This window comes from Seriola aureovittata, chromosome 20 (assembly GCF_021018895.1).
Source record: "Seriola aureovittata isolate HTS-2021-v1 ecotype China chromosome 20, ASM2101889v1, whole genome shotgun sequence".
In the NCBI taxonomy this organism is placed as follows: Eukaryota; Metazoa; Chordata; class Actinopteri; order Carangiformes; family Carangidae; genus Seriola; species Seriola aureovittata.
In genome coordinates this window covers 19982004-20090915 of record NC_079383.1, presented here as the reverse complement: position 1 = coordinate 20090915, position 108912 = coordinate 19982004, and the positions used below count along the sequence as shown (strand labels likewise).

Genomic DNA, 108912 nt, shown 5'->3' with positions numbered 1-108912 from the left:
ATACAGGAATACTACAAACATCACTGATTTGCAGCCAGTGACCAGTATGGACCAGCTTCCACTCTTCATTGGAATTGTTATGTAACAACATCTCCAATTGGCCCGCTTCAAAATTCCAAATTTAAACTGGCCATCCGATTGGACGACGTCCTGCGAGGGGGGCAGGCGTAGGGGCGGGGCTTCGGCAGAGTCAGGAGATTCGTCAGTCTCTGTACAGATTGTCGCGCCGCCAACCGGGGACCACGTACGAGTACACGTTAGTTTTTTTTTTTTTTTGTTTCTATTTCGACTATTTTAGCGTCAAACCGAAGCTCGGAAATGAAGGGAAATGAATGAACACTGGAGGTTTAATTTTCGTCGGGTCTCCCTGGCGAAGGAATGCACACTGGAGGGCGTTTACCATGTTTTTTCCAGTGTGTTTTTCCTAACAGGTAGTGAGCCTCAGCGGTCAGTCAGTGTAGCTCTGAGAGGGGAGACTGAATATCCCGCTTTGTAATCTCTTGACAGCCTTTTTCTTTCTGGACCGACCGAAGCTTTTTTTAAATTTTTTTGCTCTCCTCAGAGAAATATGGACAGCGCGTGCGTTTTCTCGTCTGGTATTCGTTTTTTGAATTTGTAACAGGTAGGTTTTGGTGTTTGTTTCACAATTAACAGCCACAGCAACAACCTGTCGTCCGCCTGGTGATCCTGTATTTGTCAACAGCGACCAGTAGTAACAACCACAAGGGGATTTTTTTCTTGCTTAAAGCGAGTGGAAAAATAAAGAGAGAGAGAGAGAGAGTATTTATCTGCTACTGTATCCGGGCTGTGTATATTTAGCGTTTGGCTTGATTCATGATGGCTGGTGTGGCGCTTTTTACACCGCAGCCCTGCATGTCTTGTTGTGGTGCACTTTCTCTTCCATACAGAGCCGTGAATTCTGCTTTTATTTGACATGCATGTCTCGTTTTGTTCATCCCCCTCCCCTCCCCTCCTCCCCACCTGTGTGCAATTTATATTAATTACAGAGGTGTCACTCCTAAAGGCATTTCTAATCAAGTTTATAAAATAATAGACAATAACCTCGACTATCCACCTGCCATTACTCACTTTTATTCACATAAACTCTCCATCCATTGAACTGGAGCTATTATGAGTGTCTACCATTCATTTCATTGTAGAACAAGCTTAAACTCATGTCGCACCGTTGGAAAATGACTAAAGTATTACTCTGTGTACTCTTTATATTGGCCTCAGTGTACTTTTATTTTTATTGCCCCGATGATATCACTGTTATTTTTATAAATTAACTAGGATTTAAGGCATTATAGGACCTTTGCAGAGGTATTATTTGGCAGTGTTATCTTCATTCAGTGTTGGCACAGTTAGGAGGTTATGCTGTCCTTGGATGACCAGGCTCATCATAAATTTAAGGACTTGGAGCTTTGATGTGACATTTAATGCCTGTAGTATTTTGTTTTTTCCAAAAGTGCATTTCAGGGTGTCTGTTGTTTCTTCTTGCATGGATATTGGGCTGTGTTGAGATGCAAAGTTGAAATGCAAAGTGTTGTTAGTCTTTACCCACCGGACTTCAGCTCTGTGACCTGCATGGGACAGGATCAGTGCACAAATGTTCATTCTCTCCTGCTTTTATTTCACTAACTTGTTTATTTCATGTCCAGATTTCAACCATTGACGGACATGACGAAGGAGGACGGTGTGGATTAGGATCTTTTTTCCTTTTTTTTCTTTTTTTCCTTCTTGTTTTTTTTGTTTTTTTTTTTCTTTTCCTTGGCTTCATCCTCCTCACCTCAATGTGGGCTCTTAAGGACTTCTTCCTCCTCTGTGGTTTGAAATGAAAAGATGGCAGCACGTCGGAGTGATTCACTACAGGACAATGAGGAGCGTAAACACAAAGCCGTAACTCCGTCTTGCGAGGTAAGACTTTTGGAGAGAGATGTGTCTGGAGCTCAGGCTGTTGCAGTTCACTGTACAGTCTGTTCAAGCACTTGTTTATGAGTGTGCATGCTTGTGCAGCTCCGGCATGGTGGCTATTGATTCTTTAGCTGATAAAGTGTGCGAACAGCTATCTGTTGACACATAATGTGTATAGATTGGAGTCTCTATATTTGAAACAGTGGAAGCTTTGTGCTACTTTACTGGTGTGCAAAACACATGCATGTGGATTCACCAGTTATAGCTATTACCTGAATAGCTGTGAAGCATCCATGAATACCATCAGACTACTTAACAGCTGTAACTTCATCAGCTGTTTACAAAGGTGTTCTCACTTTCAGAAAACCCTGTGACATGCCGCACAAGTTACAAAGTGTGTCATGCACTCAGAGGGAGAAACAGAGCGAGTGTGAGCTAAGTGTTGCAGCGAGCTGCCAGTGTTTGGGGTGATAGGGTTCATTTTTTTTCCCCACTCTGACAACTGGTTAAGTGCACAAAGACAGTTTTGTACTTGCTGTGCTAATCTTACTGGGCCTTTTTGCAGGTCTGCATGCCAAACTCTCATAAATGGCACATTGTAGAGCTCATCCTTTTCCTCTTATGCACGGTAGCTTCAGCTGTTACATCATCGTAATCATCATCATGGTCCAGCGAGGCTTGATGCATGTCATAACAGCATCGCAGCGGTGGCATGTTTTGGATTAATCCATCATCAGAAAATGGCAACGGTACTGTCTCTGTGCTGTAATCCTCTTACTATGTCAGAACCAGCTGAGGATGGACGACATAAATCTTTGGGAACGGGGTAAGGCAGCGTCAGAGTTTATGAAATGTTTGATGGGAGCGAGGGGGAGCTCAGAGCACAGGTGTTTGCTAATGTTATTTGCTAAAAATAGATCCTAATTAGAAGTTAAAGCATGATTAGTGTTTGTCAGAGCCAGTGAGGGGAACATCTGCATCAGTGAAAGTGGTTGCTGCTTCCTGTTCAATTCCGTGTGTCGTCTCATCGTCAAATGATAAAACCTGTTTTTTTCCCCCTCTCTTCCCTCCGGCCGCAGCGAGTGTCACTGAGCTGCGGTTTTCCTCGCATCCGTTCCTGCTAATAAATGTTTTCCCGTAACATCGTTTAACGTTCCCCCGCTGATTAAAACTACAGCTCACCACAGCATAAAGAACTCCCAGCTGTTGAGCAGAAGCATCAAAAATACATAAATTACTTCTCGTTACAAGCTCCTTCTCAAGCTCCGATACTCTGCAGCTTTACTCAACTTTAAATCAGCTGGACCCACAGATTTTCTTAGGGCAGTTCAGCTTTTCCGATTGGAAAATAGGCGTCGTCGAGATAAGGATGCCGTGTGCAGAAAGACAGCAGCAGATTAGAAAACTGGACGTTGCAGGTGCATTTGATTTTATCTGTTTCTGTATAATCTTTGAGGACCGGAACAATATTGCCACACACCTCTACATCGATGTAGAAGACGTGAGTCACCTGTGAGTCAGTCGTTTAGCCTGATAGTTCGCATCCTAAGGCTCGACACGGGAGGGAGGCTGGTCTTTTATTATCTACCTGATGCCTCCTACAACACAAACACAAATCTCACCCAACTTTCAAGCTTCACTGCTCATGAACTGCCCCCCCCACCCCCCCCCACCCCCCCCCCTCACCCTCGGGCTTTAATGGGAGCTGAAACCCCAGGCGGGAGGAGGCTCCCCTCTGTCCCCTCCTCCCCTGCATCATCCCGGCTCGCTAATGAGGGAGATTGCAAGGAGTGTCTTCTACTCTCCCCCCAACACACACACACACACACACACACACACACACACACACACACACACACACACACACACACACACACACACACACACCCCACCCTGCTACCGTCAAGCTATGGTAGCAACACTGGGGTAATTTAGGCACAGCTGCCCCAGTCATTAATAGAAAAACACCCCACGTGTATAACGTCTGCCTTTCTTTCTCTCTCTCTCTCTCTCTCTCACTCTCTTGGCTTCATTCACATTCCCTACCTCACTCGACCCTGGCGTCACACTGATACGAGCGGGCTGGTTATGAAGCAGCTGAGGCCCCTCAGTTTTATACATCTTAGAGAAAGACTTGAAAATCAAAGTGACTTTCTTCTCTCTTGTAGAATCAGGGCGGCAGCTAACGATTATTTTCATTATTCATTATTAATAATTAAAGTCCATAAAATCTCGGAAAATAGTGAAAATGTCTAATAAGTTCTCGATTATTATTATTATTATTTTTTTAAAGCAAAAATGCCAGAAATGCTCCAATTTCCAGCTTCTCCATTGTGAGGATCTCCTGCTTTTCTCTGTCAGATCATTGTGAACTAAACATCTTCGGGTTGTGGACAAAAGACGATGTGTGTTGGTCCAAACAATTACTCATTTAATCAAAACAAAAAAATCAGCATATGGATCGATGCTCTAAATGGGAGTCGGTCTCTGCCCATATAAGCACTCGGTACTTCTCTTTCGCTGCTTCTCTTTTCTCTCTTCCTCATAATTTCAGTTTCATATTTTCAGTTTTAAATAGATTTTCTTGGCACAGCCTGAAATAAAAGTGTGTGTCGCCAGACCCAAACCCACATGGAAAAGAATCACAGTGGATAAAAGAAAAGTGGAGCATTAAAAAGAAAAACAGAATGCTGGAACCGTCCAGCATGTATTGATCATTGCCCTCGTTCATGTTGGGGAGGATGGGACCAATGGCGATGTTGTGAGTGCTGGTGATGCTCTCTGGTCTAAATATAGCTCCCCCCCCCCACCCCACCACTACCACCACCCCACCACCACCACCACTGAGCAACATGCTTGTCTTTCACCCGTCCTCTATTCCCCCGTGTTTTTTAGTGATGCTATATTTAACCCATGGAAAGATGAATGCTGTGCGCGCTGGAGAGGGAAAAAAAGAATCACCGTACTGGAATCGCTGTTCGTTTTTCTCCTGGATGGAGACGTGGATGTCGGTCAGGACAGTATCATTAAAGGGGTCGGGGAATGTGACAGTGGTCAGTTATGGAAACTTGAAGGCCTCGATGTCAGTCTCTTTCCACATACATGCCCAGCTGGACACATTTAGCGTCAAAAGAGAACTGAAATTTCCAGCGTCACCTCCCAGTCCCTAATTAAGCTTCCAGTCCGACGGGTTATTTTAGTCACTGCAAGAAAAAAGAAAATCTTTACCAAACACGTTACAGCATCTCCAAAAAAAAAAAAGGAAATGACCAGTATATTTATCAGCATTTAGAGCCGTGGCAGTTCATCAATCAAAGCGGCGACAAAATGATTTTCATTTGCATACATTTGAAAGGCAAATGTGCCTCGTGCAGCACATCCAGGGTTCTTTCATATTCAGCAAACAAGACACTGACCTGGACGTGACCTGGCTCCTATTTTAGCACATACACTCACAGAGAGAGAGAGAGTCAAGAGTGTCTCTGAAGGGTTTCCCCCGGTTTGGAAACACCAGATCTGCCTCACAGTTCATCGTTATTACCGTCAAACTGAAACCGGAGTGTGTGTGTGTGTGTGTGAGTGTGTTTTGGCATCGCTCATCGGAATCGAACTTCCCAGCTATTGTCGCTATTTTTTTTTTCCTGGAAGAGGCAAAAAAAAAAAAAAAAAGAAAAAGGAAATTGGTACGCGTGCTGCGTCAGACTCAAGGTCACCTAAAATATGTGAGCATATGTGTGTCGGGTGGCCACCTTATCGTTTCCTCTCATTGGGATTGGGGAGGGGTGGAGGGTGTGTGTGTGTGTGTGTGTGTGTCATCCCTCAGTCTGCTAAAAGACCAGACGCCATTACTCCACTGGCCACATGGATGGTTGGATGGATGATTGATGGATGGATGCGTAGAGGGAGGAAGGGAGGGAGCAGGAAGGAAATGAGGGGGAGGAAAAAAAAAAGTGCCACCCTTTTTCTTTTTCTTCTTATCTCTTTTTTTTTGTTCTCTCTTCTGCCAATTGGCTCAATGTCACAGCCTCTTCTGCCTGGATGCCCCCACCCCTTTTTTTAAGATAAAAGAAAGGGAGGGAGGGTGGGGGGGTAGAAAGAAGATGGTGCGAGGTAGGAGTTTGTCGGGGGAGGGGGGGAGGCAGATGCAGGCAGACAGGCAGAACAGAACCAGTCTAATGCTTAGTGAGGCTGAGACACTCTCCATTACATGTGCCCAAGGCATCTCCGTCAACACTTGCCCCCTATCTGGCTCCAAGACATGACATACACTAGTCAGGAGTGTGTGTGTGTGTGTGTTTGTGTGTGTGTGTGTGTGTGTGTGTGTGTGTGAAGTGCATAAAGCGCTCAGTCTGCATAGCTTACTTCTTAAGGCGGCATTCACACTCCTCCTCCATGCTGTCATATTAAACATCCTACAGGCTTAATGAGCCACAGATTATGTAACGTGCCGAGCAGTGGCTGGTAGATGATGAATATATATGGACTGTTTTTACACGTCACATGTCAGATGACGGTGCAAGCGGACGGAGAGGAAACTTCTTCCTATGACTTTCACTGTTTTTATTCTGTGTGTGAAACTGCACATATGCAGTGTGTGTGTGTGTGTGTTTTTTTTTGCTTTTTTTGTTTAATCGTGCCTTATGTAACAGGGTGTTATCAGGACATATCTTAAACCGCTGCGTTAGTGTGGGCTTTGAGGGTCTTGGCAGGAAACCACATTATTTCCTGTCAGCATCAGCAGTGGGAAATGAACAAGGGCACACTGATGAAGGAATGATTTCATGAATGGACGTGCAGAGAAGCCGCCGAACGTCTGTTCTCTTCACTTCTCTCTCTCTCTCTCTCTCTCTCTCTCTGTCTGTCTGTCTCTCTCTGTCTCTCTCTTTCTCTCTCTGTCTCTCTGTCTGTCTCTCTCTCTCTCTGTCTCTCCGAACGGCCGTTGGAAGCTTCTCAAGTTCAAGACTGAACTTATAAAAGCAGGTCGACTCTGACAGTAAATATAGTCTCTCTAAATTGACCACAACCGCTTTATTGCTGCCCAGCAGTTATTGCTTGAACCACCGCTGGATACATGTCGTCTGCGAAAAAGCCACAACACGCTGTCAGTTTGAACCGGTGATGTTTTAAAAAGTTTTTGCCTTTTTATTTGGTCAGTTACAGTGAGAGAGACTGGAAAGTAAGGGAGGGAGAGAGAGAGTGTTTTGACTGTGTTGTTAATTAATCAGTAATTTGTCACATGCAATGGATTTCGTCTGTTTTATATAATAACTGTAACGCTAACTGAATATCTTTCAGTTTGGACACATAAAGCCATTTGAAGACAGAAAAGAAAAGAAAAGATGAATTAATAACTTTAATAATCTTTAGCTGAAGCTCATCAACGGCTCAGTGCTGCTAAACTCCCACCAGTCTTATTAAACTGTAGTGAATCAGGCTGATGACTTCAGTGTGTAATAACCTCCTGTCTTCTTCACTGACTTTAATAACGTCACTCCTCTGTCAGTCATCTCAGTAGGCTTCAGGCCCCCCCCCCCACATGACGTCCGTAGAACGAGGTAACCCTAACATGAGTGAAACATGCATGCGCTCTCTGTTGTTTTGAATAGAGTTGGATGGCGTGTGTGATCAGAGAGCGCCACGAGATCCATAACTCGGTATTGATTGGATTATATTGGCCTCGGCGTTGGGGTTGCAGGACGCACGCTTTTACTCTTTACTTCCTGGCTTGTGATGGAGGGGGGGGGTGGTTTGTAGCCGCAGCTTGTACACATGTTGCAGCTTGATGTCACAGCGGTTTTCTGTGCACATGTTACTCAGACATTTGTATCCTATTAATTCGACATTTTATGTTTTAAATGATTCCAACATGAGACAGGTTGGATGCCCAGAAGTGATGCCTTTTTAATTAACGACTTGTAGTGCTCTTAACGAAGCAGCAAACGATGCACATCCTCATTTATTGATTTGTGAATATTTTATAGGTTTAATCATAACATTAAGTTAAGTCTCTTCATCTCGTCTGGATCATTAGCCTGTATTTTTTTTTCGTTTTAATGAGGTTTGCTCGGCCTGGATTCGTTTGTTTTACCGTAGGAAGATTTGCTCGTGTTAATCCCCGGCGCTTCTTAAGCGTTTGTTTGCGTTTTGTTTTGTTCGAAGCGTGTACGACGGCAGAACGAGGGGTTCTGGACCGGTGTGTTTCATTTAGCTGAGAAATCTGGCAGTGTGGAGACAGCTGTGTGTGGACTGACATCACAGCTTGAGAGTCTTGTGTCTTACATGTTGTTTTTCCCCTGTGTGAAACCGCAGCTCAGATTGTCTGACAGCAGTCCTGACGTGCTTGTTTTTTAACTGTGGTATGAGAGTGAGGACGTTTTCCAGTAACTCGTACCCGCTGGGGGCCGGGCAGTTTTTAAGAGTTATGGGGTGGGGTGGGGTGGGGGGGCGCTGGCTGGCAGAGGGACAGCAGTGAGCGATCACCTCCCCAACTGGTCTTTTGATAGTGTGTTGTGGGGCCCAGGGTTGTTGCCATGTCTGGTCACCGAGTGTGGCCTGTGGGACTTGGCTGACCTTTCTGACCAGACTGTGTGTGTAGCCTCCGGACCTAACACAAAGTCTTGTGTCTGAATGATCACTCAACTTGTCTTTACCCTTATTTTGTGATATATATATATATATATATATATATATATATATATATATATATATATGGTTGTGTTGGTTTTAGCTACAGCGGATATTTAGTTCTCTTGGTCAGTTGACATCCCGTGGTTCCCTGTAAGAAAGAAAGAGACAGGTTATTAAAGATTTATGAAGATCTTAAACCCCACCTCGGGCTACTCCTCGCCGCTAATTGGTCATGGCGTTTCTCATACGAAGTGAGCACAGAGCATCTCGCTGATGAAGCCGCCTCACAGCTAATGTCACAATCACAACCATCTGGACGTCACGCAGCATCAAAGGGTGGAGGGAACATAAACAATCCCAGACAACTATTTACTGGCATCCAGTAGTTTTCCTAATTGTCTCTTCGTGCATTTCCGGCATATTTTCCTGTCTCGAAAAAGCTTGATTTCTTTGACATCCCACAGCGAGAGGAAGTCTTTAACTGGACGTTCATTTACTTTAGAGAGCTGACTTCTGACGTGGGATTTTGCTCTGTGGTGGTGGGGGCTGCGGCACGTCTTCCTCCTGCAAAGATTTTTTTTTTTTGCAGAGTAATGAAATAAATAACTCCCGCTGCACAGTGTCCTGTTTTAGCAAGGTTTGGAGTTTGAGGCAGAGACTGCACAGTCCTCCTCTCTGCAGATTTTCACAGGACACCATAGACAACTTTAAACCTCTTGAGGTGCCACAAGCCTTTGTTGTGTTTTAGCTTTAATGTGAGGCAGCGGAGCAAGGTGACAGAAACCTCTGCCTCTCCTTGGCTGTGTCCTGCAGAGAGCGAGAGAGAGAGAGAGAGAAGACAGGAAATCATTCTGTCCCTGGGTATGTCCTGCATTGCGGCCTGGTGCATGTTGATTTAGAGTGAGTATCGGCTGCTCCGATGCTCAGGCTGCCTCTGCCTGGTACCGCCGCAGAGACGAGCGCAGGCAGGCACAGACAGCTGGGACGAGACACCGTCACAGGAAGACAGAGACAGAGAATTAAAGACGGACGGGTCCTGAGACGCAGAGGCAGATGACAAGAAAAAGTAGTCGTCTTTTAAGCTTCTCTTGCACCGGCCGGTCTGCATTTTGTTGCGTAACCATAGTGATGCCTCTCCTGCACGTCGATACCCAGGTGGACTGCTGATAACTCTTCTCTGCTGCTCTCCTCTCTCTCAGGACGCCTGTGTGTGTTTTTTGTTTTTAGATAATCCGCTGAGTTTTTTTGTGTAGCATGAATCATTAACACACTGTTAATGAAGCGCGTCTGGGGCGACGGCCGCAGCTGACAGGATGCCTGCTGGGCTCCCAGATGGGCGCAGAGATGCACCCTTTGCCTTCTGCCGATGAGCCCCCCTCGCCTCCTCGTACCCTCCTCTCCGTCAAGGTGGCACAGAGGAGCGTCGCTGCCAGCGGGGCGCCGCGGGGCACAGCGGGGTTCGGTACACACAGCTGAGGGGCAGGTGTCTGGGCGGCTTGGATTTCTTCAGTGAAACGTAAAAATGGCTCATCTTAAAGTTCTCGATTGCATGATTAACAACAACTGGGGCCTGATCTGCAATCTGTACTGCGCCTGGAACAATCAGGTCAGTTTTCCTTTTCTTCTTTTGGGCAAGAAGGAGATTCTTTTCTTCTGTTTTTATATTATTGATGGTAGGAAACAAGGGCAGAGAGATGTAAGGGCCCTTCCATACACTTTCTCTCTCTACCTGTAGATTCTGGTCACCTCTCCTAACCCTGTCCATGAGCTCGCCTTGCCCTCTGTCCCCTGTTGCTCCCTGGAGTTCTCCAGGAAAGGCATCCCTGACATCTCGGGTATTAATAGCCAGCATTCATTCAGTAGTGCAGTGGTGGAACTGGAGACTGTGGAGCGCTTGGCACGCTGACCTCTGAGTGTCCCTGCTAACACACACACAGACACACACACAGACACATACATGCACACACACACGAAACCCTCATGCAGCCTCAGGTGGCTCGACACTAAACTTGATTTTCGAAAAGTGATTTAACAAGTGATTCTTGGCCCGAGGACTCGTTCTCTTGGCTCCAGTACAAACACTCTCTCTTGAAGTCACGGGGATATTGTCGGTAAATGTTAAGTGCATGTGAAACTACTGGAAATGTTCATGATCAGTTTTCAGACTTAGATCAAAGGCTGCTTGGTAAAAACACTTATAATGGGATATGTTAAGTACAGGGGTGCAGAGGTCGAAGCCTTTCGGTGTTGACGTATGTGCGCTTGCATCTGAGCGTATGAATATGTTCCCTCTTGTCATACAGTGCTCTTTGTGGCACTGTATCCATTTGTCTCCATATGCACAGAAGTCAATTTGGCACCCTCGCTAACACTTCATATCTCTGACATGCCTTTTCGGCTATTTCACTGGATACTGACACAGACGGCTCATTGTTTCGTTTGCGCGCCCCCTTCCTCTCCCCTTTTTCATTTTGCCATGGAATGCCTGATGTGAGGAGTAAAGAAGTCTTGCCGTGTCGAGCAATGCGGCAGCGCTGCTCTCTGGCCTGCCCCTTCCCCTAATTTAATTTTAGCAGTGCTGAAAATTGTTTGTGTCTCAAGCCGAACTGATAGGCCTCTGTTTTCCAGAGAGCCTCTGCTGTCCGAGACGCTCAAAACGGCCCTTTGTCCGCCAGTGGCACGGCACCGAGGCCTCATGAAATATTTACAGGCCAACACCTGGTGTGAGATGGAGAGAGAGAGAGAGAGAGAGAGAGAGAGAGAGAGAGAGAGGAGCTGGGGAACCAACGAGGCTGCCACCAATAACTACGAGGCCACGGCTCTATTAATATGTCGGCCTCTCATAAATGTTAGCATTCTCACGAACAATACCGATCATTCAAGTCTCGATCAGACATCGCTCGGGTAAATTGAAGAATTATCATCAGATTAACTGACAGTGAAAATACTTGTTAGTTGCGACCCTGAAAAGATTATAGAGGTTTTACTTCTGCATTATACTACATTATGTCCCGCCCCACCATATGATGTTTTCGTTTGACTTTTGAAGTGTAGCATGTTCAGGCTACATCAGTTCAAATTCTGGAGGCTGTTGTTTCTAACTAAAACAATCATCAGTCCACCTCCTGGTTGTTGTGTGCGCCCTCGGATTTACCCCTGACTCCCTCCACTTGGTTCTGAAGAGTAGCTTTGACATGACACTCGGGGGGGTTAAACAGGAGAGTCTGCGTGTCAGAGGGCGCACTGTTCTGTCAAAAACCTCAAAGAGCAAACCGGGATTAATAATTCATAGATGAGGAAACCAATTATACAGGGCCTTGCTCGCATCTGGGTGGGGTGACCCCAGGGACTCTAATTGGCCCACCTGCTCTCTGTCTCTGGTGGGGGGGGGGGGTTGGCTGAGGTGGCTGGGCTGGATGGAGCGGCGGTGTGTGTGTGTCCTCTCTCTTTGTTCGGACGCCTCTGGCTCGGAGCTCTGAATGTGGGGGATGGCTTCCTCTCTGGGACGCTGGTAGCCACCTCCACTGACGTCCCCGTAGTGATGGACCACACCCAAACACAGCAGGAGGGAGGGGCTTCCCATGTGCCCCTCAAAGCTTTGTTGGACTAAGAGACGATAACAAGACAAGCAGGAATTAACAGAAAATAATACGATAACCAATTATTATTTTCAACATCATTTAATCTTTGCATTGTTTTTGACTAATATTTGAATAAATCTATAAAATGTCAGTTTGTAGTGACAAACAGGAAAGGTATTGAAGTAGTGAATTAATAGACTGAACTGTTTTTCCAGTTGATTTTATAGTCTATGAATTACCAAAAAGTAGTGAAAAAATATCCATCGCAACTTCCCAGAACCTAAAGTGACGTGAGTGATGCCTTATTTTGTTCAAACAAAAGTCCGAAACCATATAAAATAATAAGTTTAACAAATTATGTTTGAAAAATTAGTAAAATTATGTGTTTTTTGGAACAGTTGCCTATTATCGTCCTGGTTGATCAACTGATCGACTGAACCAGACTGAACATTTCCGCACCATAAAATACAAGAATGTGCCGTCTGATTTAAAAACTCACTGATTGATCATTTTTTTCAAGCAAAATGCCAAAAAAAACAACCACCGGTTCAAGCTTCTCAAAGGTGAAATTTGCTGTTTTTAGTCTGATTATCTTCGGGTTTTGGACGGCTGATTGACTGAACACAGTAACGTACACTAGAAAGGAAAGTCGCCCTCGGGGATTTCTTTCTTTAGACAGTGATTTTAGCCTCTGATGTGCATCAGCCCACCACCGTCTAGTCTTCCTCCCTCTCCCTCTCCCTCTCTCTCTCTCTCTGTTTGTCCCTTTTCTCTCCTCTCTCCTTCCATCTCCATTTCTCCTTTTGTGGAGAGGAATTCCAGGCTGTTGGCCCACACAATTGCCCGTCCATTAGCATATGAAAGCAGCCGAAGGGCAGCAAAGTGAGGCGGGAAAAAGGGAGGGAAAGGGGAGAGAGTCATAAAACTTCCAGATCAGTCCCGAGCAGACATCACAACTTTAATCGGCCTCATGCCTGCACATGTGGCTATGTGGCACATAATTCCCCCAGGGAAGTCTTTTATACTCCAATGCAAGAGGAGCAGAGTTTGTCTGCACTGACAGTTTGGTTCCTGTGGGTTTATTCATGCACACTGTTGTCTGTTGAACTGTGTGTGTGTGTGTGTGTGTGTGTGTGTGTGTGTGTGTGTGTGTGTGTGTGTGTGTGTGTGTGTTGGACTGTTGTGTGTGTTTGACTGTTGCGCCTGACAGTTTCAGTATGTCAGTTGTTTTCAACTCACCTCGATGGTGATATCACTTTTTCTCTCGGGCGTAAAATCAATTAATCTAAAGGATTCGCTTCACTGTCTTGATAACTTAATGTCCAGTGTTGTGTACATGTGAAACTTACTTCTCCACACAAATGTTTGCAGGTCATTTTCTGCAGTGTGTTCTGCACTGAAACATGAAAACAATAAGAAAAACAGCTGTGCTCCTATATCTCCCTCCTTTTTTATTTATTTTTTTATTGTGTGCTAAGACGTGGGACTGACCTGGTTTGTTTTGCTGAGTCTTAACAGTTTAAACCTCTTCTGCACAATCACTGTTGTACGTCACTGTAGCGGATCACACAGCCACAATCATACTACTGCAAGTTGTGATTCTGATGGTGAGGGTTTTTTTGCAAAATGAAAGTTTTTGGGGGTGTGAAAAACTCCTTATCGAATGTCAAAACAAAAAGAGGGAAAGACACGCTTTGAGATGAAGTCACCTTACTGTCGGACAAGGTGTAACGCATGTGTTGTCTCAGCGAGTTTGGACGTACTGAGGCGTTAAACCGTGGAGTAATACCTCCCACTGAGACAGGTTAATGTTTACACACTGAGGGCAGCTTCGAGCTCCGTGACGTATGTTATCTGAAGATACGTGAAACCTCTGACTCGCACCTCCCCCCCCAAGCGTCTCGTTACAAGCAGCACTCAGCACTTATTGAAAGGCCCGGTTTTTCCTATACTTAATTTATACTTGCAATAACATGTTGATCTGGAAAGAAAAACTAAAGTACTGTCGAGGTTTTAGTAGAAAAAATTGTCAGGATGCCAAAGATTGTTCAGCTTTGATGAATCAACTTGTAGTTTCTACTCGCATCACAAAAAATAGGTCACATTTGATACACCAAGAAAATGTAAGATTATCCCTCCTGTGGCTACTATTAGCTGTGCCATTGTCACAGCACGCAGCTGCAGACCATGGAGGGGTTTTTAAAAAACATTTTTTTCCTTCTTCTTCAGTGTAGACTCGGGACACGTTCGCCTGTGGCTGCAAATTTGAGCCGCACTGTTGTCCTCAGCAGTTTGTAGTGAAAAGCGGCGTGAACAGAATGCTGATTCACCTCACACTTGCCACAGTAACCTCCCCCCTCCCTCCCTCGTCCACTCAGAGACATAATCCCTACGACATATGTGCACACAGCGCTGCGGTAAACATGCAGTGATGCCGCGGTTGTTATACTGCAGAAAACAAGTCGTCTCCACCGAGAAAACACCTCGTCCTTGGGAGCGTAACCTTGGCAACACAGAAAAGGAATTCACATAAAAACGCCTTTTCTCCTATCATTTTTTAAGAGTATGTTATTCTTTCAAGCCGCAGAGAGAGAGAAAGAGAGGGAGAGGGAGGGAGAGAGAGGGAGAAGACGGCGGAGGATGTGAATAAGAAGTAGCTGGATGCTGCTGAGCCTCCTTGGCCCGCTTCATGAAAAAACGGGCTTGGAAAAGATGCAGCTCTCTTTGGTGCAATGCAGACAGGGCGGGGAGGAGCCTGGCCAGTGGGTGGAGCTGTGTGAGCATGAAGAGAGTGTGTGAGGTGTTGTTTTGTTTTTGCTCTATAAGTGTTTACACACTGGGTCTTTTGCCCACACACACCCTCCCCCCCTCTCTTGAAGCAAGGTTGTAAATATCACTGGCATACTGAAGGAGAAAATGGTTGCTATGGAGTTTTTCTTTCTATATATATATATATTTTTCCCCTAATGTGTTTTCTCACTGTTTGAATGCCAGAACGGCCGCAGCGGTGTGTGCGGCACATCTAAACTCATCAACCTACTAAGAGCAGTTACGTCATGCAAGACAGTCAGAGGGTGGGGGAGCAGGGGGAGCAGGGGGGGAGGGGGGAGGGGGGAGGGAGAGCCGTAACAGCAAATCCATAGATCACTGGTGTGTGTCGGTCACCTCCTCTATACTCTTACCCTCTCTGCTAAGTAACTGCTATCACAGCCATCAGAATAAGACACTCGTCCGCCACTATCTCGTTTCTCATTTAGCTGAGATGGATGGATCAATAAGTTTTCTAGAACAGACTGGTTGTAAAATAAAAAAATAAAAAATCTGAAAGTCTGAAAAACTAAATCCCCATCATGCCCTTCTCCTGTCCTTCCCGCTCTTTCATAAGAGGAGGTGAGCCCGGCATGTTTTCCATGTCTTCCTCACACAGCCGGGAGGCGTCGCTGTAAAAGAGCCGCTAATTGGCTGCCGTGTTCAGTGCCAGGGCACGGGATTGGCCGGGCAGCACAGGCGATACAGACGGTGGGTGATAATGATGCCCTCTGTCCTGTATCAAATCAGCCTCTCTGTGTGTGTGTGTGTGTGTGTGTGTGTATATGTGTATGTGTGCCCTGCCGCTTTGTTCTGATCCTGATGAAACGGCGCCACATTAGCATTCAGAGCGGCTCCTCACCTATGCTCCTCTGACAGCGTGACAGAGATGGGCTGAGCCCTCGTTTACTAATCAACAGTGATGAATTGGAAAGCAAAACCAATCTACCAGTGTCACAGCAGAGGTCACGGTGCCAAATTAGCTAGTTTTTCCAAAACTGTATACCTCTCTCTGTCCCGCCCCTGGAAATCTAATTCGCTGCCATTGTCTGTCTTTACAACACAAATGACATCCATCTGTTTCTGCCTCGCTGTTTTCCTTTTGGCTTTTACTTTTTAAAAGGGCCTGTGCATGCATGCCAGAGAGAATGGCTCACTAGTGTTTACTGTGGTGATGGAGAATGCAGTGGACACTCCCTCTCCGTTATATGGGGCCCTAGGATGATTAGAAAACAGTCTGATAGAGGTAGACAAAAAGGGAAAAGATGGTGTGTGAAAGGAGAGAAGATACAGATCCTGAAGTAAAGTGCTGTGAGGTGCAGTGCGAAGAGGCAGCAATAAGGGACAGGAGATGGAGGGAAAGAGGAAGAGATGAGGAGTATGAGGTTTTTATTGTTTCCAGCTGGGTCCGGGTGTGGTCATCATGGCCTGGAGACCCGCTGCGTTCAGCTCTGGTCCGAGTCCTCCTTCACGGTCTCTGATGGTTTCTCTGTGTGTCGTTTTGCTTCGGCATGTGGTCCTGCACGTGTCCGTCTCCTTAATGGGGATTTAATTGAGTTGTTGTTGTTGTTGTGTGATTATTATTATTATTATTATCATTTCACGATGAAATATTTATATTCTGGGATTTTCCGTGCAGATTGTGAGGCAGGTAGTTGCGACCTCCCGGCTGCAGGATGTGCATCATCATCAGCTGCTGCGGTGGGAATCAAACCGGTGCCATGAAATAAAAAAACAACAAAAAAATAAAACAGAAAGCGGAATTTGTGTTTCCATGCTATAAATTGTATTGGACACTTCCTCAGTTTTTTTTATTGTTTGCTGTGACTACCAGCAGTTTTTTTTGACATGTTTTATTGCCCGTTGAGGGTCAACTAACATATATCCACGTTGTCATCAGTGTAATCTCTGTCCATGACTTATTTTTCAAGCACCTGCAAATGAATGATTAGTTGTGTGCAGACGTTCCTCGTCACCGTGTTGCACCACATTTTTGAAAATAATTCAACAAAGTGTACAAAATAGAGGGGGGGGGGGGCAACAAAGACATCCATAGCAGCCAAACATCCACACACAGTTACGGGAAGAGAACAGGCGGCCAGATGGACTGTGAAATGGCTGCATTAGTGAAAATGCCAGTTAACATGGCTTGAATTGTCATGTATTAGCCAAACCAAATTTACAAAGCATGGATTCAATTACATAACATGATGCTACACTGAAAACAGTTGCTTTTGTGATCACTTTGATGGATAGAGTCTGACAAACAGGGGACGTGGGGGTGGTCAGTTTGGTTTCTGCTCCGCGGGATTTAATTCTGGCATGTATGAAAGATAATGAAAGTCTCGCTGACAGGCACGTAGCCGCAGCGCTTATAAAAACGCAGCTTTTCTAAACCAAAGTATGCAGCCCTCACCGCGCAATCCTCCTCTGGCAGGCTTTCGGTGCAGTCCTTGGGTCGTGTGGTTTTTCCTCTTCTCTCATCGCTTCATTATTCAATTAAGCAGTAAAACACATGTTAAGCTCAACATTAACCGCAACCGAGGATCCCCCGTCGGGACGAGAGCAGTAAAGATCAACCTTGGGCTTCTCGTATCATGCCCCATCAGGAGAGATGAGACTCTCGGCCTGGTTTCCATTTAGAGCCCCGGCGGACGAGGACGATGCCGCTCGGCGGGCGCAACTAGTAAATACCTTTTGGTTTGTATGGTGTGACTGCAGAGAGCGAGGTTGCCAGGTCTTGGGGTGGATGAGGCGAGAACGGATTGAGAAGGAACCACAGAGCCAGGAGGAGAAACGTTACCCTAACTGGAGGAGACATTTGGTTTCTACTGGTTGTGGTTACGGTAGAGGTTGATGGCTGTAATCCGAAGCACTAGATCTGTATTAGTCTTTGAGTGTGTGAGTGTGTGTGTGTGTGTGTGTGTGTGTTTTTGTTTGTGTGTGTGTTTGTGTTAAGGCTAATGGGGTCAAGAAACAGTCGGGTCTGAAGCTGCGATTCAGGTGCTGGGATGCTCCCATCAAGCCGTCCCATCAGTCCCAGTGGGGCCATCCATCAACTCAGCTCAGTGGGTTTTCTCTTGTCTTGATTTGATTGATTGCTCATGGGTGGCACCAGTGGACATGTGGCTGCACACGCACGCACGCGCATGTGATGCAGCACACAGGCAGCAGTATCACATACACATTGCATAAATTCACACACCTCTCAGACGCGCTTATTCTGGGCCTTTCCACAGTCTCAACATTCCTCTGGCCGTATCTCACCGAAGGCCCCAACTGCTTTTAATCAGTTGGGTCACGAGGCGCTCCAGATGGGCCTCAGTGTTGGGTGGGACTGCCGGGGACGTGGTTGAGGAGGAGGAGGAGGAGGAGGGGGCTTGAGTTCATAATAGTCAACATATTTGTGCCCCCCCCCCCCCCCCCCCCCCCCCACATCCCCTCCCGTCCTGTATTGCGTCACCCTCCTCAGAGACCCGTGCTGGACAGCTTGCGCTACACTGGCCCTCGCCGTATTCAGCGCGTGCATTTCTGAGGCTCCCCACTTTTCCAGCATTTTACTAGCTAACATTTTCCATCGCCAGACTGCATGCTCCGAGTGTTTTGAAAAGAGCACTGTGTGCTTTTTGGAGAGCGTCATCGCAGGATGTGCTTTTATAGTCTGAGGAAAGCTGTAGGTGTGCATTGCAATTTAGTAATTTTTTTTTTTTTTCCTCCCTCAGATGTCTGTAATGTTGAGTTCACTGAGTACACAATGTCTTGATCTAGACATGTGGCCCATACAGCGAAATATGTGCAGAATGTGCCTGGAATCTCTTAGCTCAGTCAGGATCTGCCTAATCAGGATAGGAGTGATAGGTTGGTTGTTCAGCATCCCACACACGTCCTATCTAGTAAAACAGTGAGGAAGAGGACGAACTCAGGGAAGAAGAAGGAGATCCAGAATGTGCAGCCGGTTCAAGAAATCACCAGTCCGAAGCTAAACCGTGATGGGAAGGATTCTCCTGGCAGGTGTAATATTATAACGCTTCCTTTCTTGCAGAGGAGCCGAAACAACAAACAGCATGCACACGAGCACGCAGAGTAATTTCATCCCTCGTTGTTGTTTAACTACCATAATAGCTGGTCTTTGTCAGCGTGTCATTATACCGTCTCGTGCTTTGATTCGCTCCTTGTTCAGTCTTGCTTTTACAGTGTGTACGACCGTTACCTGGATACCGTACTACTAATCTCCCCTTTCCTCTCTCCCCCTCGTCACCCCCCTCCCCCCCACAACAGTGCCGAGGTCTCGCGTTACAAGGGGCTGACGTCGCCTCAGTCTCCAGCACAGACCTGTTGCGTTAATACTCGCGAGGGCGCACGCCCCGGGGTGAAGGTCACAACACATCCGCGCCGCAGGAAATGTCTGGAATAGCCTCGCACAGCCGCAGTCTGTGGGTTGCTCCTCAGAGCTCATCCCCAGCGGAGCGGTTCCTGTCCTCATACTGAGATGTGGCTTTAGATTTCAAGAATTTGGCAGGACCTGGAGCTCAGCAGCTGCCCCGTGATGCCCACATGGAAGGCAGCGTTAGAGAGAAAGAAGGGGGTACAAGAATAAAGGAGGAAAGAGCAAAGTTAGGTCATATCTTAGGTACCTTTTTTTTAACTAAAAATAACATCAGAGGAATTAATTATGGCGGGAGCAAAGGAGGAAATTAGCTGATCCACAAAGAGAAGTGTAGAGAAACCACAAGTCAACAGCCTTTAAACTGCAAACACGCTCCTTCCCTCCTTCACCTCGCCACCTACAAAGAACATATTTGCTGTTTCATCGTGGACGACTCGTTGTCCTTTCTGTTGCAAACTTACCACCGACATTATGTTTTGCCAGCCCAGTTCACTGCAGTGAAAGGCCTCAGGCAGCCCAGCAGGGATATAGTGTGACTCCTGCCACTATTCCTGACGCCACGGTGGAACATTCCTGTCGATGGGATTGACTTGAGCGAGGGTTCGCCCAGTTTAGCAGCTGATCTCGGCTCTCCTAAAAGGATTAGAGTGGCTGCACCTACAGGGTAGATGTTGGGCATCCCTTGACGGTCGCTCGCTGTCTGCGACTTGCGCGTCTTGCCAAGCTGTCCTGCACTCACCTGCACTCTCGTCCTTGCCAATATAGACGCGCTAAACCAGTGAGCTCGGGATTTAGCTAACCCCCTGCTACCCTCTCTCTACGTCTCCTTACACTTTCTCCTTGCTAGCCATTTAATCATGACTCGTTGCCCTGTCAACAATCCCCAGCCCTCTCACCGGTGCCACTTGGCAGGTTGATGGCCACTTCAAAGACAGTCCACATGCCACTGATAGGACTTGAGCAGCTTGTTAGATTAATCCATCTGCTTTCCTCTCTCTGCTATCACTTGCCTTTTCCTTGACTGGAGAGTCAGGCAGGTTAAAGGCAGGAAGCTCTTTACTCTGACGTAACATGACTTTTTACGGGAGGATACATTTATAGCAAGGAAGAATAAAAGCCCTGTCTGTGTGATGTTCAGGACGGACCTGATGAGTCCCGACAGTTGCAGAAAGCCAGGCATGATATTAAAAAAACACATTAATGGTTTGAATCTGTTGTAGATTTATGACATGCACTAATTTTTTTTTAAGTTTTTGCCAATTTCCCTTAAGTAGTACTCAGAGACACCTACCAGCCTGGTCTGGGTCAGTGCAATATTACAGACGGAGGCAGGGGCTTCATATGTCCAAGTCTCCATCAAGGCTAAGTGTCTTGTCTGGTGTTTCTCACATGTAACCCCTTGACCTTGACCTTCACCTTGAAACCTAATTTTATTTTACATGCTAGTGAGAGCTCAGTGTGAGTGTGTGTGTGTGTGTTTTCTGTTGAGTGTTATTATGTGTTGGAGTCATACAGGAATCCTCTCTGTCCCCAGTAGAAAATCATCCACCCTCCGTCCAACAGATTAGAAACCGATTTAATGCTTAATCAGATGCTCCAGCTCAGCCGCCACCACCATCACTGACTTCTTCTCCTTCATGACACACACACACACACACACACACACACACACACATGCTCATGCATACACACTCCTGCCCCTCCTCCCACCCACACGAGCCAAGTGACAGTCAGTGGAGTTTGCTGGTGAAGCCATCTGGCCCTCAATCTGGGCCTGCAGCACCACGACCACCACCACCAGCAGCAGCAGCAGCAGCAGCAGCCCTGTCTCTCCCTCTCTTACACTAACGCACATGTGCCACATCCCAGCACAAACAATAGGAGTTGAGTCACAGTTTTGGATGTTCCACTGGTCTATGTGATTAGTGCGTATTTTTAGAAATGAGCAGTTATTTCATAGTTTTGTTAGGAGTAGTTTTAATTGCCATTTCCTCCTGCTTGTTTTCGTTTGTTTCTTTTAAGAGGTAGATTCCGTTTCTTTGCACATATTTGCACGTGTTTCTGTACTACATGTGTACTGTTGTATTTTTAATGGCTGCTGCAAGTGAGTGAGTTCCCTCTTCAAGGGACAAGAAAAATAAAACGAAATAATTAATAACCGTTGAGAATTCCACTTTCGTGCCTGCGGTGAGCGGAAATATTCAGGATGTTTCTATGACAAATTTTAGTCTCCAGTAGTACGGTGATAATAGTGCTCATAAAAAAACAGGCTGTGTCTCTCTTTGGATGCAGTTGTGCAGCAGTGCATATAATGGGCTTTGGCTGGTGGTCTGTAAGAGATGCGCCGCAGTCATGAGGACTGTGTGGTGGTGCATGTTTAACACCAGGCCTGCAGGAAGGAGGAACATCGTCCACCGAGCTTTGTAAAGTGTTAATGTTTGGACCTTTTTGTTTTTGAGTTGTGGGAGACGAGTCGCATCAGATGTCAGAGCAACGTCCAGCGGAGAGAGAGACGTCAGTAACTTGGTGCCAGGGGACGGCTGAGCAGAGAGGAACTATGCATATATCGACTTTTTACAATGATGTGTCGCGCGTTTAGTTGTTGTGTTAATCTGAAATGTCTGAATCTGAAAGGACTGAGTTAAGTGTCGTGTTTTATGCACACATGCTGATGATTTCAAGAGTTGAACTTCATCTGCAGCTCCTTTGCAGTCTCATCCATGCTTCTTTTGTTTTTTGCAGCATGCACCCCTAGATGAAAGTAACCACATGTGCTCCTCTGCTAACGTGTGACGGGAAAGTTAAGAACACATAAAAACGCTCATTGTTAAGCGGCATCTCTAAAGGGTTACTCATCAGTCGACTTGGACTCATTTACCCCCAGATTAAGAAAATACAGACAGACAGGCAGACAAACACACACACACACACACACACACACACACACACACACACACTGATTCGTCAGCCCTGTGGACTCGGGGGTCTCGGCCCCCCTGGACAAACATGGGAGGAAAACATTCCAGTGAAGAATGGCTGAGCTGCTCCACGCTGCGAGAGGTGGAGAGCTAAATAGTCTTTTCTTCGGCTCATCTGGCCTAGGTCCTCATTACATAACTGGGTTTTGTTGGACAGACACACAGAGTACAGAATGGAACAGGCCTAAGAAAAGCAGGGAGTGTTGTAGCTGCAGCGAGGCTGTGATGTCAGCCGTTAAAGGAGATGCCGCCTGGGTAAACAGTCGGCACTGAAAGAACTCTTTGATCCGGTTTGATATCAGTGTGACGGGCTCTTTCTGAATGAAACGGGACGGGGGGAGTATGTGTGTCGCTACGTCACATGCACCCCGGCTTCTTGTTAACACATGGACAGACATCAAGCGGCATCAGCTCCAGGACTATTCTCCGCAGAGTGATGTCAGCGCTCAGCTGAAAGGCGACATTCTTCCCTCCTCAGCTAATACAGGACGTTACTGTTCGGTCACACCTGCCCCGCCCTGTATAAATCCCATGTCTGTCTGTGTGTCTGCAGCAGGTCACATGAACCCTCTTGCACCCCGCCCCGAACAGCAGTCCCAGCTGACGTTAGCAACAGCTATGCGGCGTCCAAACCATTTTCCATCCAAAGTCTATCATCTCCTGGGGGGGTTCTCAGTTTATCTGCATTCCCTTATTTCACCCTGGATTCATGGCCTTATCTCTGACCCGTGGCGTCCAAATTTCTTCCCAATTCTCGCCTCCGTTCCCAGCTGCTTACATCACGTTTGTAAGACACAAAACCTCCGCAGTGACTCCAGTGAGAAGTACCAGCTGACACTAGACAGCAGCTCAGACGTGATCCGCAGAGTTACTCACGCCGTAAATCAGACCTGTATCCTCTCCGAGATGCTGCCAAATGCAACTCGGGAGGAACGCCTTTCCCTGCGGCAGCATGGGACATATTTATTTTATTTTATTTTTTTACTTGCCACATCACAACTGGTTGTTTTTGGTGACACATTGATTGATCTGCAGAATGAGGATCTAAACCACATTGTGACGACTGTGGGCTGTGCAGAGATTTTAAAGCCCTTAACAACGTCCAAACACCAGCGCAGCCCCTTTTGATGAGATGCAACATGATGTCACCGAGTCATTTTCTAGGCGTGCGTGTCAACGTCTTAATTGATGAAGCTGCTGCAGCTAGGTCTGAAGTGCAGCAAAGGGCGCCTGGAAAAAAGAAAAAAGAGGGGGGGGGGTTAGAAGACACACCCATTGGCAGGAAAGTGAGGGATGAAAGGAAATGGATAAAGGAGGATGGGAAGGCAGATCTGCAGTACTGTATGTGCTCAGACTCAGGCCATGTTTACACTGGGGAAAGCACCATGGTGTTTTCCATGGACCGTCTCTCCTCTGTCAGACGCTACAGACATCCACCGTGACTCAGTGCACATTTTCTTGAACTCTTCATCTCTCTTCTTTTTCTGTCTGTTTCTCTCATTTTCTGTTTCGCCGTTTCTCCGTCATTCTCTCCCTCTCTCTTTGCTGGATCATAATAGCGGTGTAATTTACAGCTCTTGGTCAGCCCGGGGCTGTGTGTGTGTGTGTGTGTGTGTGTGTGTGTGTGTGTGTGTGTGTGTGTGTGTGTGTGTGTGAGTGTGTGTGTTGTTTAAAGGGCGTGTCCCACAGCCCTCATCAGTGTTGGCTCCAGTGCAGAGCGCCTCTATTCATAACCAATACCAGATCTGTCCCATACCAAATCTGTTACAGTCCACCGAATGCCTTCACAATAACGCAATGGCATTAGTATTGTAAATTAAATGTCCTTTAGTTTATATGTTTGAATGTTCACCGTTAAACAAAGTTAAATAACGGCTAGAGCATCAAAACCCTTCTTTATGAGAGAAAAGAAGTTTCCCAGAAATCTAAAGTGATGGCTTCAAATAGTCTGTTTTATCCAACCAGCCGGCAAAACCCCAAATATATTCACTTTATGATGTAAAAGAGAGCAAATCCTGACACTTTAAGAAGCTGAAATCAATGAATAATCACATTTTTTTGTGATAAATTGCTCAAACATTGATTATTAAAATAGTTTTAGATTCATTTTCAGTTGATTTCTCTTTCAGCTCGGCGTTTGCATTAGAGAAAACTCTGCACACGGAGCCGTCCTTCCTCCGCAGAGCTGTGTGTTGACCCTCTATCATGTGGGACGACTCGCAGCGGTGATAATTACAATCAAGAGAGCAGCAGCTGCTGTTTTGGCTGCAGCCTTCAGCAGCGTACTGTAGCTAGAACACATGTTTCCAGCCGTCGCACGTGAGAGAGGTAAACACGAGATTACCAGACGTGGCTAAAGGGTTCATATCGACTTGAATGTTTCATATTTCATCGCGCTGTAACGACTATTTTTAGAGTTCGGGAGCGTCTCGGCAGCCGCTTATGAATTTTAAATGGCAGTTGTGAATATTTCACCGGTCGACCAGAATAGCCGGGGCTTGATGCAAGAGATGACATGTTTGGCATTTCCTGAGTGGATGCGGTCATAGGTTTTTGCGTACTTCTTTGTCCTACCTTGTGCACGTCTGTAAGGGCACGCGGTGTTCATGACTGATGTGATTGTTTTTTAATAAATTAATGTTAAAATACTTTTAAGAACTTCAGCTGCAAGTTCCCAGAGAAGATGTAAGAATGTTTTTAAACCTATATTTGTTCAAATTTTGGGGAAATTGGTGCCATGAAAAGTCTGCTGACAGGTATCACTGGATTACTTTACTAGTGTTAGCATGGCTCATTCTCCATAGGTTACAAACGTCAGCCCTGCATTAAACCGGCCCGGTTTACAACCCGTCATACAGCTCTGTGTGCATTAATTACATTAACGCCTGCTCCGCCAGTTCAGCCACTGTGATGACCTGGACTGTTTTACCCCCCATTCGAATGAATCAACATCTTCGTGAATGAGATTTCATTAAGCTGAGCGCCACAGAGCCGCGTGTATTCGTCTGCCTGTGCCCCCGGCTCTCTCTCCATGCGCGTTGTCGCCCATTACGCCGTAATTATGCGTCCGTCAGGCATGTGTCTGGAATGACTGGACCCTCCACCCCACAGCAGTCCAACCTCAAAACCTCAGCCCAGGGAATTCCAGGATCAGCTTACACCGCTGCTATATGGGCTCTTTATGAAGCACGCGGCCACGTGCTAACGGCAGTGTCGCGGCTTGTTAAAGGAACCTTTCAGACGGCTGGAAAGGCTGACTGACTTCGTTTACATTCAGGGCGGACAGGTTAGTCTATACGTCCCCGTTCTCAAGCCTCAGCAGCCTCGCTCCTTGAATCAGGTGTTTGTCCCTGTGTCTGGTTAATGACGTCTGTGTGGACTTTCCAGACGTGGCGGCGGTGGCGGTGGTGGTGGTGTAGGGTGTTGGGTGGGTTCTGCAGAGAACAGTGCTGTCTTATAAAAGGTGAATCCCGCTTCACTGGAGGTTCAGCCGACCCCACAGTGACGCTCAGATCCCGTGTCTGACGTGTTGAAACTGACCCATTCATGCCAGACTGCTCTCACAGGTTAATCCCTGCTCATTCACACAGCACCTGCTCCTGCTACTGTAGTTTACACCGCCAGCCAGTCCTCATGGAAATAAAGAAGTGTGTTTACCAAATGGAGTTGCTAACATAATAGAAATAGAGTTTATTTTTATCAATGTCTTTTTGTTTGTTTGAGCATTTAATGAAAAGGTTAATGCAGCAGCTTATACCCTCGATTTGACTTTAGAGTGCTTTCAGTCACGACATCTATTCATGGATTGTAGTTATTAAGTAGGGACTGCAACTAATGGCTTTTTCCATTGTCAGTTAATTTGTTGTTATTTTTGTCTGATTGATTAATTAATAGTTTAATCTAAAGAAATCTCAAAAAGTAGTGAAAATGCTAAAGTGTCACTTTTTCAAACACTAAAACTCAAAATATGAGCATTTTATAATCATATAAAAAGCAGGAAGGAAGCAAATAGCTAATTAATCAAAAATGTTAGCTGATCAGTTAATTGTCTAATCATTTGTTAATCCTGTAATAATTGGGGTTAATGGACATTTTAACGGGGCAAACAAAATATTTGTTTTAAATTGTGAAATTGCATGTTCCCTCTCTGCTAAGGAAAGGTTAGCAACTGTATGGAAGCAGCGCTGCAAAGCCAGGTCAGATAATACACGTTAGCCCCGTTGAGATTGACCCGGGACGGAGGCTAATCTCACATCAGCGTGTCAGTGTGACAGGAGAATAACTGCGTCTTCATTAGCGCTTTCCGATGATCCGAGGCTCTTCCCCTCGTCTCACCTCTCCGAAAACAGCGTGGTTCCTCCCTGAGGGGGAAACTGTCTGAGCGAGGAGGAGAGATGCAATAATTAAACATCGACAGACACCAGTGTTTTGTTTTGTTTTTTTTTGCTGTTTGAGATGGGGTGGGGTTAGGCCTGTCATCAGAAACATATTTGCTCCTTTTTCTCGCCGTCTGAGAGCAGCTGCCGAGGAGTGAATGCGCAGGCTACTGAATGCTTGATTGGCAGAGGCATTTGTCTGAAGGTGTCTAGGGACCTCTGGAGACAATTGTCCAGATCAAGCAGCGCTCCTTCACCAGGGAGCTTGCTTAATACACCAAGCTCATGCAACCCCTCCACCTCCTCCTCCTCCTCCTCCTCCTCCTCCTCCTCCTCCTCCCTTCTGCCTGGGCTCAGGGCTTTTGTCTTCCCCCATTAGTTTTTTTGGGAGAGTGTCCAGCCCATAGCCTCTCTCCTTGCTGCAGCCTCAGCTTCGCCTGGAAGGAAATCCCCTCTATTTTTTTTTTCCTCTCCTGAACATTTGAAGCTGTTGTGCTACACAGATGGTCTCCATAGCAAACTGTGAATTTTGATTGTTGTTTTTGCCAGTGGAATAGAAGTGATGCACTGGCTCATAAATACATCGTGGGCATGACTCACGGGGAGTTTTAACTGGTAGCTTTTGGAGTTGTTGCGTCACGGCTTATGTTTGATTTGGACGCTTCTTGAAACTAAAAGAAAAGCCGGTGCCAACTTCCTCCTCACAACCGAAGCATGTATGACAAAAGGCAGTTATTGTATTGCTAGTGGATTTTAACCTTGAGGGCTTTTAATGGCAGCTTTGACATTTATTGTAACGTGAACCTATTCTTTTGTTAGCTGAGTAAAAACCATTAGTTCTTCCTTGAAGTTTCAAGTTTAACTGTGATACAAATGTTAGTAACAGTTATAGCCCGACAGATACTAGATACTGATAAGATATCAGAAGTCATTTCTCAACAAAAACACGTATTAAATAATCAATCTTGATATAGATCCCTTACACTTCTTTTATACATACTAACGGGATCTTTTACAGTTATAAAATCCTCTTGTCACTGCTCCCCGGTGGACTAAAGGTCATAAACACCAATACTGATACATCTGCAATATGATCTACCTCCAGTGGCAACCAGTGCACTCATTACACTTCACATGTGTTAAACCTCTAATAGATATCGAATCCCAAAATCTGCAGGACATAAAACCGCAGCTTAATTGCTTGATTTATATATATTTTTTTATTTTATTTTGTGTTTTTGAGGCAATAAAATGTAAAAAATTAATCGCAAGAGCCAAAAGGTGACGTCTTTATAGTCTTTGTTTTGTCCCAGTTATTCAATTCACAGTGATGATAAACAGAGAAACTTTGTAAAGCTTCACGTTGCTTGATTCATTATTTAAATTATCAATCGTTTATCTAAATTGCCAGTTGATATTCTGTCAAACAACCAACTGATCAACCCACTAATCACTACATACAAACAAACCCCGTGGAACCTTATCAGGTTGCAGTTTGTGCAAGCTGCTGCAGTTTTGTTTGTGTTTAAACGGACCAAAAGCAAAAAGCTTGCCATGCAGCCTGTTTCAGATTTATTATTTATTTCAGTGCTTTAAGAAAACAGTTTATATTATCCCCATCTGCAAACAGCTTCTCTCACTCACTTTCTTTGACTTTCTTTCCCCTCCAGGACAGAAAGTCTTTGTATGTGCGCGTCCAAAACACCCTCCCTCTCTTCCTCCCAGTGTGTTGGCAGATGAAAGTGCTGTAAAATTATATTATAGGCCCTCGTATACAGTTCCTGACTCCAACCCATTGCCTCCTACACCCAAGATTATCAGCCTGAAACGAGATCTGTCCGCTCCGGTGTCTGCCTGATGGGCTCTGCTCTCAGTCCGCTCCCTCTTCAGGGTAGTCGATTGTGGGGTTCATACCCCCTCATACCCCCCCCTGAGGGCCTGTATGAAGAAGGGCTTTATGGGTGTGCAGTGGTGTGGGCGCGTAGTCGGAGCAGTCTGTTCCCTGGCCCTCATTAGCCAGTCCTTTGTTACAGTAAGCCATACCTCGCGGAGCCCAGATGCAGCATGTCCAGATTAGATCTTACACCCGCCAGGAGTCCTGAAAAGCCACCCCCGAATCGAGCCTAATCCTCCTGCAAGACTTTCTCTTTTCTTCTGGCTCTGTGTACCACACACAGTCTCACACTCACTCACACACACACACATGTTCACAGCCGCAGATACATAAAGTTGGTCACACACAAGGACCAATTGAAGACTTCAAAATTACTCATTGTAGTTTTCAGAGCCCTGTCGGTGCCTTGTGTCTTTAATCCCCGTCCAGAGATCCTGTCAGCTGCTTACCGACGACCCCCCCCACCCCTTTTTTCTTTTTTTTTTCTTTTGTTACACAAATCAGAGCTGCAGATAATCATCTAATAAATCCTCGACTCCAAGATTTGAGTGGATTAAAATGCAACAGCGTCATGAAAACAGCCTGGTTTCCATTGTGTTGTGTTCTCCATAAATGTAAACATCTGAAACAAGTTTCACAACTCAGGGAAATACAATTTTGGCTGCAAGTTTGGATTTTTTGTTTTTTTGGGGGGATTTTGAGGATGTTTCTGCGGCGAGCGTTGGCGCACGAAGTCGCTTAAATGTAAAAGACAGAACAGGAACTTTTCCTCTCACCAGTTTTGCTTCTTTCCAAAGCCACAAACTGGACTTGTGTGTTTTGGTGTTTCAGCATTAATGTGATTTCAGCTTAAAAACTGATGAGTGGTCTTTAAAACCCCCCCCCCCCCCCCCCCAAAAAAAAACCAATCCATAAAAATAGCCTTGTCAATTTCTCCATCCTTGTCTTTATTTCACCACAGCCGCAGTCTGGATGTTGCCTTTGGCCCTGCATGTGATGTTGTGTGAAGCCACAAAAGCCATTTATCAGCGGGGGGGGGGGCTCCAAGACCAACTTTGCACTGTGCTGGGCCCAGCGGTGAGTGGTAACGGTGCAACAACAATGGAGGACACCCTCTGCCTTCTACACCCGTTGGTAGAATTTCACAGGCGTCTGTGGCCGCGCTTCAGTTGATTTTATCAACTGGACCACACTGGTGTTATTTGTTGTTGCTGCTTTTCTTGGACGGACAGCAATGTTCACAATTTACACCTCTGTGTAATCTCATAAAGTTCTTCAAAGCATTTTCCTGGCTGGTGTTAAAGAGCTGTGGCCAGTTAAGTGTGTGTGTGTGTGTGTGTGTGTGTGTGTGTGTGTGTGTGTGTGTGTGTGTGTGTGTGTGTGTGTGTGAGTGTGTGTGTGTGTGAGTGAACATGGACATCATCCCATTAACCTGTTGCTGCTTCTATCTGTGGTGTAGCAAAGTTGAATTTAAAACATTTGGGTTTCGTCAGCGTTTGACAACCAAAATAAACAATGTGAGGCTGTGGGAAATTGCATAGGGTCATTTTCTGAATGAATCAGTGAATCTAAAAACAATCAGCTGATCAATCATTAATGGAAAGTGTATTTTTGATTATAAAGCAGGTCTAGGTTCTATATTGATACTGTGAAAGTATCAAAGTTCAGTCCACAGAGAAATGCACACAGCCTGTATTCAGAAGCTGAGCTTTAAAACCAGCCGTCAGGACTTCCTGTAACTTTGTGATGTCACAACAAAGCAGTCACCGCTCTCAGCTATGCCCCCAATCCCAGCGCACCTTGACCCAACACTCAACCTTGCAGGATTTGTTTTTTTCTGAGTGTTTCACCTGTAATCTGCTATATTTTTATTGGATCACTCGGAAAACAGTCAGCCAATCAGAAGAGAGGCTCAGAGCCTCCTCTCTTCTGATTGGCTCACCGACCTGTTGTCGCTAGAGCTCCAGAGAGAAGCCTGAGAGAGGAGATGTAAAACTACACTGAGATGTTTTTTTGGCACTTAAAACCACTAATATATCTTCTTATGGATCAACACTTCAAATAAAATACAGGACCTTTAATATCCTTTTAGCATCAAACATGCATCTTTGTTCAAATATCTTAATACAACACAAAACGAAACTAACAAAAACACATGGCTGAATCGGTTCTGTGGCCTTACGAGCAGCTGAGAATTTTTCTCTCCCTCACCCACTGCCCACTCACTCGCTCACACATATCATTGAGTTTTCAACTAAATTGTGGATCAGATAAAGGCTTCTGTAATCACCATGTGTTTAAACTACTGGGAGCCGCTCCAGCGACAGTTAATTTCAGTGCAACTTCATCTGCTATTATCGCAGGGACAGACCCGGGTAAGTGGCTGTTTCTCTTGCTTACTGCTGCACAGATGATACGTGTGTCTGGAGAGATAGGAGCATTTACACCTTCGACATCTTACCTAGAATGTGCCTAAACAGTCAGAACACGAGTCTTCGGCTTACATGCAGAAGATGACCTGCGTTATCCTAAAAACTGTATCAGTTCTGCCCAGACATGAAAGTGTGACCCAGTTTCCCCCCACCACCACCACCAGTAAAACAAACTGAACACAGCCAAACCCAGAACACACACTCACATAAATCCTACCTTTCAGATTTTTGCTCTGTGTTTGCACATCGAGCCGTAGCAAGCGTGTCCATCCGCAAGCCCGCAGGATAATTATCGACCCCGGCGTTGGTTCGCTTCAAAGGAAGTCCGAGGAAGTGAGATGGATCGCCAGTTTCAAGTCTTTCAAATCACCTCAACACTCCTCGCTGGCCTTCGTGACACACTGATCTATAGACAAACACACACACACACACACACACACACACACACACACACACACACACAGACGCAAACCTTGAAATCACACAAGCGGCCCACAGTCCAGTGGCCGACATTGTTGTGGTCTGGTTTGTTGCCCACGGCAACAGCATAATATTTCTGGGCGGCACGTCTCATTTTTTTGTGTCTGCATGGCACCAAATCCCACGTCTTAGCCAACAGGAGTTCCACTCAAGGATCTTTTTTCTTATCATGTGTTTTAGATTTGCAGGAATTCAGAGACACATATAATATAATATAATATATATATATATTTGTATATATATATATTTGTATATTTGATGTGGTTTCTGTCTGAAACGCATTAGTGGAGATAAGAAGTATTGTACCTCTAATATGTAATGTAGGCTTGTAATGGTTTGGTTGTAAAATGAACGCAGCAGACTGTTTATGGTTCTTCATGTACGACTGTTCTTGTGAGACTTAATCCTTGTTCTTTTTTGGTTTCCACAAGTCAAGTGTTCTCGACCGGCGGTTGGTTTGTTCGGCGGCGGCTTCTATTTCCGCCATCGTCTTTTCCGTACAGAATACCACATGCTATATTGAGCTGGGTGAATGTGGTAACAAGATGCTCATAACCCAAAACGCTGAGAAGGGGAACATTCCACCGCTGCGCTCCTGATGTTGTCTTCACGGTCGCTGCTTGTCGCGGACGGCAAATATTCCTCAGAATCGAAAATAGACTGGTATTTACATTTTCGCCGCTCATCCACGGCGACGTTAACTGCTGACGGATGTGCGTTAGCTGCTGTTGGAAGTGAACCAGTAAACTTAAGCGATTGGGGGGGCGGGGGCAGCAATCTGTCTGACTAATAACTTCGCCCTGGAGGAATAAGGAGGTGTTGAAATGCAAAATGAACTAAAGGCGGATGAGCGTGGATGTGTTCATCGTTTTGTAACAGGCCTGATGTTGCTATTGGAGCAGCACAAATGCTCCAGAGAGCCCCTGAGATGAAAATGTGATTAAATATTAAATTGATGTTTTGGCCCTGCTCTCTACCAGAGAGATTTACTAAAAGGTATCAGGGCTGAGTCCCAAACATCTCACTGCTCCTGAAATAGAGGCGGTTGCCAAGCCTCTGTAGCGTGTTTGTTTACCTCGAAGGATTGAGGACTTATTCCCTCGTGTACACGGCTCGGCTCTTATGTAACGCCACAAGGCAAAGTGTGAGGGAAGACCAGGAGGTGGAAGAGGTTTAGATTAACGCTGTAATTCAGAGATAGTGTTTCACCATCACACTCATGTTGATTTTTAACTGTTATATCGCACACAGTTGTCCCTATTGTTCCTGTTGGTGTCGGCTCACAGTCAAGGCATGTGAGTAGTGTTTTAAGACATAACCTATATAATAAATAATATATCTTTCCTTTAAATATTAAAAGGTGGATACTTCATCATAAATGGCATAGCAACATCTCGACTGGTTTGCATAAATAATCCCTGAAATCCGAAACTTGTCTTCGCTACAGAGGACAACCGTTAATTAAAAAAGATTGAACCAGAGGCTGGGGCTGCGAATTAGCTTTAACTACCCTTATACACGTTACATCTGTTGCTTTGCTTATCCTTATGTTTATAGATAAATAAATAAAGGAAATTATCACAAAATATACAGGAGTCGCTGTGTGTTCATGCACTTCCTGGTCGCCTCTCTGACCACCATGTGTGCCACACAGGCATTAGGTTCTTTGTAGTTGCCAGATGAGCTGCAGGCGTGCGAAGGTGGGTGGGTTGGCTGTGCATTTTTATTTATTTTTTTATTTTTTTGTGCCTTCTAGATTTCACAGAACCCATATACCTCCTTATCTGCATTAGCCCCACTTGACTTCTCCAACTGGCTGTGAAAACAATCCCAGTTATTCCCGTCTCCAGGCAGAAACCAGCTTCGTTGGTGTCTGTGTTTCTTTCTCTAGGAAACTTTTTTTTTCTTCTTCTTTTACTTAAACCCACCTTAGCCTTGTTTAGTGTGTGTGCGTCTTGTCTTTCTCCCTTTTCATTTGTTCGTATGATTTATTGACGAGCCAGCGACATGTGAGTCTGTTTGTGTGCACGTGTGTTGGCCGACGCACAATAGCTAAAACTTTTAAAGGTTGGCAGCGGAAGAGGTGAGTTAGAGAGAGAGAGAGAGAGAGAGAGAGAGAGAGAGAGAGAGAGAGAGAGAGAGAGAGAGAGAGAGAGAGAGAGAGAGAGATGAAGGAGGCAGGAAAGGAAGAGAATTCACTTCAGGCTGCTTCACGTACGTGTGTGTGTGTGTGTGAATGTGTGTGTGTGTCTGTGCATACTTCAGAGAGAGTTTTGTGTGGTGAGTGGGTGGGTGCGTTAGTCAGTCGGCCCGGACTCTCTGCAGTGCACTCAGCCGCTGTGCTCCGCTCCTCTCGGCTGAGTGGAAACATCATGTGTCTGTGGGACGTCGTGAGGACCAGCCCTGTTTCTCCGAGCTGAGACCAGAACAGTCAGAGGACGGACGGGCTGAGGAAGAAGAGAGGAAGGCAGCAAAATGAACGCCACCACAAACTTGGAGTAGACGACCCAGAGGAAAAGAAGAGGGACACCAACGAGCATTTTTTGAGGATAGTTTTCATCCTTTGCTGCACCTCTGGTCCTACCATCCTCAGACTTTGGCTATGCCATGCTGGCCCAGAGGAACGGGCTCCCTCCGGGCTGTAAGCCGGTTCCTCTGAAGGATCACCCCGACCTGCGGGATGTGGACGTGAACGCCGAAGGGTGCTGCTCCCTCTCTCCCTCCCCGTCATCCGGGGGATGTCCCTGGGCTCGGCTGGCCGGGGTGGACGGCTGCCTGTCGGAGCCGTACTGTCTTTGGTTCCAGCTTTTGGCCAGAGCCTACTGGGGTGAAGTGGAGCTGGGTCTCACCAGTCCCAACCGCAGTGTCTCTTGGGCTCGGCTGCGGGAAGCCTCCAGGAAGAACTGTGTGCGATCTCGGGTAAGGACAGTTACGGAGAGCATCCTCTGGATTTGACATTTTGAGAATGTCAGCTTTGAGGCCGTTCAGGAAGACCCCTACTCACTCGAAATATGTGTCTAAGCTTTATCAGTCTCTGGCAGAGGCATATAGGTTTACATAGGAAGCATTTAGAGAGGGAGGAGAGGTGAGGGGCGGCTGCACTTTGTTGTGCCATCTGAGGAATTTTGTGTGCGTCATCCTGCTCTACAGCAGCAGGGTAGTCCTGTTTCACCAACCAATATCTTCTGTAATGTGAACGTGAGTGTGTGTTTGGGGTTTTAGGTTTCGTTTATTGTTATTGCTCCCTGTGGTGGACTCAGAGTGACACTTTGCCGTTTGCTGTCAGAGGAAGATATTGTTTATTTTCCAGCTGCAGCCTCATTTTCAGAATTTCTTCAGAAATAGAAATAAATGCCATTACTTTTTTCTGTAGTATGGCTTAATGGAAGGAATTCATTGTTCAGTGAAGGATTAAAGTTGGGGGGGACTGAAGGCGTATTTTCCTATGTTATAGTGAATAAAGATGACTAATGTGGTGAGAGAGGGAGAGATGTTTGGAGAGGAAAAAGCAAGAGTGAGAGGGAGTGAAAGAGGTAGATTCATGAGGTCAGACGACCCAGGGGTGACTCACCGATGAGAAAAAAGAAAAAGTGTGTGAAGAAGAAAAGCTGAGTCCACAAGTAAATGCCATTCAAATTCACTCACACACATAAAGAAGCAGGAGTAGACATGCAAATGCACCGTCCTGCAGGCTGAGGCACCATATGGCAGCGCACACATCAAACCCTCACTGATGACTGTTGTGGTGAACAGATTGCATGCATAATTGATGAGTATTTTTCATGTAATTGTGTGTGAGCTTGTTTGCATCAGATTTACAGTATTATACCTTTTTTGAATATGACCGTCTCTCACTGAGGCATTGTGGGAACCTATGGCAGCTCACACTGTGCTCTGCTGCTGCTTCTCTCTGTATAATTCAACATGTTATATATAGAGATGGAAAGTGTGTGTGTGTGTGTGTTTGTACCTCAGCCATGGGGCATTTGAGCCAAATGGCTTAGCTATTGCATAATACAACATACATTTTTAAGCATTTAATCAAAACAAACAGCTGACTTGGACTGTGTCAGCTCCTTTCCCCCTCCTCCCCACTCCCCACTCTTCTCCTCTCCCCTTTCTCAGTTACATTATGGACTGTGGCTCACTTCCAGCCCCACACCACTGGGTATTGGTGGTGATTTCACCAGTCATACCATTAAGCCAACACCCATCCCTCTCTCCAGAGGCCTTTACATCTGCTGCTCCCAGACAGGCAGAGGAGAGGTGTGGAGGGAGTGAGCCAGAGGGGCGGCGGTGGGGAGAATGTCTTTGTTTTGGATCCATACCTCAGATGTATTTTGGTAGGAGAAGAGCTCGCGGAGAGAGAGATCTGGGCCGAGGCCGAAACTCTTGGCAGGCTCGCACAGCCCGGAGTCACTGTGGTAGTGTTAGCAATAACCGCTAATGCACGCCCTGCGGTGCAGTGGTTCAGCTCCATCGTTACTTGGATGATGGATGTGACAGAAGTCTCACTGCTCAGACAGCTCTCAGCAGCGGGGAGAGGTCAGAGTGGCTTTCTCAGCGATGGCGTTGTGATTAAGAGTTACAGAATATGTCCTGTTGTATGTTTTAGGGTCACGATAAATCTGGGGGGGGGGGGGGGGGGTTTAAAAGCTTTGGAAAGGCTGGAGAAGAAATCCGAGCCAACACAATCCCCCCATCCAATCCCAATCCTCACACCCCGACTCAGGGCAATACTGATGATGTATCTGGTGCTGTGCTGCCAGTGAGAGGATTGAGTTACATGTGCACTAACTACACATCACTTCTTAACTACAAGTGGCTCATACACCCTTGTGTTTGTCAGGCATGGTACAGACTGCATTTATATTATTTGGAAGATTCATAGAATTGCATTGTTACGATGCGGAAACCTCACGACGACAGACGACATGTTTTGGACTAATAGATGTAAATCACACCGTTTGCGCTGTGGGATTACTGCTGTTGTGATACAGACTTCACAAACAGGTTGAGCTGTGCTTCTTCTGCATCTCCGTCTGCTTTTCACAAACCAAAAGCAACCTGCAACCATGAAAAGTGTCAAAGCAAAAGTTGCAGAAAATTCAATTCATTCATTCGATCACTGCATTCACATTAAACATGCTGTTATTGTGAAGCTTCGTGCAGGAAGTGGCAAAGTATCCTACAGTAGCTTTATGCACATTAGTGCAACTGTCCAACATATTAAATTTGATTCTGTGTGGTATTTTAAAAAGTTTATCTTGGTGAACTCTGAAGAAAAAACAACAAAGATATAATTCTCCCTCCCTATTAGATCTCAGACGTGACCACCTGTGCTGTGTGTATCTTAGTCTTCGTAACATCATCTTCAGGAATTGAGGGTCGTGAACGCAGCCCCGTCGTGACTCACTGTATTTTCAGCGTTGCTCCAGTGGCTGTAAACACTTTTCGTTACAGAACATTTAAAATTTAGACTTGTGCGGCTGATGTGGAGCATATGTTGTATTATTTAGGCTCGAACGCAACATTACGCAAGCCGTTTTTTGCCGCCAGCATTTAAAGGTGGTTTTTATCCTGTGTTAGTCACAGTAGGAATGTAGGAATGTAGAAGATAAGTCTGTGATCATGCAAACTCGCAAAATAGCTCTGAATGTGCATTAACTAAAGCCACATGTACGGTTGTGTGTGGCGCTGAGGGCCGTGCAAATGTGGCTTAAATGACAATCCTGATTATTTTGACACATATCGGGATCAGTGATTTTAACCAAAATACAGGAACTAAATGATTTGACTTTGATTTTTTCAGCCTCTGCCACCAGTTTCCATTGAAGAATATCAGGTGTGCTGAGTGATAAAAGTAAGCTGATCCTCACTGGATGTGCTGGTGGATTATTATTACTGAGAATATTTTGAGCTCTGTGGCACAAAAATGTACGTGAACTAAAAAAAAGAAATTACAGAGCAAGTCCAGGAAATGACACAGTTAATCAGTGGAATAATCCCACGATGAACCAAATGCTTGAAATGTACATCAGTCTGTTGTAGCGTTTGTAATGACAGACGGCAAAAAAAAAAAGAAGATGGCAAGTCAAACATAAACAAAAACACAGACAATGAATGTCTTATCGATTATTTATGCAGCACGAGGAAACACCCTATTACTAATCTTTTAAAAATTATCTCTCTTGTTTCGTCTCCTCTCTGTTTCCCGAAAGCACAAACCTTGACCACAAACTGACACCTTGTTATTCAGCAGGAACAACCGACCGTCCTCTGATCACTGCGAAAGAATCTCCAACAGGGGACTTTTTGTATTTTTAAATCAAGATGATTAATAAGATCTATGCTGAGCCACAGGCTGTTTCATCTGTGACAACACACTTTGCTTTGTTTTCAGCGAAACCCTCTTTGATTTACACCGTCACCAGGGGTGAAGTCAATGGAGGGATTGTTCTTTCATCGCGCTGTGAACGCGTGGAAATGGCAGTTTTACAATCGGTGTGTCATTATTTTCACAACCACATTTGATTTCACTGCATCATCTGAAGCGGTGGTCCCCAACCTGGGGGTCGGGACCCCCCACTTAAGTGATCCCAAGATGAAATTTCAGGAGGAGTCATGATGATTTAAAGGGAAAGAAAGATAAAAAATGTTCGTCGTCATGTTTCCACGAAATGCTGAACTGATCTTTTAGAAATAAAAGTTCTGAAGGTTAACTCTGATATTCCTGTTTGTTCATCATCCTTTCAGGCCAAGCAGAAGGATGGGCGCGATCAGAGCGAGGCGTCTGCCGCCGCTTCTCCCGGCGCCGAGGAGGAGCCGTTCTCCTGGCCGGGGCCGAAGACGCTTCACCTGCGCCGAACCTCCCAGGGCTTCGGCTTCACGCTGCGGCACTTCATCGTCTACCCGCCGGAGTCCGCCGTCCACAACTCTCTGAAGGTGACACGACACCGCCTCTCACCCCCTCCGACGACACTCGGAGCTTCATAACATCTGATGCAATTTTATAGCTCAGTAATTCTTTAACTAAGCGAAAAATTTTGGGTAAAAAAATACACTTGTGTTTTCAGAGTAAATAAGCTTTTGTTGGATCAAGTGATGTAAGCTGGAGGTCAGCAGGAGGATCTGACTTCATTCAAGACACTGTCACACAAGTCTAAGCAGAAAGGGACATTACATTAGAAACAGATGAACTGATCTCAGATCACTGGCAGTTTCTCCACTTGTTTTAGGAAATGAAACTTGATTTTGATGTGTGCTTTTAAATACCGTTGATTTATTTATTTTTTAACTGTAACGGATTATCGGACATACCTGCAGCTGCATCACTTGTTTAAACTGTTAAACGTGGGTATTCGTTTTTTGTTTTTAACTCACTGAACCGAGATTTTCGCTCCAAAAACCTGTCACTTTGGATGTTTTTGCTTTCATTGCTGCTTCTTGTCCTCCGTTCTAACTCTGGCCTCGCTGTCAAGGCCCCGAAAATTATAACTACTGGTCACTGTTCCAGATCGTAATCATGAAAGGGGGACTTCATTTAGCTTTTTATTGTCTGCGGTGATTAGAAAACTGCAGATTTGTGTGACACTGGGGGAAAACAGAGTTGAAATTATGACTTTCAGCTGCTGTTTGAACGCGGCCCCAGACAAACACCGGTGTATTTAGTGCTGTTGGAGGCAGCAGAGTCCATACTACTTAATAATCCCATACAGTTTGTAATATATGCTAACTTTCATAGTGAACTGCTTTGTAGTGAGTGTGCAAGAAATCAGCTCAAGTGCTGTTCTTTTTGTTGTCCCAAGCCGTTTCACCACCGTCCGCCACTTGTTGTAGTTGCTGCACGCTGACACATGAAGTGGATTCAGTTGCTTTACTTAATTATTTCTTGAGTTCGACAGAATATGAGTCTGCAGCTGTTTTGATTATAATAATTGAAGTCAGTTTTTAAGTAGAAATGCCAAAAAAATAAATAAAAAAATCAATGGTTGTTGTTTCTCAAGTGTGAATGTTTCCTGTTTGTTTTAGTCCTGTCTGGTTACTTGTTAGTCACACAAAACAAGTAATATGAAGACATCGCTTTGGGCTATGGGAAATTTTTACAGACCAAACAATTAAATGGTTAATGAGCAAAGAATCTGCAGATTCATCGATGCCGAACATAATCGTAGGCACAAACAAACGAGCAGCGAACGTATCGACACCGTCAGGTTTTTCTGCTTGACCACACCTCGCTGCAGCTTTGTGTGTGTTTGTAGTTTCACAATGAATGAAATTAAATCATCACTTTCATCCCTAATTTTGTCACTTCTTAAATATAGACACACGACGTACTCAAAACCTGTTTGAATTAGCATGTAGCATGTAGCACTTCTGCTATTTAAATGGTAACTGTAGCTACACATCCACTTTCGGATCGCCATGCAGTTGTGTCTGGCCGTCACTGAGCAGAACACAACGTTTTAGTTGTAGTGTAAGGTTAATATGAATGTGTAGTGTTAGTCATACAGCAGGGTTTTTTTTTTTTTTTTTTCCCCAGGGGCTTTTTCTGACTTGTGTCATCCCACCTGGGAACTGTGCCAGCCGTCCTCTGGATAACATCAGAACCAATCTGCCCTTTGGTATTAATCCTGCCGTGACAGCACTTCCGGCTCCTAATGGGCACAGGCTAACACAGACTAAAGGGCTTTGGGTAAATACGACAGGGCTTCTCTAATGGGAAAACGCGCCGGTGCTTCGAGACAGCTTCCTCAAAGCTTATCGCGGCCTCCCTCGTATTAGTTTTTGTAAGTGATAATTCAGGATAAGTTTGGTTTACTTTTCTGTGAAGTGTATTTTGACAACCTCCTCTGTTTGCACAGAAGGATTTCCTACAAAGTTAGCATAGGACGTTGAGTTTATAGCTCTTGGCTTTGGTTGTGCATGTTGAAGGAGAAACTATGGCACAACATTTAGGATTTTCAGACATTTGTGTATTCAGACAGTTTCTCCCAGCGGCCTTCTTGGGTATCACAGAGTTGTTTTGGCCACTTTTAAGTCCCATCTGTGCTTCTGTTATCTCCCTGAAACTTGTGGATTTGCATTCAGCTGACATAAGATACATACCAAACAAAATTAAGGCAGTGAACGCATCTTAAAGATCTGGCAAGAAGCAGAGTTTAGCATAAGCGTAAGCAGTTGGCACCGTGGGTTTCATTCATTAAATGTCATTGATATATATATATATGGAATTTTACAACTAAAACAAACTGTTTCTCAGCAAATGTTATCTGACTCTCAGCCAGCTGTCTCTTAGTCTTCTTATCATAAGATGGGATTCTGGGAAATGTTCAAACTGAAACCTTTTAAATTTCAATCCATCAGACCACACTCACTGTACGAACTCTAACCAGTTACTCCCATTACGTAACTCCCAACCGACGAAGGGGAGGATAAAAAAAAAAAAAAGAAAAAGAAATCCTCATCCTTGTAGATTCATCGCATTTCATTGTAATTACTTTTTAGGGTCTTGGATCGGAGCTCTTGACTAATCACACAGTTTGAGGATATTGGGGTTAGCTTGAAGAGGGTCTTGGCCCTCTTAAGGAAAAGCCTCGGGGGAGCGGGGGAGTCTTAAAGGATCCTCGGAGAACATATGTGTCACTGAGGGGAGGTGGATTAAAGCAGGAGTGTGTGTGGATTTTTAACTGGAGCTCTGGGGGAAATTAAGGTTTTATGTGTTGAGGAAATAACACACAAACACGACTATGAAGTGGCTTATTTTTTTATTTTTTTCTTCTACTGGTTGCTCTGCACTGTCATGAGTCTTGCCCCCCCCACGAGACCTTTGCCACTACTTTTCCAATTAGGCAGCTGTTTAATGATAATGAACTCTCTTCTCCTATTCTTCATTCAGTGCTGAGAAAGTCCTGCAACACATTCTGATTATCAACTAATCTGTTAATTATTGTTTTAATAAATTGGTTAATTGTTTAGGCCTTTAAAATGGGATTAGGAGTATGAATAACACACTATTATGATCCTTATTGTAAACAGATTTCATCTCATGGTGGAGTGGATATGGTCCTTCCTCCTTTTATGGCTATGGAAGAGATTTTTATTAATAATTATAATAATATATAAATATATAATAAATTATGATGTTATTAGTTACTGCCTGAATGTGGCAGCTCCTGACGCCTGACAGAGTTTTTTCTTTGGTGGCTTGGTTTGTTCGATCGATTATGAAATTCGCTGGGAGTTAGTTTTCTCTTCATCAACTGATTGATTAATTGACAACTGGTTAATCAAATGAAATAAAACGTCTCTTTCTTTTTCTTTTTTCTTCCAGGATGAAGAGAACGGCAGCCGAGGTGAGTGTGTGAACCTGCACTTCTTTATTTTGAATTGCCGCATGCATCAGAGATGTGTTGTGTGAGCCGGGGCCTCAGGTGCTGCAGTGAGACGAGCTCAGAAAACCATTTAGTCTCAGCTATTCTTCGGTAACTGTGCGGAATAGGGATTGAATTAGGATTGACAGCCCCATTACGCTGATGTATTCTCACTCCTAGACTAAAATAGATGCATTTTGAAGTCAGTATTGGGAGTTTGGAGCCACCGATAGCTTTGTAACCGCACCGTTTAGACCGGGGAGTGGCACTGAAGCCGGTGAAATCAACGTGTTGCAGGTGAAGCTCTCCGTCGGGCGGACGGGCGGCGTGGCGCTGCACTTGTTTGTGTGTGAGTCTTTAGTCCTCGCTCTTCAGAGTGGCAGTCAGAGCTGTGCTGTGAGCTTGGCAAGGCCTCGGCATTCCTCAGAGCATCCGGCTCGTCGGTCCAGACCTTCAGTATTCTGCTCACGTCTGCGGCACAGCGTGAATGCAGGAGGATTGCTCTGCTGCGCTTCATTAGAAGCCTTCTCCAACAGCCCTCTAACACATCTCGTGTCAGTATCGCATATAGAAACCCAAAGAACACTCGTGCACACACACACAAACACACACACACACACACTACAAATAATATATTACATGTTTTATTTGAATATACGCTTTTTCTGTTTTCGAGTGATGTGACACAAAGGCGATGTTTCCCACTTTACATACGTTCTTTCTAATCTAAGCTCAGTGTTTGGTAGATCTGTCTTTTGGAAACAGCTTGGTTCATTTCTGGCAGAAGCATCAGTTTTTTTAGTTTTTTCTTTGTTCAGCTGTTTGTGTAGCTTGTGAAGCATCGAGACCCCCACCAGGTGTGATTCCGTGAATTCTTATGTCATGAGTGGACGGTGAGAGCGAAGAGTTCAGCGTTTTAAGGGAAAGTGAGCGAAAGGTCTTTTGTGATAAATCTGACTCTTAAACGCATCTGAACAGGAAATTGAGAGATTCCTCTAAGTGTCACTCATCATCCCTCTTGGCCCTCGGTGTCACATTCCTCACGCTAACCCCCTCCCCACCCACTTTAACCCCTCCACGTCCACCCTCTTCATTCAGCGCAGGCCTCAAAACATTAAACAACACACACACACACACACATACACACATGGGGCCCTGCTGTGGCAGGAGGAAACCCTCCAGGGAATAAGTGCAGCTACGCATTGTTGCTTTTTATGGACTTGGATTCTCGTATGCGACTTTACTTAAAACTGGTGTGACTGAGTGTGTGTGTGTGTGTGTGTGTGTGTGTGTGTAAGTGTGTCATTAAATCTGATGTAGTACGTAAGTGCATGAGGACCATTCAATGCAAAGCTCAGTACATGGTGAATAATGATCCTCTCCTGAAGAGCCCCCCCCCCCCCCCCCCCCCCCCCCCCCTCCTGCCACTGCCACAGGAAGTCACTTGGCGTGCTTCCAGTCCCTCATAAATCCGTCTTTGCCTCTCAGCAGGCTCAGAGACCAGGGCAGAGGTGACGATGCTGACAGGTAGCAGAGCGAGCGTCAGGTACGACAGGAATTTTACTGCAAAGCTGCAGCTAATAGGGACAAAAATTAACAACCAACCAAATAAAAACCATTATTATAAATATTGTAACGGTGAAAACAGTTTATGTTGAGTTCTTCACTCGTACTGAAGGTTTGGTTTGGTTTTTGGTTTGGTTTCTTCCTCCAACTCAATTATCCGAAAACATGTATGCCGACAGCAGACTTCAGAGTTCAGAAAGTTCAGAGCTCTCACAACAGCATGTGAACGCACCATACGCACAGACAGATCGGCCTCCATAGCCTTCACATGTTGTTAGAACAGGTAAATACATTGGCAGGAAGAATGAACTCGGACATTTCTTCTGTTCACGTCGTGCTGAGTTTGAAGGAGCCTTTTAAAATGGGGCGCGGTCGGGGTCTTTAAATGCAGCCCTCGCCCCTGGACTGAGACACGGCTCTACTCTTCCTCAGCAGATTGGGTTTGTCGTAGTTCGTTTGCTGTAATTGAATTGTAGACTTCAATTTTCCTTAGCACTTCAAGGACTTCTCGTCCATGTTGGCTTAAATACTGAGACTCATCATTGACCTTCTTAAATCTCAAATGAATTCGCTGTCTGTTATGAAACATGTGGCCACAGACTGCAGGAACTGCTGACCAAGCTTCTAGACAAATCACTGACTACAAATCGTCACCGTTGCCATGTGACGACCGAGCACGAGCACACTGCTGGTCACAATCATAGCGAACGGGACACACCCCAAAACACCCATAACATCATGGAGAAACCACGTGAACACACACATGGACCCAGACCATTAATGCATCCCATGTGCTGGGTTTATTTTAATGTTTTATTAAAAAAGTTGCATTCTGCTCGAGTGCGTCTGTGATGTTCGCTGCTGCCTCCTCAGCCTCCCGGGCGCTGCAGCGCAGTTTATTTGCTTGACTCCGGGCCAGTGCGTGATGAGGCTGTTGGTGTTTGGAGAGAAGGGGGCCTGCTGACCGCATGTTGACTAGCTGGGTGTTGCCGCTGGAGACACTTCAAACCTCCAGAAAACACACACACACACACACACTGATGTGGATACACACATAAACAAGCGTAAACATTGATGTACAGTATGTAGGTTCATAGTGGAGGCAGGAATGATAGGGCTTACTTTGTGTGTGTGTGTGTGTGTGTGTGTGTGTGTGTGTGTGTGTGTGTGTGTGTGTGTGTGTGTGTGTGTGTGCGCGTCTCAAGTATGGATGTGTTTATTTCCTTTCACAGCGGTTGTGTACATACCAAACGGTTGTTATCCCAAATCTTGCTCTCTCAATCTCACTTCCTTTCCTCTTCTGTCCGTCTCTCCCCTTCCTGTATCTCTTTTCTCCTCAGCTGTGTGTGTGTGTGTGTGTGTGTGTGTGTGTGTGTGTGTGTGTGTGTTTTTTTTTTTTGTCGAAGGGGCAAAAAAATCCGAATGAGGCATTTTCGAGTTGGTGCTCACGAAGCTGCGGTACCTCGGCGCAGCGAGAGAAGCAACATAAAAATTTCACCATCTGTTCAAATATTTGTTTTTCATTCAATGTGAAACACTTTTCTCTGCAGATACCAGTTTTATTTCCCCCCTCCACCCCCCATCTTTTTTTTTTTTTTTTTTTTCTTTCGTCAGGTTTTGGTTCGTTCCCATAACGTCTGCAGAGGGAACGTAGAGCAGCACAAGCAAACAGAATTCCCCAGAATTCTCCAGTGGGCTTTTTTAAATGCCCCACCTTCTTTAACAAAGCTGTGTCCAAAGTTTCTCTCTCTCTCTCTCTCTCTCTCTCTCTCTCTCTCTCTCTCTTCTTGTTTCTTTCCCTGTCTGCTCCCTCACTGTGGATGATGACTTCTTAAAGCAGTAATTTGCTTTTCTTTCTTAAAGTTGGACGAGAGGATTGACACTAACTGCTCATTAAGTGTGTAGGGCTAGTACAGCCATGGTTAGCTTAGCTTAGCTTAGCACGAAGACCGGAAACAGCTGGACACGACTAGACTCCAGGTAGTTGGTAGAAAAAACAACTTCAGCGTTTTCGATAGATTTAAAAAACGAGATTTAAGGTGTTATTTGATATGAATAGTCAAATCTAACTCTCAAAATGTTGAACTAGTCCTTTAGGTTTCTCAGCTTTTCTTGGCCTTATTCTGCACTCATGAGATTTAACTGTTTTTACATCATACTGGTTTTTTTTTTAATGTCATTCTGGCTGCATGTTCCTGACCAGTGTTTTACACTCAGATGTTTTTTAAGTTGAGTGAGTAATTGTAAAAATGACAGCTTGTTTATTTAGTATGATATACACCCACGCACGTAGAAGCTGTAACATCCTGACTCGAGTCATAAAAACCTTTTTTAAGGCAAATATCCAACCACAACTTGTCTGTTTACCTCACTTAGTTACTGTGCTGTTGAGATGCCTATCAAGCGCTCTGTTCTAGCATGACTCACATGCAGCGTTCAGTGATAACAATGGCTGATTTGCCACTTTTTAAATTCTTGGTAATTTTGGAAACAACTGGAGGAAGACAAAAGAGAAAGCTTTTCAATTCTATCCGGCAGCTGTGGATTTTTTTACTAAAACGATAGCCGTCACTCGCAGACTTGGCCAATCCACGCGATCCATTCCTGTCACTTTTGCTCCTGTGTTTTTGGTTTTTGTAAAGCTCTGAAGAAACAGACGCCACCCTCAACCCTCTTTTTGAAGAAACAAACAGCCACTTGGCTCCTTTAACACATTTCTTGAAGGAAAGAGACGGTATTTTAGGCTAAAATCTCCCCATCTGTCTCCAGATGTTTGTCACTTGTTCCCTCAGTTGAACTTTAACTCCCTTGGTAGATAGTTTGGCTTGTTTTACAGAAAGAAAACAAAACATTGAATCAACTTTTCTTTTTCTTTTTCTTTTTTGCAGTGCGGTCAGAGTAATGTCAGTACATATCCTCTTTCCCCTGGGTGGGTTTCGGTATTTGGAATTCCTAGAAAAGAAAAGTGATGGAAAGTACTCCACCACCTTCCTGACTGTGGTGGAAAAAACACCAGGTGTGTGTGTGTGTGTTTGTGTGTGTGTGTGTGTGTGTGTGTGTGTGTGTGTGTGTTGTGGATGAGCAGAACAGTGGACAGATGTAAAGCTGTGTTGGTGTCAGGCTCCTACATCTAGTAATGTGTCTCTCCCAGGTTCGGACTCTTACAGTCGCGGAAGTGACTTATTTTGAAATGATCCCCCGTCCCTCCAGGAATTCAGCCGTGCAGGGTGTTACATGTAAACACACACTCTACTGCTAGTATTTAGTCCACTTAGCTAACACTAATGCAGTCTAATGCAACAGCTCTGCGGTAAATCCTCCTTCATGAAGGTTATACTGGGAAACTGTGAGAGAGAGAGAGAGAGAGAGAGAGAGAGGTGTTGATTCACCTGCATCATACCTCCATCTTTCCCAGCTGATACTCTCACTGATATACTGGTATCAGAGTATCAGCCGATTGATTATAAGACATTGCAGTCCAGGTATGCCAATTTGACATTCCCACAGTGTCCACTTCCTACCCTTTTTTTTTTTTTTTTTCCTGAGCTTTCATCCACATCTCTTCCTCAGCAGATGGGGTTTGTTCAGTCGCCGTCATGTGATTTCCTCTCATCTCTCTGGCACCACAGATCGTGTTTGAACAGACACAATGGTTACAGCCGCCCCTGTGTCTGTCCATGTACAGCTACCTGTTATCAAGTGACTGAACTTGCACATACGTGGTTGAAAGCTCTGGAAAAAGACTAATAAGCAGACATTTAGATATTTGTGTCAAACTGCATTGTAGGTATTTGTGACGTTATTACAGCTGTCACTTTATCCCCAGTGAAGTTCACTGTTAGATCAGCTGTTTGTGTCTTGTGTTATCTTTTTAGAAAACCTTAGAGATCCTCACTAGAAATGTTCCTTCACATTACCTCCTTATGTTAAACAACAAATACCAGCAGAGGTGTTGTTACCAGATTTCTTACATTCGCCTCTCAAGCATCGGTTTTGTTTCTGTATCAATCGGACTCTGTTCCTGTTTCTCAGTAGTTTACTTAAATGGAAGGACAAACTCCTGACTTCACACTAACGGCGAAGACAGGGGCTGTAAGCCGTGTTGACGTACCCTCCTCCGGTGTGTGCTGAGGGCTCTGACATAAAGCTCTGGCTGTTTACAGAGTGCAGTCAAATGAGACCTGTCCATCTCAGACTGGCACCTAAACGTCGCTTTCGACATCTGACAAAGTCTGTTGACTCAGTTCGCACGGATGTGGATTCGTTAAGTATTTCAGGGAGGTCAGGATTCGGGTACACAGGTGTTGTAGCGGTAGTTTAAGCTTTCAAAGCGGAGCTGTGTTTGGACTAGTGTGTGTGTGTGTGTGTGTGTGTGTGTGTGTGTGTGTGTGTGTGTGTGTGTGTGTGTGTGACCTGTACACAGGATTCATGGGAATGGAGGAAGCAAAGACAGAATTACAGTATTTATTTTCATTGCTTCATCTTCAGCCGCCTTACAGAGCAATTCAGTTTCTTCAAGCAGAAGTTTGACAATAAAACACACTGTGCTTTTGAAGGAAGTTGGGAGTTTATGGATTTATGTGAAGTGTATTTATGCTTTGACCTTCCCACACTATGGGGGGGGGGGAATCCATGTGCCAGGATCATGTGCCTCACATTTTCATATTTCTCTGCTGGAAGAGACCTGACATAGATAGCCATCTAAAGACACACACACAGTCCTCCTCCTCTTCCTCCTCCTCCTCCTCCTCTGTGTTTGAAGTGTGGGGGAAAGTTGGAGAAAAAAAACTCTTCTTCCTCTCAGTATCGCAGCGAAGAACAAGCAACACATCTGCATAGGTGTTGGTGTATGTTTGTGCAGCAGTGCATTTGTATGCGGGCGTGGTTGTTTGCAAATGTGAGAGTGAGAGAAACGCTGAAGACCAGCGAGTCGGACAGAGAGGTATTACACAGGGGTTAATTCAGAGAGCGGGCAGCGGGCCCAGCCCTGTGTAGAATAACATTATCTAACCCAAAACAACGGGGGAGCGGGGAGCTGGCCCACACAACCAGGCCCAGCTGTGCAGCCGGGGACGACAGCCAAGCCAGAGCTGGTCCAGGCCAAAGAGCAGCGCTGACACTCAGTCACTGCTCGACCGGACCAGGAAGAGCTGAACGCAACTTACAGGAAGGAAAAGAAATGTTCATATACGACTGAAATGCGTCTCACGGTGACGTTTGAAAACAGAAACCGACAAACCAGTATTTTAATATTCTTTAACAATAAGACGTCTCAAATTTTAAAATCTGAAAATAGAAAAAGTTGCATCATCGTTTCATTGTGGCATTTTTTTGCATTTTTAGTTATGTTGTTGAAATTTGTTTGTTTCAATTTATAGACGATAACAATAAGTAATCCGCCTATTGATAAATAATGAACACAACAGTTAGTGGCCGTCTTATTTATAACACTTCATTTTGTATTTACAATCAACAGCTTTCACCTTTGTTCCATCCAGTTTGAACAAAATTGTTTAATTATTTAAGTCAGGTTCTGGCTCGTCAGTGCACCTGCATGATGTCATGTGACACGCTGCAGCGAGTGAAGTGTAAAACCTTATACATGTGGGTTACTGTCCATCAATGCAACGTTTGTCCTGAGTGCCACCCAAGAATAACCGCGGTTGTGAAACTCATCCTGTGTTTTGGAACAGCCGAAATCGTTCTGAGGGCGTGCTGATGTATTTCATTAATCCACACGGTAGTTTATGCTTTGATAAGACAGTTGGGAGCATTAAAAATGTCCAAAGCTTCAGATTTCCACATTTAATCCTGTTCATCCAGCTGCGGGGCACGGAAACTTCCCCCATCCAATTTGTGCTGCAGAGTTGGAGCTCGGTGAGATTGGCTCTGGATTGGGAATCTGCAGAGGGGAGGTAGAGGGGGGGGGGGGGGGGGGGGTTATTAGTTGACATCTGTACCTCCATCACGCCTCAGTCACATCCGACATTGTGTCAATAATGTTACGGATAGTTGCATCATCGCAGTGTTTCACTCTTGTTGCTGCTCAGGTCGTCGAGTGAGATCAGAACCAAGGTGAACACACAGAGCCATTTCATGTGCTCTATCGCCTCCTACTGGATGAAAGAGGCTCCTACAACTTGTCACTCAGTCTCTACAGTGACCTGACTTCACAGCGAGTGAACGTGTGAGGATGCAGTGACACTTACCGCAGTGTAGACTGACTGTGGAGGCCTTTCCTCCGTTTTCTCTAACCGCCATCACAGTTTTGATGGTGATGGTTACATTTTCCCTGCGTGGTTTTAAAAAAGGTCAGAACATCAAAGATCAATCAGTCAATTATCCGCTGAACTCTCTTTGCTGATGCTGTAGGTGATTGATTATGATACGGATGATCTGTAAATCGAAACGCTGCGGGTCCTGAATGTTAACCCTCTGCAGTGACATTTCCGGCCACATGATGGTGGTAGCTGAACGTACTCGTCATCAGAGAGAGGAAAAGGACATTTCAGGTGACGTGTAAATGTTACAACAGCCTGTATCCTCAGTGGTACAGAAGGAAAAAGGGGCTTGAGACTGTGATGTTACAAGTTTGAATCCCTCCTCCCCAGCATCACCTTATTGAAGTTTCTCCTCAGCAACACTTTGAACCCACGTCTGCACACACACACACATACACACACACATATACATACACATACACACACCGCTGATTGCACCGTGCACCTCTGGGTCATGAATGCATGTATCTGCTGCTGTGTGAACATGAAGCAGGGCATTCATGAAAAGATGCATCCATGCTTAGCCTTGCCCTGAGGAGAGAACAGAGGGGGGAGGGGGGGGGGTGCTCTGATGTTGCACTTCCTCAAAGTCTGTGGGCTGTAAAAGGCGGCTGAGGCCAACTGAGACTGAGGCTTATGGCTCAGGGAAAGACGATTTGACTTTCTTAATCAGACTCACAAACTCAGTCACTCAACAGCTGCGTCTTCCTTTTTTAAAATAGATATACATAATGATTAGTGATCTTACATAAAGCCTTCACTAGCTGCGTTTCCTCCAGCCTGCCCACCAGCTCTTCACACGGCACGGCGTGCTGTTTCTCTGCACGCCATATGAAACCATCGTCCCTCGTGGCCCGTCCTGCGTGTAGCCCCGTCGGCGTCCTCTGACCTCTCCTCGCTGTTCTGCAGCTCGGGACACGTCTGACAGCGGAGTAGAGTCACTGAAAGGATGAGTCGAAGGGACAGAGGATGTGTTGTAAAAGGGAGAGATGGATGTATTGTTTGGGGTGTCATTGTTTTGAGAAGAGGAAGTTTTCCTTTCATTTGTCTCAGGCTACCAGGAGAAGCATGTATATTTCATTTAGAAGCGCTAACACCAATGCTAATGCTAATGCAGAACCGAGAATAAGGCATCTTGTATATATGAATGTATATAATGTATATGTGTGTATAAATGAATGTGAGAAACAGTCGTTTAGAGACAAAACAATTAGTCGATGGACTGAAAATTTAGACAGGTTTTTTTTTCAGTCTCCAAATGATCGATTGAGAAAATAACAGGGCAGATTAATAACTGTTATTTGCAGCCTGACAGTTGTATAATTGAGTTGTCTGCAGGTCAAACTCGGGCACAATGTGAAAAACTAAAGCTTTTGCTCTTCATCAAACCTCAGATTTTTTTTGCTTTCAACTGTGTTGAAATGGTAATAAACCACTGAATCTTAAATATTGAATATAGACACTTTTATTCAGGGACTGGAGGGATGAAATTTTGCGTGTGCTTCATTGGACTCACTCATGTTCAGAGAGGCATCTTGTTTTCTTCCTACAAACAGTCCCAACCTGAATATATTCAATTTATTATCGCATAAAAACAGGACGTTCTCGATTTTGAGAAGCTGGACCTTGTAATTTTTGATGCTCAAAGTAGTTGCTGGTAAATCTTCTGTCAATCAACTAATGGATTAAGTGACTAATTGTTCCAGCTCATTGTAATTTTGTGCCTCGACAATTAAGCTTCTTTTATTTAAATTTTTCAATTTCTTTTGTGAATCAGAAGCAGAAAATCTTTGTCATTTGCAACCACAGGTGCAAATAAAAAACCCCAAAAAACCTCAGGAAATATGTGCACTGGTGCCACGATGTTGCTGCGGTTGAATTTCCAGTTCCAGTGTGATATGGCCTAGTTCTGACTCTGCTGCTGCTGCTCTTCCTCACTGTGTGACCAGTCGCCTCGGTGCGTGTGCTCTCTCTCTCTTTCGTTACCAGGGAGACAGCGAAACCGTCTGGAGCCAATGGACACCATTTTCGTCAAGCAAGTGAAGGAGGGAGGCCCCGCCCACGGAGCTGGACTCTGCACAGGTACACACACACACACACACACACACACACACACACACACACACACAGTCTCTATGGAGACTCCTCCTGATAACTGGTAGATCCTACGATTAACTGACTGTCTCACATCTGACCCCGAAAACGCTGTTTGATGCCAAGATTTCTTCATGTCTGTACTGTAGGTAATTCCACTTCCTTGTAACCTGCCAGGAAAAACAGAGATGAGTTACAAAATAACAGATGGCTCCTTCGTGGGAGGTTGAACAAAGTGTAATATGCACACTGTTATTCCAGCCTTCCCTTCATTCTGTTTTTCTACACCTCCCACTTTACTCTTCTTATTAATCTGTGAATAATTTCAAATTGTAAAGTATAAAAATACTCCCTTCTGGTGGAAAAAAAAAATGAATCAGCTCCTTTTTAATTTCCCTGAAATGGAGGTGACAGCTGAAGTGTACTGCAGGCATTACGCCGGGTTAGCACTGTGTATTACAGGAAATGTCAAGAGGCTTGGACAAACCCTGTAAGCTGTATGCTTTTATCTCCTCTCCTCTCTCCTCTTCTCTCTCCTCTCCTGGGACGGGGGGGGACGGGGTGTTTTCCCACAATTATCCAGTTTCTCTCCTAAACTCACCTTCTTGTAAGATGGCCATCTTTAGAAAAACTTGAATGGATCCTAACACGGGGACCTTTTTTAAATAAACTCGTATTGGTATTCTGCTTTGATGTGTAAAAAGATGTGTGTTTGTGCTGGAAGAGGCGACTGCAGAGCGTTTTACTTGGTCAATAATCGTATTGACTGGGCTCCAGGTAATTGTCCCGAACAGTTTGAGTTCACAGACCCAGCAGCGCAGAGTCCCGTCATGCCGCTGTGAGCAGAGAACAGCAGGATTGTAATTTATTCTCAACGTCTTTCCAGGGGACCGTATTGTGAAGGTGAACGGAGAGAGCATCATCGGGAAGACCTACTCGCAGGTCATAGCGTTGATCCAGAACAGGTAAGGTCGCCGTCGCTCTGCATTGCATTATACCCACTTGAATTAGAGGTTGTTTGTTGGTGAAGCAACTAAGAAAACTTCAAGCAAGGCAGTATTATCACCATCATAGGAGATCTGTAAGACTACAGTTAAGACAGTTATCTTCTTTAATAATAAGTTGATTATTTTGTGTATAAAATGTCAGAAAATAGTGAAAAATGTGTGCTGCCGTCACAGCAAAACTGTTTCTCCTTTCTCAAAAATGCACTTAAATGATAAATTAGTTAACAAAACCGATGCCAATTAAGTTTCTGACGATAAACTAAACTCTCTGCGTGTCTGGGGAAACGATAATCTACAGTGGGAGTCAGTAGAGGGCCTGCAGCAAATTTTGGGAACGTTAATCCAGCCCTGATTTGAAGAGAAAATATGCACAGTGAAAGAGCCAGACTGACTCAGAATCTGGCGCTCAAGATCTAATCTCTTCACTTCCAGCGCTCCGCCGCATGTTTGTGGACTAATGACACAGAACTTTTTCAGGGGAAACGCACAGTTCATTCAGTGTTTTTACGCAGGGAGTCATTTTGCTTATCACCAACACGTATCGCACTCCATTAAAACTGCAGCTGTTGAAGGTCATGTCTTGGAGCTCGTTCTCTTGAGAAGCATCAGTTCTGTTTTGAGCCTTGTGTTATAACAGTCCCTCTCCCTCTTTTCATTTCTCTTTCTCCCACTTTCACTCTCACTCTCTCACCCCCCCAAACACACACCCTCACATCTATCAGCGATGCCTCACTGGAGCTCTGTGTGATGCCAAAGGATGAGGACATCTTGCAGCTGGTAAGCGTTCATTCATTAATAAATATTGTACTGAGTTTACCTTTATTTTATTTGAAGCAAGTCGTCCATAAACACCCACAGAGATTATCTGCAGTTTTAATGCCAGAGCTGTTTAACCTCTATGTAAAAATGACAGCTTGTGGTTTCAGGAGGAGTTAAAGTCTAAGTCTGGAGATATTTCATATTTAGCTTAATGTCAAAAACAGACAATGAATTGATCCGACTAACAAATGAATGTGTGAATATCCAAACATCCCCTCCCTAAAACCACAGATTGTCACTTTTACATTAATGTGCAGGTGAAACAAACCAGAAACAACATTCTTACTGTTCGTCTTTCATGTGTTTGGTAGGTGACAGGGTTTATGCTAAGCTAAAGCTAAACATGTGCTGACTCGGCTCTGTACTTCATGCACTCTCTCAAACAAAGATCTCGACTAGCTATCTATACCTACATCGTTGATAATCTTCCACTGGATTCAAGCTTGAGTGATTCATAGACATTTCATCGAACTGTCCTGACAGGAGTGAGTGGGCAGTTATTCAAATCATTAAGATTAGAGGTTCACCTGTGAGGAAACAGGGTCTGCTTTTCTAAGCACTGACTCAAGCCTAAATCCACTTTCTTACTGGTTTTGACCCCCCCCCCCCCACCCCCCGGCTTCCCATCACCCGGATGAGCTCAGCGATGCAAACAGCCAGCCCACGCCATCAGTCAGGGTCCAGAGACCGACAGACGATAAAAACAGCGCCAGGCCACGTCAAACCAGTCGCCACACGTTATTCACCTCTGTTTTGGGAAATTCTCTCTCGGAGCAGAGAACGGAGTCAGATCCCACTGTGTTGCTAAATTCCTCACATAGCTTGTTAGCTCGGCCGCGGCTTAGCAGAAGCCACAGAAACTTGCTTTTGGCGTTTCTGGAATGACTGAGCACTCACAAGGCTGAGGGTTTTCTAAAAGAAGCAAATTGGCCTTTTTATCTCCCCGTTGAGAAACACACGAGTTTAAAAAGTTAAATTTAGAGCTCGATGTGCCGGATAGGGGTTGTTTTTTTTAAGTCTGCAGTTCTTTACAAAGTGTCTTCTATAAGACACGTTTAGACTGTAGAGATTCTGTATCAAAATAAACTGAAGGAAAGGAGAACACAAGGTGCGATTGAACTGGTGATTTTAAAACACAATTAATCCTCATTAGTAAAAATCCTGATACTTTTTATCACCTTTTTTTTGCAATTCTTTATTTAGTGGATAATTAGAAACATTTCACCAGTTACAGAATTATAGCCCTGCTCCTGAAAAGTCAGGAGACAATCCAGTAAGTTATCTACATTTCAAGACAGGAAGAAAAAGACAAGGAATGTATATTACACATACCAAACATACACGAATATGTGTCCAGCCTGACGGACAAACAAACCAAGGTTCAAGGTTTGTTATCCAGGAATTTATCCATCGTGTATATTTCATTAACCATCTCTGCATCTACATAAAGCGTCTATGAAATGATTGTTGATGCTGTGGAGTTCACACTGAGAAGAGTCCATTCATATTGTTTTGGTGAGATGAGCGAAGGCATGCAGATGTGTCTGTGTGTGTGTGTTTTTTTTTTATGTGTGTGTGTGTTTTGGGAGACATCGAGCCCACTCACTTACCGGAGGGGCTGCAGCTGCAGTCAGCTGACTCCCTCTCAGTGCACTATGTTGACAGGAGTGAGCGAGGGAAGGAAGCGAGCGCAGATCAGGCAAGCGTGGCGGGTTTTTTTTTGCGCTTCGTGCCCAGAAAGTGAAACATATATGACAGAGCGGCGTCCGAACAGACCGTGCGAGAGGCTGGCACAGAGGCGGAAAAGACGATAGTGGAGAGTAGCACAAATGCGAACCCAGAGAAGGGGGGAGGGGAGGAGGGACCACAGAGAAGAGCAGGTGAGAGTGACAGAGCGAAGGAAAGAAATGCTGAGTGTGTTGGGTGGGTGGGGGGGAGAAAATCCGGCCGATGTTTTGTGACAGCGGTTGTTTTGTGGGCGGAGGAGAGAGTGGGGTAAGAAGAGGAAATAATGGGGATGTGCAGCAAATCAGAAGATATTCAGGTCTGTGAAGAACACAGCTGAAGTTCACCTCCACTCTTCTTCTCTCTTATTCTTCCACTGTCCGACTGCGATACATCTCCGCTCAGCGTTCCCGCGGTGGGGATATACATTTAGCCTGTGCTGAAGTTACCTGTCTCACCTCCATCGTTGGCGTTTGTACCTCTCATTTCTCTGTGTTCACCTGTTTACTTCTCTTTATTCCCCTTTTTTCCCCCCTCTCTGCTTGCCCTTCTCTAACATGTGGACTGCAGTTTTCCAGGGATATCACTGCTCTGGTAAGAAGGGAAACTGTACTAACTAATCACTTTTCATGTAAGTGTCTCTCTCCAGATGATTCACAGCTTTTATGACAAGTTGAGCCACTTTGAGAGCTTGTATCTTCCCCTTAAAAACCCCATGTGTATTTTCCCATGTTTACTCTGGATTAATACATGCAGGTTTTTTTTTTGTCTATACCTGAGTAGCAGGTTGAAAGAAAAAGACGTGTGCACTGGGAAAAAGAAATGCCCTGACATCATCCGTCAGCAGACACGAAACAGTTTCTGTACTTTCCTTATTCAGGAAATTGGCTTCAATTCTAGAGTTTGGTTTATGCAAATCCAGAGGGAGGCACCCGGCAGCAGGCTTGCTGCTACTGCTGCTGCTGCTGGTGCAATCGTAACTTGACACCTTAGGAAGAGTGCCATCGATTAAAGTCCAGCACCATAACTCTCTCCCCTTTCATTTTCCCAAGAGCGTTTGCGCTGAAAGGATGTGGACATAGAGCACGTTCAGTACGCAACCAGGAGTTTTCTTTTTTTATCTGAAGACGTCCATGATGACACTTGAGTGGAGAGTGATCAGGGTTATCACGAGCAAACTTTGAGTGTTTTTCTCCAAGTTTTAATCAAGGAAAGTACCTTAGTTTCTACAGTGACGGTAGAGTTGTGGAGCCATGCTGACAGAATTAGCATTAGCTGCCAAAGGCAGGCAGAGACGTCCCCCGTTCTCCCTCTCCTCATGCCTCAGGGTACGCTCTCCGGTACCAACGGTAGGTTAGCCTCCGCCAGCTTAATCCTTACTCCTGGCTCCGTGGGTGGGTTCATTCTGGACTTTCCAGCCTTCTTTCTCTACTTATTTGCCTTTCTGGCTGTCCCCTTTTTTTTCTTTCCCCCACATCTGTTTCCTCTCTTGGTGGTTCATTTGTATCGTGGCATACTGTAAAATTTGTTTGCCTTCTCCTGGGAAAAGATTGAGGAACGGTTAAGAACAATAGTGGTGTTTGGTTTGGAAAAACTGGAGCGCTGTGTCTCTTTTAGCATGCTGTTGTTTTATTTATAACGACAGGCAGAATCCAGTTGTGTGTGTGTGTGTGTGTCACTTACAGTTCTCCAAGGGAATGCAGGGACGGTGTTTGTCTTGCTGATAATCTCATCATCTTAAACAAAGACTCTTGTCAATAAGTGACACTCGGATCACCACTCCTTTTCTCACTCTCAAAGTGTGAGTAAATACATTGCCGTGGTGCGGTTGAAAAAAGGAAAAGATTGAGACTGTAGCTTTAAAGGGAGATGAAGTCATAGGTGAGATGTGGCAGTAAATTTCTCTTTTATGGGTAGATGAGATTGCCCTAAAGTTCAGTTGTAGTCTCCTAACGGGAAACTGAAGAAATGAATTGACTGAAATAGAACAGTCTTTGTATTCGTGGCTATTTTCGGATTTGAATTTGCGGCGGTTGCTTTTATTGCTCAAGTCTGATCGTTTCACAAACAGCGCTCCCTGTTCTGTACAAGTCTTACAGGAATAGTCTGTTGTATCCTGTCCCTGGGTGGGGGTCATGTTCTCCTGGGGTTTAATGTGATCTAGTTTAGCTCTCAAACCTCTCACCAACCAAAGTGACATAATGTCCCATAATCTCTTGCAGGCATATTCCCAGGATGCATACCTCAAAGGAAATGAGGCGTACAGCGGAAATGCCCAGAACATCCCCGAGCCCCCTCCCATATGCTACCCTCGGATAGAAGTGAAGGCTGCGGGCATGGCCCAGTCATCAGAGCCTGCCGCGGTCAGTGAGACCCCCCGAGGGCCGGCTCAGGGACCAGGAAGACGAGGGGGGACCGCTGAAAAGAGCTATCGGGTGGAAATCCCTGTCCCGCCGTCCCCCCCACCCCAGCAGACGTCAAAGTCTCAGACCGTGGCGTGTGTCTGTAATGACAATGCGAGGACAGTAGCCATGCCTCCTGATCCAGTTGACAGGGGGTCCCGGGTGGCTCGGGCTGGCCCCAGCCACAGGACAGAGGAAAACCGGTACGGTTCTCCAGCAGATTCTGGCCCAGCCAAACCCAGACCCCTTATCCCCTCAGTACCGGGGGGCGCACAATTGCAGTACCCCTCTTCCCATCCCGTAGAAAGCCCAGTCTACTCCCCTTCTTCAAGTTCTCGACCTGGTGCGCTCTATCCCGACCCCTTATCCCCATCTGTGCGGGCGCCTCTCACTGTCGCCTCACCGGACACGTTCTCCACTGCCAACTCGCCCAGCACCAACCACTACTCACCCTCCCCCACAGCCTCTTCCACCTCCCCACACCAGAACATCGACTGGAGGAACTACACCACCTATAAGGACTACATTGACGCCAAGAGGCTGCACACGTACGGCTGCCGCACCATCCAGGAGCGCTTGGACAGCTTGCGTGCAGCTGCCAATTCTACGTCCGCCTACACCCAGCAACGTACGCCTCCGCCTCCTCCTAGCAGCGGTCAGAGAGGGGCGCTGGGCTCCCAGGTCAGACAGAGGAGCACATCCAATGACCGAGCCATGGACGCAAGTAGCCAGAGTACCGAAGTGACAACTCCGTTGCGTAGCGTCTCCCAGGAGAGGCTTGGAGGTGGATCAGAGAGGACGATACTGACCAGGAACTGGCCTCGGAGCGCTTCCCAGGACGCTCTGCCCTTCTCCACCCCGACAGGAGTTACCAAACCTCGGGCGCGGTCTTGTGACTACCTGGTTCAGCATCCTGCAGAGTCAGGCGGGGTCGACAGGGCAGAGTTTGAGGACAGGCTGCTGCTGTGCCAGCGAGAGGACGCCAGAGCCGGCAGGCAGGGAGTGGGCGTGAGAGTTTTACCTCATCTAAACAGGAGTCTCACTGGACAGGAGGATGAAGGGCGAGGGAGTGGATTATCTAACTCACCGTTAGCTGCTCCTGTGTTTACTAAAGGTACGACGGATTCTCTACTACCATCAAGGACAGACGGTCTCATAATGAGACCCTCGCGTCTGCCTGTCAAAAACGCCATCTCAGACCCTTCACCTGCCTTATCCTCCAGTAAAACCACAGACCCTCTTAAAGACCAAAGAGCTGCCGTCATGGGCAACCACCTGGGCTACCCCTCCCCTCTGCACCTGCAGCTCAGGGGCAGGGCTGACAGTCTGAAAATGGAGAGCAGGTCGGATGCTGGGTTGGCAGCCAGGTCCTCCTCTTGCTCTGGTCCATCCTCTAAACTGCCCATGCAGAGACAGATACAAAGTGGAGTTGTCCCCGCCTCCTCTGGTACCTCCGCCACTAACGGAGCTGTGACCCAAAAGCCAAAGGTCAGAGACACCTCCAGCTCCAGCAGCACACCGGCACGGATTAATGGTGGACTCGTAGAGGGTGTAGAAGGACCCGATGCAACGGTGGTGGTCCTAAGAAGGGACAAAAACTCCGGACCCGCTCACATCCGCCCTCCGTCCTATGTACTGGCTGTCAAAGACAGCCAGGCTGGAGCGACTCACAAGTCGCCGCCGTTGGTGAAGGCCGGCTCTGCAGATGGAGCGATGTGCTGGATGTCTAATGACGGCTGTCGCGAGATGCACCTCAGGAGGCTGGGAGACACGCGGCAAAAGTCTGGCTCCAATAACCTGGACGACTCCCTGGATTCGATCCCTTTCATAGGTAAGACTGCACTAATCCCCAAAACCACCGTCTCTGAAACCTTGTTTCTATAGCAACAACAGTGACAAGGGAGTCCTGTAAAATGTCACAGCATGTTTGTATCAGTGAGAAAGTGTGTTTAAGCTTGAAAGCATGACTGACTCTGGAGCCATCAGGTAAATTTTATATCAAATTATAGCATAATATATAAATATTCATACATAAACAGTTAAAACCTGAGCTTTGAATCTTGATGCTTTTTATTAGTACAAACCTAAATTTACTTGCAGCATCAAGTATTTAAAAGTTGGCATCAGACTCTCTTCATCTTGTTTACATATTTCCTGATATTACCAGGAAACGTTTCCAATTTTAGACTCTATGTTGATAAGGGAAATTCCCTATACAGCTGCTTTTTGCTAAGAGGCATTAAGAAATTATGTGAAATGAAAAGGGCTTATGTTGGGAAAAAAAAGACAACTTTAAAAGAAAATGTTTAAATATGGAAACTGAGATATCACATAAGCACTAATATTGGACAAATTAAAATGATGCCCAGCCCCCTTACGTAAAATACTGTAGATGTTCTGTACGTGACAAGTGGGCATTGTTTCCATAGGCCAGATCGTATTTCCATCATGAAATTCTATCAGGGGTTTTACTTGGAGCTCCAGCTTTCACACAAGAGAAGAACTGATCTGCAGTTGCAAAGAAAAGGGTGTGTGTCTCTTTATACTGTGTGAATACCTTGTGACAGGCAGTTAAATTACATTTTTATATTAGCAGAAACTCCTGTGTCAAAATCCACATTTTAATTGGGCCTAGCTGGTATTTCTATCCATGATTAGCTATGTGTGTAACCTTGAATTGTCTCCCTGTGCTGTGGACACACACACACACACACACACACACACACACAAAACTACAGTAAACACTCTCTCCAATGGGAAGCAAATTACAAAAAGCAACCCGAAGCTTCCTTCTGCGCCAGGAGCCTTGTGGATTGAATCACAAGAATACACTTACTCACTAATCATGTGTAAGCTTGTTCATTGTTGACCTACTTATGAGACTACAAGGAAATCTAGTTCCCGGACGTTTTATTCAAAGTGTTGGTTAGAAAAACGCACACACGATATGTACATTCTTTAAATGTCAGTCACAGTGATTACAGAGTGTTTAAAATGTGAAAATGAATTAGTTCTTTGTGGCATTGTGAACTCAGGATGACACTGTTTCAGGTGTGTGATTATGTGTTAGTGTGACACTGTACTGCAGGCGACTATGACGTATTCAACCCACCCTTTGGCATATGAGTAGACACACACACACACACACACACACACACACAACCGCTCCCTGAAATGTCTCATATTCCCCTCAGTGCTGTACAGCTAGAGAAACCTAAGATCATCATCCTAATGGACTGTGACATAACAGAGAAATTAGAGAATTCTTGCAGCAAACGGCCTCAGTTCGATTTCATAGTACACTTCCAAACAGTGAGAGCAACAACTGCTGGATGTTAAGTATCTGCCAAACATTTTGTGCTGAGAAACAGAACTGGAGCTGCTGAAGCACATGCAAAATGTCACGTCCCCTCTAGTTCATGAAGACGAAGAATCCTTGTTTCTCGAGTAATTTACTTATTGCGGTGTTTAAAATGAAGTTGATTGGTGTTGTTTGAAGTGGCTTCCTCTGCGTCTTCCCACATCTGAGCCAACTTACTGGCAGACAGAAACCTAACAAGCTCGAACTCAACCCGGCATCCTCAGCTGTTTCTTCATTGGTGACTCATAACCAGCCAATGGGAGAAGCTCTTGTATCTCTCGGCGTGTCCCAGACCCTGCAGGGGTTAATCGTATCCTCTTTTAGCACCATTTTCCTCCAGTTTCCCTCTAGCCCCATCCCCTTTGGTTTTGTTGCATTTGGATGTAGGTTAGATTTTATCATTGCACATCCCCGTGTTGTTTATTTAACACCAGTGATGTGAGGCTGTGCCTTTTTCCGGAAAACATCAAAGCGTGCTTTTCTTTTCTCTTCTTTTATTTTTCATGTCGATCACGTGTGGTGGTTGTAATTTGACATTTTGGGAAATACGTTTATAGTCTACAATTAAATCATTATCACACTCACAAGCTAGAACCAGGAGCTGGTTAGCGTAGCTTAGCATAAAGACTTGAAACGGGGGAAACAGCCAGCCTGGCTCTATCCACAGGTTAAAAGAAAATACACCTCTAAAGGCAACAAATTAATATGTTATGTCTTTGTTTGCTTCATACAAACTTCATATCAGAAGATTACATCAGAGTAGTATCCAGATTTGTAGAAAGAGAAGATAGAAAGATTTATAGATCTGCATTTTTGTGCAAGTCTGTTCAAAGCGGAATCAGTCTCGATGTCTGAAACCGACGTGGTACGTGTCAGACATCACTGGCTGCCGCCGTCTTCCCAGAAACAGAATTAGAGGTATACAAACAAGTGATTAAGTGAAATGGGCATCTGCCTTGCTTGGAAGAAATGAGGGCTGTTGGTGCCATGGGAGATGTCTTTGAGGTTGGTTTGCAGGGGGGGGGGGGTTCACAGCAGTGATCTGTGTACAACTAACAACCAGGATCAGATGTTTCACATTAAATTGTGCCATTGGAAGTCAAAAGTTTTGCATCAGTGCACTGGCATCTAGAGGAATTGAATCATTCAGACGTGTTTTGCTCTAGTTCTTTTCGACTTGCGATGGTGTGATTTGCAGTGGAGGCTGTGTGGGCTTTTTTTCATGAAGTTAAATAATAGCGACAGTTGCATTTCATGAGACGGATTTATAAAGATTACAATTGGTAATCGTACCGATACACAAGACAACAGATATGAAGCGCTACAATACTCTACTTCATTCTAAGACAGTGTCTTAGAATATAATATTGCTTGTGTTACATTCAGTCTCGCCTGTCTGCCTGCAGCACCAGCTGTAGATATGATTCATTTCAAGTATTTGTTCGTCATGCGCGTCTCTTTAATTTGTTTTTAGGGCTTGCCATCCTGCTGATATTGCATATCAGATGTTATGACACACTGCTGTCTGTGATGATGTAATGTTAGCTGACTACCTTGCATGTGTGTATTGAAAAAGGGAAGGTGTACCGGCTTTATCTTTGCAGCAACGCCTGTCTGCTGGTTGACGTCGCGTCCCTGTCGGTGTCACTTTGCTTTAGCTCCATTCCCCCTTATCACAGCGTTTTACAGCTGTGTGCTGAAATGTTTATTCAAGCTGAGATAGCAGAGATGAATTACACTTTGTTTTTTTTAATCGTTTAATTTGCAATTTGGCGTTTCCTGTTGCAGTTTACATCTGACTTTATACCAAAGGTGTTTTCGCAGAGTTCAATCATGCTCATCCCCAAACCCCTCCACCTTTGGTTCAAGGCAGTTTACAGCGATAAAGATCGAACATTCAACACTTGAAATTCTTATTAATTTTTGAAACAACGGGTCTTTGATTTCAGACAGAAGAAGACAAAAGCGCGTGTTTTATTTCCAGCTGGCGACTGTCGATTTTGTCGACTATGATGACGAGATTTTTAACAAACTTAACAAACTTAGGTTGTCGTTAGAAAACGGCGTCTCCGGCTGGTTCATGTTAAATTCCAGGCTCCAGTTTGTGCCCAAGTGTTGTAGCTAAACTTCCCTCTTTTCTCATCCTCAGATGAACCATCCAGTCCCAGTCTGGACCTGGACAGCGCCCCCATTCCCGCCTCTGCTGTCATATCTGGAGCGCCCATCATCACCACCATCCCGCCCAGCCCAACCTCTCCATCCCCTCTCATTCGACGACAGCTGTCACATGACCAAGGTATTTTCATCTATTTATTTATTTTTTAATATCAGATTAGTAAACAAGGTCTGTGACAGTTTCTGAATTTGACAGTACAAGTCTATGGACACTTTCAAATGATTGTTTGACCCTCTCTTAATAGATTCTCTCCGTCTCACAATTATTGAGTCAGATTCTGGTACAAAAACTGAGCGGTCCAAGTCGTACGACGAAGGTCTGGATAACTACCGGGAAGAGAGCAGAGGGTAAGTTGTATAACCACAGCAAACGCCATCACATCATTAGAAGAATGAAGGATTATAGTTGGTTCGTTTTCCTTTCACACCAGAGAAAATAACTGCACCGAGTGTTAAAGCTCCTTTATATCAGATAGTGGGGAAATGACTCTAAAGATTACTTACTATCACTACTTCTATACCATTTATTCATCTCTTTTTGACATGATGAATATCTCATTGTGGAACAAAACTACAGTCATTGTATAATGATATATATTTTATATATTTTTTCTGTCTCTTCCCCTCAGGAGGTCTTTAATACCCGGCCTGAAAAGTCTTAGGAAGGTGAGTCCTGTCTGCATTTTTATCAGCTGTGCGCACCTGTTTCATGCCTGTTTTATCAGCTCATTAGTTCACACCCAGGAGATAAAAACGTCTACTGCTGAAGTTTGAATATATTATGGAAAGTAGGGACGGCTGTAAAAGCAACATCAGGCGTTTTAATTGGTAAATAATTGATTCAGAGGGCGTAGGAGCATATTTCTATGTGTTTCATCAACCTCCCTTCAGTATATCCTTGAAAATGTGACATTGAGACACAGCCAGTGTAATCCTTGATCTCTCAGTATTTCCATTTCTTTAATGAGTCTTTCAGTCTTTTTTTCTAAAAGCTTCCTGTCATGTTTTGATAAATCACAGGCAGTGGACAGGTCATCGGAAGATTCGGGGTCCAGGAGAGATTCTTCATCCGATGTCTTCTGCGACGCCACCAAGGAGGGTTTGCTGCATTTCAAGCAGCTCAACACAGACAAGGGCAAGGTGTGTGCTCTGCCTCCACGCAGCCCTCGTGTCATGTAACTCACACACTGACACAGAAAACGTAGTATACACCTACAGATCTGTGTGCACACAAACACACACACGCATATATAAGCCCTACGTGACCTGTAGCTTGGTTTATAAACAGTAACAGGTCTCACCTTGTTTGACTGTATCCTGCCTTTGACCTTGTTGTATAAAGTCTCATATTGCCCTCAAGGCAGTGATTTTGTGTTGTGATACCAACAATAGCAGCGTTTTTGACATAAAAGATGAATTTAATTCCCTCCATTTTGTTCTGTAAATCCTCTTTCTGCAGCGCGTCGGAGGCGGTATGCGCCCGTGGAAACAGATGTACGCCGTGCTGAGAGGCAACTACCTCTGCCTGTATAAAGACAGAAAGGAGGGGCAGGCCCACGCCAACTGCCAAGCCGTGGACGAGCCGCTGCCGATCAGCATCAAGGCCTGCCTGATCGACATCTCCTACAGCGACACCAAGCGCAAGAACGTGCTGCGGCTGACCACGTCGGACTGCGAGTACCTGTTCCAGGCCGAGGACCGCGAGGACATGCTGGCCTGGATCAGAGTCATACAGGAGAACAGCAACCTGGATGAGGAGGTAAGAAACCGTGCACTCAAACTGCCGAGGAAGTCGATCAGTTGTTGCGCAAAAAAATCACTGGCACAAGACGCGGCGCCTCGTGCCAGAATCACCGGCATGAGTGGCATGTACGAGCGATTAGTGCAAGTACCTACAAACAGAATTAAAGAGCGGTTCAGACCTGTTGTGAGTCTCTGGGTGGTTCTGCAGTGTTTTTCTTAAAAGTTCTTTTCTCTTTTACTGGCATACCTTGGCACGGCGTCTCCCACAGTTCACAAGGTGTCACTGGGACGGACGCCCCGGGGTCTTTATGCCGGGTCGCCGTCCAGGTGCAGGTCCTCTGTTATAACACTGTTAGTGTAACATTACCTACAGCGCTGCGTAATATTCTATTGTCCGTTTCGAGGACTGTCTCGTCCTCTTGGCCTCTTTCCATCTAAGTCAGTGGCCTGTTTAAGCTTTAGAAAAATTATTATTAATATTATTATTACTATTATTTCAGGTGATCATCTGCTGATTTCCAACAGCAGAACTTGTTGAAGGTGTGAAGTTCCTCTTTGGTCACATTTTTTATGAATGAAACTTGCCCACAACTGATTTTAAAGAATGTCAATGATGCAAATAATCAGAGCTCAGTTAATTGACAGAACATTAATCTGCAGATATTTTGATGATCGATTAATCGTTGGAAATTTTTCAAGCTAAAAAGACAAAAATTGTCTCATATGTTGGTTGGACAAAACAGGACATTATATAGACCAGTCCAAAACATTATGTCACATATAGTGAAAATACACATGGGATGTTTCTTGCTGTAAACTCACTCCACTGTGTCTTAAAATAGTCGAGCCCCCCCCCCCCTATTAGAAACTTAAGCCCGTCTTCTTTTGAGGGCCTGACCACACTGTCCGCACTGTGGCATTCCGATGGTCTTACCTGCGTCACCTGATAGCAGCAGGTTATATAAAGATCCATTATGACCTGTGAGGGGCGAACTGTTGCACCTGATGCCTTAACCATCATCCTTTGTGTCTCCATTCTGTTCCGCTCCCCTTTTTCCTTCCTTCCGCTTTTCTGTCTTTTTTTTTTTTTTTTAGAACGCGGCCTTCACCAGCCATGACCTCATCAGCAGGAAGATCAAGGAGTACAACACCTTGATGAGGTAAGGCCAAGTACAGGGGAAGGGGGGAAGGGGGGCTTAGGGAGGGTCCTCACACTTTGGACAAGTTCACACAGAGACCTGTGGCAGTTAAAGCTCATGTAGCGTCTGTGTCCTCGTCTTAACGCGCAGCCCGACAGGCAGCAAGACCGAGCCGTCGCCCAAACCTTCTCGCCAGTCGCTGAGCATCAGACATACGCTGCTGGGAGGCAAAGGAGAGACCAAAGCAACAAGTCCACACTCACCCAAACCTGAGCAGGAGAGGAAGAACATGCACAAAGGTGGGAAAAGAGAAAGGAAAACAATTTCATGTGCGACACAGTTTAGTTTCTTGTAAGCACTGTAATCAGTATCATTTCCTGTTATTATATTCCTATTTCCTATTTATCATTTATAAGCAGTATATAAAAATGGTTTATAACACACTGTAATGTAGTTGTCAGCAGATATAAAGTATAAGATAAAGTGTTTATTGATGTGGTTGTCAATAAAGTTAACACCTCCTGTGGAGCATCTAGACCTGGATGCTGGTACCTAACAGATAATGAATGACATCATAATTCAGTTGTAATTACATAAAATATGTAAAATAAATCTTTATAGAAGTTATAAATAACACAGTAAACAACCCAAAACCTGCTTTTAAATACATTATACTGTGATATAAACTGTTCTTTCTGCAACAGATAATCGACACTATCAACACTGAATTAAACTAAATGTATTTATTTTGCACCGTGCTTGCAGATGACACCAGCCCTCCCAAGGATAAAGGGACGTGGAGGAAGGGCATCCCAGGGCTGATGAGGAAACCTTTCGAGAAGAAGCCGTCTCCTGGAGTCACGTTCGGAGTGAGACTGGACGACTGTCCTCCTGCACAGGCCAACAAGGTGTGTACTGATTTTGAAAACACAAGAAGAACAAATGCATCGGTGCAGAAATCCTGATGGTTTTATAAAGATGTCATCTTGCTTAAATTCACTGTGATGCTGTATACAGTCATAACACACTGTTTTCTTCGTTCATGCGTCCTCTAGTTTGTGCCTCTGATTGTGGAGGTGTGCTGTAAGCTGGTGGAGGAGAGGGGGTTGGAATACACGGGCATCTACAGGGTCCCTGGAAACAACGCTGCCATCTCCAACATGCAGGAGGAGCTCAATAACAAGGGCATGAATGACATCGATATCCAGGACGATGTGAGTGGCACTTCATCGATCCGCTGTTGCTTTAATTAAACTCTCCTTGAAGTCAGCGCCGTCCTTCACGTGTCTGGGACAAATGTAACTGTATGCCTGGAGTGAAGGATATCTAAAGCTGCAGTTGTATCTAGATGTGTGCACACAGAGCAGCAAGACATTCTCTGCAATGCACACTCGCCAGGGATGTGTTATTTAGCAGTATTTACAGAAGTATATATCTATATTTATGTAATAATTTTGCACCCAGAGCGACATTTAGCAGATGCAAAAGCATAATATGTACTCTAACTTTTAATTCAGGTTGAATACATTTCCACAGTTTCTGCATAATTAAGCATCACACCCTCTTCCTGTTCCTGTTTTGTAGAAATGGAGGGACCTCAATGTGATCAGCAGTTTACTCAAGTCCTTCTTCCGTAAACTTCCAGAGCCGTTATTCACCAATGGTAAGTTGTTGTTTTTTTCCAAAAGGTCATGTGCGCCATCTAGTGGCCAAGAAACAATAACTACAATCTAGAGAAAATCACCTTGTTTTTACCTGAAGGCTTTGCTGGGAAAAAAAATGAATCTTCTTTTCCTCCAACAGACAGATACACAGACTTCATTGAGGCCAACAGAATAGAGGATCCAGTGGAGAGACTGAAAGTGCTCAAGAGGCTGGTGAGTAGCTTCGACACACATTTCCTCTCTTAAATTTTATTATCTCTATTATTTATTTAGGTTCTTATTTATTCTCTAAAGCTTTTTTTACTTCCTGTTCACACCATGTATCAGAGCCCCTTCACTTTATTAATTAATCCGTCATTAGTTTGTTGGTTCATGCTTTTCCAATACAAGTCGAAGAAGTTTATCATGTGCGGTGAGACGACTTCTCGACCGATGCGTCGACTCGTTGACACAAACTGTCAGTTAATCTTTGTGTTGGTTCGTCTGCTTCCTCACAGCTTCACGAGTTGCCGGATCATCATTACGAGACCCTCAAGTTCCTCTCCGCTCATCTGAAAACTGTGGCTGACAACTCGGAGAAGAATAAAGTATGTTTTTTAAAGCTGACATTATTATTATTATTTTCATTAGAGAATCAGAAATTAACGATAAACTTTATTTCTTGTGTTTCCAGATGGAGCCGAGGAACCTGGCCATCGTGTTTGGTCCCACTCTGGTGCGCACCACCGAGGACAACATGACGCATATGGTTACTCACATGCCGGACCAGTACAAGATCGTGGAGACGCTCATTCAGAATGTGAGAGTCAGACCTTTCAGTTTTCTCTTCACTGATCTTCATCTTCGCCTGTAAACTGTAAAAACTGAATCTCTCATCTGTTTCTCTCTCTCCTCTAGTACGACTGGTTTTTCACTGAAGATGGAAATGGAGACCCAGTGGTGGGTACAGGCGTCACAGCCGCTCAGTTCTTTCCTTTCCGCTCTGTCCTGTCTTAGGTTTGACTTTAAGCTTCTTCAGTTCAACTGAATATAATTTATTCATCCCTCCGGGGGCAATTTTAGCAAAGTGAGTTTGTAAATAGACACAAATAATTCATTCACACACACAAAACTCAGACTTAATTTCTACATAACTAAGTGGACATTTCCAACTACAAATTCTTCTCCAACGTCCTGGTGAATATCTGGTCCCTAACGTGTTGCGTTGCCCCCCCCTCTGCAGACTGTCTCCCAGGAGGAGAGCGCGGTGGAGTCTCAGCCCGTCCCCAACATCGACCACCTCCTCACCAACATCGGCCGCACGGCCACGTCGCAGGGTGAAGTATCAGGTAACGCGCTGCCTTTGGCAGACCGACTGTGTGGTGGGTTTAACATTTCTCTCTGCCCTTTCACTGCTGAGCGCTGTGGTCAGAGAGAGACCCGTGGTGTTTTAAACCAGCGACAGATGTTGATGATGTAACGCTGCTTCTTCCCTAGGCCAAGCTTCCCCTTTGCTTCTTTGGCTGTTGCCACTAGATAGAAATGTCTATGGCTAACCTTGAGTCCAAATGCCTGTGTGGGTTCCAGTGGACAATTTATTCGTGTCAATCAAAAGATGCAATAAATTGTCGTGTTTTTCATTTGCTTTCAGAGATCTCCCCTCGCTGCTGTTAGTCTTATAAATGATTAATAGACCTAGATGTCCGTTTTTTCTTTTTCAATCATCCCTCTGCTCCTTAATACCTTGTTTTGGTCAGACGCCACTACTGGGCTGTGCCCCCCCCCCCCCCTTCCTTTTATCCTGCCTACTGTTGCACTAATACGGCATGTTCTTTCCCACGTCAAATCAAATAGATGTTTTTACAGTGAAAGGCGACCTCTGATTCCTCTGTCTCTAGTGAGGCTCTGTCGGGTGTCCTAAAGGCTTTCCCAGCATTCACACATACTGATCTTGACACAGGCCAAGTGGGAGGAGTCTATCACACCATGATGTCACTGATGGACTCTATAATGTCCGTGATGGACAGCTGGAACTGTAGGAAGAAGGAGGATTGTTGCCCCCAGTGTAGCTGCCTAGTCTGCAGGAACCCGCAGTTTCTTTAAAGCGCCAGAAACGCCAAAGAGAAAAACAAAAGCAAAACAAAACGAAGCGTTAAACAGAGAAACCGTGACGAAAAGAAAAGAAAAGAAAAGAAAAGGTGGAAGTGAAGCGGCTACACGGTACTGTACGGTGTCCGGTGTTGTGGGTTTTTCTATCAGAGTATACCTAACACGGGCCGGTGCTACTGTCTGAAAGGCTCTCCGCTGTCTCTCCTCACTGTCCTGCAAGCTTGCCAACGGGAGAGATAGCATGGTACGGTTTCTACGTCACAAGTCAGTGTGCACCTGCGTATTGTGCCATCATCTGTATTGTAAGGGGTGTATAGGGGGGCTTGGCTATGTCACAAACAAACAAAAACAAAAACAAATTTTAGTTTAGTGGCTGTGATTACAGAGCAGGTGAGGACTGATTATAGCTTTTCCCTGCTGACACTCTCTCTCTCATGTAGTGTCCACTTCGTTCATATAGCTAGCCCCTCTGTGACCCCCCTGTCACTTCTCTTTTTATTTTTTTTATTTTTTTATTTTCTTCCATAGCCGTCTCTGTCATCACCGTGTCACTGTTGTCATGGCAGCTCATGTCACCACCACATTTTTTGCTTCGTCAAGTCAGCTACTAAGAAGTTCTTTGACAGACAGTTCAGTCAGTTTGAAGCGGTTGGATTCAGGCATAGTTTTCATGTGGCTGCTGGTGTTTAAATCAGTGGTTCCCAGCCTGGAAGTCACATGGTGAATCTAAGAGGTTATGAGATGATTAGCAGGATAGGAAACAAGGAAGAAATAACAAAATTAGGTTTATTTTGAGACTCGTCTTTCCTTGAGAAAGTGAATAGTTTCACCTCCATGCCTCTGAGAAATATTCAAATAAAACAATCTGAGGACAGAATGTCACGAAAACCATAAACTCAAGGATGAAGTGCTTCTTTATGGGTTCAGAAAATTCACTTCTATTAAAACCAAAACAAACCTTTTTAAAGAACTAAATCTTAAAAATGCTCATGAAAAGTTTATTTCTAAAACAATAAGAATAGAAACACAAGTAAGCACTGTAAAAAATATGTGAAATATTTAAAAGAGATTATTCAACAGCTTTGTGATAGAAAGATGCTGATTTTGTGAGTCTAAGTTCATCGGTGTCCAATTAGTAAAAATTCTGTCAGGAACATTTGAGAAATCTGTTTTCTTTTGTTACAAGAAACAAAAACATATTTATCAAAGTCAGGCATTGCAAAAAAATACTGTTTTGTTATTGGTAGAGAACCTCAGGAATCCGCACTAGCATTGAAACATTTAAAACTAATTCCCAGCCTCATCTGTCTGATTCCAGATGTTGTCACCAGTAACTGTTAGGACAGGGTCTTTCGTCCGTTCATCCTTGTGTTGCATGGCACATTATCTGCTCCGCTGCTCAGTGTATCTGTTGTGTTCATCGCTGAAGTTGCACTCAGTATCACTAAGAAACTCGAAGAAGAAGATTAGACGAGTCCACACGATGTTCAGGTGTGTGTGTGTGTGTGTGTGTGTGTATGTGTGTGTGTGTGTGTGTGTGTGTCAGAGTTGGGAAAGAACGTCACATGCCGTGTAGACGTGGACCTGAGTGTAACGTAGAGCTCATCTGTCCCTGTGTGCTGCATGGCCTGTCGTCTGCTCACGTGTTCGCTCCCTTTCTCGTCACCAGTCTCATCTGTCGTGCGTTTTCACCCTCCACATCTCATCCACATGGTTCTCTCCTCCTTTTATTTTATTTTATTTTTTTGTTTTTCTACCCCCCCGCCCTCCTTCTCTGAATCATCACCAACATGTTGCACTTCATGTGTTTATCCGTGTTGTAATACCATCTAACATGTCCCTCATGTCTCTCTCTTACCCACAGATTCACCGACTAGTGACTCAGCTAAATCAAAGGTGAGTGTGTGTGTGTCCAGTGACATCTCTTCTCTCTCAGGCCACTGCTAGTGTAGGATGGAGGGAGGAAGGGAGGGAGGGAGGTATGTGGTGAGATCGCCTCCACCTCCAGTCAAGATCAGCGTCAAACTTACCGCAGCGAACAGTTAAAGCTTGTTTCACCCAAATCTCAGTAACAGATCATGTTCTACATTTATTTCAGATGGTCTCAGTTCTATGTGTCTAAGGTTTGAGATGTCCGTCTCTGAGGTGCAGACGGAGGTGTATTGTGGCACTCGCAGCTTTTTGAGAAACTAAATCTACAAACAACGTTCCAGCAGCTCTTGACTTTCAAGACAAATATTGGCAATCAGAAGTAGAAATATGGTGAAATCCAACATCCAAACTGTTTGGAGCTTTTACAACCAAAACTTTTAGGCACATGAAGTTCCACTCGCCTCCTGTTGTAACAGGTTAGAGCAGAAGTCTTAAAACCTGGGCAAATAAAACCTTTTTTTGCATGACGAGATACGACCAGAGCAGTGGTTCCCAACCTGTGGGCCGGGGGCCCTCCGGTGGGCTGTGGAGGTATTGCAAAGGCCGACAAATCATTTTGAAAACGGTACAATTTTGGTGAAAAGATGCAAGTATATAAAAAAAATAGATATAAATGTTTTTGGATCGAAAACATAAAGAAAAAAACTTCTCTATCACTGTGATGAGCCAATCATAGGAAGTTTGATATTCTCACCTCCAGACCTCATCATGTACTTGTTTGTATCTCAGTCTGATTGAACGCTGAAAGATCACATCCACGGCAAAAACCGGAGAATTAAAACAGATAGCTGGTGAGAAAGACATGCGATCTCTTCCCCTCCAAACAAAAGAGAGAAATTGAGCTTCCTCGGTTCAGTCCTGAATGTTCTATCGTCATCATTAAAATAAAAAATGCTCTGAGAACATATTATTTGAACGTATTGTTACGGGGTCGGATGTGAGCCGCTAATATTGTTGAGATTTTCAGTGAGTTGGAAAAGGTTGAGAACCACTGCGCTTGGGCTGAGTAAGAAAATATGCACTCTGTAATTTGGGTGAAACAATCCTTTAAGTGTCTGCAACATCTAGTACAACCCAGCCTGTGCACCCAGAGAGCCACAGCACCCAGAATCATTCCTGCTGAGTGACGTAGAGTTAACGCAGGTTAATGTAGTGATCAGACGTGAGATCCTTCAGACTGTGCCGTTAGCAACAGCAGCCGCTTCTCATCGCTGCAGTGCTGTCACAGCGTGGCTGCTTCTCTTCAGCTTTATCGCCACATCATCAGCCAGAGCTCAGGCTCGTGCAGGGACGCTTCAGTTCATCCTGTGCTGCTGCCGCCGCCGCTGCTGCTGCTGCTGCTTCTGCTTTAAATCCGGCATGGAAACAATACTGTGCTCCCTGTTACTGACGCCTGCTAATGTCCTTCTCTCTGTCCACTTCTCTGGTTTGTGGTGCTTCATGGGAGCAGGTGGAGTACAGATTTAAGTTTCAAGACAGGGGTGAAGTTCTCTTTGATATGCTCCCTCGTGATTCGCAGCATCAAAAGATCTCATTTTGGTTTCCTCCTGCTCTCTCTTCTCTCCCTCCATCTTTCCCTTTCTCCAGGGTTCCTGGGGCTCAGGGAAGGACCAGTGCAGCAGAGAGCTGCTGGTCTCCTCAATCTTTGCTGCAGCCAGCCGCAAAAGAAAGAAGTCAAAGGAGAAGCCGCAGCCTAGCAGCTCGGACGACGATCTGGACGCCGTGTTCCCCAAGAAGGAAATCCCTGGCCAGAAGCCGAACCACCACATCCTCCTCCTCCAGGCTGAGGCGCAGAGCGAGGCTCGTCCTGGCCCCAACGCAAAACCCAACGCCAAGCAACAAGTCCGGGCAGAGGAGAGGAAGGAGAACGGGAGAACTGTGGAGCTGACACCTAAAGCCAAGAGAGAGCACAGAAACTCCTTATTCCTGAAGGAGAAGACTCCACCCAGGCACTCGTCACCTTCCCCCTCCCCGTCCCCGAACATCTCTGGCTCTCCGAACATCAGCTACCAAAGGGCTCCTCAAGGGAAGTCCTCCCTGTCCGACCCCCCGTCTCAGCTGGATGAAAACACATCAGACCTCGGGACCATGAGCTCCGGAGCATCAGTGCCACGCTCAAGACCCAAAAAGTGGACTGCGGGCGCGTCCCCCGACCTGCCTGCAGTGGCGTGCACCGGACTGGGAGCAGGTGCAGGAGCGTCTGCCGGCGCAGAAGTGAGCTCCATCACCTCCGACTACTCCACCACTTCATCCATCACGTTCTTGACCGGAGCGGAGTCCAGCGCACTCAGTCCAGAGCTGCAGGGCGGGGAGGAGGCAGACGACGAACGCAGCGAGCTCATCAGCGAGGGACGACCCATGGAGACGGACAGTGAAAGTGACTTCCCGGTCTTTGCCCCGGGCGGCGGCAACAGCCAGTCGACGCCCTGCCCAGAGCAGAGTCAGGAGAAGAGTGAAGCAAGAGGGGGTGGTGCAACAAGGGAGGGGAGCACCACGCCAAAACTGGAAGCTCGGCGCCTTTTTCCGTCGCACAGGATGATTGAGTGCGACACCCTCTCCAGACGGTGGTCCCTGAGACAGAAGACAGACAGCGAGTCATCGGTGGAGGGTGTAGCTGGGAGCGGCGAGCGCAGCGAAGGCAGGACAGAGTCTTCCACGCGCTTGTCTCGAGTCCTGGAGGTGATGAAGAAAGGGCGATCCACGAGCAGCCTCAGCTCGTCTTCACGCAGCGAGTCGGAGCGCCCCGAACCGGCCTGGCACCTCAAGATCACAGAGCGGCTGAAGTTCAGGTTACGAACATCCGCTGATGACATGTTCACCCAGAAGAACCGAGCTCCGGACGCCCGCAGCAAGAAGAAGAACATCCGGCGGAGGCACACCATGGGCGGGCAGAGAGACTTTGCAGAGCTGGCGGTCATCAACGACTGGAGGGAGCAGGGCGGGGTGGACCAGGCGGCCGAACTGTCGGCTCTGGACCGCCTCAAGCCCAGATGCTCCTCCGAGGACTTCTCCATCCGGGACTGGATCGCCAGAGAGCGGTGCAGAGGCTCCGAGTCGAGCGTAGAGGTCGCACCAAAAGCCGTGCCTGAGGATGATCACGCGGACGCTCAGGACGACGCTCCTGAAAGACCTCCACCTTCCGCGTCCCCGGGCGCGCAGCCGCTAGCGGGGGAGCACGTCAACGGCAGCGGGCTGCAGGGTAAAAACAAAGCGTCGCTCGGGGCGGACGCTCACCCACACAAACTCTCTGGAGCACAAGTCGTCCGCTCGCGGTTCTACCAGTATCTGTGAAACGGCAGGAGCGGCTCTCGTCTTGTGCGTCTGTGAGGAAAAACAAAAAGAGAATGAATGCGTAATCGTACGAATGTGGGTATTTTAGCTAAGGTTACTGCACAATATTTTTTCTACAAAGTATACTTTATGTATCTACTGTACATACTGTGTATAGGCTTCCATGATTGTTACTGGAATAATGCTGAAGAGATGTTTTATGTGTGTAATTCCACTGACTCGTCGGCCATACTGGAACAGACACGGATAAAAACACGGACTTCCTCCTTCGAGACTGAACTCTACTAATGCAAGAAATGTGACTTTGCTGTTGACATGTGATGTTGATAGGACAGAAATGGACTCTGAAGGTTGTTACGCAGCACTAATGAAACGTAAAGTGTCGACTTGACTCTTACTGAAGAATGAAGGAGGAAACCTTTTTACTAAGGAATCATGGTTCAGTTCTTCCTATTATAAACGGTATGAAGAATGTATTACTCGCTCCTTTTTTGGACTAACACTAGTTGCTTGTGACAATATTGTCATTTTCAAAAACAATATGTATTTTTTTTTTTTTGCCTGTACTTGAAGTTTGTGGATATAATGGAGGGCTGCTTTCTGAGCTGGGTGCTGTGGGGAAGTTTGTTTTTTTCACAGTACAGTCACAACAGCCAGATATTAGCTTGAGGGACTTGGAGGGTTATTATAGTTTTATCAAATAAAGACTGAAAACAGTAATGAAATGCTGTTACTACAGTATGTAATGCTTGGTACAGTAGTTTTTATTTCCAAACTTTGTCAAGTTATAGTCCAAAAAGTAAGTTTTTACATGTGTTTTTATCTCAAGAAGAAAAAGTGCCTCGTTTTGTTTTTATTTGTTTGGTTTTTTAACTGTTTTTACCAACAGTTGTCAAGACAAGAATGAATTTAAAAACATTTTTAGGGGAGAATAATTTCACAGGCATTCCACAGATTTGTTTTTTTCCTGTTTAGTTAAACTCAATTCAAATTTATGTCAGTGTTTGTTTCATTTAGTTTTGCTTCATTTTTTCCCCCTTTGTCTTTTTCAATGCAGTAAAATGCATGGGCGCTTAAACCTGGGAGAAAAAAAAAAAACAACAAAAAAAACAGCAAACTTATCTTTGAAACTGCATGAGACAATGTTTTCCTGAACATCTCGCCTGTGTACAGCAGAACATTGGTGCAATGCTCTCCCTCAACAAACACTGGAAATAAATAATCTTTATTAGATTCTCATGTCTGTCTGGTCTCATTATTTTATACGCCTGCAACATCTGGGAATAAGAATAATAGAAATCTTGTTTTTAATCGTTGCCAAATTAAATAGAAATTACTTTCCATCACTTTCCTGAAGTTATGGGAAAGTAAACATGCTCATAAAATAAAAATCAGAAAGTGACATTGGAGTTGATGAATGGTTGACAGTGGCTTGTGTCTCATTCTGACTTTTTGGTTGTGAAATTTAAAGTTATTTTTCAAAGATCAGGATTGTGACTGTAATCAAATTTCTTTCTAAACAGTATATAAACATGTGAGGAATGGAAGTCATAGTGTTTTACAAAGACTACATTAATTAACATTTAAAAATGTCATATCTACTTACAGCTACATTATACACTTCAGAGACAGCTGCGGTTTGTGAAGTAACTGATTGTTTGGTTTTACTTTGGCGCCACCTGGTGGTAAAATCAGGAAGTAGGCTGACACGATGGCAGACAGGAATTTATTTCTTTTTTTTTCTTCTTTTTTTTCAAAATAAAACTTTAATCATAATATTTTTTTAAAAGTTCTAATCACATGGTCACAAAAGACAAATGTAAATACATCTCTTGTAAACAAATTCAATGAGGTGCAGTAACTTCTTGAATAACTATAATACATTACGGCTATATCCATCATTTCCATGGCGATGAAGAAGTAAATAAGTGAGAGTGAGCACTGCTGACAGGAGCACACACTCATAATTCTGTGGGACCTGGATAAATGATTTAACCCTTCACACAGTCTCTACATATACACTATTGTATGTGTGTGTGTGTGTGTGTGTGTGTGTGTGTGTGTGTGTGTGTGTGTGCGTGGGAATGTGCGCATGATGACAATTAGCTAATGAGCTGCCTCGTGCTGTCAGAGTGACGTAACACACACTCACCCTGTGTTTGTCCCGGCTGCTGGTAAAGACTGTGTGTGAGTCTCGAGCTCCTCAGACGGAGTGAGCTGCAGCCTCAGACCTTCACCTGACACACACCTGAGGTAAGAAGAAGTTTCATTTACAGCTTGTGAATTATTCTAAACTGCAGCGTGTAGGAGATGAATGATTATGGTAGTTTTATGGTATAGTTATGTATGGAATATGATAAAGTTTTTAGATCATACTCTGTTCAAACACTGATTGTTTTTGGCTTAACTAGTTTTTCACTTGGTTTTATCTTCTGTGTTCCTGAGTCAGTGTTTTATAGAAACATATCACAATAGCTATTTTTTCAAAATCAAAGGCAAAAATCCTTTGAGATTTTTTTTGTTATTATTTGTTAAACAACAATGTAAAGAAGTAGCTGACTGGTCTATGTGAAGGTACAGGTGTTGTGTTAAACCAGAAGAACAGGTGTGGCAACATGTGATGTTTTATAAAGAGACAAAAGATGCTTCTGCATGTGACACAGCCAGAGGAAAGGCCTGTTTTTTCCACTCCTATCTCATTAGTCAACTGTTTGACATCTCTATAGGGAACAACAGAAGCTGAAATGTAAATGATTTCAGGTATGCAAATATTGTACCTCAACAACCGTCATGGCTTTAATGTTCAACTGGGTTCAGTTAACACTTAGGTTTAACCCTTCACAATGAAGTTATCATGGCCGCCCAACAGAAACAAATACACACACTTCATTCAGGCCTGTGTATACACAACTACACTTCAACTGACTCTCGACATTATAAATAAAAATTATTATTCTTAGTTGTACAAATTAAATAAAATAGTTATTATAATCATTATTATTAATACGTATTATAATATTATACCTATATACTCTATATTAACAACTAAATTACAATCAATTTTAGTCCCTTAAAAATCACAAAAAAGCATTTCAGTGTCTCGTCCGGTCAGTAGCTGATTTTTGCAGCAACAATATTTGAATTCAAATTTAAATTCAAATTCAAGCTTCCGTTATGCTGTGGTGCTGTGCATGTGTGGCATTGCTCCATGCTATAAACCGATACTTTACAACATTAAATATCGTAAATAAATCTCCCCTGTTCCCCCTGAAGGAACCATGGCTGCTGTCTACCTTCTCCTGCTGCTGCTCCCTCTGGTGTCAGCACAGACCTATCGCTGGGGTCCCTGTCCTACACCCAAAGTCCAGCCCAACTTCAACCTCCAACAGGTAACACACACAAACACACTGTGTATATACAGTACAAATTATACAGTGAAATACGCAGAACCAATAACTCTCTCTGTCACAGTATCTGGGAAGGTGGTATGAGATTGCGAAGCTTCCTGCGTCCTTCGCAAGAGGAAAGTGCATCGAGGCGAACTACGCCATGAGGGCAGACGGTACCATCCAGGTGCTGAACTCTCAGTTCTAGTGAGTATTCATCGACACTTCGGCTTAATTCTGGCTGAATATATACTTAGTTCCTCAGCCCAAGTCCGACCCATATGACTGTCAAAATGCTACTTCAAAATCTGGACCAATTCTGGCGTACACACAGAAAATTTTTCAACCGTCTGACATGGGCCAGACTCGGGCCGATGACCAAGCGTGTAGGACCAGAAGCTTTCATAAGAAGAGAGTTTTCAGTTTGGGATAATTCACCGCAACTAAACAGTCAATGCAAAGTCAATGCAACCAGTGCAGTGGAGTAATGCTCAGTTATGTCTAAATTTAAATGCCCATTAAACGATGAAGTGCTGCACATACCGTTGGGTGATCGAGTGGTGATCCAGTGCTCTACAGTCGGCGCTGGCATCAACACCAATAGTGTAATTTCTACCTGTGCACCTGAGTCATGGCTACAGGCACAGCACATGTCTACACAGAGAATAACAATAACACTCTAGTGGCTTTAGCAGCACATTTATTTGTAGTGTCACAGGTTATAACATTAACTATAGTCATACTATAGTAGTTTGTGTGGAGTTTGTGGACCAAAGAACAGATGATGTGGGGTGTAGGGACCTTGAGTTGATGCTCGAAGGCCTGGTGGTCAGTATGGAGTATCTTTATTATTATCAAACAGAAGGAACACTGGATAACCACTTCCTTCTGTGATTGATGAAAGATGATAAAGAATTAATCCTGTCTTTATGAGTGTTAGACTTGAATTATTATTGTTATTTTATGATGTGCTTTAACTTAAAATCCACTCATTTCTTTCTCTCTTCCTCCCTGTGTCTCAGTAAGGACAAGGTAAGGGTGGCAGAAGGGACAGCAATAGTTCAGGACCCGAGAGAACCTGCCAGACTTGGAGTCAGCTTCTCGTATTGTAAGTTACTCTTCTTCTTCTTACTCTTTTATCCTCTTCATCGTCTTTGTTTTTGCCATCGCTACTGTTCTTAGACAAACCCAATGCCTAACTCTGTCATCTTTTGAAGTCTTGTCTTTCTTTTTATTGCTATAAGTAGTTGAGGGTTTTCGGAATAATAACCTTTCCAATAATTATAGTAGTGAGATCATTACATAGTCCCTTATAAAACTGAACACAAGCACGGAAAAGAAAAGTACGTTTTTTGCATTGCAGACAGCAGCCCTTCCACTCATTATGGAGATTATGTAGCTAAAGAGCACACATACCTCATGAATGACAATATTATCGGCTGATACATGACACAGCAGCCTCACTGCATTAGTTATGTCAATGACAATGAGCCTGTCTGTCTGTGAAAGCCTTGCATCAGTATTTAGATCTCAGCAGATATTTGTGTCCTTTTTAGCAGACTTGAGCATTACATCACTCTTAAGGTGACGAGGTTCAAATCTCACTGTGAGTGTACATTTTTAGATTTTACAACGACGATTGATTATCCATCGGGACTCAGTGCTTGGTCCTGTTTTATTCTTTATCTACATACTTTTCATAAGTTACATCTTTATGCAGACAATACTTAGTGGAAATCTCTGTCTAAGCACTGTTGTCCCTACTCCAACAATGTAAATCCTACTGTGATAATTGTGCTCTTGGTCTTGACATCTAGTACACCCTCGGTAAACATCTCATTGCATTGATTGAAACTTCTCATTGGAAAAACAAAGTACAATAAAAGATTCTAATCATCATCATTTTTCTCTGTGACTTTTGCTCCTAGTCACTCCCTACAGCCCATATCTGGTTCTGACCACTGATTACACCAGTCTGTCCGTTGTGTACTCCTGCACGGACATCTTCCGCCTGTTCCACATTGAGTACGCCTGGATCCTCGGCAGGTCACGCTTCCTGCCTCCAGAGACGGTGCAGTACGCCAAAAACCTGCTGACCAGCGAAGGCATCAACCTATTGAGGATGAAGGCCACAGATCAGACAGGCTGCAAGGATAAGTAGGGACTGATGGAGTCTCCCATTCACTGAACTGTAACCACACACAGTGAATGTGGCAGGGCTTGACACTTATATAATATTAGGGCTGTGCAGTGTAGTATGAACATATTGGGATCATGATACTGTTACAAGAGGATGCAATTTTTTTTCAGAGAGCAATGCGGTTCAGTCGGACAAGGTGTTGTATATCTGCATCTTAATGTTGTTCTTTTTTACATTTTAGAGTTGCTAAAAAATTAATTATGGGAAGAAAAAATAAAACTTAATGATACAACAGTTATCCATGTTTATTGCAATTTATTTTTATTTCAGTATGATTTGCTTTGATTTCTATTATTCTTCTAGCATCATCAACAGTACAAGAGTATATCCACAAAAACTAGTTCAATCAGCATCTTTTTAACCCTTGTGTGGTGTTCGGGTCTGTGGGACCCGTTTTCATTTTTTATCAAAAGAAAAATTATATGATTAAGTATTTTTTCAAACCCAGACTCATTGGCCTTGGCTCATTTTCTGTGAAGAATATTTATCAGAACACATTTTCAATGACCACACATTGTACACCCCCCCTACACATTTCTATTACATACAAGATGTTCGGGTCCACTGGACCTGGGGCTAATAAAAGTATGGAAATTGTTGTACCTTCACTCTGTCCTCCACCAGTCTGGGCCAGCTGTTAGTGTGTGTGTGTCTGTGTGTGTGTGTGTGTGGTGTGTGTGTGTTGTGTGTGTGTGTGTGTGTGTGTGTGTGTGTGTGTGTGTGTGGTGTGTGTGTGTGTGTGTGTGTGTGTGTGTGTGTGTGTGTGTGTGTGTGTGTGTGTGTGTGTGTGTGTGTGAGTGAGTGAGAGTGTGTGAATGTGAGTTTTGTGTTTCTGCCACTGCCATTCCCACACAAGGTTGCAACATTGTTGCAAAATTCAAGTACCAACACCTGTCTGCTCTCACATTCCCGTACATCTTACCCTCTGTATTGCGGGAACCAATCTTTATTTTCTCATAGTCTATCCCAGCTGCAAATTGGGGGCGGGACACTATAAATATAGCTTTGCCAGTGTGGTTCCTTATCACAACTGATCAAGATGGCCAAAAGATTCTCTGTTCAGAGGGCCTTGCAATTGGTTTTTGAAGAGAGTGAAGCTTTTGATGATGATGTAGGCCTGGAGGAAGAGGTTTCAGAATGTGAGGATCACATTACTGAAAATTCAGAGTCTGACAGTGACTTAGAAGAAGCGTATGAGATTGAGCATCAGCTAGCTCCAAAACAAAGATGCCATTTAGGGGCCACTGCCCCTTTAGGCAGTATATACCATCTACACCTGCAAAATATGGTATAAAGATCTGGGCTGCCTGTGATGCCACTTCCTCATATGCTTGGAACTTACAAGTCTACACAGGGAAACCTGATGGACCCTCGTGTGTTGTATAGGCTGGTATGAAAAGGCAATGTGTTCAATGGGGCTGATGTGTTGTCTAAACTGACATGGTTACTATATGTGTTCAGCTTGTGTTGTGTAAACTGACCTGAATTTGTTAACCTCCTAAGACCCGAGCTCTATACTTTGCTATATAGGCTGATTGGGACCTGAGAAAAATTATGTCCACATATGAGGACATTAGTTTTAAATTTCGATTACTGAGTGGCAGTATAATATCCTCATATGTGGTCACCAGGCCTTTGTTGAGAAAAAGTTAGTATTGTGGTCTAGAGAACCCAAAATGTGAGGTCCACATATGTGGACGCCAGGTCCTAGGAGGTTAAATTTCAAATGGTGTTCAAATAAATGAAAATCAATAGTTACAAAAAACCTTGCTTCATTTGTAAATTTGTTGAATTTTTTCCAATCATATCTTGATTGTTATTGATTTTCTTTTTTTATTACATTTTATTAAAAAACAAACAAAATCGAGTAGCACTTTAATTTGTAAGTGTGATCTAAGAAAGGTAAAGGGCAAATATTAACCATAAAAGTAAATGCTGTTTACTGTATATTGCTTGTAATTGAGATGAAGTAAACATCTGTTAAGTATTTTAATAGAAAATTGTTTGATTGTGTTGAATTAAACCCCAACAAATGCAGCGGGTCCACCAGACCCGCCAACACTGGCTGAGTAACAAAAATATGAACATCACACAAGGGTTAATATATATCTTTATATTTTAATTCTGTAGCTGCTCAGTGATTTTGTGAAACCCACACCCACTCATTAATGCATAATGATGCATTATATATTATGCAGCAGTAAGAAGTCCCACCCTTATCAGCTTCAAAATTACACTGATTAACACACCAACATACACTATACATTACAAATACATAACAAATACTCCCTTTAGGTTTGAATATTTGGTTTGTCATCTTTCATGCTATAAAGAGAATAACTTCAGAAAGTGATAGAGTGGGGAATTGTGTTTCATCTGCTTCCTGGAGATTTGCTTGTTTCACAATGTTCATGCTACTGAATTTGACCACAGGTTTGGGATTTAACCATCTAAGAGAAGGAAAGTCAGAGATCAGCTTTGAAAGTGTAAAAACTATTATTTTTAATACAGGTGTCATAGAAATCTGAAGACTAAAAGATCAAACCTGAGTAAATGTAATAAAACAATTTATAAGAAACTAAACCTCTGCATGAAGAAACATCTTTAGAAATATGTAGTTGAAGCTGATCTGTGATAAAATTGCTCTACATATATGAGGAAATGGGAGAACTTTGAGGTGGACTGACCTTTAAGTATCGTAAAGAATGAAAAATTCATAGTGTAGTGAGGCAAAAGAATGTTGAAAACGCCATAATATAGTATGGCATAAAATTGTCTTGGTATACTAAGTCAAAAAAATGTCATAGTATTGTAAGGCATAAAAATATAAAAGAAACGTCATAGTATAGTAAGGCATAAAAATGGGTAAAAACATGACATATGAGGCATAAAATGTGTAAAAACATCATAGTATAGTATAGTATAAATTGTCGTAGGATAGAATGGCAAAAAATTTTTCAAAAAACGTCATAGTATAGTATGGCATAAAAATGTCAAAAAGGGTCATAGTATATTAAGGCATAAAAATGTGAAAAATGTCATAATATAATAAGGTATAAAAATGTCAAAAAACATCATAGTATAGTATGGCATAAAATTGTCAAAAATGTCATGGTATAGTATGTCAGAAAATTGTCAGAAAAAGTCATAGTATACTATGGCAAAAAAATGTCAAAAAATTGTCATAGTATAGTATGGCATAAAATTCTCAAAAAACATCATAGTAAAGTGTGGCATAAAAGTGTCATAGTATAGCAAGGCATAAAAATGTCAAAAAATGTCATAGTATAGTATGGCATAAAAACATCTTAGTATATTAAGGCATAAAATTCCCCAAAACATCATAGTATAGTATGTCATAAATTTCTCAAAAAAATGTCATAGTATAGTATGGCATAAAAATGTCAAAAAATTGTCATAGTATAGTAAGGCATAAAATTGTCAAAAAACATCATAGTATAGTGTGGCATAAAATTGTCATAGTATAGTAAGGCATAAAAATGTGAGAAAACATAATCGTAAAGTATGGCATAAAAATGAAAAAAAATGTCATAGTATAGTATGGCGTAAAAATATCAAAAAACGTCATAGCATAATATGGCATAAAAACATCTTAGTATATTACGGCATAAAATTCCAAAAAACATCATGGTATAGTATGTCATAAAATTCTCAAAAAATGTCATAGTATAGTATGGCTTAAAAATGTCAAAAAATTGTCATAGTATAGTATGGCATAAAATTCTCAAAAAACATCATAGTAAAGTGTGGCATAAAATTGTCATAGTATATTAAGGCATAAAAATGTCAAAAAATGTCATAGTATAGTATGCCATAAGAAACATCTAAGTATATTAAGGCATAAAATTCCCCAAAAACATCATAGTATAGTATGTCATAAATTTCTCAAAAAATTTTATTGTATAGTATGGCATAAAAATGTCAAAAAATGTCATAGTATAGTATGGCGTAAAAATATCAAAAAACGTCATTGTATAATATGGCATAAAAACATCTTAGTATATTACGGCATAAAAATGTCAAAAAATGTCATAGTATAGTATGGCGTAAAAATATCAAAAAACGTCATTGTATAATATGGCATAAAAACATCTTAGTATATTACGGCATAAAATTCCAAAAAACATCATGGTACAGTATGTCATAAAATTTTCAAAAAATGTCATAGTATAGTATGGCTTATAAATGTCAAAAAATTGTCATAGTATATTATGGCATAAAATTGTCAAAAAACATCATAGTATAGTATGGCATAAAATTGTCATAGTATAGTAAGGCATAAAAATGTGAGAAAACATAATTGTAAAGTATGGCATAAAAATGAAAAAAAATGTCATAGTATAGTATGGCATAAAAATATCAAAAAACGTCATAGTATAGTATGGCATAAAAACATCATGGTATAGTATGTCATAAAATTCTCAAAAAATTTCATAGTATAGTATGGCTTAAAAATGTAAAAAAATTGTCATAGTATGGTATGGCATAAAATTCTCAAAAAACATCATAGTAAAGTGTGGCATAAAATTGTCATAGTATAGTAAGGCATGAAAATGTCAAAAAATGTCATAGTATAGTATGGCATAAAAACATCTCAGTATATTAAGGCATAAAATTCCCCAAAACATCATAGTATAGTATGGCATAAAAATGTCAAAAAATGTCATAGTATAGTATGGCATAAAAACATCTTAGTATATTAAGGCATAAAATTCCCCAAAACATCATAGTATAGTATGTCATAAATTTCTCAAAAAATGTCATAGTATAGTCAGGCATAAAAATGTCAAGAATATTGTCATAGTATAGTATGGCATAAAATTCTCAAAAAACATCATAGTAAAGTGTGGCATAAAATTGTCATAGTATAGTCAGGCATAAAAATGTCAAAGAACATTATAGTAAAGTGTGGCATAAAATTGTCATAGTATAGTAAGGCATAAAAATGTCAAAAAATGTCATAGTATAGTATGCCATAAAAACATCTAAGTATATTAAGGCATAAAATTCCCCCAAAACATCATAGTATAGTATGTCATAAATTTCTCAAAAAATGTCATAGTATAGTATGGCATAAAAATGTCAAAAAAATGTCATAGTATAGTATGGCATAATAACATCTTAGTATAATACGGCATAAAATTCCAAAAAACATCATGGTACAGTATGTCATAAAATTCTCAAAAAATGTCATAGTATAGTATGGCTTATAAATGTCAAAAAATTGTCATAGTATAGTATGGTATAAAATTCTCAAAAAACGTCAAAGTATAGTATGGCATAAAATTGTCATAGTATAGTATGGCATAAAAATGTCAAAAAATGTCATAGTATAGTATGGCATAAAAATGTCAAAAAATTGTCATAGTATAGTAAGGCATAAAAATTCTCAAAAAATGTCATAGTATAGTATGGCATAAAAATGTCAAAAAATGTCATAGTATAGTATGGCATGAAAACATCTTAGTATATTAAGGCATAAAATTCCCTAAAACATCATAGTATAGTATGTCATAAATTTCTCAAAAAATGTCATAGTATAGTATGGCATAGAAATGTCAAAAAATTGTCATAGTATAGTAAGGCATAAAATTGTTAAAAAACGTCATAGTATAGTGTGGCATAAAATTGTCATAGTATAGTAAGGCATAAAAATGTGAGAAAACATAATAGTAAAGTATGGCGTAAAAATATCAAAAAACGTCATAGTATAATATGGCATAAAAACATCTTAGTATATCACGGCATAAAATTCCAAAAAACATCAGGGTATAGTATGTCATAAAATTCTCAAAAAATGTCATAGAATAGTATGGCTTAAAAATGTCAAAACATTGTCATAGTATAGTATGGCATAAAATTCTCAAAAAACATCATAGTAAAGTGTGGCATAAAATTGTCATAGTATAGTCAGGCATAAAAATGTCAAAAAATGTCATAGTATAGTATGGCATAAAAACATCTTAGTATATTACGGCATAAAATTCCAAAAAACATCATGGTACAGTATGTCATAAAATTCTCAAAATATGTCATAGTATAGTATGGCATAAAAACATCTCAGTATATTAAGGCATAAAATTCCCCAAAACATCATAGTATAGTATGGCATAAAAATGTCAAAAAATGTCATAGTATAGTATGGCATAAAAATGTCAAAAAATGTCATAGTATAGTATGGCATAAAAATGTCAAAAAATGTCATAGTATAGTATGGCATAAAAACATCTTAGTATATTAAGGCATAAAATTCCCCAAAACATCATAGTATAGTATGTCATAAATTTCTCAAAAAATGTCATAGTATAGTATGGCATAAAAATGTCAAAAAATTGTCATAGTATAGTAAGGCATAAAATTGTCAAAAAAACATCATAGTATAGTGTGGCATAAAATTGTCATAGTATAGTAAGGCATAAAAATGTGAGAAAACATAATAGTAAAGTATGGCATAAAATTCTCAAAAAATGTCATAGAATAGTATGGCTTAAAAATCTCAAAACATTGTCATAGTATAGTATGGCATAAAATTCTCAAAAAACATCATAGTAAAGTGTGGCATAAAATTGTCATAGTATAGTAAGGCATGAAAATGTCAAAAAATGTCATAGTATAGTATGGCATAAAAACAACTTAGTATATTAAGGCATAAAATTCCCCAAAACATCATAGTATAGTATGTCATAAATTTCTCAAAAAATGTCATAGTATAGTATGGCATAAAAATGTCAAAAAATTGTCATAGTATATTATGTCATAAAATTGTCAAAAAACATCATAGTATAGTAAGGCATAAAAATGTGTGAAAACATAATAGTAAAGTATGGCATAAAAATGAAAAAAAATGTCATAGTATAGTCTGGCATAAAATTGCCATAGTATAGTAAGGCATAAAAATGTGAGAAAACATAATAGTAAAGTATGGCATAAAAATGAAAAAAAATGTCATAGTATAGTATGGCGTAAAAATATCAAAAAACGTCATAGTATAGTATGGCATAAAAACATCTTAGTATATTACGGCATAAAATTCCAAAAAACATCATGGTATAGTATGTCATAAAATTATCAAAAAATGTCATAGTATGGCTTAAAAATGTCAAAAAATTGTCATAGTATAGTATGGCATAAAATTCTCAAAAAACATCATAGTAAAGTGTGGCATAAAATTGTCATAGTATAGTAAGGCATGAAAATGTCAAAAAATGTCATAGTATAGTATGGCATAAAAACATCTCAGTATATTAAGGCATAAAATTCCCCAAAATATCATAGTATAGTATGGCATAAAAATGTCAAAAAATGTCATAGTATAGTATGGCTTAAAAATGTCAAAAAAATTGTCATAGTATAGTATGGCATAAAATTCTCAAAAAACATCATAGTAAAGTGTGGCATAAAATTGTCATAGTATATTCAGGCATAAAAATGTCAAAAAACATTATAGTAAAGTGTGGCATAAAATTGTCATACTATAGTAAGGCATAAAAATGTCAAAAAATGTCATAGTATAGTATGCCATAAAAACATCTAAGTATATTAAGGCATAAAATTCCCCAAAAACATCATAGTATAGTATGTCATAAATTTCTCAAAAAATGTCATAGTATAGTATGGCATAAAAATGTCAAAAAATGTCATAGTATAGTATGGCATAAAAACATCTTAGTATATTACGGCATAAAATTCCAAAAAACATCATGGTACAGTATGTCATAAAATTCTCAAAAAATGTCATAGTATAGTATGGCTTATAAATGTCAAAAAATTGTCATAGTATAGTATGGTATAAAATTCTCAAAAAACGTCATAGTATAGTATGGCATAAAATTGTCATAGTATAGTATGGCATAAAAATGTCAAAAAATGTCATAGTATAGTATGGCATAAAAATGTCAAAAAATTGTCATAGTATAGTATGGCATAAAATTGTCAAAAAACGTCATAGTATAGTATGGCATAAAATTGTCATAATATAGTATGGCATAAAAATGTCAAAAAATGTCATAGTATAGTAAGGCATAAAAATGTGAGAAATCATAATAGTAAAGTATGGCATAAAAATGAAAAAAAATGTCATAGTATAGTATGGCATAAAAACATCTTAGTATATTACGGCATAAAATTCCAAAAAACATCATGGTATAGTATGTCATAAAATTCTCAAAAAATGTCATAGTATAGTATGGCTTAAAAATATCAAAAAACATCATAGTATAGTATGGCATAAAATTCCAAAAAACATCATGGTATAGTATGGCATAAAAATGTAAAAAATGTCATAGTATAGTATGGCATAAAAATGTGAAAAAACGTCATAGTATAGTATGGCATAAAAATTTTAAAAAATTGTCATAGTATAGTATGGCATAAAAATGTGAAAAAACATCATAGTATAGTATGGCATAAAAATGTAAAAAAATTGTCTAAGTATAGTATGGCATAAAATTGAAAAAAAACATCATAGTATAGTATGGCATAAAATTGTCATAGTATAGTAAGGCATAAAAATGTGAGAAAACATAATTGTAAAGTATGGCATAAAATTGTCAAAAAACGTCATAGTATAGTATGGCATAAAATTGTCATAGTATAGTATGGCATAAAAATGTCAAAAAATGTCATAGTATAGTATGGCATAAAAATGTCAAAAAAGTGTCATAGTATAGTAAGGCATAAAAATGTCAAAAAATGTCATGGTATAGTATGGCATAAAAACAACTTAGTATATCAAGGCATAAAATTCCCCAAAACATCAGAGTATAGTATGTCATAAATTTCTCAAAAAATGTCATAGTATAGTATGGCATAAAAATGTCAAAAAATTGTCCTAGTATATTATGTCATAAAATTGTCAAAAAACATCATAGTATAGTAAGGCATAAAAATGTGTGAAAACATAATAGTAAAGTATGGCATAAAAATGAAAAAAAATGTCATAGTATAGTATGGCGTAAAAATATCAAAAAACATCATAGTAATGTATGGCATAAAATTCCAAAAAACATCATGGTATAGTATGTCATAAATTTCTCAAAAAATGTCATAGTATAGTATGGCATAAAAATGTGAAAAAACGTCATAGTATAGTATGGCATAAAAATGTCAAAAAATGTCATAGTATAGTATGGCATAAAAATGTCAAAAAATTGTCCTAGTATATTATGTCATAAAATTGTCAAAAAACATCATAGTATAGTAAGGCATAAAAATGTGTGAAAACATAATAGTAAAGTATGGCATAAAAATGAAAAAAAATGTCATAGTATAGTATGGCGTAAAAATATCAAAAAACATCATAGTAATGTATGGCATAAAATTCCAAAAAACATCATGGTATAGTATGTCATAAATTTCTCAAAAAATGTCATAGTATAGTATGGCATAAAAATGTGAAAAAACGTCATAGTATAGTATGGCATAAAAATGTAAAAAATTTGTCATAGTATAGTATGGCATAAAATTGAAAAAAAACATCATAGTATAGTATGGCATAAAATTGTCATAGTATAGTAAGGCATAAAAATGTGAGAAAACATAATAGTAAAGTATGGCATAAAAATGAAAAAAAATGTCATAGTATAGTATGGCGTAAAAATATCAAAAAACGTCATAGTATAGTATGGCATAAAAATGTCAAAAAAACATCATAGCATAGTAAGGCATAAAAATGTCAAAAAATGTCATAGTATAGTATGGCATAAAAACATCTTAGTATATTAAGGCATAAATTTCCCCAAAACATCATAGTATAGTATGTCATAAATTTCTCAAAAAACGTCATAGTATAGTATGGCATAAAAATGTCAAAAAAACATCATAGCATAGTAAGGCATAAAAATGTCAAAAAATGTCATAGTATAGTATGGCATAAAAACATCTTAGTATATTAAGGCATAAATTTCCCCAAAACATCATAGTATAGTATGTCATAAATTTCTCAAAAAATGTCATAGTATAGTATGGCATAAAAATGTCAAAAAATTGTCATAGTATATTATGGCATAAAATTGTCAAAAAATATCATAGTATAGTGTGGCATAAAATTGTCATAGTATAGTAAGTCACAAAAATGTGAGAAAACATAATAGTAAAGTATGGCATAAAAATGAAAAAAAATGTCATAGTATATTATGGCGTAAAAATATCAAAAAACGTCATAGTATAGTATGGCATAAAAACATCTTAGTATATTACGGCATAAAAATGTCAAAAAACATCATAGTGTAGTTTGGCATAAGAATGTTAGTATAGTACGGCATAAAAATATCATAAAAAGTTACAGTATAGTATGGCATAAAATTGTCATAGTATAGTAATGCATAAATATGTCAACCAATGTCATAGTATAGTAAGGCATAAAAATGTCAAAAAACATCATAGTACAGTATTGCTTAGAAATGTAGTAAGTGTGGCGACCCCTTCACCAGGGCACTAGGTGTCCCTTTTTCTGTTTGTTGTTTTCACTTTTGAGGTGCTGAAATCATGGATCTCATCAGACCGATGTTCTACACCTGGGCCCGGAGTGAACCATAAAGACTTCTCCATTCAGTCATATTGGGGACTCTCCCGCTGGCTGTCCTCTCTGTTTGTGTTCTGGATGTCTGTGTCATCGGTCCTGTCAGACCTGATGGCAGCTGTGGCCTTAATTTTGTTTATAAATTTTCCTTTTCTTAAATAAATCATTTGAACTGTATATGTCAAGTTGTGTTGTCTCCCCTTTCTGGTTGCCCAGCATTGGGCCAAGCTGTGATAAAAAGGTATAAAAATATGTCGAAAAACATCATAGTATAATAAGGCATAAAAATGTAAAAAAAAATCATAGTATATTATGGCATAAAAAGGTAAAATCATGTCATATTATAGTAATGTATCAAAATGTCAAAAAACATCATTGTATAGTAAGCCATAAATATGTCAAAAAAACATCAAAGTATAGTATGGCATAAAAATGTTACAAAACAACATTGTAGTAAGGCATAAAAATGTCAAAAAACATCATAGTACAGTATTTCATAGAAATGTTTGCGCTCTGGATATTTGTGTCATCGTTGATCCTGCACTCTTGTCAGACCTGATGGCAGCTGTGGCCTTAATTTTGTTTTCCCATTGCTTATTGTTAATTTTCCTTTTCTTAAATAAATCATTTGAACTGTATATGTCAAGTTGTGTTGTCTCCCCTTTCTGGTTGCCCAGCATTGGGCCAAGCTGTGATAAAAAGGTATAAAAATATGTCGAAAAACATCATAGTATAATAAGGCATAAAAATGTAAAAAAAAATCATAGTATATTATGGCATAAAAAGGTAAAATCATGTCATATTATAGTAATGTATCAAAATGTCAAAAAACGTCATTGTATAGTAAGCCATAAATATGTCAAAAAAACATCAAAGTATAGTATGGCATAAAAATGTTACAAAACAACATTGTAGTAAGGCATAAAAATGTCAAAAAACATCATAGTACAGTATTTCATAGAAATGTTTGCGCTCTGGATATTTGTGTCATCGTTGATCCTGCACTCTTGTCAGACCTGATGGCAGCTGTGGCCTTAATTTTGTTTTCCCATTGCTTATTGTTAATTTTCCTTTTCTTAAATAAATCATTTGAACTGTATATGTCAAGTTGTGTTGTCTCCCCTTTCTGGTTGCCCAGCATTGGGCCAAGCTGTGATAAAAAGGTATAAAAATATGTCGAAAAACATCCTAGTATAATAAGGCATAAAAATGTAAAAAAAAATCATAGTATAGTATGGCATATAAATGTTACAAAACAACATTGTAGTAAGGCATAAAAATGTCAAAAAACATCATAGTACAGTATTTCATAGAAATGTTTGCGCTCTGGATGCTTGTGTCATCGGTGATCCTGCACTCTTGTCAGACCTGATGGCAGCTGTGGCCTTAATTTTGTTTTCCCATTGTTTATTGTTTATTTTCCTTTTTGTAAATAAATTATTTGAACTGTATATGTCAAGTTGTGTTGTCTCCCCTTTCTGGTTGTCCAGCCTTGGGCCAGGCTGTGATAAAACGGTATAAAAATATGTTGAAAAACATCATAGTATAATAAGGCTACAAAATGTTACAAAACATCATAGTATATTCTGGCATAAAATTGTCAAAAAAAGTCACAGTATAGTAAGACATAGAAATGTAAAAAAAAAAAAAGCATTATAATATAGTATGGCATAAAAATGTTAAAAATCATCATAGTATTTTTTGATATAAAATTGTCCAAAAAAAAATCATAGTATAATAAGGCATCAAAATGTAAAAAAAAAACATCATAGTATAGTATGGCATCAAATTGTCATAGAAAAACGTCATAGTATAGTATGGCAGAAATTTTCATGGTATAGTAAGGCATTAAAATGTCAAAAAACGTCATAGTATAGTATGGCATAAAAATGTCATAGAAAAACATCATAGTATAGTATGGCATCAAAATGTCAAAAAGAAAAACCCATCATAGTATAGTATGGCATCAAATTGTCATTGAAAAACTTCATAGTATAGTATGGCACGAATTGTCATAGTATAGTAAGTTATAAAAATGTCAAAAAACATCATAGTATAGTATGGCATCAAAATGTCAACAAAAACATCATAGTACAGTAAGGCATAAAAATGTAAAAAAAAAAAAACATCATCGTATAGTGTGGCATAAATTGTCGTAAAGAAACATCATAGTATAGTATGGCATCAAAATGTCAAAAAATGGCATAAAAATGTCAAAAAACATTACAGTATAGTATGGCATAAATTGTCGGAAAGAAACATCATAGTAATGTATGGCATCAAAATGTCCAAAAAAAAAATCATAGTCTAGTATGGCATCAAAATGTCAAAAAAATGTCATAAAAATGTCAAAAAATATCCTAGTATAGTATGGCATGAAAATGTCAAAAAAAAAATCATAGTATTGTATGGCATCAAAATGTCAAAAAAAGTCACAGTATAGTAAGACATAGAAATGTAAAAAAAAAAAAGCATCATAATATAGTATGGCATAAAAATGTTAAAAATCATCATAGTATTTTTTGATATAAAATTGTCCAAAAAAAAATCATAGTATAATAAGGCATCAAAATGTAAAAAAAAAACATCATAGTATAGTATGGCATCAAATTGTCATAGAAAAACGTCATAGTATAGTATGGCAGAAATTTTCATGGTATAGTAAGGCATTAAAATGTCAAAAAACGTCATAGTATAATAAGGCATAAAAATGTCATAGAAAAACATCATAGTATAGTATGGCATCAAAATGTCAAAAAGAAAAAAGCATCATAGTATAGTATGGCATCAAAATGTCAAAAAAACATCATAGCACAGTAAGTCATAAAAATGTAAAAAAAAAAAAAACATCATAGTATAGTATGGCATAAAAATGTTAAAAATCATCATAGTATTTTATGGTATAAAATTGTCAAAAACAAATCATAGTATAGTATGGCATCAAAATGTAAAAAAAACCATCATAGTATAGTATGGCATCAAAATGTCAAAAATGTGCATAAAAATGTCAAAAAACATCACAGTATAGTATGGCATCAAAATGTCAAAAAATTGCATCAAAATGTCAAAAAACATCACAGTATAGTATGGCATCAAAATGTCAAAAAAAAAAAACCATCATAGTATAGTATGGCATCAAATTGTCATTGAAAAACGTCATAGTATAGTATGGCACGAATTGTCATAGTATAGTAAGTTATAAAAATGTCAAAAAACATCATAGTATAGTATGGCATCAAAATGTCAACAAAAACATCATAGTACAGTAAGGCATAAAAATGTAAAAAAAAAAAACATCATCGTATAGTGTGGCATAAATTGTCGTAAAGAAACATCATAGTATTGTATGGCATCAAAATGTCAAAAAAAAATAAAACATCATAGTATAGTATGGCATCAAAATGTCAAAAAATGGCATAAAAATGTCAAAAAACATTACAGTATAGTATGGCATAAATTGTCGGAAAGAAACATCATAGTAATGTATGGCATCAAAATGTCCAAAAAAAAAATCATAGTCTAGTATGGCATCAAAATGTCAAAAAAATGTCATAAAAATGTCAAAAAATATCCTAGTATAGTATGGCATGAAAATGTCGAAAAAAAAAATCATAGTATTGTATGGCATCAAAATGTCAAAAAAAACAACATCATAGTATAGTATGGCATAAAAATGTCAAAAAAAAAATCATAGTATTGTATGGCATCAAAATGTCAAAAAAAAACATCATCGTATAGTGTGGCATAAATTGTCGTAAAGAAACATCATAGTATTGTATGGCATCAAAATGTAAAAAGAAAAACATCATCGTGTTGTATGGCATCAAAATGTCAAAAAAAAAAAACATCATAGTATAGTATGGCATCAAAATGTCAAAAAATGGCATAAAAATGTCAAAAAACATTACAGTATAGTATGGCATAAAATTGTCATAAAAAACATCATAGTATAGTGTGGCATAAATTGTCATAAAAAAACATCATAGTATAGTATGGCATCAAAATAAAAAAAAAATAAACATCATAGTATAGTATGGCATAAAAATGTCAAAAAACATCATAGTATAGTATTGCATGAAAATGTCCCAAAAAAATCATAGTATAGTATGGCATCAAAATGTAAAAAATAAAAATGTCCAAAAACATTACAGTATAGTATGGCATCAAAATGTCAAAAAACCTCATAGTATAGTACGTTATACAAAAATGTCAAAAAACGTCAGAGGATAGTAAGTTATAGAAATCTCAAAAAACATTATATTATAGTAAGGCATAAAAATGAGAAAAAACTTTATAGTATAGTATTGCATGAAAATGTCAAAAAAAATCATAGTATAGTATGGCACTATAAGTAAAAAAAAATGGCAAAAAATGTCATACTATCAAAATCAAAAAATGTCAAATGACAGTTCTGTCCTGACGTTAGGTACCACTTTGACATTCTCACATGACGTGAGCCTTCAGGTCGCCCCCCGCCCTGTCACATGCTAACGTGCCTAAATCATTTGTATTGGAGATGCAGCCTCGAGGAGGACACATTGAAATGATCTAACATTACTTCGCTTCAAAAAACCCTGTTCGCTCAAATACTGGTAGGGACAATTCTGTCCTCCCAAAATATTGGTAGGGACATGTCCCTACTGTCCATATGGAAACCTACACCCTTTAATGAAGGTAAGCATTTGTGTTGTGTCTGTAGCTCAGATTATGTTCAGGTTACCACACAGACACACGTTTTAGTTTTTAAAATGTTTTTTAATGGATTCACTCTTGCAGATATGTACAGGCAAAATATTAACCACACAACTTGTGGAGTAATTATTGCATATCATGAAAAACAAACAGGACAAAAGAACCTAAATATATTTTCAGTTAGAGTACCCGGTGAGTCATGTATTTTAATTACTTTGGATTACATTTACAGAGATCTTGTTTGACTGAGGTTTGAGTCCATCAAGTTCAGATTCATACATCTTAGATCATTTCAAGGAGTCACTTCTTACAAGTTCATTTTTAATGCAACAAACAGGGAAGCTGATTATCTGACATAACATGTAACATCAATATAACATCCCCAGTGCTTACAAAGGAGGACATAAGGTCAGTTGACAGAAACATACAGTATTCAGACCAATTTCCACCGTCAGATGTCCCGCCTCTGAAGCGCTGGTTCTGGTGTGCCAGCTGGTCTCTGTTGTGGTAGTAGGAGTGGACAGAAAGGTTTCTCGCTTTCAAGTGAAACCGGTGGACGACCACATCAGTGCCGCAGCTCTCCATGCCAACACAGGACACCTCAGTGTCAATCAAGGGTAAGGGGGCCACCAAGACTGCATGTGTTCAGGGTTCAGATTGTTGTTACTGTGAAAGTTACTGACTATTCAGTAGAGTGTGGAGACACAAGGTTTTCTCTCAGCCCCAACAATATGAAGGTCCCCATTAAATTCAAACAGGACAAGGGAACAAAATTCAAAACTAATTTTTATAAAAGTATAAAACAAACAACTCAAAAATACAAAAACACAAATGAATCATTTTTGAATAAGTAAAAAAAAAAACAATGACAAAATACAAAAAAACAGAGTAAACCATGTAAAATGCAGCACGTCTGCAGCAAGTTGTTTACCAGGTACACTATAGTCAGTGCTATTTTAGATGCCAACATAATACTTTTAGTACTTAATTTTAGTTCTGAACTTTCTGCGAAGATGAAACTGTAAGACAAAAGGTTTATGTTTACTCCACATCACATTAATGCTTCAGTGTCTGGCAAAGAGATTTCCTTTAGAGATCTTGTCCATATGAAATGAGCGTCTCAATTTTCACAATCATTTAAACACAGTCACACATCAGGACGGTGCAGTCTGACCACAGTCTTCATTTTCTTTACACAGAGGGGTGACACACATTTCATCACTCTGAGGAGACGTTGCTTCATTCAGAGGTTCACGTTATATTTCCCTGCAAACAAAACAAAATAAAACGCAGCATTAGAAACGTATGAAAAGGTCAAATGAAAACACTCATTTATTCTTCTTCAGTGTAAAGAACAGCTTCTGCGGAGCAGCGATCATGACTCCTTCATTTGGTGTTATATCTATCTTTCGTGTTTTAATATCATGCGTTTTGTTAAACATCTGACACTCACACTCAGCTGAGACAGCGGTTCATTTCAAACTAGATTTCAACTGAGGGAGATTTCATGACAATATTCTTCATACAGAGCAGCAGTGCTTTTCTAACACAGAACATTTACTCACACTTGTATTTCATCAATGTTTGACTCTCTCGTGTTTTCTTGTTGACCTGAGAGATGTTGATGAGTCCAAAAAAAAAAAACATCATCAATACAAACAAAAAACAACAAATGAATTAAAAAGTGTAAACAGAATATTATTTTACCTTTTTTCTTTATACAGTACAGTACCAGGACAACAACTGCTGCTATGACAACAGCCAAAACAACTGTAACCCCCACACCTCTACGACCGGTTATATTCCCTGAAATAGAGAGACAGTTACTTGAACGTGTCCCATGATGATATTTTCTGATGTTTAGATTGTTGCAGGTCACACAGATAATAACAGTTCCTCACTTACAGCTGCCTCACCTGGATTCTCCATCCTGAGAAAGGTGTTGGTCGTCAGTGTCTCCTCAGCATCACTCAGTTCACAGGTGTATGTTCCCTCATGATGTGGAGATAAGTTCTGCAGCATGAGGCTGCCTGACTCTGACTCACCCTTCACCTGCTGCCTCCACCCCTCTGAGACTGAGGAGGGGACGTCAGCTCTGGTCTGGTTCAGGATGATCTGACTGTGGTTGAATCTCCAGGTGAGACTGAAGCCTGTGAGGGAGGTGTTTGAGGCAGTGCAGGGGATCGTTGCTTCAGTGTGTGAACCGCTGATAGTAGCTGTAATAACAGAACAAAAACACACAAACATTTTAATGTGGATCTGGTTCTTGATGACCTGTCTGAACTGGCTTCTCAGCCGCTCCACTGCCAAACTCCACTGACAGATAATACTCACACAGTCGCCACAAGGTGGCTCTCTTCCTGTTTCTGCGAGTGCTGACGGTGCAGCTGTAGCCAAGATCAGAATCTGAAGGTATCAGATAACTCCTGATGTTGTAGAGCAGCTGTTCAGTCTTCTGTTTGGTGGTGTTATGGTGGAGATTCAAGTTGGATGGAGGGCTGGTGGACCAGGTGAGCTCAGGCTCAGGGTAGATCCCCTCTGAGCTGCAGGTGATCCTGTTTTCTACCTGCTGGAGGTCGACTTGATCAACTGGAGCTGCAAAGAAAAAGAGGATGTTGATGCTGTTCATTTTTAATTCACCAATTTGACAACAAAGTTAATGGATCTGTGTGTTTCTCATACCGTCCACTTTCAGGTTGATAAATGAATCCTTGTTTCCTCTGATGACGCTGGTGAAGCACTTGTATCTGCCCTGGTCCTGAACCTTGACCCCTGTCAGCTGGAGTGAGGCGTTTCCTCTGGAGATCTGGTCCTTGAACAGTGACGTTCTGTCTCTGAAGCGCTGGACCTGGTGTGCGAGCTGGTGTTTGTTGTGGTAGAACGAGTGGACATGAAGGTCTCCTACAGTCCCCTGAGTCCAGTGTATGACCACATCAGCGCCGCCCTGGAAGCTGCACGGTAAGATGCAGCTCTCCATGAAAACACAGGACACCTCAGAGTCTGCAACATCAGGTACAAACATCCAGCAAGGTTGACTTAAGCAGAAATATAATCCAGGTCAGCTTCTTTTAGGACAGTTTGTTGATGTACCTCGAAATAAAGATAATGCACATTAAAGTTCAATCCAATTAATGAATGAATGTTGAATCCAGGTGAGCTGTCTTTAAAGGCCTGGGGCCACATTCACAAAGTTATCTTACTACAAGGAATCCTCTTGAAGGCCACTATATCTTCCTTTGTCAGTTCCCAATGAAAACATTCACTTCATTTCTATTCAAGAGGGTGAACTAAATACAAGAAACCTCTCTCTGAATAACACACCACAGTTAAACAGCACTAAACACTCCAGCCTGTAAAATAAGCATCAACATGAAGCAACAAAATAGAGAAGGAACATGGTGGTGGTCCAGAGAGGTCAACAAAATGCAAAAGACACAACACATAATTTTTTTGTTTTTGTAGCTTTTCTTTCTTCATTGGACGGTTGCATGAGGAAGAAGCTCTGCAGGGGAAGTCTCAGCTAATTACACAAACAAAATACTTTAATTTCTAATGAAACCAGGGCAACTGTTTGCCACTGGAACTAGTGACATGAACAGGACTAGGTCATAACCTATAGTTAAAGGCTGGACCGCCTATGGCCAAATCCTTTTATAACCCCGATGTCCTTTATTATCAACAAGTGGAGTGTTGAGCATGTGGTCTGATGTTCAACTATTCTGTTGCAGCATTATGGTCGTAAACGCTTCACTTGCCTTCGCTTCCAAGAGTCCGCAACATCAGGACGGACAGAACCACTGAACCCAGGACCCAGCCGACCCGGTCATCCTCTGTACATCCCCTGTCCTGCATAACTGTCCAAGGAGGAAATGAGGTGACATACCTTTGAGAGCAATACATTCAACAAGTAAAATAAGAATAATTTAAAAGAAAGAGGCGACTAAGGCGCACAGTAGAATGAGTTAAATTAGTGTCGGGACAAACAGTTTGCACATCCAAAAACATCTGCAGTTGCTCTTTTAAAAACTAAACTAAAAGCCAAAGATCAGCAGACTGCACCAATAGACCCCCACCAAAATTTCTCCCTCAAATAGAGGACAAAGCCTTCCTCTATGGAAAGGGCAAAATAAGAAAAATACATTCGAAAATAAAAGCATGAATGACATAAATCCACCAAAGGAAATGGTCATTATATAGAAAAAACATGAAATTAATTATTAAATTCTGATTCAGGCTTAAGCCACTGTACGGAGAGAGACACGTGGATCATCCTACAGGACAATACAAGATATTTTAGAGAAGCTTGAGTTGCAGCATGTTTTCTTAAAGAAGAGCTGTTCTGTTTTCAAATGGATTTAAAGTGTTTTATTAATGTTACTGCAACAATTAATCAATGAATGAACTCATCAGAAAAATAATCTCCAATAATTCTGATAATCAGTTGCAGTTATCTGCAGGAAAACCAGTAAACTCAGTGGCTTGTCTGTCAGGACAGAAAGAACAAAGATTCATTCCTTCATGGTTTCACAAAGGGGGTTCTTTTAATGATGCCTTTCTTTTCTCTAACAACAGAAAAACAAAATACATATAATATATTAATGTATAATTTCCTTGGCAGCACAACGTTGGAGTTGACTCAGTGGTTTATTCTAACATGCAGAGTGCAGGCGCTCGTGTTTCCTCCCACACTCAAACCTGAAGTTATTTAGCGGCTCTAAACTGCCTGAAAACATGTCTGAGTGTAAATGGTTGTAGTAACATCATAAAGCTACTAACAGTAGAATCTTAAAGCAGCAAATAAATCAAACTTACGTGTCGTTTTCCATCCACACTACAGAAGCATGAGCTCTTTGTTCAGAGCGGTTGGTACAGGTGGGCTGGTCTGAGCCTGTTGTTAAACTCACTCCAGCAGTGAAGACGGTTGGAGGAATTCTCCAGGAAATCAGATTCTGTTATCTGATTAAGTTTTGGATTTGCTCAGAAAATAAATCATTCATTTGAAGACACTACCTGAGGGTCAGGGACCTGGTGGTGCACAATTATTCACTGCTCTCTGACTTTTAAGTTAAACAATTAACTGAAAAAAATAATCACTCCATTAATGATTATGAAATGAATGAATGGATGAATTATGAATTTGCAGCTGTAATCCTCTGTGTGCTGTGCAACTGTAAAATCCTTGCGCAAGAAGTCAACAAACACTGGATTGGACTTGGTTGGCAGATACTCAGTATTAAAAGACTCATGTTACAACAGCTCCATCAAGTGAGGAAACTTGAACAAACTTGTTGGTTTTAGTAATTAAAGGAGGTGAGAGAGTTTTTTTTTTATCATTTTCAGTTTCCTTCATAAATACAGCAAACACTGTTCTCTTGTTAATTTACATTTGTGGATATGAAGGATTTTCCATCATGAAATGAATACAGGAACAAGAGGAATCATATTCATTGTGTAAAAAACAAACAATAATATATTTTGATTTGGAAGGAGAAAAGCTTTGGATTTTATTGGCAACTTTCTGTCCAGAGTTGAAGTGTGAAGCTGCAGGTTCAGACCAAGTGAAAAACTGTAGGTTGCAGTTCACACAAAGAACATATCACTATATCAACATCATTAGTTTTTTCAATCTCTGGAGGAAGAATTTTATGGGACAAAGCGTGTGAGTTGAGTTCATCATATATTAAACTACCCAGTGGTCTATATAATGTTGTTACAACTAGCCCCACCCTTATCAGCTTCACCAGAGCAGGAACTTCACATATCACCTACTGCTCAGGTGACTGCAGGTAAAACCTCACATGTCCCGACCTGTTGGTCTCACAGTTTCACAGTATAAAGTTGTTCAAGCTGCTGAATGAGAACAATGGTTTTGGATTGAACCTTGTCAGACATTGGTTTTTGAACCCATAAAACACAAGGAAGGAAGAACAGAGCAGGTTTGCAAGCGTGAAAACAATAATCTATCAAATGTTTCATCGAAAACTGAAAACTAAAATATTAAACCTGATAAAAAGGAATAAAATAGTTTATTCAGGTGATAAAATCAATCAGACTTTGTTTGTATAGGACAAATAAATGAATAAAAACAATAAATATATAAGACAATAATAACAACAGGAACTGATGAATCGCTATCATGAATCTTATAAATTTGCACAGACGAAACAATAAACGAACATTTACTGACTGACTGAATGACTGATGAGGTTACATCGCCCTCTGCTGGCCAGACACTGAAAACACACATCACATGTTGTCAGTGCTTCAGGTGAAATGACATTTACAGACGAAGTAAAAACAAAATAAAAGCACGAGAGAGGAAATACCATGGTAATGAAAGTAAGTGTTTGTGTTGTGGCTGTAGCTCAGATTCTGTTCAAGTTACAACACAGACACGTTTGAGTTTTTTTTATGGATTTGTCTGCAATTCACCAAGCACCTCTGTACAACATCTGGAGCCGCAGCAGATGTTGCCAGGTACACTCACCAGCTAGTTGCCATATTATTTGATGATGTAGTCTCAGTCACTAGTGAACAGACCTGGCAACCCCACAATGAAACTTAGACCCTTGAGATGCAGATTGAATGTGAAACATGTGACTGCTGCCAAAACTACCTTACCTATACTATACTGTACTATACTGTACTATACTGTACTGTACTATACTGTACTATACTGTACTATACTATTATATACTGTACTATACTGTACTGTACTATACTATACTATACTGTACTATACTGTACTATACTGTACTATACTGTACTATACTATTATATACTGTACTATACTGTACTATACTATTATATACTGTACTATACTATACTGTACTATACTATACTGTACTATACTATACTGTACTGTACTATACTATAGGACAGTTGCTTAGTGACATTAAGAACAATTTCACTACATTTAAATATGAATATTGCTAAATTCTGATTGGTCCATAGATTTCAGTGACATCATCTTTTCTCCAACTGAACCCCGCCCACTTTAAACTAAGGATAGGACAATAACACAAAACCAGAAATCTGTCAAGTAAAATCAGATTCAAACAGTAACAGAAAATGATGATTGTTATTATTATGTGATCATGTTGAACCCCATCACCTGCAGAGGAGGAAAATATGTTTTCAAGGCCTGTAAAGTAGCAGTTTTAGCTTTTTGTAGCTGTGAAAATCTACAGTATTAACCCAAAGTGGGTGTTTTTATGCCTTCATCTCTATTTGTTAGCACCTTAGTAGAACAACAGATGATAAATAAGCAGCTGGAATCCAAACTGGCCGAAGAATTTGACGTCTACGTATATGACTTCTGCTTGTTACAGACAAACAAACTAATTTCTGTCTCAGAGTTTTTATTATTCCGTCTTCTTCAGTGTTTAGTCTGAGTGAAGCATCAGAGCGGGAACAACACGTTGCTCTTCATAAGCTGGAGTCTGTCTCCTTCAAACATCCCTGCAAAGCACGTTGTAAAGTAGAAACAGTGCAGAGCGAAGTGTCCTTCATGAATCAGCCTGAGGTTTAGTGGATATTAAAGTTACTGCTCTGTTGAGGTCACAGTTTTTTTCAGCTTAATAATCGTCCATTTTGGTTTTGCTATTTTTTTTTCTAAAGTTTTTCAAATTTCTGTGAAGATGAAACCACGAAGGTAAAAGGAAAGAGCAACGTTGGCTGAGATACTGAAGATACAAAGTTTGTGTTTGCTCCACATCACATGAATGCATCATTGAGGTGCATTCATAGCTTGAAGTTCTGCTCTGCAAACAAAATGAAATAATATTCAGCATATAAAGTTAAATTTCAACAATCCCTCATTTATTCTTCTTCAGTGTCAAGATCAACTTCTGCAGAGCAAAATAAACCATCGCAGCGATCATGACTCCATTTGATTTTATGTTTTATCCTTTAATTGACTTATTATTCAAATTAAACATCCTCTAGAAAACGACTGGGGAGTTGTAAATTAGATGCAACAATAGAAAATTGGTTATAACTTTAGTTCATACAACAGTGCATTTGTTATATAAAAGATTTACTTACTCTCCCACTGCGTTGTTGTTTCCTTGTTGACCTGAGATGTTTTGAGTCCAAAGAACAACATCATCAATACAAACGACAAACAAGAAATGACTTAAAAATTAAACATTAAAAAAGTAAACAGGATATTATATTACCTTGTCTTCTTCTACAGTGCAGTACCAGAACAACTGCTACGATTACTATGACCAAAATGCCTCCAATCACCCCGAGTATGATACCTGGAACATTGATTGAATTCCGTGAAATAGAAAAAGAGTCAGTTACTTGAACTGTCCCTCGATGATCATGATGGAGTTTTGTGTTTAGATTGTTGCAGGTCACACAGATAATAACAGTTCCTCACCTAAAGTCTCTCCTTGACTCTCCTCCATCCTGAGAAAGGTGTTGGTCGTCAGTGTCTCCTCAGCATCACTCAGTTCACAGGTGTATGTTCCCTCATGATGTGGAGATAAGTTCTGCAGCATGAGGCTGCCTGACTCTGACTCACCCTTCACCTGCTGCCTCCACCCCTCTGAGACTGAGGAGGGGACGTCAGCTCTGGTCTGGGTCAGGACGATCTGACTGTGGTTGAATCTCCAGGTGAGACTGAAGCCTGTGAGGGAGGTGTTTGAGGCAGTGCAGGGGATCGTTGCTTCAGTGTGTGAACCGCTGATAGTAGCTGTAATAACAGAACAAAAACACACAAACATTTTAATGTGGATCTGGTTCTTGATGACCTGTCTGAACTGGCTTCTCAGCCGCTCCACTGCCAAACTCCACTGACAGATAATACTCACACAGTCGCCACAAGGTGGCTCTCTTCCTGTTTCTGCGAGTGCTGACGGTGCAGCTGTAGCCCAGATCAGAATCTGAGAGTATCAGAGAACTCCTGATGTTGTAGAGCAGCTGTTCAGTCTTCTGTTTGGTGGTTTTGTGCTGGAGATTCAAGTTGGATGGAGGGCTGGTGGACCAGGTGAGCTCAGGCTCAGGGTAGATCCCCTCTGAGCTGCAGGTGATCCTGTTTTCTACCTGCTGGAGGTCGACTTGATCAACTGGAGCTGTAAAGAAAAAGAGGATGTTGATGCTGTTCATTTTTAATTCACCAATTTGACAACAAAGTTAATGGATCTGTGTGTTTCTCATACCGTCCACTTTCAGGTTGATAAATGATTCCTTGTTTCCTCTGATGACGCTGGTGTGACACTTGTATCTGCCCTGGTCCTGAACCTTGACCCCTGTCAGCTGGAGTGAGGCGTTTCCTCTGGAGATCTGGTCCTTGAACAGTGACGTTCTGTCTCTGAAGCGCTGGACCTGGTGTGCGAGCTGGTGTTTGTTGTGGTAGAACGAGTGGACAAGAAAGTCTCCTGCAGTCACCTGAATCCAGTGTATGACCACATCAGTGCCGCCCTGGAAGCTGCACGGTAAGATGCAGCTCTCCATGACAACACAGGACACCTCAAAGTCTGCAACATCAGGTACAAACATCCAGCAAGGTTGACTTAAGCAGAAATATAATCCAGGTCAACTTCTTTTAGGACAGTTTGTTGATGTACCTCGAAATAAAGATTTCAAATATATTCACAGACATGTAGGAAAAAAAACAAAACAAAATTTTCTCCTCTGCTCCTTTATTAGTCATAAATAATAATGAAATGTTGCAGCCAGTATATATTGTAGAATATAGGTGTGGTGTGCTGTAAACCTGCAGTAACAGAGGACAGACTTGATCTGACTGCATAAATCATCATGAAAATCCTTGTGCCAGTAAATGCAGCACCACAGTGAAGTTTCAGATACAGACTGTAGGTAATTATGATCGCTAGGTCATAAACATGCTTCTATTTATTACCACAGACCGGCTCATGGCGGAACTGAGAAACTGAGTAAATATTCGTTTTGTCCTGGTGCCTCACTCACCTCCTCTGGAAAGATGAAACATCCCCAGAAAGATCACAACCACCAGGAACAACTTACACTCGACTTCTGTCATTCCTGCAAAGTTCATGTGAGGGTGCAGAACTGTAACAGAAAGACAATAAAAAAAGAGATTTGAATAAGTAAATGTACACGTAGGCTGACTGAACTGAGTGTGTGTGAACCAGTGTATTAACCTGCAGCGTCGCCTGGTGAAGAGTTACTACATACAATATAAAGTATAATAAGTAAAGTTAGTTATGTGCCATCTCTAACTTCATCTACGTCATCAATCAGCTGTGCTGGCTGCAGTAGTAGTACATTTAACTCAAGTACAATATTTAAGAACAATTGAAGTTCATTCATCATTTCCATTGCAGGAAACTTTTTACTTTTACTCCACCACATTTAATCTTCAGCTTTAGTTATGTTGCTGATTGAGACAATGCAAAACATGATCAATATATGATGAATTATATATTACCCAGCAGTAAGGAGCCGCAGCCTTGTTAAGCTTCAACATTAAACTGATTAATACACCGATAATTTACATACACTTTATATTACAAATAGTATTTGTATTTGTCAAATACAAAACAAGAACTTACTTTGAGTTCTGAATGTTTGGTTCGTCATCTTTCACGCTGCAAAGAGGAGATACTCAGGAAGTGATAAGAGTGGGGACTTTCTGCATTTCATCTACTTCCCGGAGATGAAATAATATCAACAATGAATTATCCCTCCGAATCTGGAGAAAAATAAACTGTCTTTACTGAAAAACATCAATTCAATTAAAAAATTCTCTCGTTTTTAAACTTATCTCGTCCGGTCCAGCGACATAAAGTGAGATGTCATGTACCAACCCCCCCTCCCCCAGAGCCTCAGTTTCACACGCCTACCAGCTGCTCAATAGTTTTATTTCAGCATGATCCTCCACGCCCCCCTCACACAGGTGAGAGTCATTTGTAATCAGCTTTCAGGTACGGGGCTTCTTCCTCAAGAGTGCAGGGACAAAGAGACCCTCCCCCACATTTCCTCTCTACAGTATTTAGCTTATAGATTAAAGGTTTAAAATGTCTTTACCAGACAAAATGAACATCAGTGTATTATATTTAAATGTATATAAATATGTGTGTGTACACATATATACATATATATATATATATATATGTGTATACATATATATATATATATGTGTACACATATATACACATATATACACATATATACACATATGAATATATATATATATACACATATATATATATATATATACATATATATATATATATATATATATATACACATATGAATATATATATATATATATATGTAAATGTAAATGTAAATGTACTTTATTTATAAAGCCCTTTACAACAATCCTTTCGGTGTACCAAAGTGCTTTACAACAGATAAGTGCAGAGATAAATAAATGGAAAACAATTAAAAAAAAATAATAATAATAAAAGAACAATAAGAGCAATAAAATACAACAAAATTGATTAAGAAAAGATTGTAAAAAGTGTCGTCATACTACTAGGTATTGAAGGCCATCCTAAATAGGTGGGTTTTTAAGCTAGCTTTGAAGCGGCCCAGGTCAGGAATAAGACGGAGCTCGGTGGGGAGCTTATTCCAGAGCCTAGGGGCAGCAACAGAAAAGGCTCGGTCACCCCAGTGTTTGTATTTGGATCTGGGCACTTCCAGCAAAAGTTGAATTGTTGACCTCAGAGGTCTACCAGGATTTCGGACAGTTAAAAGATCAGATAAATACGATGGGGCAAGGCCGTTGAGAACTTTAAAAACAAACAATAAAAGTTTAAAATCGATTCTATAACGGACAAGCAGCCAGTGAAGAGAGTTAAGAACAGGAGTGATGTGCACCCGTCTGTTAGTGTTGGTTAAAAGACGGGCAGCAGCGTTTTGCACAAGTTGAAGGCGACCGAGAGAAGACTGGGAGACACCGACATAAAGCGCATTGCAGTAGTCTAACCTTGAGCTTATTAGTGCATGGATGGCTTTCTCAAGGTCGTGACGGCTTAAAAACATTTTAACTTTGGCCAGGAGACGCAACTGGAAAAAGCTAGTCCTGACAACATTGTTAATTTGTTTGTCAAACCTCAGATGACTGTCAAAGGTCACTCCCAGATTTCTGACCGTTGGACTGAGCTTTGAAGACAGGGTGCCAAAGCCAGCCGTCACAGTATCCCCAAACACAATACATTCAGTTTTATCATCATTTAGATGAAGAAAATTTTGTGCCAACCACTGCTTAATGTCAGCAATACAATCAAACAGAGAACATTGAGCACTGTTACTATTAGGCTTCACTGGCAGGTAGATTTGTAAATCGTCTGCATAAAAGTGAAACGAAAGGTTGTGCCTGGCTATAATTGACCCAAGTGGTAGCATGTACAATGAGAAGAGTAAAGGGCCAATAATAGATCCTTGTGGGACTCCAGAACAGAGGGGAGCGCTGGAAGAGGAAAGGTCACCAACCATAACAGAGAAGGTTCTACTGGACAAGTAAGACGAAAACCACTTCAATGCAGTGCCGTGGATGCCAACATAGTTACTAAGACGTGACAGGAGGACTGCATGGTCCACCGTGTCAAATGCTGCTGTGAGATCAAGCAGCACCAAGACAGCAGGGCACTTGGCATCCACAGACAGAGCAATGTCGTTGTGCACCTTTAACAGTGCAGACTCGGTGCTGTGCCGAGCCCTAAACCCAGATTGAAACTTCTCGAGAACAGAATTATCCTCAAGAAAGGACTTTAATTGTATAAAAAACAACTTTTTCTAAAACCTTAGAAAGAAAGGGCAGATTGGAAACAGGTCTAAAGTTTGATAAAACTGAGGGGTCAAGATTAGGCTTTTTAAGAAGGGGCCTGACCACAGCATGTTTAAAGGCAGCTGGGACAGTTCCTAAACCAAGGCAGGAATTAATTAAAACCATGAGACTGGGCCCCACAGTATTAAAAACCATTTTCAACAATTTGGCCGGGACAATATCCACTG

The 108912-nt window shown here is 42.0% G+C and overlaps 2 protein-coding genes across 7 annotated transcripts; both read left to right on the top strand.

Moving 5' to 3' along the window:
• The first annotated feature begins 228 nt into the window (after positions 1-228).
• Positions 229-76370, top strand: LOC130160903 (rho GTPase-activating protein 21-like). 6 transcript variants are annotated; one of them, XM_056363688.1, is made up of 26 exons: positions 229-622; positions 1662-1917; positions 38234-38422; positions 41811-41832; positions 51687-51779; positions 52678-52756; positions 53521-53575; positions 55913-55936; positions 57565-59575; positions 63255-63401; positions 63526-63628; positions 63910-63946; positions 64301-64420; positions 64740-65039; positions 66119-66183; positions 66313-66461; positions 66928-67070; positions 67218-67376; positions 67747-67825; positions 67966-68039; positions 68324-68413; positions 68500-68625; positions 68724-68765; positions 69049-69154; positions 71779-71810; positions 73434-76370. In XM_056363688.1, the coding sequence occupies exons 2-26, from the start codon at positions 1843-1845 to the stop codon at positions 75135-75137; spliced, it is 6024 nt and encodes a 2007-aa protein (XP_056219663.1). In that variant the 5' UTR covers positions 229-622; positions 1662-1842; the 3' UTR covers positions 75138-76370. The 6 variants fall into 6 exon arrangements, with proteins under 6 accessions (XP_056219663.1, XP_056219662.1, XP_056219661.1 ...); XM_056363687.1 differs by lacking the exons at positions 229-622; positions 1662-1917 and adding an exon at positions 9201-10147; XM_056363686.1 differs by lacking the exons at positions 229-622; positions 1662-1917 and adding an exon at positions 33715-34396 and having other exon boundaries at positions 63556-63628.
• A 930-nt stretch (positions 76371-77300) lies between these two features.
• On the top strand, positions 77301-80961 carry LOC130161386 (apolipoprotein D-like). Its single transcript, XM_056364652.1, has 5 exons — positions 77301-77390; positions 78411-78526; positions 78609-78730; positions 79546-79631; positions 80452-80961. Exons 2-5 carry the CDS (start codon positions 78416-78418, stop codon positions 80682-80684), a joined length of 552 nt encoding a protein of 183 aa, XP_056220627.1. The 5' UTR covers positions 77301-77390; positions 78411-78415; the 3' UTR covers positions 80685-80961.
• Positions 80962-108912: the final 27951 nt, after the last annotated feature.

Coding starts and splice junctions, on each gene's coding strand:
- LOC130160903 (XM_056363684.1), top strand. CDS start 34,085: ATGCTGGCCCAGAGGAACGGGCTCCCTCCGGGCTGTAAGCCGGTTCCT. Junction 59,576..63,254: donor GGATTCGATCCCTTTCATAG/GTAAGACTGCAC, acceptor TCTCATCCTCAG/ATGAACCATCCAGTCCCAGT. Junction 68,626..68,723: donor TGGAGACGCTCATTCAGAAT/GTGAGAGTCAGA, acceptor TCTCTCCTCTAG/TACGACTGGTTTTTCACTGA.
- LOC130161386 (XM_056364652.1), top strand. CDS start 78,416: ATGGCTGCTGTCTACCTTCTCCTGCTGCTGCTCCCTCTGGTGTCAGCA. Junction 78,527..78,608: donor CCAACTTCAACCTCCAACAG/GTAACACACACA, acceptor TCTCTGTCACAG/TATCTGGGAAGGTGGTATGA. Junction 78,731..79,545: donor GTGCTGAACTCTCAGTTCTA/GTGAGTATTCAT, acceptor CCTGTGTCTCAG/TAAGGACAAGGTAAGGGTGG.